This window comes from Syngnathus leptorhynchus, chromosome 12 (assembly GCF_054491065.1).
Source record: "Syngnathus leptorhynchus isolate UIUO chromosome 12, UIUO_Slep, whole genome shotgun sequence".
NCBI lineage: Eukaryota > Metazoa > Chordata > Actinopteri > Syngnathiformes > Syngnathidae > Syngnathus > Syngnathus leptorhynchus.
In genome coordinates, this window is record NC_141206.1 from 1750065 (window position 1) to 1894243 (window position 144179).

The 144179-nt window shown below is 42.4% G+C and overlaps 4 protein-coding genes and 1 long non-coding RNA gene across 21 annotated transcripts in view; 4 read left to right on the forward strand and 1 right to left on the reverse strand.

Moving 5' to 3' along the window:
• Positions 1 to 17279: 17279 nt before the first annotated feature.
• dcp2 (decapping mRNA 2) lies at positions 17280 to 25728 on the forward strand. Its single transcript, XM_085926351.1, has 11 exons — positions 17280 to 17512; positions 18377 to 18528; positions 19048 to 19175; positions 19291 to 19389; positions 20224 to 20376; positions 20465 to 20577; positions 20880 to 20984; positions 21202 to 21301; positions 21586 to 21675; positions 23628 to 23679; positions 24889 to 25728. Exons 1-11 carry the CDS (start codon positions 17445 to 17447, stop codon positions 25020 to 25022), a joined length of 1194 nt encoding a protein of 397 aa, XP_085782477.1. The 5' UTR covers positions 17280 to 17444; the 3' UTR covers positions 25023 to 25728.
• A 7100-nt stretch (positions 25729 to 32828) lies between these two features.
• Positions 32829 to 91167, forward strand: ythdc2 (YTH domain containing 2). Of its 12 annotated transcripts, none has more exons than XM_085926360.1 (33): positions 32909 to 32998; positions 33473 to 33491; positions 33597 to 33749; positions 34334 to 34496; positions 34595 to 34685; positions 37981 to 38174; positions 38930 to 39132; positions 39740 to 39906; positions 40401 to 40503; positions 40645 to 40807; positions 41539 to 41646; positions 41713 to 41858; positions 44359 to 44494; positions 44645 to 44771; positions 44880 to 44945; positions 46866 to 47035; positions 47528 to 47624; positions 50099 to 50186; positions 50355 to 50435; positions 50528 to 50610; positions 50760 to 50865; positions 56064 to 56177; positions 56260 to 56532; positions 56711 to 56837; positions 56990 to 57195; positions 59413 to 59596; positions 59944 to 60038; positions 69366 to 69485; positions 71808 to 71947; positions 72984 to 73149; positions 73482 to 73688; positions 89105 to 89287; positions 90599 to 91167. In XM_085926360.1, the coding sequence occupies exons 4-33, from the start codon at positions 34340 to 34342 to the stop codon at positions 90656 to 90658; spliced, it is 4161 nt and encodes a 1386-aa protein (XP_085782486.1). In that variant the 5' UTR covers positions 32909 to 32998; positions 33473 to 33491; positions 33597 to 33749; positions 34334 to 34339; the 3' UTR covers positions 90659 to 91167. The 12 variants fall into 12 exon arrangements, with proteins under 12 accessions (XP_085782493.1, XP_085782485.1, XP_085782495.1 ...); XM_085926363.1 differs by lacking the exon at positions 32909 to 32998 and adding an exon at positions 33007 to 33302; XM_085926361.1 differs by lacking the exon at positions 33473 to 33491 and having other exon boundaries at positions 32924 to 32998.
• Positions 91168 to 94789: 3622 nt separating this feature from the next.
• On the forward strand, positions 94790 to 125376 carry hmgcs1 (3-hydroxy-3-methylglutaryl-CoA synthase 1 (soluble)). 4 transcript variants are annotated; one of them, XR_015067768.1, is made up of 12 exons: positions 94799 to 95064; positions 96263 to 96711; positions 96924 to 97049; positions 101048 to 101212; positions 102027 to 102195; positions 102548 to 102718; positions 111119 to 111225; positions 111332 to 111457; positions 112020 to 112177; positions 118287 to 118380; positions 124038 to 124116; positions 124301 to 124315. XR_015067768.1 is itself a non-coding variant. In XM_085926372.1 (11 exons), the coding sequence occupies exons 2-11, from the start codon at positions 96264 to 96266 to the stop codon at positions 124390 to 124392; spliced, it is 1641 nt and encodes a 546-aa protein (XP_085782498.1). In that variant the 5' UTR covers positions 94790 to 95064; position 96263; the 3' UTR covers positions 124393 to 125373. The 4 variants fall into 4 exon arrangements, 3 of the variants coding, with proteins under 3 accessions (XP_085782498.1, XP_085782500.1, XP_085782499.1); XM_085926372.1 differs by lacking the exon at positions 118287 to 118380 and having other exon boundaries at positions 94790 to 95064; positions 124301 to 125373; XM_085926374.1 differs by having other exon boundaries at positions 124038 to 125376.
• Positions 124185 to 126677, reverse strand: LOC147047795 (uncharacterized). The gene is made up of 3 exons (XR_015067769.1): positions 126585 to 126677; positions 124463 to 125672; positions 124185 to 124366 (listed from the first exon to the last, which is right to left on the reverse strand). It is a non-coding gene; the product is annotated as an uncharacterized LOC147047795 (long non-coding RNA).
• A 1932-nt stretch (positions 126678 to 128609) lies between these two features.
• The window catches only part of tln1 (talin 1), a 127860-nt gene continuing 112290 nt past the window's right edge, over positions 128610 to 144179 (forward strand). For 2 of the 3 annotated variants that reach the window (XM_085925663.1, XM_085925664.1), the window contains exon 1: positions 128611 to 129062. The gene's annotated coding sequence lies outside the window, so the exon portion shown is untranslated. Of the gene's footprint in view, positions 129063 to 144179 lie in introns of all 3 variants that reach the window. The other variant, XM_085925665.1, reaches the window with a different exon arrangement.

A 144179-nucleotide genomic window follows, 5' to 3' on the forward strand; every position in this document is an offset into this window, starting at 1 on the left:
GGGACAATTTAGAGTCTTAAATCGGCCTATCCAAGCATGTTTTTGGGATGTGGGAGGAAACCGGAGTGCCCGGAGAAAAGTGCTCGGGGAGTGCTCGGGGAGAACATGCAAACTCCACACAGGGAGGGCCGGAGGTGGAATCGAACCCGCACCCACCTAACTGTGAGGCGGACATGCTACCCACTGCGTCACCGAGCAGCCCTGTTTCACAATAGTGGACAATCATAAAACAATCAAAACACACCGTTAATAAATGCTAGATTATTATTGTGTGAAGGCGAAGGCCTTCACACTATTGTTATTGTACAACTTTATTATTATGCTACTTATTCCCCCCACTTTTTGATGCTTAACTCGTTCCACATACTTCAACTGATTCACTCCGTTCCACTTATTACTTATTCCAACTATTAATGACACCGTTGCTTACATTTTATTTCGTTCCAAAAATTTTCCGTTTTGACAAAATTCACAAATTTCCAGCAATTTTTTACCCATTCATTCTTAATGGCACATTCAACATTTCACATTTACGTCGCTCCAGTTTGAAATTCACATCATTCAACACATTCAAATCACATTGGGGACATTCCCAAAATTGCCAAATTGAATAAATTCACGTTTTCACGTTTAAAATGTGCGCTAAATGTTGCGAAATTTCACAAAATGTTATTTTACACTTCTGATTTCTACATTTTTCAACCGATTCAACTCGTTCTAGCTTTCAGCATTCCACCCGCAAACTCCCATGAGCCTCAGCTCGCAGACTCCCATGAGCCTCAGCAAAGTGTAAACAATCGCGTTTCTCAAACGAGCTCCTATAAAATGATCGGAATTGACTAAAGTTCGATCTAACACATTGGTACTGCTTACCTACGTTTCCCTTCCGTATCAATCCGTAAATTTATTGGGAACATTAACGGAGCAGCCTATTTTTAAATGAAATAGCCTCACGGGTACAACAGCTATTCAGTGACGCCCCCTGACCACGGTTGCCGTAATGCTGGGAAGCGATGCGACCTTGTAATTTACTAGTCGTCCAAAAACGTACTGAAATATTTTGGCAGAGCACTGTGTACAACCAGTATGGATCAACAAATTCATCAATTGATTCATATATAAGGTGCACCGGACTACAAGGCGCACTGTCGGCTTTTGCAGAGCAGCAATTAGAGAAATTATGGGACTTCTCTCTGTTGACATGACGGTTGTTGCATCCTTCAGGGACTTGAGGGCTGCTATGATATCCTCAGCATTTGTGACATCAGCCTCACTGAGTGTACATAGGTCTTTCTCTGATCTTCTCACTTGTGTGGCAGTGATGGCAGGCTGCTGCTCCAAAAACCTGCTCACCATCTCAAAGCCACTATTCCATCTAGTACAGCAGTCTACCTTCAGTTTTTGCTTGGGGATGTTAAGCAGCTTCTGGTTCTCTTCAAGCTGATGTGCACCGACTGTGCTGCGGTGGAAAAAGGTGCAGATGCATTTCACTCTTTGTTAGAGTGGTGCCCACTTATTTGCAAGAGCCACACGGGAGACAGTATGCCTTTTGAACACTTGCAAATGGAGAGGTCGTTCGTCACTGTGCATACAGCGAACAAAGTCTGACTTTGGATTCTTGCAAGAGAGTATTTATTGAGAGAAAGCAGGGTGGGGGTGAGAGTGGACAGGGTGGGGGTCAACCCCTGGCCTCTCGTCAAATCATAGCAGGGGGTATTTTACGATGTTGTGTAAACAGAACAACTTAGATTGCTTCCTCTGCAGCTGGTCAATCAGTTCAAAGGATCTTAGCACTTTGTTAAAACGGGACAAGTTTGGTTAATTATTACAGGTTACATTCCAACATAAGCATAGGATCAAACTAATCTATCAACCCTAACACTCTTCCTAGCAGTCAGGCCACATTTGGCACCTTCAGGGCACGTTGAGCCGCAAGGTTCAGCGAGTGGGTGTAGCATTTCAGATGGCTGAAGTTACCCAGCTGGGCAATGACAACCATATTAGCTGCATTGTCTGTAACTAGAATAACTTCTTTATTTGCGATGTTCCATTCATTTATAGCACTGCTTAGAGCTCAGCCATATTAGCACCCGTGTGGCTTTCATGCTTTGCTCTTGTTTGAAGCACGTGTGCTTTCACCTCCCGCTCATCGGTTATGAAATGCACAGTTAGAGTAACAAATGACTCAGTGGCTACAGACGTCCACGCATCACATGTAACGGCGACTCGGTCTGCATTCGACAGCGATGATGTTATTTCTGCTTTAGTCTGCTTGTAGAGTGCCGGGACGGCCGTGTCGGTGAAATAGCGTCTGGATGGGATAATGTACCTCGGCTCCGTGGCCTCCATCATTCTCCGAAATCCTCAATTCTCTACAACCGAGTAGGGTTGCAAACCCATTGTAATGAATTCCGCGATGCCTTTCGTAATTCGCTTGGCCTTTTGGCTCAATTGTTCTCTGGCTGCTAGTAGCAACAGCAGCAGCCGGCTTTCCCACCTCCTCTTTAGGGTGGAATCGTGCATGTGACTTCTCATATTCATTGTGTTGCCAAAGTATTTTATTTTAGCGTGACAAATCTTGCATACAACGTAGCTTTTGTCCAATTCATTTCCTCCGTCAACATTGTAGAATACAAAATTATTCCACACGTCTGCTTTTAAATTTTTAGGAGCAGGTATCTCAGGATCAGCCATGTTTGGGGTTTTTTTCTGGAGGAGTGTACTGCGGAAGTGTGCTGAGTGTGCACTGTGCTCTCGGACCGTTCCGCATAGCGTCTCGGAGAATGCGCTTACTGTATTTTAGTTCCGCTTTACTTGGCATATTTAAATAATCGGAATTTGGATGTTTGCGAAATGTTCTCGATTCTTCCACGGCCGAATCGCGATTAATCTAAGAATCGTAAATTTCCCCCACCTCTATTGATTAGTGGATCCACTATTGAAGAACATGATGCCAGGCTAACTCAAGCTTTAGAAGCTGCCCGGTTGCATGGGTTGAAGCTAAATGCAAAAAAATGTGAATTAGGGTGAAGTGTTAACGGCAGAGGGACTCCAGGTCAGTCAGAGTAGGATAACAGCCATCAAGAACATGCCACCACTTACAGATTAAGAGGGTGTGCCACGCTTTCTGGGCATGGCAAACTATGTTGGTAGATTTGTACCTGACCTCGCATTACATACAGCCCAGATGAGAAGCTTGCTATGCAAAACCACAGAATGGTGTTGGAATAATAATCATCCAAAGGAGTTTGAGGAACTACAACAATTAACCGTGCAGGCCCCTGTGTTAAGGTTTTACGACGAAAGGCACAAAACGAAAATCTCGGCAGATGCTTCTAAGTCAGGGTTAGGGGCAGTTCTACTACAGGAATATGGAAACAGATGGAGACCTGTGACTTATGCCTCCAGAGCTCTCACAGGGGCGGAATATAATTATGCGCAGATAGAAAAAGGAGCGTTGGCCCTGTCCTATGCATGTGAGAAGTTCCATGTTTACATATATGGTAGAACAGTGTGGGCAGAGACTGATCACAAACCACTTGTCACTATTGCTAAAAATGGTCTAGCATACATGCCCCCAGGGTCCAAAGGCTGTTTTTGAGTATGCAGAAAAAAGAAGCTAGAATACAGCCCAGGGAAACAACTGCTAGTGGCTGATACGCTGTCTCGGATGTATGATAGTATGGAACCTAACATCCAGCATGATAAAAATGAAACTGTGCATGTGAACCTTGTAAGAAAGAGCTGCCCAGTGTCTGATACAATGTGGGAATGTTTGGCTGTAGCAACTGCTAAAGATGAAATCCTTCAGAAACTCATGAGGAGCATAAAAAGTGGGTGGTCGCCAAACACTTTACCAGCTCCATAGGGTAATTTCGTTGACGAGTTGTCAACTATGCCTGGTCAAGCGGGTCACGTGACGAGAGTACGGACCAGGAAGCGAGAGTTGAGTGCGAGAGTACTGTTGGGAAAAATGTTATACATTATCATTAGAGTCCATGGGTTTAATGGAAGATGTTCGCTGTATGCCAGTTTGACCTTGTGTCCAGGGAGTTTCCAACCGATATAGAATGAAACTGCATTACATGTAACGGCGTACCTATGTAATCCTGTACCATGTTTTTCATGGTACAGGATGCATATGGCTGGAGCCATGAGTCGTTAAGCAAGAACATCCTGGGTTTGAACAATGACATCGTTGAGAGGTCTTTACTGCTCGCCTCAAGTAATGACATCCTTGGTTTTCTGCAATAGTGAGCTTAACTGACTGCTGTGAACAATGAGAAGCTATACATTTGTGTAAACTCCACCCATTGTATTTACTCAATAAAAAGCAGCCAGCCTGTAGAAGGGTGCGGTTTTCGAGCAACACATGCTGTGTGTTTGATTCCCGTCCTTTTGCAAAGGCTGGTGGCCATTGAAGACAACTCTCTGCTTCTGTGAAATTCTTTGTGAATGTTGAAGACCCAACAAGTACAACTACAGAGTTGCGATTAAGACCTACCTTACCTATTCCACAACTTTCAACTCACCAAAAATCCCACATTTCCAATTTTGAAATTCACACCAAATTTTCCAAAATTTCGTTTTCCCTCCTAATTTCTACATTTTTTAACCAATTCAACCCGTTCCAACTTTAAACATCATTCTGCAGCATTTCCAAGTTCTTCGTCTTCACACGCAATTTCTCCATGAATTGCATTTTCTAGTTTTTCTCATTATTTATGTGTTGTGAAAACCTCCTCTCCGTATACAATAGACACGTTCATAGCTCAATCTCTAAGAAGCGGGATGGAGCAGCGTAGTATTAGGTTATACAGTATTCTGAAGGTACGGCCACCCTTCTAATCGGTTTAATTAATCAAGAAATTTGTTTTCATTTAACATGTCCAAGAACCCTTTTGCGACTATAAAGAAGCAAAGAAAAGATGGCCAACCACATGAGGTGCTGAGCTGTACTCTATGACAGAAAACTTACCAATTATGCCATCACATCAAATTTGATCAATGATCAGAAATTAAATCAAACTGGATTCGCCTGTTGATGAGTCGTTAGAGGACATGGAAGCCTACATCGACGCATTTGGTTGTAAATGCACCTAACAACAAACCTGAGGCCATGAACACCCGAGCCAAGTTGAACCCAAGCGAAAAGGAAATCTCTGACATCAGTGAGTCTATAACATCTATAAAACTACAACTCAAGAAGCTTGATCTACTCGAGCAACTGACTACTAATGTAAAAGAACTGAAGCACTCTGTGGAGTTTAACAACTCACTCATCGAGGTGCTAAGGGCTGACAATGCGTCACTTCGGACTGAAGTAAACCACTTCAAACATTTGACAGCCGAACTACAAAGAGACAAAGTCAACATGGAAAACTCCATTCTTGATCTGCAGTGCCGAAGTATGAGGGATAACATCATTATACACGGACTTGCAGAAACAAAAGATGAAACTCACCGGAGTTCAAAACTTCTGCCACACTTCTGGAACTGTACTCTCTGAGATTTCTGATCATTTCTTAATTGTATTATTCATTGACCTCCCTGCTAGGCCCCTACCTATTCATCATACAATAAAAATGAAAATACTCAATGATGAAACCATGTGACGTCTAGGTGACTGCAGACCAAGACGTGGTATGGAATATATAATTGTAGTGATGTTGATGCTGTATTTGAAACTCTAACCAAAGAAATATCCGACTATATTCAAAGGACCATTCCTGAGAAAAGCTATCATATGCAATACAAATAGTCAAAATCCATGGATCACTAAGGGCATATTAAAGTCTATTAAGCATAAAAATAAATTATATAAAAGATACATAAATAAACCTAACCACAACAATAAAAATGCATATATTAATTTCTAGAAATAAACTTACACATATTATCAGAAAGCGGAAGAATATTCATTTTGCCGACTTGATAAACAAATCACAGGGTGATTCCAAGAAATCTTGGAGAGTACTGAACAAGGTCTTGAACAGAAGCCAAAAAACTCCTGTATTCCCTGACCATGATAATGATACAAGCAACATCACCAGAAACAACAGTCTTGCCGACAAATTCAAGAACTACTTTGTCTCCATTGGTAGCAACATATCCAGTAAAATCAGTCAGCCTCAGGATGCCTCGTTTAAAGACTACCTATCAGGTAATTAATTACCTGGGCTCTTTCTTCCTGAATCCAACTAACTGCAATGAAGTGTATAAAATAATCATGAATATGAAGAATTCAAACTCAGCTGGAACAGATGGTATCTCAAGTAAAATTCTGAAAAACATTTCCAATATAATAACTGCACCTCTTATACATTGCATCAATCTGTCTCTACTCTCTGGAGTAGTGCCACAAATGGCAAAAATTGCACGTATCACACCGGTCTTTAAATCTGGAGACATAAACGATCTTAGCAACTATAGACCAATTTCAATCTTGCCTACTGAAGAAAGAGCAACAGCAATATGTACATGTTCTATTAGGTTGGACAATCTCTGTACAATGTGATGCTCATATATGTACAATTCTTTTATTATTTTATGTAAACATACCTGTTCAATCAGAACACGAATACAACACACATAACTGGATGAACACACACAGGGGGGTGACGGCCCCCACACTCAGGTACAAAATGGTCATGTGACAAGTTCCCGCCTTTCCGGACAGTATAAAACAAGCTGACCTGGAGACAGAAGCTGTTGTTTCATCTGCTGCCGTGCCATGTGTACTGACCGCCATTAAACAACCCAAGAATTTGCCAATAAAGAACCAACTCTACACTCCACGTCTTTGTTTTCCTGGCTCAACATCGAACATCCCGCTCAACACGCAACAAATGGTGACCCCGACGTGGGTTTTGTCCAGTTGAGCTGGTTTTGGCCGCTTTCAGGTGAGGCTTGCCGCTTCAGGCCGGAGGTCCGCCTTGAAAAGGTAAGAGGAGTTTTTCCTTCACGAATTGGGACCCCCGCCCATGTTGGTATTGTCTTGTCTGGCGCCAAGCATATTTTGCCGTGAGTTGAACAGGTTTATGCGCATGAACTTGTTCTGGTAAAATAAAGCGGATAGGTGTGGACAGGAGTTGTTCCTTTGTTGGATTATATGTGTCTCGTTGTTCATTCTATTTTGGTAATCAAGGCTGCGTGCTCAGTCCAATGCTCTTCACCCTGCTGACGCGTGACTGCACAGCAGCAACCGCGTGCTGAAATATGCCGACGACACAACTGTGGTGGGTCTCATCACCGGGGGCGACGAGACCCAATACAGGTCGGAGGTCGACCTTCTGGCCACGTGGTGCAGGGACAACGACCTCCTGCTGAACGTCAGCAAGACCAAGGAGATTGTTGTTGACTTCCGGAAGGGTCATACCCAACACCTGCCGCTGACCATCGACGGTGCTGTGGTGGAGAGAATGAGCAGCACCAGATTCCTAGGGGTGCACATCAGTGAGGACCTCTCCTGGACCACCAACGCTGCGTCGCTGGCGAAGAAAGCTCAGCGCCACCTGTACTTTCTGCGGAAACTCAGGCGAGCAAGTGCTCCTCCTGCCATCATGACCACTTTCTACCGTGGCACCATTGAGAGCGTCCTCTCCAGTTGTATTGCTGTGTGGGGTGGTGGCTGCACTGAATACAACATGAAGGCTCTGCAGCGCATGGTGAACATTGCTAGTAAGATCAGTGGGGCTTCACTCCCCTCCCTGAAGGACATTTACACCTCCCGTCTCACCCGCAAGGCGACCGCGAGTGTGTGTGTTTGATGTGAGTCACCCCGCTCACACTTTGTTTGATCTTCTGCCCTCTGGGAAGAGGTACAGATGCCTGCGCTCCCGCACCACCAGACTCGCCAACAGCTTCACACTCCAAGCTGTCAGGAGCCTGAATTCTCTCCCCCCTCCACCCTCGGCTGCATAACGTCCTGTTCTTTTGCGTTTTTTTCTGGCTGTCTGCTGTATGCACGCTTGCTCCATTTTGCTCCTCTTATTTATCTATTTATTTATTTATTGTTTATTTATTTGGGTTATTTGCTTAGTACTTATTCATCGCTCTTGTCTATTTGTTTTTACTTTTTGTGCTATTTATTTGTATGTGTTGTGTAATGTGTCTAGTCACCGTGGGACGATGGGAAACGTAATTTCGATCTCTTTGTGTGTCTTAACGTGAAGAAATTGACAATAAAGCTGACTTTGACTTTGACTTTGATTTACATTGAGAGCAACATTGCTCGGCGGTGCGTTTTTGCGACTGGAAGTATTTCGAGATTTACGCCTTGCGGAATGTTGTTTGTGTTTTTGTTTGGTATAAACATTCGAGAAACAGGCTTCCTCGGCGGTGTGTTTTTGTGATCTAGATTACTTTCGAGATTTACGCTTTGTGTAACGGTGTTTGTGTTGGTTGACATGAACTTTTGAGAAACAGGGTTTTTCGGCAGTGCATTTTTGCGATCTCGATTAATTTTGAGATTTACGCCTTGTGGAAGGGTGTTTGGGTTGTTTGAGATAAGCTTTTGAGAAACAGGGTTCCTCAGCGGTGCGTTTTTGCGATCTCGATTAATTTCGAGATTTACGCCTTGTGGAACGGTGTTTGGGTTGTTTGAGATAAACCTTTGAGAAACAGGGTTCCTCGGCGGTGCATTTTTGCGATCTCGATTAATTTCGAGATTTACGCCTTGTGGAACGGTGTTTGGGTTGTTTGAGATAAACATTTGAGAAACAGGCTTCCTCGGCCCCCTCCGTGAGTCGTCACCTTATTGTGGTGGAGTGGTTTGTGTGCCCCTATGATCCTAGGAGCCATGTTGTCTGGGGCTTCATCCCCCTGCTAGGGTCACCCATGGCAGAAGGGTCCTAGGTGAGGGGCCAAAGCATGGCTCACCAAAGCCCCTTATGATGATAAACAAAAATGGACTCAGTTTTCCCTCGCCCGGACGCGGGTCACCGGGGCCCCTCTCTGGAGTCAGGCCTGGAGGTGGGGCTCGAAGGCGAGCACCTGGTGGCTGGGCCTTCGCCAATGGGGTCCGGTCAGGCATAGCCCGAAAAGAAAAGGTGGGTCCCCCTTCCCATGGGCTCACCACCTGTAGGAGAGGCCAAAGGGGTCGGGTGCAAAGTGAGGCGGGACCTTGGCGGTCTGATCCCCGGCTGCAGAGGCTGGCTCTAGGGACATGGAATGTCACCTCTCTGGCTGGAAAGGAGCCCGAGCTGGTGTGTGAGGCAGAAAGGTTCCGACTAGACATAGCCGGACTTGCCTCCACACATAGTTTGGGCTCTGGTACAAGCCCTCTCGAGAGGGGCTGGACTCTCTTCCACTCTGGAGTTGCCCACGGTGAGAGGCGTCGAGCAGGTGTTGGCATACTTATTGCCCCCCGGCTGGGCGCCTGGACATTGGGGTTCACCCTGGTGAGCGAGAGGGTAGCATCCCTCCGCCTTCGGGTGGGAGGATGGGTCCTGACTGTTGTTTGTGTCTATGCACCGAACGGCAGCTCAGAGTACCCACCCTTCTTAGAGTCCCTGGAGGAAGTGCTGGAGAGCGCTCCTTCTGGGGACTGCATCGTTCTACTGGGTGACTTCAATGCTCACGTGGGCAATGACAGTGAGACCTGGAAGGGCGTGATTGGGAGGAACGCCCCCCTCCCCTCGAGCTGAACCCGAGCGGTGTTCTATTGTTGGACTTCTGTGCTCGACACGGATTTTCGATAATGAACACCATGTTCAAGCATAAGGGTGTCCATGTGTGCACTTGGCACCAGGACAGGCCGCATTTCGATGATCGACTTTGTAGTCGTGTCATCGGATTTGCGGCCGCATGTTTTGGACACTCGGGTGAAGAGAGGGGCGGAGCTGTCAACTGATCACCACCTGGTGGTGGGTTGGCTCCGATGGTGGGGGAAGATGCCGGTCCGACCTGGCAGGCCCAAACGCTCTGTGAGGGTCTGCAGGGAACGTCTGGCAGAATCCCCTGTCAGGAAGAGCTTCAACTCCCACCTCCGGCAGAGCTTTTCCCACGTCCCGGGGGAGGCGGGGGACATTGAGTCTGAGTGGACCATGTTCCGCGCCTCCATTGTTGAGGCAGCTGACTGAAGCTGTGGCCATAAGGTTGTTGGTGCCTGTCGTGGCGGCAATCCCCGAACCCGCTGGTGGACACGCGCGGTAAGGGATGCTGTCAAGCTGAAGAAGGAGTCTTATCGGTCTGTTTTGGCCTGCGGGACTCCGAAAGCAGCTGACGGGTACCGGATGGCCAAGCGGAACGCGGTTGCTGAGGCAAAAACCCGGGCGTGGGAGGAGTTTGGCGAGGCTATGGAGAATGACTTCCGGATGGCTTCAAGGAAATTCTGGTCCACATCCGGCATCTCAGGAGGGGGAAGCAGTGCACGGTCAACACTGTTTACAGTGGAGATGGTGTGCTGCTGACCTCGAATACAGGGTGACCCTGTCCTGAGTCGGTGGGGGGAATACTTCGAAGACCTCCTCAATTCCACCGACACACCTTCCATTGTGGAAGGAGGGCCTGGAGACTGAGGCAGACTCTCCAATCTCGGAGGTCCAAGTCACTGAGGTAGTTAAAAAACTCCTCGGTGGCAGGGCCCCGGGGGTGGATGAGGTCCACCCGGAGTTCTTAAAGTCTCTGGATGTTGTGGGTCTGTCATGGCTGACACGCCTCTACAGCATCGCGTGGACATCGGGGACGGTGCCTCTGGGTGGTGGTTCCCCTCTTTAAGAAGGGGGACCGGAGGGTGTGTTCCAATTACAGAGGAATCACACTCCTCAGCCTCCCTGGTAAGGTCTATTCAGGGGTGCTGGAGAGGAGGATCCGTCGGGAGGTCGAGCATCGGATTCAGGAGGAGCAGTGTGGCTTTCGTCCTGGCCGTGGAACAGTGGACCAGCTCTACACCCTCGGCAGGATCCTCGAGGGTGCATGGGAGTTCGCCCAACCAGTCCACATGTGTTTTGTGGACTTGGAGAAGGCGTTCAACCGTGTCCCTCGGGAGGTTCTGTGAAGGGTGCTTCGGGAGTACGGGGTGACGAGCCAACTGATAAGGGCGGTTCGGTCCCTGTATCACCGATGCCAGAGTTTGGTCTGCATTTCCGGCAGTAAGTCGTATTCGTTCCCAGTGAGGGTTGGGCTCCGCCAAGGCTGCCCTTTGTCACCGATTCTGTTCATAATTTCTATGGACAGAATTTCTAGGCGCAGCCGAGGCGTTGAGGGGGTCCAGTTTGGGGACCTCAGCATCGCGTCACTGCTTTTTGCAGATGACGTGGTGCTGTTGTCTTCTTCAGGCCGTGATCTCCAGCTCTCACTGGAGCGGTTCGCAGCCGAGTGTGAAGCGGTCGGAATGAGGGTCAGCACCTCCAAATCCGAGTCCATGGTCCTCGGTCGGAAAAGGGTGGAATGCCCTCTCCGGATAGGGGATGAGATCCTGCCCCAAGTGGAGGAGTTCAAGTATCTTGGGGTCTTGTTCACGAGTGAGGGCAGGATGGAGCGCGAGATCGACAGGCGGATCGGTGCAGCGTCGGCAGTAATGCGGACTCTGTACCGGTCCGTCGTGGTGAAGAGAGAGCTGAGCCAAATGCCAAAGGTCTCGATTTACCAGTCGATCTACGCTCCTACCCTCACCTATGGTCACGAGCAATGGGTCGTGACCGAAAGAACGAGATCCAGGATACAAGCTGCCGAAATGAGTTTCCACCGCAGGGTGTCCGGGCTCTCCCTTAGAGATAGGGTGACAAGCTCGGTCATCCGGGAGAGACTCGGAGTAGAGCCGCTGCTCCTCCACGTTGAGAGGAGCCAGATGAGGTGGCTCGGGCATCTTATCAGGATTCCTCCTGTACGCCTCCCTGGGGAGGTGTTTCGGGCATGTCCCACCGGTAGGAGACCCCGGGGACGACCCAGGACGTGCTGGAGAGACTATGTCTCTCGGCTGGCCTGGGAACGCCTTGGGAAGTGGCTGTGGAGAGGGAAGTCTGGGAGTCCCTCTTAAAGCTGCTGGCCCCGCGACCCGACCCCGGATAAAGATGGATGGATGGGTTCCTCGGCGGTGCGTTTTTGCGATTTCAGTTAATTTTGAGATTTACGCCTTGTGGAGCGGTGTTTGAGATAAGCTTTTGGTAAACAGGATTCCTCATATATGTGATCGTTTGGCCGCAGCGTTTTCTTTCGGCAATTTTTGAATGTGTTGGCGTGATCATTTGGCCGCAGCGTTTTCTCCCGCCAAGTTTTGGATGTGTTTGTGTGATCGTTTGTCCGCAGCGTTTTCTCCCGCCAATTTTTGGATGTGTTTGTGTGATCGTTTGGCCGCAGCATTTTCTCCCGCCAACTTTTGAATGTGTTTGTGTGATCGTTTGGCCGCAGCGTTTTCTTTCGCCAATTTTTGAATGTTGGTGTGATCGTTTGGCCAGAGCGTTTTCTCCCGTCAATTTTTGAACATGTATGTGTGGTCAGTTGGCCTTTGTCTCCACGGGCGTTGGAGTGTGAAAGGGGGAGTACGTGATTGTTGTGATTTACTTGTGAAAGGACTGCTGGGGCGTGCTCCCCAGGTGTCTCACCTGTGCCTCTCCATCTTTCTTTGTCTCCACGGATGTTGGAGTCCAAAAGGGGGGGTGTACGTGATTGTTGCTTATGAAAGGACTGCTGGAACTTGCTCCCCGGTTGTGTCACCTGTGCCTTTGTGTTCCATTGTCTACACGGATGTTGGAATGTGGGTAGGGTGATTGATATTGTAATTTGATTGTGGGGAGGACTGGTGGAGGTGCGGGGGTCTGGACTCTGTGGGGACCCATTTGCTGGGTTGGCGCGGGTGGGGGACAACGGCATTGATCGTCCTAGTACTGGCCAGGCTGGGATGAATCAGTATGGAAATGCCGGGCCCCCCCCTCTAGTGCCCCTTGTTTTGGCTGTGCGCGGAGTGGAGTCATACCCGCTCTAGGTGTGTGCTGAGGGCGTGGTAGCAAGTGAGATTAAGACAGGATGATAGAAGAATGAATGAGGACAAGCAGGGAATGCATGTACGACATGGGATGTGCACGACTGTAACTGAGGCCCGGTGGACTTCAATGTCTGCCTGCTCACGGCCATCATGAAGTTCCATGTTGTGGGACAGGGGTTGAGCTGTGATGGTGAATGAATGGGCGCCTTTGTGTCTGTTAGTTTGTACGTGTGTGCACGCATATGAATGTCTTAGGATTTGATGATTACTCAGGGGCACTATTGACGACAAATGGTTCGATGGAGAAGGCCCGTTTCCTGTGGTTGGACAAGACAGGACCAACTAGTCCAGCCGGGATGGGTATGATAATGTGTCCGGGACACCTTGCTGGTCCCGTTTGCTCCCCAACAACTCTATTGACACATTACATGAATGTGTCAAAAGGGGGGGAGTAGAATAATTTAGCCTAATGGAAGAGTCAATGTTTTGTCAAATGTAATTGTTTTTGGAGTCTTAACAGGACATGTAAGAATTCAACACACAGTGATGAGAGGAGCAGAAGAAACATCTCAAAAGACTGCAAAGGTTGCAGAAAAGATTTGCTCAGGAAACTACTGCGGATACGGAAACAAAGACCGAGGTCCAGATCACTCTAACATTCTGGCTGAATGTCCCAAGAAGGAGGGGGACAGAGCCTGCGTGGACTAGACCCTATAAGGTGGTGGAGCGCATCTCACATGCTGTCCGGCTGGCCGGCAAAGGAGATGCGTGGTATAATCTGTCCCAGGGCGCCCCAGTGAAGGGTTCCTGCACGGAACCAGATCTTCCATCGACAACGTCCCCACCCCCAGTTCAGACAGAGGAAGAATAATCCTCTTCCACCTTGGTGGCCAGGTAGTCTACCCTGAGCCACTGAAGACAACGACCGCGCGGGAGGCATTTCCAGGTTCTCCCTGGACGGAGCAAAGCTGCAAAGGGGGCAAGAATTTTGCTCACCCTCCACCAGTGGGCGTGCCAAGCCCCCAATGGCTGAACAATCACGAGCAATTTTTTGTCTTGAACTGTTGTTCTTGATAACATTCTGGTCGCCTAAGGCAGAGGGACCGTGTGAGACTTTTCCTGCATTATAACATCTTGCCACAGGTTTTTCACTCACACACAAAAATTTAACTGGAGTATTGAGGCAAAACCTCCTCATCACTGGGAATTAGTGCTGTCATTGTTTGTTGTTTTTATCATGTATCACCCTTCACAATCCCCAATCCGTCCCCTATCATTTACTCTTTTAGTTTTTTGTTTTCTTTTGGGCTCTTGCTCTCTTTGATGTCACTCCTGTAGCATGGTTTTGTGTTTTTGTTGAACTCTTTCGAGATCAAAAGGGGGATTGAAGAGAGAGCAACAACAATGTGTACATTTTTTATTAGGTTGGACAATCTCTGTACAATGCGATGGTCATATATGTTATTCTATTATTGTATATAATCAACATCGGACATCCCGCCCAACACGCAACACTACTCTTTCCAAGGTTTTGGAAAGAGTAGTTTACAATAAACTTAACAGCTATCTAAACAAACTAAACATCTTTGCCCCATCCCAGTATGGATTCAGAAAGGAAAACATTACATATATGGCAGTACTTGACTTGACTGATGAAATCTACGATGCAATTGATAAAGGCGAATATGGTATTGGCATTTTTATGAACTTGTCTAAAGCTTTTGATACCATTAAGATTGACATCCTAGTAAATAAATTACAACACTATGGTATTAGAGGCCTGGCGTTAGACTGGTTCCGCAGCTACCTATTTGGAAGAGATCAATATGTTTCTATTAACAACCATAAATCTTCATACAAACCCATCAATCATGGAGTTCCCCAAGGGTCGATCTTAGGACCACTCCTCTTCAGCTTGTACATAAATGACATTGTTAATACTTCATCCATACTACATAAAGTATTATTTGCTGACGATACAAACTTGTTTTTTCCCACAAACATCCAAATACACTTGAACAAATTATAAACAGTAAGTTAGCGAAAATAGACACATGGTTTAAATGCAACAAACTCTACCTAAATGTCAATAAAACAAACCACATCGTATTCCGCTCCCATAATAAAAAGGACATTGACCAAATTTGCATAAAAATCAACGGACAAAACATTGAAAGAGTCAGCTCTACTAAATTCCTGGGGATCCACATTGACGAGTTTTTGAACTTTAAAAGACAGATTGATGATCTCACAATCAAACTGTCTAAATATGCTGCTTTGTTCTTCAAATTGAGACATTATCTCCCACTCACTGCACTTCTTATTCTGTACAAATCCTTATTTGAACCTCATTTAAAATATTGCAATATTATATGGTGTAACATATTTCCAACCCATTTAAAAAAGCTTGAGATACTTCAGAAAAAGGTCATACGTGCCATAACATGGTCTGAGTGTAACCCCCCCACTAAAACAATCTTCCACTGACACAATCCTCTGAGGCTTGTTGAACACAACTATTTCCTGAATGCTTGCGTCATATATCAGACTGTCCATAAATGAAACCATAAACTCTGTCAACTCATCCCAATCTGAACTCCCAGCCACACCTACACCACCAGGAATAGCAATCTAATCATTGAGAAAAAATTGAAACTAAAATCTACAAGCTTTAGCATTGTGTGCAGAGGGCCACATATTTGGAATGAGCTTGACGAAACACTAAAAATGTTGCAATCCATTTCCATCTTCAAGGTGAAGGAATATAAGAATTTGATCTTGAAATAGTTCATTAGACATCTTGTGCATGAGAGTATGAAACTGCTGAGTGTGTGACAGTGGGAACAAAACAAAATATGTGGTTGGTGCGAGGACGTCTGCGTTTCAGAACAAAAAGATAACCCAGGAGCAGCATGGATGACAAGACCCACAGGGCCAGCTGGTGGATAACAACTGGTGACCCTATATGGAAAACTACAACCAGGAGGAGCGAGCAAGTTATTCGGCAGGAGAAGAAAGACCAATGAGAGCAAGCTAAAGTTAACTGCAGTTTACACATAGCCAATAGAATAATGACAGAATGCCTTTGTTGATGTGCCATTTGCATATTGTGTAGTATAACTAATGGCTGGGCAACTCGGATGTAGAGTACGTCTGCTGGTGGCAACAGAGGCGTACAGAGGTGTATTGAGAGGGACCCGAGACCCAGGTGATGTATTAGATTTGTGTGTTAGGAATAAATCCACTCGTGTGTGAAAATGCCGGCTTCCTGATACCTTTCTATTGCAGAACGAGCGCGCATATTGTTGGATGAGTGGCAGTTGGGTAAAGTCACAAATTGGAGTCAGATTAGTAACTCGAGTTCAGGTTAAATTAGAAATATATTCCAACAAAGGCAAATCTAAAAAATCAACTCCTATCAATGTATGTTTAATGTATTGATTATTAATCGCATGAAATCCTGTGTCCTGTTGTTAATTTATTAATTGCGAATGTACTTCACATCAAATCCAGTGTAACCAGAATACTGAGACTATCTATTACTTGTTGTATGTTTTTTGTGTGTCTACTGCTTGTTGTGCCTTATTGTGTGTTTAATGTTTATTGTCTATTACATATCTGTATGTTGTCCATAATGTAAGGATATCTGGCCAATATCTGAGGCTTTTAATAGCTCGCTTGGGGTGACCTTTCACGCATCCGACTGTGTAATACTGTTTGTTGTATCATGTTGTATGTCTTGGATATTGCGTGAATAAACTAAACTACATTAATTGAATTCTTCCCACGAGAGTCAACGTTCAGGTCATTACCGCAAAAAATTCACTTGCAAGCACTCCGCTTTGTACAGCCACGCCCATTTATTTTCTTTTTCCTTTCTATTTTGCCTAATAAACGTGGGACAAACCCGGTTAAAAACAAATGTCGTGGCTATTTTCTCAAATTTTAAAACCGGAATGATGTACACATTAATGTGCAGATATCAAACAAAAAATAACAGAGCATCCTTTTTAGATCCAAATACAGAAGCCTGTTAGTGGAGTTGACGGTATATCTGATTATCTCTAAAGGTAGTAGTACAAATTGTATTGTGGTCTGAAATATATTAATATATTATAATATTTTGGTTCTCCAACACGCCCGTGACCTTCGTGAGTTTTAACTGTTCGGATGATGAATAAATGAAAGAACGAGTTTATCACTCTCGTAAACTTGATTTAGCTTCACAAACGTCTTACAAACTTGATATGTGACGCTATAGCTTTTTGACGGGCATCAGAACAAACCAATCATATTCCATAAAATAACTCAACCTAACTCCTGATTGGATGGATAACTTCCTGTTTTTGTAGCTTCGCTGACGGTCGCCTGAGAGGTTCTAAACCAATAGTTACAAGTTTTTATCGACTGTGGAGTTGGGCTTGGGCTCCTTCGGTAATAAGGATTTTGGTGGAGACACGTGGATCTAGTTTGGCTCGCCAATGGCTTTTGTTCGAGTTCGTTTTCCACTAGAGCCTCAATGATTTCGACCAACATGGAAACAAAAAGATTAGAGATCCCCTCTGGCATACTGGACGACCTCTGCAGGTAATCGGATGCTTAATGTTGTTTGATAGCTATTTTTATAAACATATTTGTGGGTCTACATTATTCCACTTTCTTTATAGAGCCCCGTTTCCAACACTTTTTAAAGATATATTATTGTTTTTATAACGTAAAGTCGAACTTCGGCATTCTGATCTATATTAAGTGCATTTACTGACAATTTTGGTGCTAGAGTCAGACTCTGCACTTGACAATCATACAAAATATCGATAGGATTTTATTGATTGATTGATTGATTGATTGATTGGGTCTCTTTTGTGCCAGACGTTGAATGCCCCTGCATGCACAGTGTAACGCGATTACTGTTGTACTAACCTGGATTCATACACAATTGAGGCTCCATATACACAATTGAATTAAATTCACAAAGAATAACGTCGTCGCTGCTTCTGTAGGTCTTGTTTTCTTTGTCTTTACTTCCGGAAGCATTTGTTTTTCAGAATGCAGTTCCCCCCGCCAAGGGTGTTCTCAGAAACTAATGCAATAGAAATCTCACAGCAGCTGGAGATTTGATAGCATGGCCATCGTTAAAAAAACAAAAAAAAAACAAAAAACTGTACGAATACTAATTATATTATAACGCAAGAAAATGAGTAGCATATACAGTGGAGTGAAAAGCATTCATATTCCTTGAACCTTTCCCCCACATTATGTCACATTTCAACAACGAAGAATTTCATTTGGTGTTCATATAATGGCCCAACATTGAATGGAAAGAAAATGATATGTACATGACTTCAAGAAACTAACAAATAAAAGTAGCTTTGAAAATATGGCATGCAAATTTATTATGCTTCCTTTAGTCTGATAACCTTAAATACACCTCCTCATCCTGCGTTTGTATAGTCGATTCATTCTACACATTCCCAGTGAGGAAAGGGACAACGCTATCCGGGTGTGCTTCCAGATTGAGTTGGCACACTGGTTTTACCTGGACTTCTGCATCCCGAACACTCCAGCCACTCCACACTGTGGGATAAGAGACTTTGCCAAAGCTGATATCCTTTCTCCTCAAGTAACATTGCCAGTGGGGTTTTCTCCTCACCTCTTGATACATTGCCAATTTGCCATGCACTCAGTCTTGAAATTTATTGAAATACCATTGTTTGCAAAATAAAATTGTTTTTGCAATGTGAGGTATAACACTGTAAACTATTTGAAAAACAAAGTCATGACTTTAAATTACTATAATGGCAAATGATCATATTTTTACCACTTTTTTATCAGTTTACATTGTGCTGATTATTTATCTGTGGTCTGGGGTTGTGGACAACCCCCAAAATTCCTGGTCGACTTTCAGTCCAAATTTTCAACCATGAAGTTGGTCACTGGGGCAAAGAAAAAAAAATGCCGTTATCCCTAGACAAATTAAATCGACTACAGTACACTGCATGCTCTTGACCTAATGGTCCTCATCAACAATTGAATGATGTGCAATGGGATACAGTGAAGTCAAACACGTATTTGTAATATCTGAAGTTGGTTTCAAGAACACGTTTTTCTTGACAGCAACAAACTTTTCCAACACTGCCCATTCCTTTTGCCCCATGGAGAAGATGTGCAGAAAGTCCTTGAACAGTGGAAAGAGTACAAGATGGGTGTCCCTACTTATGGCGCAATCATTCTTGATGAGTTATTAGAGAGTGTGAGTTTTATTTGCAGTTACTCATTCAGCAATATTGGAAATTAATATTAATTTCACTTCAGTTGATTTTGTTGGACTAATAAATGACTAATAAAAAAATTACTTTTCCCCCCAGGTATTGCTTGTTCAGGGCTACCTCGCAAAGTCAGGCTGGGGCTTTCCCAAAGGGAAAGTCAATGAGGATGAAGCGCCTCATGATTGTGCTGTTCGTGAAGTGAGTTGTGAAGCAACCACTGAACAACTGAAGGCACAAGAAAATGTCTTCATGGCTTACTGTATGTCAGCCATGTCGAAAATCCGGCCCGCAGGCCAATTGCGGCCCGTGGTCAAATTTCATCAGGCCCGCAGCCTCTGTGATAAAATCTTTAGTATGTGGCCCGCCGCCATTGTTGACCAGCGCTTTAATACACACGTACCAAAGCTATTTTATATTTATGCCGCAGAAATGTAATCTCGCGCGACCCGGCGTGATTTCACAGCGAGAACATGACTCCAGCTGTCCTGCTATGCGGAGCATGCGCAAGTCAAATGCGGAAATAAACCCGTTGTAAAAAGGGTACGCGCGAACCGGCTGCGTCAACCCTGTGTGAAATGTTCATGAGGCGAAAATAATTTTAAACTCATGTAAATTTAAGGTATTTCATACAGTTTGTTCAATGTTATCGTATTTTATGTATTACTTATAACTCCTGTTTAAAATGTTCATGAGGCGAAAATAATTTTAAACTCATGTAAATTTAAGGTATTTCATACAGTTTGTTCAATGTTATCGGACTCTTCAGATATGAATGAAAGGCAGAATTTATGTTTTTAGAGTTGTTCACATCTGCCTGAGTGGCTTATATTTGGTTATTTTGTCATTTAAAAAATAAAGACAATTAGGAGAATGAAATTTGTTTTATAACAGTGTTTATTTGGATGAAATTGTAGTTAAAAAAAAATGTCCGAAAAAACTACTGGCCCCCGGGCCCCTTCACTTTATCAAATCTGGCCCTCCTTGCAAAAAGTTTGGACACCCCTGCTGTATGTGCTATATGTCTCTCCACAGGTGTTAGAAGAAACAGGCTTTGACATTAAGAATTGTATTGACAAAGATATGTACATAGAGCAGAAAATCACTGACCAGCTTGTGCGGCTCTATATCATACCAAGAGTATCCAAGAATACAAAGTTTTATCCCAAAACGAGAAAAGAAATCAGGGTATGAATTTTTTTAATTTTTATTTAGAATAACTTTTTTTAAAGATGTATGATTATGTAATAATAGATTATCTCGGTTTCTATTTTAGAATATCGAGTGGTTCCCGATTGAAAAGCTACCATGTCACAGGAACGACATGACCCCAAAGTCTAAACTTGGACTTGCCCCCAATAGGTTTTTCATGGCCATTCCATTCATAAGGTAGTGTATGTGTGGAGAAAAGAGTGTACTCTACTGTGCAATTGAATTTGAAGTTGCTTCTTGCAAAGTTATTTTATTTGGATGTTACGTTTGACATAAGTGTGACATGTTTTTTGAGTGTCTGAAAAAGATCACAAGGATGAGTCATGCAGTTTCACCTATGACATAATGGCTTTCAATTCTGCAATGTCATTTCAGAGCATTGTGACTTGTCAATTGGTTCTAGCTACCCCGAGAGCTGTTTTTTTTTTTTTAGATGTGACGTGAACCATTGATTACTTATTTCTGTTCCCCTGGTGCAGGCCACTAAAAGACTGGATTAGCAGGCTGAAAGGTGAGCCTCCAGATAGTGATGACGACTTTGCAAGCAATGGCACCACTCCAGGCAAAACCTCAGACAATACACGGTAAATGCAGCTCATCATTCTCAACTGAAACCTTTTTGGCGCAGTTGGTCATTATCTTACATTACATGACATTTCTGTGTCAGCAGAAGGAATAGATTAATGCTCTACTTTCTTTGCCACCATCAGTAGACTATCAACCCAATGGAATATACTGTACTTCTATCTATACATCAGTACTTTTCAATATTGTGTTATTGACATTCTCTGTTTGTCTTAGATCCAAATCCCGGCGCATCACTGCAATTGAAGTATTTCCTGGAGATGGGTATACCAAATACAAGCAGCAGAAGGAGCTGAGCCAATATGAACTGAACCAGGTTTGCAAAGACAAGTGACCTTGATATTACTATTTAAATTTCTAAGGTTATACAGCTGTTTGTATATTTATAAAAAAACAAAAAAAAACCTGTCCTAAACTGTGTATTTGATTTGTGCACCATTAACAATGACTGCTGTTGACTCCAAATAACATACTATAAACCTTGGTGAAATTGGGTTTCCCCCCTCACATAAAAATTCTGTGGTCACTCGAGTGGTAGGGCCATATCATTTGACTTAAATGACTCCGTGTTTGCTTCATAACATTATTCCTTCTGTGTAGAGCCAACAGTTAAAAGGCAATGGGAAGAAATCCCAGGAGTCATCTTATCTGAAGAAAGGACTAAATGAAAATGGATTCAGCAGCCAGCAGGTCAAAATATTATCCGTCTGTACAGTTTCTTATGAAATGTATTGTTTAACTCTGGTTGGATCTTGATTGCACTTTTTATTTGCTCATAACTAGTCAAGCATCTACATCCGAATTTAATTCATTCCGGGACCTACTTTGTATGTTGAAATAGTCGTATGTTGGATCAAATATTTCCATAAGAATACACTGTAATTTGTTTAATTCGTTCCACAGCCGAAAAAAAACAAAATTAACTTTTTAATAAATACTGCAGATAATTAATTACTGTGAGGGATGTAAAAAAATTTTTTGCAAAGAAATAATTAAAAAAAAAAAAAAAAGGGGGGGGGTTGGTTATTGTCACTGTAACTTAGAGATACATACCGTATTTTTCAGACTAAAAGTCGCTCAGGAGTACAAGTCGCATCAGCCATAAAATGCACAATAAAGAGAAAAAAAAACATATATGTCTCACCAGAGTTTAAGTCGCATTTTGGGAGAAATTTATTTGACAAAATCCAACACCAAGAACAGACATGAACCAGCAACAACAGGCCAAACAATACGGTATGCACATGACATAAACACAAATGAGGAGCTGAGAACAGGCCTGACGTAACATTAACATTTATTCAAATAACTATAACATAACACGTTTATGAAAACCATCTGTGTCACTCCAACTCATTAAATCCATCGAATTCTTCGCACTTTGTGTAAACAACGCCACGTGTGCGGTGCGCCACTGACGTCGGACTCGTCGTCAGTTGCAGTTCAAATTATTCCACAGGCTCATATAACAATATATAAACTATACATCAAATAATAATATAAACAATTTTATCGAACCACCTGTGTCACTTCAAATCATTAAATCCATCGGAATCTTCGTCTTGTGTCGTCACAAAAAAACACACACACACACACACACACACACACACACACACACACACACACACACACACACACACACACACACACACACACACACACACACACACACACAGCTGTTGACTTCGGACCTTCGTGCGCCGCTGACGTCAGACTAAATATATCAAATAAATGTAATATAAACAACAGTTTTAACGAACCATCCGTGTCACTCCAAATCATTAAATCCATCGGAATATTCATCCTCTGTGTCAATAAAAAAAATAAAAATACAACTGTTGACTCTGGACTTACCTGCACCGCTGACGTCAGCCTCGTCGTCAGTTGCGGCTCCATTTATTCCACAGATCTTTGTATATAACTATATTGTAGCATTACCAAAGTACCAGGCAAGACGTGGGTTTGGTAACTGGCTCTTTATTTCACGAAACAAGAGCTCAACATGTGTGTGCGCTCCAAGCAAGCACCCTGGATCGCTCTTCCTGTCCGCCCCCAGTTACATTTTAACTTTCATCTTCACCGTCTTCTCTTCCACTCAGTCCAGGCTTTCTTTTCTTTGCCACACTTTGTTCCTCACCATTACTCGACCACTCTGCAAATATCTTTAAGAAAAGCGTAACATCTCTTCCAGGGTAAGGCTGTGACGTTTAGAGATGGTGGTGATCCCCTTGCATGGCTTGACAGCTTTGAGAGCTTTCTTCCACTTGATCGTTGTCGCTTGATCGTCGAAATTGTTGACATCTTCTGGCCATGTTGTTTCGCAGAAGCACTGACATCCACTCTACGCTCATGTTTTCATATGATTTCTTTTAGTTGTTAGGAAATCATCACCTTTCTTTTTTCACCACTGCTACCGTTTGCGTTAGCCTTCTTGGGATATGATAACGTGACGTGATACGCTGTCGTCATCCCGACACGCTGCCGTCTAGCGGGCTAACTGCGATGACATATGTTGGGAATTACTTCGGATGTTGAATCAGATATTTGATAAAATTTCAAATCTGATTTTGAAAAATTCTAATTTTAAAGCAATCATATGGAGAGGTTTGACTGAAATGTCATTTCATTTACTATTCATACAGAAGGAAGATAAACGGGTCATTTCCAGAAGACTACAAGACAGGTTTGAGAAAGGTATGTTGTGTGGTTGTATGGACATCTTGCTGAGACCATTAGCCAAGATAGTCATTTTACCAGTGGAGTGCAGCAATGCACTTGATATCCCTAATCTATCTAAAAGAAGACGACAAAGAAGAAGCGACTATAGCTAATGCTCCACAACAGCTAGAATGTTTGCCAGTCATAATAGCTCATTTAATTCTATACCAATTGTGACGCAGATTGAGTTGTTACAGACGTCAGACATGCAGCTACTATGGTACAAGCCACGTGTCATTTTATAATGGAGACTTGAACAAAGAGTCCAATCGCAGGACCCAACATGACATGTTCAACATGGCAGAAAAAGCTCTTGATATTTATGCCAACGGCCATCTGCCTTAAACATGCGTGTTTTCTTATTAATTAATGATTTTCAGGCCACCCCCCCTACGTCATTTGAAAATGTTTTGTGCAGCTTTGCAACTTGCTGCATTGTTACCTTTTGAAATAACAGTAGAAGGGGGGGGGGGGGGGGTTGAGCTCTGTGATCAACACGCGCATTGGTTTGATTACATCAAATCAATGGGGAAGATTTGCAGGCGAGTTCATACAAGATTCAAAAGAACATCAGGTAATATTTCATGTGTACGGACTCCAAACATTCTCTTAAGATGTGTCAACTGATTTTTCAACAGGATTTAAGTTTGTCACCTTCATAAGTGCCCAATCAAACGAGTGAACAAATGACTATTCATTTGTGTACAGCACAAAAGCGCGTGAGTGTGTGCGAGAGTGCGTGTGAGAGTGCGTGTGTGTGAGTGCGTGTGTGTGAGAGTGCGTGTTTGAGTGCGTGCGTGCGAGTGAGAGTGTGAGTGAGAGTGTGTGTGTGAGTGTGAGAATGTGTGTGAATGTGAAAGTGTGTGTAAGAGAGAGTGTGCGTGTGTAACCTACTAACATGGCTGATGAAGGCAATTCAAACATCCCAGCAGGTGACTCGTTCACTCCAGCCTGCCATCTGGTGGCTGCCGTGCACCAAATCTTGTCAAACTTTCAACGTTTGACAATCTGTCATCTGCGTCAGCCTCCGTCATTTTGCAGCTTATTGTGTGTGTGTGTGTGTGTGTGTGTGTGTGTGTGCGTGTGTGCGTGTGTGCGTGTGCGCGTGTGTGTGTGTGTGCGTGCGCGTGTGCAATGAAGCTTGTAGTACTGATGTGTACTGTAGCTGAACGTCTCTTTCTACAGGTGGGATTTCATGCAGTTCTTTTAATGGTCAACAGACTGCCCATCAAAAAGACTTGGAGCACCTTCTGTCATCCAAAACATTCCTCAGTTTTAAATTTGACAAAGATGCCATCATGAGATGTTTTGACTTCTGATATGGTGGACAAAGTGGTATGCCTCCGTACTCTGGAGAAGGTTGTTAAGAAATTTACCCCTGATATGTTTCATGTCAATTTTACTTGACAACACAGTGTAAAAACAGTTTTCATTCAGCAACCTTCCTCAGTCTGCACTTCAGACATTTGAGTACAGTGTTGTGGATAATCTGCCAAGGAATTATTGTTTAGTTATTTGTATTTTAATAATTTGTAAAAACCACTTTATATGCCTCTAATCTAGTTGCAGTTTTCTTTTGAATCCTGAAGGAAAAAATTGTGTTGAAATTGATTACTTTACTATGAAATAACTCATATATATATATATATATGAAATGTATGACTGAATTTGTTAGACTTCTGTCATAGTTTGTGTTGGATTAAAGACGAAAAAGATTGCCACAATAAACCCTATGGATTGCTAGGTTTAACTTTCTAAAATAATGCCTCTTGTATTTAAGACACATTAATCTCATTGCTTTTACGCTAAAACTAAGTCGTCATGTTTTTGTGTTATTTTCCAAAAGATCTGTTGTACATTCACATGAAATGACTGTATTTGAATGTGAAATAAAGGGTCTGTTTGAAAGTTTGATACCGTGCTTATTGTACAGATAGTGGTATGTTAGCTATGGTGGATTTTGAGTGATTTGAATGACCTGACTTCACAAATGTAAAATATGATGAATAAAATACATTTTCCCCATACTTTGGTTTTGGGTTTTTTATTTTTAAATTATACTTTATAATGGCCAGAGCTGTCGCTCTGATCAACTCACAGAACTCATAGAGACTCTGAGACATCACTGTGCAATAACATCCTCGCCACTTACATTTTGTTAGTTACCTGAATGTTGACAGTCACTTAAATGTTGTGCAGAGGCTGAGATCAACCGGAGTCAAATTCCCTGTTTGGCATGCACAAACTTGGTCAAAGCTGATTCTGATAAAGGACTGTGACTGAGCAGACATATTTGATCACCTTATAGGCCTATTCTTTTTTTTATTTCTGTAAAAATGACATGTTGGACAATGAGCAGTCCTGTAAGTTGGGCAGATTTAGTCAGAAGACATTGGCAACCCGGTGGTTTGGTGGTGCACTGGGTAGCACGTCCACCTCACAGTTTGGAGGGTGCGGGTTCGATTCCACCTCCGGCCCTCCCTGTGTGGAGTTTGCATTTTCTCCCCGTGCCCGTGTGGGTTTTCTTCGGGCACTCCGGTTTCCTTCCACATCCCCAATATATGCTTGGTAGGCTGATTGAAGACTAAATTGTCCCTAGGTATGAGTGCGAGTGCGGATGGTTGTTCCTCTCTGTGTGCCCTGGGATTGGCTGGCAACCGGTTCAGGGTGTCCCCCGCCTACTGTGCCCGATGATGGCTGGGATAGGCTCCAGCACGCCGTGACCCCCGGAAAATGGATGGATGGATGGATGGACTTTGGCAACCCATGCAGGCAGAGGAAGGCAGCTCGGAGGTCCTTGTGGGTCCTCATCAGAAAACAGCCCTAGGTGAATCTCGTTGGAGCGGACAAAGGCTCGCCTCATATGCAGAAGTGTGGGTGTGGGCGCGCGCTGATGGCTGCAGGCAAGTGTCTGTTTTATGCCCGAGAGAGCTGGGAAACCCCAATATAATTTGGTAATTAATAATTTTATGATTAATAATCTTAGAGATATACAGAGAGAAAAGAACTCGGAAATAAGATAATTCTCATGGTTTAAACAGAATGCAAATCCAGAATTGATTACTGGTTGGGCACTGACAATATTCTTAATTAGTGTGAAGGCGAAGGCCTTCACACTATTGTTATTAGTGTGAAGGCGAATGCCTTCACACTATTGTTATTCTACTTTATTATTTTTCTTCTTATTTGTGTGAAGGCGAAGGTCTTCACACTATTGTTATTAGTGTGAAGGCGAAGGCCTTCACACTATTGTTATTCTACTTTTGTATTCCTCCCACTTTTTTGACACTTAACTACTCCCACATGCTTTCACACGTTCCAAAAATTCACGGCATGATTGCTACTATTTTATTTGTTCATAACATTTACCGTTTATGATAATTAGCAAATTTGTGCCTTAAAATCCCCCATTCATTCTTAATGGCACATTCAACACGAGCCATATTCCCGGATGAGTTCGAATCTAACATTGGCCGTTATTTTTTATTCATTCATTTATTCACGCTAATAATAATAATAATAAGAAAAAAAACTAGAATTGGCAATTTCTGGAGAAATTGCGTGTGAAGGCGAAGGCACTTCACACTATTGTGGGACTCGAAATAATGATTAAATGAAATAAAAATGGTAAATTAATTATGATGATGATGTTGAATGAAATAAATTATTAAAATGAAATAATGATTAAATGAAACAAAAATGGTAAATTAATTATGATGATAAAATCAAATAAAAATGGTAAATTAATCATGATGATGATGTTGAATGAAATAAATTATTAAAATGCTATTTTTAAATAAATAGAGAAATAAAAATGGTAAATTGATGATGATGTTGACTGAAATAAAATATTAAAATGATGTTTTTAAATTAAAATTAAATGAATAAATAAATGAATCAATAAAAAATAAATGAGTTGAGGAAAGAAATCATGATAAAAGTTGTCAGATGTCAGATTTGAACTCGCTTGGGAACATGGCTCGTGCAGAATGTGCCATTCTCTACTAAATGAGCTAAACAGTGACTTAGTGTTACTGTGGTGGCATGATGCTATTAAACGAGAAATAAAAATGGTAAATTGAAATAAATTATTAAAATGATGTTTTTAAATTAAAATTAAATGAATAAATAAATGAATGAATAAAAAATGAGTTAAGAAAAGGTGTGAAAGTTGGAATGGGGTGAATCGGATAAAGCATGTGGGAGTAGTTAGGTGTCAAAAAAGTGGGAGGAATAAATTGTTTAATAATAATAATATAAAGAAAAAGAAAATAAAGTAGAATAACAATAGTGTGAAGGCCTTCGCCTTCACACTAATAATAATAAGAAAAATAAAGTACAATAACAATAGTGTGAAGGCCTTCGCCTTCACACTAATAATAATAAAGGACAGGAATAACAATAGTGTGAAGGTCTTCACCTTCATACTAATAATAAAGGACAGGAATAACAATAGTGTGAAGGTCTTCACCTTCACACTAATAATAAAGGACAGGAATAACAATAGTGTGAAGGTCTTCACCTTCACACTAATAATAAAGGACAGGAATAACAATAGTGTGAAGGCCTTCACTTTCACACTAATAATAAAGGACAGGAATAACAATAGTGTGAAGGTCTTCACCTTCACACTAATAAAGGACAGCAATAACAATAGTGTGAAGGCCTTCGCCTTCACACTAATAAAGTAGAATAACAGTAGTGTGAAGGCCTTCGCCTTCACACTAATAATAATAAGAAAAATAAAGTAGAATAACAATAGTGTGAAGGCGCCTTCACACTAATAAAGTAGAATAACAATAGTGTGAAGGCCTTCGCCTTCACACTAATTATCCATGATATTTACCCAACCAACAACCAAACACTTTTGAAGACGAAATTTAAAATGGATGTAGGGAACTGTGTTGATTGTGAAAGTGAAATTGAAGATAGACCATCTTTTCTTTTGGTTTGAGTCTGAACACGTTTTGGCTTGACTCTCAACAATTGGCTTGTTCAAAAGGGCTACTCTTTGTTACTCTTAATATTTCTGATGTTAAACATGGCTTTTTTTCACAATTGTAAATCTATTATTTTGTTAATAAGCCCCTGGTGGCCGGGCCTTCGCCCATGAGGCCCGGCTGGGCATAGCCCGTAAAGGAACATAAGAGTTTGAGCTTAAAGTAGTTCATTAGTAGTGTATGAGAGTGTGAAACTGTAAAGTGCTGAGCGTGTGGGGGGGGGGGGAAACAAAACAAGATGTGTGGTGCAAGGAAGTGCAAGAATGGAATGTTCCAGAACAAACGAGATAACCCAGGGGCAGCAAGGAGGACAAGATAACCCAGGGGCAGCTGGTGGATAACAACTGGTGACCCTGTAAGGAAAACTACAACCAGGAGGAGCCAGCAAGTGATTCTTCAGAAGAAGAAAGACCAATGAGAGCAAGCTAAAGTTAACTGCAGTATACACATAGCCAATAGAATAATGCCAGAATGCCTTTGTTGCTGTGCCATTTGCATATTGTGTAGTATAACTCATGGCTGGGCAACTCGGATAGAGAGTACGTCTGCTGGTGGCAACAGAGGCGTACAGAGCTGTATTGAGAGGGACCCGAGACCCAGGTGCTTGTATTAGAGCTGTGTGTTAGGAATAAATCCACTCGTGTGTGAAAATGCCGGCTTCCTGATACCTTTCTATTGCAGAACGAGTGCGCATATTGTTGGATGAGTGACAGTTGGGTAAGGTCTCAAATTGGAGTCAGATTACTAACTTGAGTTTATGTTAAATTAGAAATAAATTCCAACACCCGAAAAGAAAATGTGGGTCCCCCTACCCATGGGCTCACCACCTCTGGGAGGGGCCAAAGGGGTCGGGTGCAGAGTGAGCTGGGCGGCGGCCAAAGGCGGGGACCTTGGCGATCCGATCCCCGGCTGCAGAAGCTGGCTCTGGGAACATGGAAGTCACCTCTCCGAGCTGGTGTGTGAGGCAGAAAAGTTCAGACTAGACATAGTCGGACTTACCTCCATACATAGTTTGGGCTCTGGTACAAGCCCTCTCGAGAGGGGCTGGACTCTCTTCCACTCTGGAGTTGCCGACGGTGAGAGGCGTCGAGTAGGTGTGGACATACTTATTGCCCCCCGGCTGGGCGCCTGCACATTGAGGTTCACCCTGGTGAGCGAGAGGGTACCCTCCCTCCGCCTTCGAGTGGGGGAAAGGGTCCTGACTGTTGTTTGTGTCTATGCACCAAGCGGCAGCTCAGAGTACCCACCCTTCTTGGGGTCCCTGGAGGAAGTGCTGGAGAGCGCTCTTTCTGGGGACTCCATTGTTCTACTGGGTGACTTCAATGCTCACGTGGGCAATGACAAAGAGACCTGGAGGGGCGTGATTGGGAAGAACGGCCCCCCCGATCTGAACCCGAGCGGTGTTCTATTGTTGGATTTCTGTGCTCGACACGGATTTTTGATGATGAACACCATGTTCAAGCATAAGGGTGTCCATGTGTGCACTTGGCACCAGGACACCCTAGTTCGATGATCGACTTTGTAGTCATGTCATAGGATTTGCGCCCGCATGTTTTGGACACTCGGGTGAAGAGAGGGGCGGAGCTGTCAACTGATCACCACCTGATGGTGGGTTGGCTCCGATGCTGGGGGAAGAAGCCGGTCCGACCTGGCAAACCCAAATGCTCTGTGAGGGTCTGCTGGGAACGTCTGGCAGAATCCCCTGTCAGGAAGAGCTTCAACTCCCACCTCCGGCAGAGCTTTTCCCATGTCCAGGGGGAGGCGGGGCACATTGAGTCCGAGTGGACCATGTTCCGCGTCTCCATTGTTGAGGCAGCCGACTGGAGCTGTGGCCGTAAGGTCGTTGGTCCCTGTCGTGGCGGCAATCCCCGAACCCGCTGGTGGACACCGGCGGTAAGGGATGCCGTCAAGCTGAAGAAGGAGTCCTATTGGGCCGTTTTGGCCTGCGGGACTCCGGAGGCAGCTGACAGGTACTGGATGGCCAAGCGGAACGCAGCTTCGGCGGTTGCTGAGGCAAAAACCCGGGCATGGGAGGATTTTGGCGAGGCCATGGAGAATGACTTCCGACTGCTTTGAGGAAATTCTGGTCCACATCCGGCGTCTCAGGAGGGGAAAGCAGTGCACAGTCAACACTGTTTACAGTGGAGATGGCGTGCTGCTGACCTCGACTCGGGATGTCGTGAGTCGGTGGGGAGAATACTTCGAAGACCTCTTCAATTCCACTGACACACCTTCCATTGAGGAAGCAGGGCCTGGAGACTCTGAGGCGGACTCTCCAATCTCTGGGGTCGAAGTCACTGAGGTAGTTAAAAAACCCCTCGGTGGCAGGGCCCCGTGGGTGGATGAGATCCGCCTGGAGTTCTTAAGGGCTCTGGATGTTGTGGGGCTGTCACGGCTGACATGCCTCTACAGCATGCGTGGACATCAGGGACGGTGCCTCTGGATTGGCAGACTGGGGTGGTGGTTCCGCTCTTTAAGAAGGGGGACCGGAGGGTGTGTTCCAATTACAGGGGAATCACACTCCTCAGCCCCCCTGGTAAGGTCTATTCAGGGGTGCTGGAGAGGAGGGTTTATCGGGAGGTCGAACCTCGGGTTCAGGAGGAGCAGTGTGGCTTTCATCCTGGCCGTGGAACAGTGGACCAGCTCTACACCCTCGGCAGGGTCCTCGAGGGTGCATGGAAGTTCCCCCAACCAGTCCACATGTGTTTTGTGGACTTGGAGAAGGCGTTTGACCGTGTCCCTCGGGGGGTTCTGTGGAAGGTGCTTCGGGAGTACGGGGTGCTGAGCCAACTGATAAGGGTAGTTCGGTCCCTGTATCACCGATGCCAGAGTTTGGTCCGCATTTCCGGCAGTAAGTCGGATTCGTTCCCAGTGATGGTTGGACTCCGCCAACGCTGCCCTTTGTCACCGATTCTGTTCATAATTTTTTGGGAGAGAATTTCTAGGCGCAGCCGAGGCGTTGAGGGTGTCCGGTTTGGGGGCCTCAGCATCGCATCCCTGCTTTTTGCAGATGGCGTGGTGCTGTTGGCTTCTTCAGGCCGTGATCGGCAGCTCTCACTGGAGCGGTTCGCAGCCGAGTGTGAAGCGGTCTGGATATAAAGGTCAGCACCTCCAAATCCGAGTCCATGGTCCTCGGTCGGAAAAGGGTGGAATGCCCTCTCCGGATCGGGGATGAGATCCTGCCCCAAGTGGAGGAGTTCAAGTATCTTGGGGTCTTGTTCACGAGTGAGGGCAGGATGGAGCGCAAGATCGACAGGCGGATCGGTGCACCGTCGGCTGTAATGCGGACTCTGTACCGGTCCATCGTGGTGAAGAGAGAGCTGAGCCAAAAGGCAAAGCTCTCGATTTACCGGTCGATCTATGCTCCCACTCTCACCTATGGTCACGAGCTATGGGTCGTGACCAAAAGAACGAGATCCAGGATACAAGCGGCCGAAATGAGTTTCGTCCGCAGGGTGTCCGGGCTCTCCCTTAGAGATAAGGTGAGAAGCTCGGTCATCCGGGAGAGACTCGGAGTAGAGCCGCTGCTCCTCTACGTTGAGAGGAGCCAGATAAGGTGGCTCGGGCATCTCATCAGGATGCCTCCTGGACGCCTCCCTGGGGAGGTGTTCTGGGCATGTCCCACCGGTAGGAGACCCCGGGGACAACCCAAAACGCGCTGGAGAGACTGTCTCCTAGCTGGCTTGGGAACGCCTTGGGGTCCCCTGGGATGAGCTGGATGAAGTGGCTGGGGAGAGGGAAGTCTGGGAGTCCCTCCTAAAGCTGCTGCCCCCGCGACCCGACTCCTGTTAAGCGGAAGATGGATGGATGGAATATTATTTTGTTGGCCAAACAATACATACACAAATATGTTTCTTTAAAACACAACCAATCATTCTTCATTGGAAAAATGATCTGAAATCCTACAACATTTCGTTAAAACGTATTAACACCAAGAATGCTGTAAAACTGATGTGCACTCTTTAGATATAAGATGGAGTTACCCTGTGATGTCTTTTTTTTCTGGTATCGTGTATGCTTTATTTTGGTTCTGTCTGTCTGTAGTTGTTGATATGTGCTAAGCGATGTGATTATACCTCATGTGTTTGTTTGAAGAAAAAACAAAATTACTATGTGTAGGTGGCGGTAATGTACCTAAACGCTGGTTGCCAACTGCCAATCAAATCAAGTAAGACGAAGAAGAAGAAGACGACGAAGAAGACGAAGACGACGACGACGAAGAAGAAGAAGAAGAAGAAGAAGAAGAAGAAGAAAGAGGTTTCCATTTCTAATTGATCAACGCAATCATAAATGTGGTACGATCTGATTTAAAGTTATTTATTAATTCAGTCTCCGAACGCTTTATCTTGACTAATGCACTCTATATTTGTGGGTAAACAGCTAATAGTGTCATTAATATAAAACACTGTCGTTGGTAAATCGTTATTTTTGGAGCGTATGGCGGAGAACTACTTTCCCAATGTGGACATTTTAGCATTTCTGGTTCGCTAGTGTACGTGTATTGGAGGGAAGCCATGTAGAAAATGAAACAATTGTTTATGATGTATTAAACACGATTCATGAGATTGTCGTCACGAGGGCCAGAAGGTGGAAGCAGGGGTGCGTGAAATTTTAAAATATATTTAATTGTTGAGAAATCCTCAGTTCAAGCATGAATTCGGTTACTAATGATCTATCCCTGTCTCTTTTTCTCTTTCTCTATCTCTCTTTCTCTTTCTGTCTTTGTCTTTCTCCCTCTTTGTCTCTGTACCAAACCCGTTTTTGTCAAGTTTCCCTCTCATTACACAGGTGAGCACTTGTAAGATTATAAGAATGTACAATACAGATTTGTTTATGGCCCCTAATGTCCATCCATCCATTTTCTATACCGCTTTGTCCCCACGGCTGTCGCAGGCATGCTGGAGCCTATCCCAGCCGTCATCGGGCATTAGGCGGGGGACACCCTGAACTGGTTGCCGGCCGATCGCAGGGCACACAGAGACGAACAACCATCCGCACTCGCACGCACACCTAGGGGCAATTTGGAGTGCTCAATCGGTCTACCAGGCATGTTTTTGGGATGTGGGAGGAAACCGGAGTGCCCGGAGAAAACCCACGCGGACACGGGGAGAACATGCAAATTCCACACAGGGAGGGTCGGAGGTGGAATCGAATCCTCCACCCTCCTACCTGCAGACGTGCTACCCAATGGGCCACCGCGCCACCCAGGCCTCTAATGCATGGTCAATAATATGCAGTCTCAGGCAGCAGTACAGTTTTGATTCTTCTTTTGTAGGTACTGCTTTCTCCTCACGAGGGTCACGAGCAAACCTCAATCATTCTTGTCTTGATTACTTAATTTCATATGTAACTACACTTTTAAGTGTTTATTTAGTTTTTCATCCAGTTGCTTTTGATATCATTAACATGTGGTATGACAAAATTTACAAAAATGAATTCCCCGCGATCAATAAAGTGTCTCTCTCTCTCTCTCTCTCTCTCTCTCTCTCTCTCTCTCTCTCTCTCTCTCTCTCTCTCTCTCTCTCTCTCTCTCTCTCACACAAATGTTTTTGATAATGCACTGTACGATCAGAACAACAGAATGATAAAAATGCTTGCTGAGCTGAGTAATTTTTTTCTGTGTGTTACAGTGAACCATGTCGTATTTCCGTCTAACTTCGAAAAACTCTGCGAAGAGTCAAAAAGCAAAAAAATCCTCGAGCACAAGTTGTTTCAAAGACATTCACATCGATGAAGAAGTCAAAATTTCAATTAATTTGGCACTGGAGAGATTTCGTTACAGTGACCAGAACGGTATGTGATGTAAAACAAGTGTAATTATAGGCACCCATTCATTCCATTGTGAGCAGCAAGAATTGATAGTTCAAAACTAATCTTCCCTGAATCAACAGAGATGGCGTTCCCTTCTTCGTTTTTCTCCAATGACCGAGCATTCATTCATCGTGCAGCACAGGCTTTGGGATTCATTTCTAAAAGCAAAGGGTACGTATTTTAAAAAAGGTACAAGTTACTGTAAATATACAAAAGTGTTTTCATAAAGAGTTCTTCTGCTGTCGTTTTTGTGGTGGCCTTTCGTGATGATCGAATTAATTTTCTATTGGTAATTTTACTTTTCTAAAGGGTCATTACTCACCACTTAATTTATAATTCACTAGAACTATCTAGTGTTCGTATTGAACTGTGACAACCAAGCCTTTCAAATAGATTTTAGTCTTAAACAAACAAAATATATTTTTGTAATTTTATCATGTTTTTATGCTATTTTAGCAGATAGCATCCATCCATTATCTAAACCGCTTTATAGTTTAATTAAACCCAAAACACAACACAAACTGTTTACCCAAACAGGTGAAGAGCATTTCAGATCTGTTTTGCATTACCCCTAAAAATAAAATCATGCACCCGAAGTGCATGATACAGTTGAATAGCGTTTCAAATCTGTTTAACATTACCCCAAAAAATAAACTGTTTTCAAAAATTTTATTTGTTAAATGATGCACCCAAAGTGCATAGAATTTTGAGACTGTCTCCTGGCTAAATTTACTCCACTCTGACATGCATAGCTTTACGCTTTACGTCCATAATGTGTCACTTCAACATAGTTCTTTGGCACTGAAATGCAACAAAACTGCACCAAATTCCTGTGCAATAAATATTACATATTAGGTGAAAGGTTGTTGTGACTTTCAGCCTGTCGGATCAGTGATTGACACAGCAAGCAGCACCTATGATTTGTTTGGCACGCTTAAATTTCTATTAGGACCATTTTGTGGTATCAGTGGGCATTTAAGAAGCACAGAAATAGCAAAAAGGTGAGTTATTAAATTAAGATAAGATTACCAGGGATGAGAATTTTCCGTGAATCCGCGGATTTCCATGTTTTTTTCCGTCGAGAGTATTATTTTCGTGAACATTTTGTGAATTTTCGTTGAGAAATTTATTTTATATATATGTGTTGGGTCTGAATATGATCAGACATTAAATCACATGCTGGAACGAAGAGGAGAAGACAACCAGGATGAGTTTACTCGCGAGGAGAACGATAGAGAAAGGAAGCTCAGTTACAATCTCCACCAGTTCTGAGTTCCTCCTCCACGTGCTCCTCTTTTTAATGTCTTGGTTGCCCTGGTTACAGAGGCGTTGCCACACTAAAGGGAGGGGAGATAGTGGTTGTAGCAACACTGATTAGCTAAGGAATGTAGTGTAGTGTGATCTAGCACTTGTCGGCCCTCGACCCCCGCATTGGGACTGCAGAGTCTGCTTTCTTCCCCCAACCAGTTGTCCTCTCCATGAGTGGCCGACTCCTCCTCGACTGTGATCAGATAACTTGAAGCACGTTGAATGTCGCTTACCTGTGGAACAATGCAACTAAACCCTTGCTAAGTTTATCTTCTTAGTAAACTAACACAACACATAATAATAATAATATCTAGCCCTACTTAAACATTTCAACACATATTAAGTAAATGTAAGGTAACTGGTATACAGTTCCTTAAACGAACATTGAGTAAATATGGGATAACTTTAATGTGACTACTTCAAACTGTATATATCCAGTTTCTATCATCTACAATCTATGAATCAAAGCTACAGTTAACTAAAAGGAATGAAGTCCCTAAACAAAGAACATCTCGCAAGCAAAGAAGACCTGCTCATTGTCATTGAAGACTTCTTACAAAACAAACATAAAAGGACAGGAAGGAACCATAAAGCTGACGGGGATCAATAGACTTTCTTTAAACTAAATACAAAGTATTTAGTTTAAAGGAGAGTCGTAAACTCGTAAAATATAAGGCCTCCTGGTCTGGCAGGCCAAGGCTTTCCCGAGATTACTCCAACAATATGTGTGTGTGTGTGTGTGTGTGTGTGTGGGGGGGGGGTGTAGGGAAGTGGCCGGGCAACTTTAGCCTCGGCGACTCGCGAGCATTCGCCCGCCGCGACGGCATCTTTTGGCACATCTCAAGGCAAAATTAGTTAAGCTGTGAGTACGGAAATCGGTTTGCCTCTAAACCTAACTCACTGGCAGCAGTGATGCGACATTTGTTTTAGGCAGCATTTTGGCACTACTTTCGTCACATCGTTTCCACTTGTTAACTTACGTGGAGAACTAGTGTTTTTACACCTCCACAATGTAAATTTGCGATTGGGTTTTCATCACTTGTAGACGAGTTATTTAGTTAGATAGAGCTAGGGCAGGGGTGGGCAATTCCGGTCCTCGAAACCTGCATGTTTTATAGGTCTCCCTGCTGCAACACACCTAATTCAAATGATCAGGATTGTTATCCAGCTTCTGCAGACCTTGTTAATTATCTGACCATTTTAATCACGTGTGTTGCAACAAGGTGACATAGAAAACATGCAGGACACCGGCCCTCGAGGACCGGAATTGCCTACCCCTGATCTCGGGCCTACTCAGCAAAGGTTTTCGACAGCATGAGGATCGTGCCAGGGAAATAGATGAGGATGGCTCGAGAGCAGCGTCATTGTACAACTCGGAACACAGTCTACGGACCACGTGCCTGACAGAACATATCTGTAAAGTAGATGTCCCGGGGAAGGTTTTGCGTATTTTCTGTCAACATATGATCAGCTATGGAGGCCGCGGCGCTAGGAACATTAAGGAGCACATCGAAGCAAAAAAACACAAAGGTACTTTTTTACTTTTACAAGCATGTGGGTTTAGAAAGTAACATGATGTTACATGTAAGCTAATGTTACGCTATTGTCATGATATTGTCATGATATAGTTAAAAAATAAATCCCCTTCGCTACTTTTCAGTGTTTTTTCACATTTGCCATTCTCATCCCTGGATTACATTTTTTGGTCAATTAACGGAAGACATTGTAGTTTTCCCTAAAATTAAAAAAATGGTAAATTTGCAAATAAATGATGTCTTTTTTTTTTTGGGTTGAACAGCAAATTCATGGATAACCACACATACTTACATACTTATTTGCTTATTACTTATTCGTTGCTCTTGTCTGTTCGTTTTTACTCTTTGTGCTATTTGATTGTATGTGTTGTGTACTGTGTCTAGTCACCGTGGGACGGTGGGAAACGTAATTTTGATCCCTTTGTGTGTCTTAACGTGAAGAAATTGACAAAGCGGACTTTGACTTTGATAGAATTAGCTTTAAAAATGTATGTCAGTTAAAAAAATAGAATCTGGCTACGGGTTTTGACATATATTGTTTGTATGAACCATTTCAGAAACATACAAATGAAGATTTATTTCTGTCCAAAACACAAATGGTAATGTTATATTTTCTTTTTCAGGAAAGGCTCAAATCGCTTCGTCACGATCAGGAAAAAGAATCTCGACAGTCATAGGTCTGCCATGCTTCTGACACTTTCCCAAACCTCTTTACATGCCGTCCACATCCTTCTTCAGAAGTTTCCTATCACCAGTAAAGAGCGTGAAGACCTTCAAGCCAGCAGCAAAAGCAAGCGGTCTGTCGCTTCACAACATGGTGAGTTTTGTTTCAGTTTTTGGTAGCAGAAATTAAGTCACAATGATGGACTTTTGGAAACAGCACTTTCTGGTTCACTGCTTTACTCATCACAACATATTTGATTTGAACTTAACGTTAGGGATGGGATGGGTCTCACAAAGACCTTATTTTAACGTAATCAATATTTTCCTTTTGAGTTTGTGAAGCATGTATACGGGGAGTGTGAAACAGAAGCGTATTTCATTGGCTTAGCTGGGTACACACTTGATTTTTCATATTTGTTTTAAACATGAGAACCTCGCACAAGACAAGGATAAAAATCCCCAAGTGTGTGTTTTTTACTTCTCTATTGGTGGTGTACTCAATAAGTCCAACACAAGCACACCACACTACACAAATAGCTTTATTTTAGTATACAATCGTGACTGTGATCTTGTATGTGCCAGCTCTTGGCAGTTTGCACAAAATGCAGTGTATATTGTATGTATATTGTAGCCTTTTATACCTAATCAGGTGCAGTTATTGAATGTAGAATCCACAGTCTTTGAATTATCATTAAAAAAAGTCATCAACAACTGTAAAGGTTGCAACATGTGCACCCAATGGTGTCAATAAACCAATAATAAAATGCATATTGGATTTCAGATTGTGTTCAATATTTTCATATATGTACAGTGAATGACAGCGCACTAAAAGTTGTAGTCATGCAAACGTTTGGCTGTTCTAGTCACATTTGGACAAAGTTGTATCATGTTCTGTCTTCTATCAATCAGACAACAGCTTTGACATGAACAGGCCAAAGGGGTGCCTGGATAGTGGCGTTTCTGTGGTTCCCCCAAGGAGGAGGACATCAGAGTTTGACAGTTTCCGCTGTGCGCTGCCTGTGTATGAGCATGAGGAACAGATAGTCAGACTAATTGAAGAAAACAAAGTGGTACTGATCGTAGGAGAGACGGGTTCTGGAAAAACCACCCAGGTAAGAGAAGGATTGCAAAATCAATACAATTGTTTATGAATACTGCTCAGTGACATTTTTGTACATTCAGTGTCACAATTTAACTGGTCGTCACTTTTCCACGAGCTTTCCACTGCAGGGACTTAAAGTGGGTGAATAATTTTGAACACCCAACATCTAATGATAAAAAAAACTTTATATTATTATATCAATTTTGTTCTGCTTCATGATTGTGTCCCACTAGTTTTGCTTTTTCACAAAATATGCAATTTTATCTTTATATTTGAAAGCTGAAAAGTGGCAAAAGGTCAAAAAGTTCAAAGAGGAGGGTAATGCATTCGTGAGGCACTGTTTATTTTTTTTTAGGGGGGGGGGTTTAATTTTTTTAACCCAGATCAACACATTAGTTTAAAAAACCTTACTTGGGGAATTCTGGTTGCCATGAGAAATTTACTGCATTGCAACCAACATAAGTAATGTTTAAGCACAGTGGAGGAGCCATTTGGATAAAAACAGATCCGACCTGAGCAGATCTTGCTTCAACATTAGATAGTGCTTATTTTTGGTGTGGGTTTCACTGTTGGGTTTGCCATTTAAATAATTGGATTTTTCATATACTTTTGATCAGATTCCACAGTTTCTGTTGGACGACTGCAGCAAGAAAGGAGAGCGCTGCAGAATTTTCTGTACTCAGCCCAGACGTCTGGCTGCTATCACTGTCGCTGAGAGAGTGGCAGCTGAGAGGGGAGAGACAATCGGCAAGACTGTTGGCTATCACATTAGACTAGAGAGCAGGTAAAACCCCTTTTACTCAAAATTTCCTAAATAATGATAAAAATAATAATAATAACAATAATAATAATAATAATAATTTCAGAGCTTTCCGCCTTGGCAGAGCAATGAAGTTCTTGTGGCAAAAGAAAAAAGGCTCCAGACGAAGGCTCTGTCCAAATAGCTCGAATAGCTCATAAAAGCTATGTGTGCACTTCAGTGAGCGGTGTAGGGTGTAGAGAGAGCCTATGATATTTTCTAGGAGCACAGTAGCACCTCACCTAAAATTATAGTTAGGTTATATGGGGGAGATATATGTGTACAAGTCCCAATCCTCTGAAATTATCCCATACTTTTGCACAGACTAGACAGTGTTTGTATTTTATGAGCTATTTGTACATTTGAAAAAGTGTAAAATAATTTTAACAACAAAAAACCCTACACTCAGAATTAAACTCTTATTCCTTCTTATAATCTTTGTGAAATTGTGTAAATGATTCTTGGTTTTGACTCCATAGGGTTTCTCCCAAGACTCTACTTACTTTCTGTACGACTGGAGTTTTACTCAGGACACTCATGGCTGGAGATGTCAGTCTGGCATCTGTCACACATGTCATTGTGGTGCGCATTTAACGTACAATTCTAAACTCTGAAAATATGTTTGTGGTCTCACTATTTGTATTTAGGTGTTTCTGTTCATACACTTGGTTGCTTCCTAAAAATCAATCTGCCAGGCTAACCTACTTTGCTGTGTTTTTTAAGGATGAGGTGCATGAGCGCGATGGTCTCACTGACTTTTTGCTCACGAAGATGCTTGATGTACTTGAGGAAATACCTGCAATAAAACTGGTTCTCTCCAGTGCTTCTTTGGATGTTGACTTGTTCCTCAAGTATTTTGGCGCTTGGTCCTGTCCTGTTTTTCATCGTAAGACATTATAAACTGTGATTCTGGTGTAATTGGTTTGTTTGAGTTAATAGTTGCTTTGCTCCCATAATATAAGGGAATCTTTTTCACTGCTGGCATCTGGCATGTCTAATGTCCACCTTCATATCAAATCATAATCTGAAACCTAAATGATCCAAAAATAAAGAGACTGTTCAATTGAGTCTTCATTCCAACACAATAATGCAGTAGTCAATCCTCAAGCACTTAGGAGATGCACAGTGTTTGTGGGCACTTTATCCATAAAAAAAAAAAAAAAAAAGAAATATAGTACACTATAGTACACCTAAACCTCATCGACACTAAATCTGATTCACTAAAGATTTTCAAAAACTGGTGCAAACTTGAGTGCTTCCTCGAACAGATATGGAAGCTGTTCTTACTAACCAGGTCTACACAGAATTGTGTGCCCTCTATTTGTGATCCTAAAATTCAACGTCGAGTTTTTAAACATACCGTGTGGTTTCAGTGAACACATTATCACACATTACAGGAATTTCTTACAGGCCATTATCTGCTTTTTACACTGTCTGCCTTTTAAACTACTCAGACATGAAGAACTATATCTATTTCAATAAAGTATGAATCAGGAATCAGGAGCATCATCTCACACAATCAAATGAACTAATGAATATGTGCTAGCTACTCATTGTGAAAATATTCAACTTTTATTTTGCATGACTTGTGAATAAATTGTCTTGTTTTTTTTGTAGTCAAAGGAAGACAGTATGAAGTGAAACAACATTTCCTTGAAGACGTTTTGAAGTTCGTGGGTTTTAACAATGAAGAAGTGGGCAAAAACAAGGAAGAATCCCAGAGAAGTATGAATATTAGTGTTTGAAACAACAGTATCGTCTGGTTCACATCACTGTGATTCTGTCTGTCAGGGAAGGAGACTCAGAACCTTTTGACAAAGAGGGGCAAAATAGAGGAGAAAACCAGTATTGAAGATGGGCAAAACACACACCTGGCATCCTCTAACTTATTCAGGGCCAGCAATGATCTAGATGAAGGAGGCACCATCAAGACACTGGTAATGTCTTTGGAAACACACAGTTTGCCAAATGCTTTAAAGTACCGTAATTTTCAGACTACAAGTCGCTTTTTTTTTTCATAGTTTGGGTGGGGGGGCGACTTAGGTGATTTTTTTTTCACAAATTTTCAAAATTCAAAAATTTGCGATGTAGTGAAACCGCGATAAACGAACCGCGATGTAGCAAGGGATTACTGTCATTTGAACTGCAAGTGACGTCACCTGTGCCGCGCGGCGGTTGTTTACATAAAGAGCAAAGGATTCGATCACGGGATGATGAAGATGACGAAGGGCCCCGTACTACTGGCATCATTAGCGGCTTTGTTTGTAAGTGACATGGAGGACGAAGAGTTTGAAGGATTTAAGGATTTTGAGTGACACAGAAGGTTTGAAAAACTATTATGGCTTTTACACACGCCCGGTCCTTTTCGACGGGAGCTCTCTTTCACCTCCGTGGATGGAAGTCGGGGGCCGGCGCTCGGCCGAGTGGCTGTCCGGGGACGGTGGATGGGGCTCGGACATGGCTTTTATGCACGCCTGCTCCTATTCTATGGAGCTCTCTTCCACCTCCGTGGCTGGAAGTTCAGTAGTTGTTGGCTCATTGAACTCTTGTTTTGTTAAATAAAGAGCCGTTTACCCAACCCACGTCTTTCCTGGTATTTTGTTCACGCTACAATATAGTTATATACTAGATCTCTGCAGCGCACGCGAGGAATTTGATCGATGGATTTAATGATTTGGAGTGACACAGATGGTTTGATAATATTGTTGTAATATGATAGTTATTTGAAATATACTTTATATATCGTTATATGGGTCTGTGGAAGAATTAGAAATGCAAGTCTGAACGCAAACAGAACGCTCGTTGTGTTGCAGTTACAGATTCGTTCTTGATAAACATTTCCACAATGAAAACGGCATTATATGTACCGTAATTTTCGGACTATAAGTCGCACCAGCCATAAAATGCACAATAAAGTGAAAAAAAAACATTAATAAGTCGCACCGGAGTATAAGTTGCACTTTTGGGGCAAATTTATTTGTCAAAATCCAACACCAAAAACAGACATGAACCAGCAACAACAGGCTAAACGATACGGTCTGCTAACGTGACATATACACAAACGAGGAGCTGAGAATGGGCCTGACGTAACAGTCAGAGTTATTCAAGTAAGTATTACATAAATAACACGTGTATCAAACCATCTGTGTCATTCCAATTCATTAAATCCATCGATCGTGCTTTATGTAAACAATGCCGCGTATGCGCTGCATATGCTGACGTCGGACCCGTTGTAAGTTGCATTTCTAATTATTCCACAGACCCATATAACAATAAAGTATATTTCAAATAACTATCATACTACAACAATATGATCAAACCATCTGTGTCACTCCAAATCATTAAATCCATCAATCCTCGTTCTTTTTGTCAACAACGCCGCGCGTGCGCTGCAGAGATCTAATATATAACTATGTTGTAGCTTTAACAAAGTACCAGGAAAGACGTGGGTTTATATAACAACAATATTATCAAACCATCTGTGTCACTCCAAATCATTAAATCCATCAATCAAATTCTTCGTTCTTTATGTCAACAACGCCGCGCGTCCACTGCAGAGATCTAGTATTTAACTATATTACAGTGTTAACAAAGTACCAGGAAAGACGTGGGATTATATAACAACAATATTATCAAACCATCTGTGTCACTCCAAATCATAAAATCCATCGATCAAATTCCTCGTTCTTTTTGTAAACAACGCCGCGCGTGCGCTGCAGAGATCTAGTATATAATGATATTGTAGCGTTAACAAAGTACCAGGAAAGACGTGGGTTTGGTAAATGGCTCTTTATTTAACAAAACAAGAGTTCAACGAGCCAACAACTACTGAACTTCCAGCCACGGAGGTGGAAGAGAGCTCCATAAATAGAACTGGGCGTGCGTAAAAGCCATGTCCGAGCCCCATCCACCGTCTGTGGACAGCCACCCGGCCAAGCGCCGTCTCCCGACTTCCATCCACGGAGGTGAAAGAGAGCTTCCGTCGAGAAAGACCGGGCCTGCGTAAAAGCCATAATAGTTTTTCAAACCTTCTGTGTCACTTCAAATCGTTAAATCCTTCAAACTCTGTCCTCCGTGTCACTTTCAAACAAAGCCGCTAATGATGCCGGTAGTACGTGGGGCCCTTCGTCATCCCGTGATCGAATCCTTTGCCTTTAATGTAAACAACTGCTGCGCGGCACGGGTGACGTCACTTGCGGTTCAAATGACAGTAATCCCTTGCTACATCGCGGTTCGTTTATTGCAGTTTCACTACATCGCGGATTTTTGAATTTTGTAAAAAAAAATCACATAGAGGTTGCTCCTGAGTATAAGTCGCCCCCCCACCCAAACTATGACAAAAAACGCGTCTTATAGTCAGAAAATTACGGTACATTAACTGCCAATAATGGTGAGCAGGACTGTATATGCTTCATTTTTGTTTTTTTTGTGTTACAGAATGTGAAAAGCTCTGAGCAGTTGCAGCCATGGGTTGTAAAAGATATGGATACTTGCATTGCTAATATTTTCATGATTGCAGACCAGGAATATATTGTTCAACTCTTCAATCTCATTCTCTATGAAGATGTTAATGGTATGACTATGTAGTCCTGAATAAACACAATAGATAACATTTTAGTTGGCAGTGTATACTTACGTATATGAAATGTCTCAAGAGCTATTTGACATATTTTCATGTGGAACGTGACCAGTTGTGTCCTCGTGTTTGTATTGATTTGCCTAGTGAACTACATGCACAGCAAGACAGGGGCCACACCTTTGATGGTGACAGCAGGTCGAGGGTTCCTCGCAGAGATGGAGCAGTTGCTTAACATGGGGGCGGACATCAACTTGAAGGCAGGAAATGGATGGTATGATACGTTGTTTATTTATTGATGTTATTGCCAAGGCAAGAAAAATGTGTTTTGTCTTCACATTACATCATCTTAGACTATCACTACTATTTCTATTAATTAAAGGAGTGCCTTGGACTTTGCAAAATACGCACAACAGTTAGATGCTGTTGATCTTCTTGAGTCTTCAATGTGAGTATGACAGCTCCTAAATGCACATCTGCACTGATAGTATATGTACCGTAATTTTCGGACTATAAGTCGCGTTTTTTGTCATAGTTTGGGTGGATGGGGGGGGGGGGTGGCGACTTATACTCAGAAGCGACTTATGTGATTTTTTTCACAAATTTTCAAAATTCAAAAATCGGCGATGTAGAGAAACCCCGAAAAACGAACCGCGATGTAGCAAGGGATTACTGTCATTTGAACTGCAAGTGACGTCATTCATGCCGCAGCAGCGGTTGTTTACTTCAAGGCCAAAGGATTCGATCACAGAATGACGAAGATGACGAAGGGCCCCACGTACTACCGGCATCTTTAGCGGCTTTGTTTGTAAGTGACACGGAGGACGAAGAGTTTGAAGGATTTAACTATTTGGAGTGACATAGAAGGTTTGAAAAACTATTATGGCTTTTACGCACGCCCGATCCTTCTCGGGAGCTCTATTTCACCTCCGTGGATGGAAGTCGGGGGCCGGCCCTCGGCCGGGTGGTTGTCCGGGGAAGGTGGATGGGGCTCGGACATGGCTTTTCCGCACGCCCGGTCCTATTCATGGAGCTCTCTTCCACCTCCGTGGCTGGAAGTTCAGTAGTTGTTGGCTCGTTGAACTCTTGTTTTGTTAAATAAAGAGCCGTTTACCAAACCCATGTCTTTCCTGGTACTTTAACGCTACAATATAGTTATATACTAGATCTGTGCAGTGCGCGTGCGCGGCGTTGTTGACATGAAGGAAGAGGAATTTGATCGATGGATTTAATGATTGAGTGACACAGATGGTTTGATAATATTGTTGTTATATAAACCCACGTCTTTCCTGGTACTTTGTTAACGCTACAGTAAAGTTATATACTAGATCTCTGCAGCGCACGCGAGGCGTTGTTGACATAAAGAACGAGAAATTTGATTGATGAATTTAATGATTTGGAGTGACACAGATGGTTTGATAATATTGTTGTAATATGATAGTTATTTGAAATATACTTTATATATCGTTATATGGGTCTGTGGAATAATTGGAAATGCAACTTACAACGGGTCCGACGTCAGCATATGCGGCGCATACGCGGCACTGTTTACATAAAGCACGATCGATGGATTTAATGAATTGGAATGACACAGATGGTTTGATAAAAGTGTTATTTATGTAATACTTATTGAATAACTCTGAATGTTACGTCAGGCCCGTTCTCAGCTCCTCGTTTGTGTATATGTCACGTGAGCATACCGTATCGTTTAGCCTGTTGTTGCTGGTTCGTGTCTGTTTTTGGTGTTGGGTTTTGACAAATAAATTTGCCCCAAAAGTGCGACTTATACTCCGGTGCGACTTATATATGTTTTTTTTCACTTTATTGTGCATTTTATGACTGGTGCGACTTATCCTCCGGAGCGACTTAAAGTCCGAAAATTACGGTACATTCTTTATGGTCATATTGTACTGTATCAATATTGGGTTATCAATTAGTTTTCTTCACTGCTTTTTAAAGTACAATTATATCACAATATTACTTAATGTAAATCATTTTTATATTTAAAATTATTTTGGTTGTGGTCAGAGTTGGAGGAAACTCATTTCAGCTGGTTGTATCTGGGATCTCGTTCTTTCGGTCACGACCGACAGTTTGTGCCCATGGGTGAGGTTAGGAACGTTGATTGACCGGTAAATCGAGAGGTTCGCCTTTGGGCTCATCACCCTCTTCACCACAATGGACCAGTACAGCAATGCGCCTAGGAATTCTGTCCATAAAAGTTCTGCAAAGAATTGGTGAATTTTGGTGACTTGTATTCGTGATCTTATTGCCATTTGCCATAAAAGATGAAGTTTTGTGTGGTGAAATCCTGAATAATGCGTAAAGAAATAATCATGTAATTGCTTGGATATCTTTGTTTGTGCAGTGCCATTAAAACGAAAGACCAGAATGGGACCCCAATGGATCAGTGTCCCAGTGCTGAGCAAACCTCCAAAGACCTGCTCAAATTGTACCATCACACATTTGATGATGAGTTTGTAGACCTAGATCTCATCATGGACCTGCTGCACATGATCTGCTCAACCATGTGTGATGGTGTGTCTCATCACAATCTCTTTACTGGCAATTTTAGTTCTGAAACATCCATTATACAAGTTACAACAGGGCAAAATTGTTTCCTCAAATTCAGCACAATTTTTATCCAAAAACCTTTTACAATATATCCTTTGCAAATGCGGAGTAGTTGAAATGCAAAACTAGACAGTAATTTCTTGGAAGGAAATCTATATTCAAGTTCACCGGTTATAGTAGTACGCAAATAAGGACACATTGGTTGTTTATTGTTCAACAGAACTCCTTAGCTAGTCAATGTATTAAACTTAATCACAGCTCATTCATTACAAGGAAAAATTGTAAATACTTTCATCGATAATAGATGGAGATTCAAATAACAAAAACATGCACTCGAGTGCATGAAATCGATAGTTATTTTGCCAGTAATGTTTGAAGAAAATCTTAATTATGTACCACATTCAAGAAACTGTACTTCTGAATCTGCTCAAATTTGATCATAGGTGTTTGTCTCAGGTGCGGTGCTAATTTTTCTTCCTGGATATGATGACATTGTGTCGCTCAGGGACCGTATCCTCTACGATGATACAAGATTTTCCACCGTTTCCAAAAGGTAAGCTGCTTAAAAAAATAAGCTGATAATCTTTTATATTAACGAACCCTTTAGTAGTGCACTCACCGTTGGTTTAGGTTGAATGGTACTTCTTTGATTACCGTAATCTTCGGACTATAAGTCGCGTTTTTTTTCTTAGTTTGGGTGGGGGGGGCGGCAACTTATACTGAGGAGCGACTTATGTGAATTTTTTTTTCACAAATTTTCAAAATCCCCCCCCCAAGAAAAGTGAACCCGCGATAAATGAACCGCGATGTAGCAAGGAATTGCTGTAAGTTGAATTTCAAGTGACGTCAGTGGCGCCGCAGTTGTTTACATAAACGCCAAAGATTCAATCACGGGATGACGATGACGAAGGGCCACACGTACTACCGGCATCATTAGCGGCTTTGTTTGTAAGTGACACGGAGGACGAAGAGTTTGAAGGATGTAATGATTTGGAGTGACACAGAAGGTTTGAAAAACTATTATGGCTTTTACGCGCACCCGGTCCTTCTCGACGGGAGCTCTCTTTTACTTTCGTGGATAAAAGTCGGGGGCCGGCGCTCGGCCGGGGGGCTGTCCGGGGACGGTGAATGGGGCTCGGAGATGGCTTTTACGCACGCCCGGTCATACTCTACGAAGCTTTCTTTCACCTCCGTGGATGGAAGTCGGGGGCCGGCGCTCGGCCGGGTGGCTGTCCGGGGACGGTGGATGGGGCTCGGACATGGCTTTTACGCACACCCGGTTCTATTTATGGAGCTCTCTTCCACCTCCGTGGCTGAAAGTTCAGTAGTTGTTGGCTCGTTGAACTCTTGTTTTGTTAAATAAAGAGCCGTTTACCAAACCCACGTCTTTCTTGGTATTTTGTTAACGCTACAAAATAGTTATGTACTAGATCGCTGCAGCCCACGCGCGCCGTTGTTGACATGAAGAACGAGGAATTTGATCGATGGATTCAATGATTTGGAGTGACACAGATGGTTTGATAATGTTGTTGTAATATGATAGTTATTTAAAATATACTATATATACCGTTATATGTAATGTACCGTAATGTTGTAATATGATAGTTATTTAAAATATACTATATATACCGCTATATGGGTCTGTGGTATAATTAGAAATGCAATTTGCAACGGGTCCGACGTCAGCATATGCGGCACATAGGCAGCATTGTTTACATAAACACGATTGATAGATTTAATGAATTGGAGCGACACATATGGTTTGATAATATTGTTACTACATGATAGTTATTTAAAATATACTTTATATATCGTTATATGGTTCTGTGAAATAATTAGAAATGCAAATCATGACGAATCCGAGGGCGAGTGTACTCTGCATTGTTTACCTAATAGACGATCGATGGATTTAATGATATGGAGTGACACAGATGGTTTGATAATGTTGTTGTAATAAGATAGTTATTCGAAATATACTTTATATATTGTTATATGGATCTGTGGTATAATTAGAAATGCAAACCAATAAACAAATAGTCCAACGTCAGCATATGCGGCGCATACGCGTACTGCAGCATTGTTTACATAAAGCACATCAATGAATTTAATGAATTGGAGTGACACAGATGGTTTGATAAACGTGTTATTTATGTATTACTTACTTGAATAACTCTGAATGTTACATCAGGCCCGTTCTCAGCTCCTCGTTTGTGTATATGTTACGTTAGCATACCGTATCGTTTAGCCTGTTGTTGCTGGTTCATGTCTGTTTTCGGTGTTGGATTTTGACAAATACATTCGCCCTAAAAGTGCGACTTATACTCCGCAGCGACTTATATATGTTTTTTTTCACTTTATTGTGCATTTAATGGCTGGTGCGACTTATACTCCGGAGCGACTAATAGTCCAAAATTACGGTATATCTTTTTTTTTTACGTTATTGTGCATTTTATGGCTAATGCGACCTATATTCCGGAGCGACTTTTAGTCCGAAAAATACGGTAGGTTTGATCTCCATCTCCTCATATTGTATCCTTAGGCATGAATCCCATCGAGCGGCAAATTGTTTTAGAACGCAGCTTATGTTGCTTTCACGTCAGAGTTCGTCAGCGTTGGTTCAAGGTTCCAAATGTTTGCAAAACGTTTGCCGAGAGTTTTAGTGATTTTTCTTGTCGCATGTTCAAATTCCCCTGGGACATGAAAGAACAGGTGAACGTCTGCTGCTGGTCTGCCGACTGCTTGGCACTTTTGGCCTTGAACAAACCCTGATGAATCCTGTCAGGCATTAGTTACCTTCGAAACAATTCCCAATTACTTGCCGCTCAATGAGAGAAGGGCTTTATATATCTTATCCTATACAATTTGCGGACCACTGAGATAGGCTCGAAAGCTTTGTACACCAGTGGCAAATAACAATGGCTCATTTCTGCCATTAAAATATCTTGTCCCAGATTATCTTCATGAAGCCATTCATGTCAGGTATAGCACCGTTCTAAAGCATGGCTATGACATGTATATTTCTCTCAGGTACCAAGTGTTCACACTTCATTCAGACATGCCAAGCATTGAACAGAAAAAAGCCATGAAGAAGTCTCCACCGAGTGTTAGAAAGATTGTAAGTTCATATTTTTCTATATTTACATGTAAGAATACATGTTATGTTTCTAAGGAAACTTCAATTGATTTTAAATATTGAGATATATTTGACGTATACTGTTTGTAATAAACAAATTAGATTAATTGTAAAAAAAAAACATTTGCTGTACCTTTCACCCCTGCTCAGATTCTTTCTACTAACATTGCTGAGACAAGCGTAACCATTAATGATGTTGTCTTTGTGATTGATTCTGGAAAAGTCAAAGAGGTATGAAAGTTTTCAAGAATATTCCATAACATTTGTAGTTATTAATGGACAAATTATCTGTACACCGGTCTTTTTCTTTTTTTTTTTTAAAGAAATCTTTTGATACCATCAGTCGCATCTCAATGTTAAAGACAGTCTGGATTTCAAAAGCCAGCGCTCTTCAACGAAGAGGAAGGTAATAACTATAATGTCCATATTTAGGATTTGTCATGCTTCTCATATTGTATTTTGTGAGATACAATTTTGAAATAGCTGTGCCCATTTACTTACTGATAATAAGTGTTTGACAAAATTGAACATTAACTTCAAAGTCAATGTCTACAGAGCCGGACGCTGTCAACCAGGGATTTGCTTCCACCTCTTCAGTCAACTAAGGTTCAACAATATGCAGGAGTTTCAGGTTCCACAGCTGCTACGAATGCCTCTGCAGGTAGATCCTGTTTTCAGTTTTGATATCCATGTAAGGTTTGTTATTGTGACTATATTGTGTCCATGACCAAGCAAATTGGATGCACAGAACTATAAATACTAGAGATAAAATCAGATCAAGTGAAAGGCTGTGTTCACTATTACTGTTATCAAAATTAACAATCTTTATTGGCCAAATGTAGGGATTCAGTGATCTGCTCACCATTTATAAAATATATAGAGTAATCCCTCCCCACTTCGCGTGTCACCTATTGTGGCCTCAGTGCATTGCGGGATATATGAAAACAAATAGTGCGAATATATTCGGTGCATCGCGCTTTTTGCGCCGTCACTCGGAGCGCGGGACTTTGTCTTCCCATATGACTTTACAGCACACTATTGGCCGGTAGAGGAGACGAGACCAATGGGAACATGTTGATCTGTATCCTTGCCGCTGATTGGCTGTAAGAGCAGTTCTAACCGCGCTTTATTTCAACCTCTCGCTGTCGCGCTATACGTATTCACTCTTCCACTTCGTTCGGGTCAGCAGAATCAGCAGCATCTCTGATTTGCATTTCCTTTTGTCACGAACGAAGCCAGATAACCAAATACAACACGGGCTCACACAAAATTTAAAAGAGACAAGGAGGGCAGGAATGACGGCAGAGCAGGACGACGAGGCAAGACGAGCCAGTCAGCGAGCTTGCTTTGCACGTCATCAAAGCAGACGGGCATAGCAAGCTTTTTAAAACAGTTTTAAAAGTGTTTAAATATACAATAAAGTGTTTAAAAGTGTAATACCGTAATTTTCGGACTATAAGTCGCTCCGAAGTACAAGTCACCAGCAATAAAATGCACAATAAAGTGAAAAAAAAAACATATATAAGTCGCACCGGAGTATAAGTCACACTTTTGGGGCAAATTTATTTGTCAAAATCCAACACCAAAAACAGACATGAACCAGCAACAACAGGCTAAACAATACGGTATGCTAACGTGACATATACACAAACGAGGAGCTGAGAACGGGCCTGACGTAACATTCAGAGTTATTCAAGTATTACATAAATAACACTTTTATCAAAACATCTGTGTAACTCCAATTCATTAAATCCATCGATCGTGCTTTATGTAAACAATGCCGCGTATGCGCCGCATATGCTCAGATCAGACCCGTTGTAAGTTGCATTTCTAATTATTCCACAGACCCATATAACGATATATAAAGTATATTTCAAATAACTATCATATTACAGCATATTAATATGTTGTTAATTAGCGCGCTTGCTCCATTTTGCTGCTCTTATTTGTCTATTTATTTATTTATTGTTTATTTATTTGGGTTATTTGCTTATTACTTATTCGTTGGTCTTATCTGTTCGGTTTTACTCTTTGTGCTATTTGATGTGACCGTTGTGTACTGTGTCTAGTCACCGTGGGACGGTGGGAAACGTAATTTCGATCTCTTTGTGTGCCTTGACATGTGAATAATAAATAAATAATAAAGCGGACTTTGACTTTGATTATCAAACCGTCTGTGTCACTCCAAATCATTAAATCGATCGATCAAATTCCTCGTTCTTTATGTCAACAATGCCGCGCGTGCGCTGAAGAGATCTAGTATATAACTATATTGTAACGTTAACAAAGTACCAGGAAAGACCTGGGTTTGGTAAACGGCTCTTTATTTAACAAAACAAGAGTTCAACGAGCCAACAACTACTGAACTTCCAGCCACAGAGGTGGAAGACAGCTCCATAGAATAGGAGCGGGCGTGCGTAAAAGCCATGTCCGAGCCCTATCCACCGTCCCCGGACAGCCACCCGGCCGAGCACCGGCCCCCGACTTCCATCCACGGAGATGAAAGAGAGCTCCCGTCGATAAGGACCGGGCGTGCGTAAAAGCCATAATAGTTTTTCAAACCTTCTGTGTCACTCCAAATCATTAAATCCTTCAAACTCTTCGTCCTCCGTGTCACTTACAAAGAAAGCCGCTAATGATGCCGGTAGTACGTGGGGCCCTTTGTCATCTTCGTCATCCCGTGATCGAATCCTTTGCCCTTTATGTAAACAACCGCCGCGCAACACGGGTGACGTCATTTGCAGTTCAAATGACAGTAATCCCTTGCTACATAGCGGTTCGTTTATCGTGGTTTCACTACATCGCGGATTTTTGAATTTTAAAAATTTGTGGAAAAAATCACGCAAGTCGCTCCTGAGTATAAGTCGCCCCCCACCCAAACTATGACAAAAAACGCGACTTATAGTCCAAAATTACGGTGTTTAAAAATAAAATTATAAAAGTCTTGTGTAGATGCCCTCGCGCTGGGCTGCAGGGGCACGTCAGCTGGCCAGCACAGCAACAGCAGAGCAAGAGCCGTGACAAGTTTACACTTTAAAATGTTTAAAAAGCGTTTAAAAATACAAAATAATGTTGACAAATAAAATCGTAAAAGTCTTGTGCAGATGCCCTCACGCTGGTCGGCGGGGGTGCGTCAGCCCGCCAGCGCGGCAAGAGCAGAGCAAAGCCGTTACACGTTTACACTTCAAAGTGTTTAAAAATACAATAAAATGTTTAAAAATAAAATTATAAAAGTCTTGTGGGGATGCCCTCGTGCCGGGCCGCTGGGGCGCGTCAGCCGGCCAACACAGCGAGAGCAGAGCGGAGCCGTGACACGGTTACACTTTAAAATGTTTTTAAAAGTGTTTAAAATCCAATAAAGTATATAAAAGTGTAATAAAGTGTTTAAAAATAAAATTATAAAAGTCTTGTGCGGATGCCCTTGCTCTGGGCTGCGGGGGCTCGTCAGTCGGCCAGCACGCAAGAGCAGAGAGGAGCCTGACGTTTACACTTCATAAAAGTTTCATAAAAGTCTTGTGTGGATATTGTAACAATATATTTACTCTTATTTATTTTTTATTTATTTAAATAAATAACGTTTCTGAAAGTCAGTTTGACTTTAAAATGCTTACAAAAGTGTTTAGAATACAAAAGAGTGTTTAAGAAAACAACAAAATGTATAAAACTACAAAAAAGGTTCATTAAAGTCTTTTCTGGCTATTGTAACAATATATTTTCTCTACATTGCAGGCGGGTGGTCTTGGAACCAACTATCCACGATAGTAAATGAGGGATTACTATACCATATGTATCACATAATTTATCATTATTAATCATATATACAGTCGCATGAAAACGTTTGTGCACCCCTGATCATTTTGAATGAGCTTAACAAACAAATGTTGTGTTCCAATAATTAGTGCTAAAGGTATTCAAATCAATAAAACAACAAGAGTGCCCGAATTTATGCACCGGCCTACCTTCAAGTAACGATTGCACACTCTGTAAATTCTGTAAACTTCATTTCACTTCTCAAAAATTACTGTTTGTCTGCTACATTAATCCCTCCTTTTTCACTGGGGTTACGTTCTTTTACCGTGATAGGTAAAACTTGTTTTCAGGCCCAAACATTTGTTTAACAAAGAGAAGTAAACACTTTCTTCCAGATAACTACAGTAAAATAATAATTTTAATCATCAGTACGTACTATATAGTGCACCTCTGTAGTGTCTTTTTCATCTGAAGCCATAACACAATTCACTGGAAAAAAAACATGAAGCAGCGAGGCCGTGAAAGGTGAACCGTGATATTGCGAGGGATTTCTGTATATTTATTATATATTTTACTGAAATTGCTGCTCCAAACAACCAATGATTTATAAAGAAAAATCTTGATGATCAGGGGCAATGTTCCCTCTAATTTTCCAAGTGTCTGTGCAAGCACACAAGCTCCCTGTACACACTGTGGACCACTGTGTGCAACACTAGATGAAATGAATAAATGAATAAATTAATGAATACATCAATCAATAAATAAATGAATGAATAAATAAATAAATAAATTTTCAATGAGAACTTTACGAGCTCGGGGTCAAATTTTGTTTTGTGTGACAGCTCGTTCCTTTTCTGTTGGTCTTTTGCGCTCTCCCGCAAAAATGTACCGATCCCCTGTCCCATCTTGAGTCTTTGTACAATTCCAACAGCTTTTTTTCTGCTGAATGTGATGCTTGAGGTAGCCAAACTTCCATTCAGTCTATATTTTCCCTCCGTAAACTCGCCCGCCACTTTGGCTTCACTGCGTGTTTGCCATAGTACCCAGTTTCACCGTTTGCTCTTTTATTTGCACACACTCTGACAGCCATCCATCCAACCATTTTCTGAACCGCTTTGTCCCCACGGGGGTCGCGGGCGTGCTGGAGCCTATCCCAGCCGTCATCGGGCAGTAGGCGGGGGACACCCTGAACTAGTTGCCAGCCAATCGCAGGGCACACAGAGACGAACAACCATCCGCACTCGCACTCACACCTAGAGGCAATTTGGAGTGCTTAATTCGGCCTACCAAGCATGTTTTTGGGATGTGGGAGGAAACCGGAGTGCCCGGAGAAAACCCACGCGGGCTCGGGGAGAACATGCAAACTCCACACACGGAGGGCCGGAGTTGGAATCAAACCCGCACCCTCCTAACTGTGAGGCGGACGTGCTACCCAGTGCGCCACTCTGACAGCCATTACATCTTAAAAGAACCGCCATATCACTTATTTAATTTGGCTTGGCAAGTGAATGTCGCTGCTTGTTCGTTTTGCCATGATAAGGGGTTAGCTAACTTTGTATTTACATCTCTAGACTCCGCCGCACTGTTGTTAGCTAGCTAACCTGCACGGCACAGATGGGCAGGACACATTTTCAGGCACTGTCAATGCTATGATTGGCTATGTAGCGCAAGTGAACCATATACCATTAGCTGGACACCTGTCAATCACTGATTTACACTACAAAAAGGCACAGAAAGAAAATAATTCGTCCACGTAATTAGATTAGATTACGTCTAACATTAGATATTAGTCAATCAGTTTATGGTGAATTTTATTTTGTGTGCAGCAGAGTTTCTTGTGCGCAGAGACTGCGAGCAGTGCGCAAATGCGCAGCTGCGCAGTTTAGAGGGAACAGTGATCAGGGTTTGCCCAAACTTTTGCATATAACTGTACATAATTATAAAATCACAAATTAACTGCCAATTTACAATGGAATGGGAAGAACAGAAAATAATTGTCTCCAGCCTGGATAGAACCTAGATGCTAAAATTCCTTACCAAGGTATTTATTTTTGTTTTGTGTGTGTGTCTGTCTTTCTGTGTGTTTGTGTCTGTGTGTTTTTGTGTTAGGAATTATGTCTGCAGACCAAATTGTTGACTCCCTCTCCAGTATCTGAGTTCTTGTCCAAGGCTCCACAACCTCCTACAGCACATGCTGTAAAGAGTGCTGTGCAGATGCTTAAGGTAAGAAACGCTTATAACAGTTGCGTAACAATGAATGCATCACACATGTTGGGTATTGTTTCAATCATGTCTTTTTCATCAGACAATAGATGCTATGAACGAGAATGAAGACCTGACTGATCTTGGCTTCCATTTGGCTGATCTACCTGTTGACCCCAATCTGGGAAAGATGGTCCTATGTGCTGTAGTGCTGAAGTGTCTTGACCCCATTTTGACCATTGCCTGTACATTTGGTTATCGGGACCCCTTTATTCTCCCAGTCCAGGGCTCTCAGAAGAGGGCTGCTCTTCAGTGTCGTAAACATTTCGCTTCCAACAGCTTCAGTGACCACATGACCATGCTGAGAATTTTCCAGGTAATTTTAAGTCTTTATTCAGTGCCCAGTACAATACTGACTTACATTTTCACAAATAATTACTATATGGAAGATTATTAATAGTATGAGAGATTATTTAGTTTTAAGTTATTGGGACATTTTTGTCAATCAATGTACAATTTTGCCAAACCTCTAATACATAGGTTGATACTTTTAGGCATGGCAGAAGGCTCGCAATGATGGCTCAGAGAGGTCCTTCTGTGAAAAGAACTTTCTTTCTAATGCCACTATGGACATGATTCTTGGGATGAGAACGCAGCTGCTGAGACACCTTCGTGCAACTGGTCCGTTGTAATTGATCAGATTTATTCAAATGTATAAATGTTGTCTGTCATTGTCTTCTTTCTTTGCTTTTCTTCTCATTGGCATCCTGAAATATTTTTTATATATGTCAGTGCAATAAATTGTCTCTTCATTATTCCTATTTTCCCTACAGGCTTTGTGAGGGCCCATGGGGGAAGTGATATACGAGATGTGAACATCAACTCAGAAAACTGGGCAGTGGTGAAGGCAGCGTTGGTTGCTGGCATGTACCCAAATCTGCTTTATATTAACCCTGAGACAAACCTGCCCTCTAGTAATGAGGAGAAAAAAATCAATTTTCACCCTACATCCATATTGAATCAGTCCCACAACAAAGAGGTATGTAGATCAAGTTACTCTTTTAGAACTCAATTTTTTTAGGCAGCTGAGGATACAAAGTACAATCTTCAAATCCAATGAAGTTGGGACATTGTGTAAAATGAACAAAAACATAATACAATGGTTTTCTAATATTTTTCAAACGTGATTCAAATTAATAACGACATATTTAATATTCAAACCAATACTTTGTTTGAAAATATTCACTTTTATATCAGTTCCCTTTTTTCAATTCAGATCGCCTTATAAAAAATTCCAATGTGGATGTAAATCATATATGTATCCAATATGTCTGCATATGACTGCTCATCTTTATGCATCCGATCATCATCATCAAAAGCCCAATATGTGGGCAGAGCAGAGTGCTCAGGAGATGACTAACAAATCGTCCGTGAATCTGCAAAATTGTTTGAAGTTAACTTTATGTTTGACTTCAATTTCATCACACCTGGAACATGTAGGGTAAAGTGGACGTTTGTGGTAAAGGTTCATTTCTTATTTGCGGCAATGACATGACAAACTCCAGTAGACGTCTTCATCAAATGGGAGGATTGAAGACCGTCGCCTCCCAATATTATTACTCATCAATAGGTCGATAGGCCCAACTGCAGCATACATGAAGAATATTGTCAGGAAAGAGATGGTTCTTTGGTGATGCATAACTTTTATCAACATAACCTTTATTGACAGAGATGGAGCTCTGCAAACATACAAACATGTATAAATCTCAGCGACGACCATAATAAACGTAATGTGCAAGGAACACAAACAACACACAACTAATAATAAATAAAATGGGACCGCTTACAGGGGTAAAGTCGGCAATGCGATACGAGCTACACGTAAAACTCCGGAGAAGACATGACCAGGAAAAAAAAAAACTAAAAAGGGTGCCGTAACAAGATGTCATCAACAATAGCCTGGTGCACTCTAGTGGCCAGAAGAAAGCTCTACAGTAAACGCAGCAGCTCTATTCCCTTCATTAAGAGCCAAATCGACTGCCTTTAACTTAAAAGCGGCATCATATGCATTTCTATTGTCCCCCATAATGAGGGTTTGTGTATAAAAGCGTCCTTTCTTCAGTAATGTCCGTCTTGATCTCGTTCTGTCTCTTCTTTGTGTCAATTATACGGGACTATTTGCTTAGCGGACGGACATGCGATCAACACACCACTCTTCTCCCCAGTAACCGTGTGTCTGGTCATATATCCCTCCGCACAACAGCGGTCCACAGCCTTTTTACGAGTGCAAAAGTGTATTAGTCATCACAAAAATCATGAAAAATCCATAGATACGCTGCACTGGACGACAAGCCGCAGGGTTCCAAGCTTGTGCAAAAAGTAGTGGCCTATAGTCCGAGAATTACAGTACACTCAACATACTGTTTTTATCAGTGCAGGCATCAAATTCAAAGTGACAGCTTATTTGCAAAAAAAAAACCCCAAAAACTGACATTCATGAGTTTAACATAAAATTGTAACTTTTTAAAGTACTATTCAATTGAATAAGGGTTGAAGATAATTTTTTAATCATGGAATTCTGTTTTCATTTACATTTTACACAGCATCAGAACTATAGTACCGTACTTTCCGGACTAAAAGGCGCACCTAAAAACCTAAAATTTTCTCAAAAGCCGACAGTGCGCCTTATAGTCCGGTGCACCTTATATATGGATCAATTTATGAATTGGTTGTACTGGTTGTACACAGTGCTCTGCCAAAATTTTCAGTACGTTTTAGTACAACTAGTAAATTACAAGGTCGCATCGCTTACCAGCATTACGGCAACCGTGGTCAGGGGGCGTCACTGAATAGCTGTTGTACCTGTGAGGCTATTTCATGTCAAAATAGGCTGCTCTGTTAATGTTTCGAGTAAATTTACGGATCGATATGGAAGGGAAACATAGGTAAGCAGTACCAAGGTGTTAGATCGAAATTTAATCAGTTTTGATTATTTTGTAGGATAGTTTGAGAAACGCGATTGTTTACAGAGGGCCCATTGGTTATTGGCTAGTGGATGCATATCGCAACCCTAGTCAACCGCAGTTTGTTGCAGTATAACTTCTATTTTATGCGCCTTACAATCCGGTGTGCCTTTTATATGGACAAAGTTTTAAAATGGGCCGTTCATTGAAGGTGCGCCTTATAATCCGGTGCGCCTTTTGGTCCGGAAAATACGGTACTATAAATTAAATTCCTTCTTTTTAATTCTCTCCAGGATAGTTCATCTAAATTATCAAAGGCCTTTCCCACAGAATGGCTTGTCTATGATGAGATGAGCAGGGGCCACAGAATTGCCAGTGTTCGCTGTTGTACTTTGGTGACAGCCATCACTGTTGCCATATTTGCAGGCGGTTCCAGACATCGTTGCTCTGGCCTGCATGAAGCTACATTTCAGAAAGGTACTGTTATTTTAGATAAACCCAGGTAAATACAGTACAATACCTGAATTTAAAACCACAAATGCATTTGCTATCTGTGTACTGTATTTAAATGAGATATATTTCAAAAAATCCGCCCGCACCAAGCGTAAAAAATGTTTTGCATATTTTTCGCAGCCTTCCCATTCATTCAGGTATATTTTTGCAATTACTAATCGGTGGATAGAAACACTTTTTGTTAGAACTCTCTACAAGTTTGCAAGTGTTTTCTTTCCTGCTTTTATTTTATTGGCAAAAGTTGGTCTATTATTTTGTTCAATTTGATTCAGAAGATGCTGTCTCTTTACCATTATGTTCTGTCTTCTCAGACAGTCCAGCGGATGACATGAGTGACAGTGAGACAGAGGATGCCACTGCTGATTTGAGAATTGATGACTGGCTCATCTTCCAGTCAAACCATGAGGTGTGGGAAAATTCCTGTGAACAATATTTCAATATATGCTATCATAGTGTACAAAGTAGAACTAATATTATAAATAACGATGAGACTGAATTCTAGAAACAAGTAATCAGTCAAATTTTATCAAGAGACAAAATGATATTCACATTTAAGTTAAGATGTTTTTAGATTTAGGGAAATTCAAATACAGTGGAGCCTCAGTTTTCGACCACAATCCGTTCCAGAATGCTGTTCGAGAAGTGAATTGTTTGAATTCTGGATCATGTTTTCACATTACAAATAATGGAAAAAATTTTAATCTTCTTCACCTTCTCCTTCATCTTCTTCCGCTTATCCGGGGTCGGGTCGCGGGGGCAGCAGCTTTAGGAGGGACTCCCAGACCTCCCTCTCCCCAGCCACTTCCTCCAGCTCATCCCGGGGGATCCCAAGGCGTTCCCAGGCCAGCCGAGAGACGTAGTCTCTCCAGCGCGTCCTGGGTCGTCCCCGGGGTCTCCTACCGGTGGGACATGCCCGGAACACCTCCCCAAGGAGGCGTCCAGGAGGCATCTCATCCTGATGAGATGCCCGAGCCACCTCATCTGGCTCCTCTCAACGTGGAGGAGCAGCGGCTCTACTCCGAGTCTCTCCCGGATGACCGAGCTTCTCACCTTATGTCTAAGGGAGAGCCCGGACATCCTGCGGAGGAAACTCATTTCAGCCGCTTGTATCCTGGACCTCGTTCTTTTGGTCACGACCCATAGCTCGTGACCATAGGTGAGGGTAGGAGCATAGATCGACCGGTAAATCGAGAGCTTTGCCATTTGGCTCAGCTCTCTCTTCACCACGACGGACCGGTACAGAGTCCGCATTACTGCCGACGCTGCACCGATCCGCCTGTCGATCTCGTGCTCCATCCTGCCCTCACTCGTGAACAAGACCCCAAGATACTTGAACTCCTCCACTTGGGGCAGGATCTCATCCCCGATCCGGAGAGGGAATTCCACCCTTTTCCGACCGAGGACCATGGACTCGGATTTGGAGGTGCTGACCCTCATCCTGACCGCTTCACACTCGGCTGCGAACCGCTCCAGTGAGAGCTGGAGATCACGGACTGAAGCAGCCAACAGCACCACGTCATCTGCAAAAAGCAGTGACGCGATGCTGAGGTCCCCAAACCGGACCCCCCCAACGCCTCGGCTGCGCCTAGAACTTCTGTCCATAAAAATTATGAACAGAATCGGTGACAAAGGGCAGCCTTGGCGGAGTCCAACCCTCACTGGGAACGAATCCGACTTACTGCCGGAAATGCGGCCAAACTCTGGCATCGGTGATACAGGGACCGAACCGCCCTTATCAGTTGGCTCGGCACCCCATACTCCCGAAGCACCCTCCAGAGAACCTCCCGAGGGACACGGTCGAACGCCTTCTCCAAGTCCACAAAGCACATGTGGACTGGTTGGGCGAACGCCCATGCACCCTCGAGGATCCTGCCGAGGGTGTAGAGCTGGTCCACTGTTCCACGGCCAGGACGAAAGCCACACTGCTCCTCCTGAATCCAAGGTTCGACCTCCCGACGGATCCTCCTCTCCAGCACCCCTGAATAGACCTTACCAGGGAGGCTGAGGAGTGTGATTCCCCTGTAATTGGAACACACCCTCCGGTCCCCCTTCTTAAAGAGGGGAACCACCACCCCAGTCTGCCAATCCAGAGGCACCGTCCCCGATGTCCACGCAATGCTGTAGAGGCGTGTCAGCCAAGACTGCCCCACAACATCCAGAGCCTTTAAGAACTCCGGGCGGATCTCATCCACCCCCGGGGCCTTGCCACCAAGGAGTTTGCTTCCACAAAGGAAAGCGTGTTGGTGGAATTGAGGAGGTCTTCGAAGTATTCCCCCCACCGACTCACGACATCCCGAGTCGAGGTCAGCAGCACACCATCTCCACTGTAAACAGTGTTGACCGTGCACTGCTTCCCCGTCCTGAGACGCCGGATGGTGGACCAGAATTTCCTCGAAGCCGTCCGGAGGTCATTCTCCATGGCCTCGCCAAACTCCTCCCACGCCCGGGTTTTTGCCTCAGCAACCGCCGAAGCTGCGTTCCGCTTGGCCATCCGGTACCTGTCAGCTGCCTCCGGAGTCCCGCAGGCCAAAAAGGCCCTATAGGACTCCTTCTTCAGCTTGACGGCATCCCTTACCGCCGGTGTCCACCAGCGGGTTCGGGGATTGCCACCACGACAGGCACCAACAACCTTACGGCCACAGCTCCGGTCGGCTGCCTCAACAATGGAGGCGCGGAACAAGGTCCACTCGGACTCAATGTCCCCCGCCTCCCCCGGGACGTGGGAAAAGCTCTGCCGGAGGTGGGAGTTGAAGCTTTTCCTGACAGGGGATTCTGCCAGACGTTCCCAGCAGGCCCCTAACAGAGCGTTTGGGTCTGCCAGGTCGGACCGGCATCTTCCCCCACCATCGGAGCCAACCCACCACCAGGTGGTGATCAGTTGACAGCTCCGCCCCTCTCTTTACCCGAGTGTCCAAAACATGCGGCCGCAAATCCGATGACACGACTACAAGGTCGATCGACGAACGGCGGCCTAGGGTGTCCTGGTGCCAAGTGCACACATGGACACCCTTATGCTTGAACATGGTGTTCATTATAGAAAATCCGTGTCGAGCACAGAAGTCCAATAATAGAACACCGCTCGGGTTCAGATCGGGGGGGCCGTTCCTCCCAATCACGCCCTTCCAGGTCTCACTCTCATTGCCCACGTGAGCATTGAAGTCACCCAGTAGAACGATGGAGTCCCCAGAAGGAGCGCTCTCCAGCACTTCCTCCAGGGACTCTAAGAAGGGTGGGTACTCTGAGCTGCCGTTCGGTGCATAGACACAAACAACAGTCAGGACCCATCCCCCCACCCGAAGGCGGAGAGAGGCTACCCTCTCGCTCACCGGGGTGAACCCCAATGTGCAGGCGCCCAGCCGGGGGGCAATAAAGTATGCCAACACCTGCTCGACGCCTCTCACCGTGGGCAACTCGAGAGTGGAAGAGAGTCCAGCCCCTCTCGAGAGGGCTTGTACCAGAGCCCAAACAATGTGTGGAGGCAAGTCCGACTATGTCTAGTCGGAACCTTTCTGCCTCACACACCAGCTCGGGCTCCTTTCCAGCCAGAGAGGTGATATTCCATGTCCCTAGAGCCAGCCTCTGCAGCCGGGGATCGGACCGCCAAGGTCCCCGCCTTTGGCCGCCGCCCAGCTCACTATGCACCCGACCCCTTTGGCCCCTCCTATAGGTGGTGAGCCCATTGGAAGGGGGACCCACGTCTTCTTTTCGGGCTATGCCCGACCGGACCCCATGAGCGAAGGCCCGGCCACCAGGCACTCGCCTTCGAGCCCCACCTCCAGGCCTGGCTCCAGAGAGGGGCCCCGGTGACCCGCGTCCGGGCGAGGGAAAACGACATCCATATATCTTTTTCATCATAAGGGGTCTTCTGAGCCGTGCTTTGTCTGGCCCCTCACCTAGGACCCTTTTGCCATGGGTGACCCTACCAGGGGCATGAAGCCCCAGACAACATGGCTCCTAGGATCATAGGGGCACGCAAACCCCTCCACCACGATAAGGTGACGACTCACGGAGGGGAAATCCGCCTTTTTTAAGCATTTTTTCATTTGCGCATTTTTGTCCGATCGCCCAACTGCAGCCCACCGCCGAACGCGCAACTGTAGCACGTCGACGACAATGCAACTGCACCCCGCTGGTCGCATTATTATGACAGAGCCGTCGCTGAAATTTAGAAAATATTTTGAAAGTTCTGATGTACTTTCCAAAATTTAAGTGGACCTCAGTGCGCAGGGAGCTTGATTTTGTCTGATTACGCAACTGCAGCGCACTGCCAAATATGCAACCATAGCGCGCCGCCGACCACGCAACTGCACCGCGCTGGTCGCATCATTGTGACAGAGCGGTCGCTAAAATTTAGAAAATATTTTTTAAGTCCTGATGTACTTTCCAAAATTTAAGTGGACCTCAGTGCGCAGTGAGCTTAATTTGGTCCAATCGCGCAACCGCAGCGCACCGGGCGCTCCCTGTCACATTGCTTTAGGAGCGTCTTTGTGTTTTAGGATGGCTTTACTGCTCCCACTGGCTTCCTTTGGAGGCATGATTTGAGTTGATGCAATCCTCAGAGTAACGAGAATGTAATAACGAACGGAGTCAGTTGCCATGCGGTTCCTCTCGGCTCATCTCGCGAGGTTCGACAACGGAATTACGTCCGACATCGGAAGCAAAAATATCTCAGATTTTTTGTTCGAATACCGATTTGTTCGAGAACCGGGACGTTCAAAAACCGAGGCTCCACTGTATTTTAAAATAATAAATAAAATCTAATTGCCATGAAGCGCAAAATTTGTTTCATGTACTTGTACGTGTGTCCAATATCAATTGATTAAATGTGAGATATTTCTACATCTTAATTAAAGTCCACGGTGCTAAATTTAGCCAACTGGACTGGAATTGTAATAGGACAGGACATCTATCTTCATAAGGTTCTATCTTCATAAGGTTCCACAGATGAAAATACATGTCAGAGCACAGGCTAACATCTGTTTGAAAGTCCAAAATCAGCAATGCGGTTGACCTCTATCATCTGTAAATTTAAGAAATTTGGAACGACCAGGAATTTTTTTTTGCGCTTGCGACCTATCCTTCATCTTCATCTTCTTCCGCTTATCCGGGGTCGGGTCGCGGGGGCAGCAGCTTTAGGAGGGACTCCCAGACCTTCCTCTCCCCAGCTACTTCCTCCAGCTCATCCCGGGGGATCCCAAGGCGTTCCCAGGCCAGCCGAGAGACGTAGTCTCTCCAGCGCGTCCTGGGTTGACCCCGGGGTCTCCTACCGGTGGGACATGCCCGGAACACCTCCCCGGGGAGGCGTCCAGGAGGCATCCTGATGAGATGCCCAAGCCACCTCATCTGGCTCCTCTCAACGTGGAGGAGCAGCGGCTCTACTCCGAGTCTCTCCCGGATGACCGAGCTTCTCACCCTATCTCTAAGGGAGAGCCCGGACACCCTGCGGAGGAAACTCATTTCAGCTGCTTGTATCCTGGATCTCGTTCTTTCGGTCACGACCCATAGCTCGTGACCATAGGTGAGGGTAGGAGCGTAGATCGACCGGTAAATCGAGAGCTTTGCCATTTGGCTCAGCTCTCTCTTCACCACGACGGACCGGTACAGAGTCCGCATTACTGCCGACGCTGCACCGATCCGCCTGTCGATCTCGCGCTCCATCCTGCCCTCACTCGTGAACAAGACCCCAAGATACTTGAACTCCTCCACTTGGGGCAGGATCTCATCCCCGATCCGGAGAGGGCATTCCACCCTTTTCCGACCGAGGACCATGGACTCGGATTTGGAGGTGCTGACCCTCATCTCGACCGCTTCACACTCGGCTGCGAAGCGCTCCAGTGAGAGCTGGAGATCACGGACTGAAGAAGCCAACAGCACCACGTCATCTGCAAAAAGCAGTGACGCGATGCTGAGGTCCCCAAACCGGACCCCCTCAACGCCTCGGCTGCGCCTAGAAATTCTGTCCATAAAATTTATGAACAGAATCGGTGACAAAGGGCAGCCTTGGCGGAGTCCAACCCTCACTGGGAACGAATCCGACTTACTGCCGGAAATGCGGACCAAACTCTGGCATCGGTGATACAGGGACCAAACCGCCCTTATCAGTTGGCTCGGCACCCCGTACTCCCGAAGCACCCTCCAGAGAACCTCCCGAGGGACACGGTCGAACGCCTTCTCCAAGTCCACAAAACACATGTGGACTGGTTGGGCGAACTCCCATGCACCCTCGAGGATCCTGCCGAGGGTGTAGAGCTGGTCCACTGTTCCACGGCCAGGACGAAAGCCACACTGCTCCTCCTGAATCCGAGGTTCGACCTCCCGACGGATCCTCCTCTCCAGCACCCCTGAATAGACCTTACCAGGGAGGCTGAGGAGTGTGATTCCCCTGTAATTGGAACACACCCTCCGGTCCCCCTTCTTAAAGAGGGGAACCACCACCCCAGTCTGCCAATCCAGAGGCACCGTCCCCGATGTCCACGCAATGCTGTAGAGGCGTGTCAGCCATGACAGCCCCACAACATCCAGAGCCTTTAAGAACTCCGGGCGGATCTCATCCACCCCCGGGGCCTTGCCACCGAGGAGTTTTTTAACTACCTCAGTGACTTCGACCTCCGAGATTGGAGAGTCCGCCTCAGAGTCCCCAGGCCCTGCTTTCACAATGGAAGGCGTGTCGGTGGAATTAAGGAGGTCTTCGAAGTATTCCCCCCACCGACTCACGACATCCCGAGTCGAGGTCAGCAGCAAACCATCTCCACTGTAAACAGTGTTGACCGTGCACTGCTTTCCCCTCCTGAGACACCGGATGGTGGACCAGAATTTCCTCGAAGCCGTCCGGAAGTCATTCTCCATGGCCTCGCCAAACTCCTCCCACGCCCGAGTTTTTGCCTCAGCAACCGCCGAAGCCGCGTTCCGCTTGGCCATACGGTACCTGTCAGCTGCCTCCGGAGTCCCGCAGGCCAAAAAGGCCCTATAGGACTCCTTCTTCAGCTTGACGGCATTCCTTACCGCCGGTGTCCACCACCGGGTTCGGGGATTGCCGCCACGACAGGCACCAACAACCTTACGGCCACAGCTCCGGTCGGCTGCCTCAACAATGGAGGCGCGGAACAAGGTCCACTCGGACTCAATGTCCCCCGCCTCCCCCGGGACGTGGGAAAAGCTCTGCCGGAGGTGGGAGTTGAAGCTCTTCCTGACAGGGGATTCTGACAGACGTTCCCAGCAGACCCTCACAGAGCGTTTGGGCCTGCCAGGTTGGACCGGCATCTTCCCCCACCATCGGAGCCAACCCACCACCAGGTGGTGATCAGTTGACAGCTCCGCCCCTCTCTTCACCCGAGTGTCCAAAACATGCAGCCGCAAATCCGATGACACGACTACAAGGTCGATCAACGGACTGCGGCCTAGGGTGTCCTGGTGCCAAGTGCACACATGGACACCCTTATGCTTGAACATGGTGTTCATTATAGAAAATCCGTGTCGAGCACAGAATTGCAATAATAGAACACCGCTCGGGTTCAGATCGGGGGGGGGGCGTTCCTCCCAATCACGCCCTTCCAGGTCTCACTGTCATTGCCCACGTGAGCATTGAAGTCACCCAGTAGAACGATGGAGTCCCCAGAAGGAGCGCTTTCCAGCACTTCCTCCAGGGACTCTAAGAAGGGTGGGTACTCTGAGCTGCCGTTCGGTGCATAGACACAAACAACAGTCAGGACCCGTCCCCCCACCCGAAGGCGGAGGGAGGCTACCCGCTCGCTCACCGGGGTGAACCCCAATGTGCAGGCGCCCAGCCGGGGGGCAATAAGTATGCCAACACCTGCTCGACGCCTCTCACCGTGGGCAACTCCAGAGTGGAAGAGAGTCCAGCCCCTCTCGAGAGGACTTGTACCAGAGCCCAAACTATGTGTGGAGGCAAGTCCGACTATGTCTAGTCGGAACCTTTCTGCCTCACACACCAGCTCGGGCTCCTTTCCAGCCAGAGAGGTGACATTCCAAGTCCTCAGAGCCAGCCTCTGCAGCCGGGGATCGGACCGCCTAGGTCCCCGCCTTTGCCCGCTGCCCAGCTCACTATGCACCCGACCCCTTTGGCCCCTCCTATAGGTGGTGAGCCCATTGGAAGGGGGACCCACGTTTTTTTTTTCGGGCTATGCCTGACCGGACCCCATGGGCGAAGGCCCGGCCACCAGGCGCTCGCCTTCGAGCCCCACCTCCAGGCCTGGCTCCAGAGAGGGGCCCCGGTGACCCGCGTCCGGGCGAGGGAAAACGACATCCACTTATTGTATTCATCATAAGGGGTCTTCTGAGCCGTGCTTTGTCTGGCCCCTCACCTAGGACCCTTCTGCCATGGGTGACCCTACCAGGTGCATGAAGCCCCAGACAACATGGCTCCTAGGATCATAGGGGCACGCAAACCCCTCCACCACGTTAAGGTGACGACTCACGCGACCAATCCTCCCAAATGCTATATAAAATATCTGAGGAAATGCCACAGAGAACATATGGATACAGCATCTGCTGATTGAACTGATTTAATAAAAGGGAGTACCATATTTTCTGGACATAAGGCGCACCTAAAAACCTAAAATTTTCTCAAAAGCCGACAGTGCGCCTTTTAGTCCGGTGCGCCTTATATATGGATCATTTGATGAATTTGTTGATCCATACTGGTTGTACACAGTGCTCTGCCAAGATGTTTTAATACGTTTTAGTACGACCAGTAAATTACAAGGTCTAGGCTATTTCATTTAAAAATAAGCTGCTCTGTTAATGTTTCGAGTAAATTTACGGATCGATATGGAAGGGAAACATAGGTAAGCAGTACCATTGTGTTAGATCAAACTTTAGTCAGTTCCCATCATTTTATAGGTGCTCGTTTGAGAAACGCAATTGTTTACACTTTACTGAGGCTCATGGGAATCTGCAAGCTGAGGCTCATGGGAGTTTGCGGGTGGCTAATGCTAAAGTGATAGCTGCTATACGCACAAGTCTATTTCATGTCAAAATAGGCTGCTCTGTTAATGTTTCGAGTAAATTTTTAGGGATCGATATCGAAGGGAAACATAGGTAAGCAGTACCAATGCGTTAGATCGAACTTTAGTCAGTTCTGATCATTTTATAGGGGATAGTTTGAGAAAGGCGATTGTTTACAGAGGGCTCATTGGTTATTGGCTAGTGGATGCATACCGCAACCCTAGTCAACCTCAGTTTGTTGCAGTATAGCTTCTTTTTATGCGCCTTTTACTCCGGTGCGCCCTATATATGAAATAATTTCTAAAATAAACAATTAAATGAGGGTGCGCCTTATAATCCAGTGCGCCTTTAGGTGCCGAAAATACGGTAGATTAAACCCATGGAAATATAGAAGCAGAAGACTGCGTATCTGAATATATATGTGTGTATGAGTCAATGGCTGTAACAAGTAAATTAATAGTGTTTTGTTTACCCTGCTGTCAGGTTTTATGCAATAGTTACGTCAAACAAAACAATTTAATTTTAATCTTCAAGTAAATTGGAATAAATAGCCTATGTTCTTCGTAATTATTATTGTATTATTGTCCAGTGTAAATTGATGTTTAATCAATATTTAGGAACGCGTAATTTAATCTATCAAATTTACTCAAACAAAAACAAAATATTCTTCTCAAATTGATATTTTTCAGTGAGTGTTTCAATTCAGTAATCTGTTATTTTTGCATTCAGTAATTGCGGGCTGTATTATGACTTTGGAATTTACTGTCAGTCAGCAGAATTGGTGTTTGACATGAGGAACAAGTGGCATAATCTGTTCATCAGGAGAATCTGTTGTCCCTCAAATCCCTGGTCTCAACAAGATGAGATGACCCTTCAAACCCTTGCTTCCGTAAGTCATAATTTTTTCCAATTAAAGAATGTTTTTGTATACTAAATTTTTGTACATTTGCAACAAAAGACAAGAGCTAACTTGGAACACATTCTAACTAGTACTTTGTGTATTTTACAGGAGTGTAAAACTCCACTGCATATCTTTAAATTGTTTCACATATTTTCTTGCTGTAATATTTCACACAATTCTTGATGTAATCTAATTACACAAATAACACATGCAATAGCAAAACATTGTTAAATTAATTCCTCTGTCAATAATAACTGAGCAACGTATTTGTATGTGTATTTTCATGACTTTAAGGCATACTTGATTACAAGCCGCACCAACCAATATTAGGGGAAAATTGTTTTGTTCATATATAAACCGCACCAGAGTATAAACCACAGTTGTTTTAATGTTTAATTACCATTTGTAGGAGGGTATACACAAAGAAGATTGTCAGGAAAGAGATTTTTCTTTTAATTATATTTTTATTATTTATTATGAATTTTTTTATATTAGGGGAAAATCTTGTTTTGTTCATATATAAGCGGCACCAGAGTATAAGCCGCAGGTGTTTTAATGTTTGATTACCATTTGTAGGAGAATATACACAAAGAGGATTGTCAGGAAAGAGATGGTTCTTTGGGGACGCATACCTTTTATTAACGTAACGTTTATTGAAAGAGATGAGGGCGCTCTGCAAACATACAAACATGTATAAATCTCAGCAACGACCATAATAAACTTAATGTGCAGGGAACACTAGCAACACTAACTAATAATAAATAAAATGGGACCACTTACAGGGGTAAAGTTGGCAATACAATACGAGCTACACATACAGCTCCGGAGACATGACCGGGAAATAAATACTGAAAAGGGTGATGCAACAAGATGTCATCAACAGTAGCCCAGTGTCCTCTACTGGCTGGAGGAAACCGCTACAGTACATGAACAGAGTAGTAGATGAGTGTTACCCGAGCGTCCATACTTCGGACTCATCTGACGCATATCTGATTTATACTCTCATACCAAAAAAGTGCGGGTCAGATTTGGAAAAAAAAATCTAAATTGTGCAGTTGACATTCTATGGAAAAAAATCTGATACATGTCACACATAAGCAAAAGATTGAAATCAACCTTCAGTGTGAGCATGGCGTTAAAAAAAAAAGTTTCATCTCTTGTCCGAGCAAGTTCGTGCACATGGTTAAGTAGGACAGCAGTATCCTGAGTAATTTTGTGAAAACCCAATTTACCTTTTATTTTGGAGACATGTTCCAAACCGCAATAGGCATCACTCTTTTGGAATACAAAAGCCATTCAACCTTGTTATCGATAGCCTCTCTTCCTTCTCGTTTAAACCATCTTTCGTCTGTTCAGAATATGCACATATACGTACAGTGGAGCCTCGGTTTTCAAACGTCCAGGTTCTCAAACAAATCGGTATTCGGACAAAAAATTCGAGATTTTTTTGCTTCGGATGCCGGACGAAATTCAGTTGTCGAACCTTGCGAGATGAGCTGAGAGGACCCGCATGCCAACTGACTCCGTTCGTTATTACATTCTCGTTACTCTGAGGATTGCATCAACTGTAATCATGCCTTCAAAGGAAGCAAGTGGGAGCAGTAAAGCCATCCTAAAACACAAAGACGGTCCTAAAACAATGCGACAGTGAGCGCCCGGCGCGCTGCGGTTGGGTGATCGGACCAAATTAAGCTCCCTGCGCACTGAGGTGCACTTAAATTTTGGAAAGTACATCAGGACTTTAAAAATATTTTCTAAATTTCAGTGACGGCACTGTCACAATAATGCGAGGAGCACGGTGCAGTTGCGCGGTCGGCGACGCGCTACGGTTGTGCGTTCGGCGGTGCGGTGCAGTTGCACGATCGGACAAAAATGTGCAAATGAAAAAATGCTTAAAAAGCTTTTTTTTTTTGCTTCGAACGGATTACTTTTTTTTCCATTATCTGTAATGGGAAAACATGATTCGGAATTCGAACGATTCACTTCTCGAACAGCCTTCTGGAATGGATTGTGGTCAAAAACTGAGGCTCCACTGTACTTGTTCTCAATATTTCAAGGTTTGAAAATGACCAAAAGGTTTGTGTTGGTTGGAAATCTTTCTGCGTTTCTCAGATAGCTCGGGTGCGCATTCAATGAAAATATTAGTGCTACTGCAGTATTTTGACCAAAATGCCGCATTTTATTGGAAGAGTTGACAGCTGTTTTAAACGTAAAAATATGCATTCATAGTGTATCTTCTTTAATAGTTAACTAAACTGACACAAATATATACTTACCTAACTTACATATTAGAATTACATGATCCTGTAGGTGCTTACAACAGAAGAGCATGGAGCAGGCTTGATGCAGCCCTCAGGAATAGGCCAGCGTCCCTGTCCTTCAGTGCCAGAGAGCCTTATTCAGAACTCCAAATGGAACCCAAAGTTTACCCGCAACGCCACTGATGACAGGTAATCAGTTAACATGCATTTCAGTCAATTGAATCGTCCTGTTTGAGCACATTCATCAGGAGTTCCTGTTCAGTAGCCAATCATTGTACCCTACAGGACTTTTTTTTTATTTATGCATATTCATGCAGGCCACCTTGAATTTCATGGGGTAAGTATTGTTTAAACCAGTGGTTCACAACCTTCTCTGACTGATGATTTTCTTTTCAATTAGCCAACCACCCACAATCGACTTGTTCTGTCATTATTGTGAACTCACAGCCTTTCCAGCCAGCAGTAACACTTCTTTACTTCCTGTTGTGCAGACCAAATGCTAAAAAGGTCAAAGATGACCAAAATTTTGTGGACGTGAGACTACAGTTTTAGTGTACACTAACTCAAAATATATAACATTTTTCTTTTTTTTTTCTGCGCTCAATACCATCCCCCCCTATCCCCCACCACTCATGGTTTAAATCATTTTCTGAAATGATACTCTACAGAAAGGATTTTTAAGCACTCCCTGTGAATGTATGAAATGTTGTTACTATCATAGTTTATCGTGTATTTTAAACTTGGCAGTTATCTATAGCCTATCACCCACCACTCATGGTTTAAATTATTTTCTAAAATGATACCCTACAGAAAGGGTTTTTAAGCATTCCCTGTGCATGTATGAAATGCTGTTACTATCATAGCTTATCGTGTATTTTAAACTTGTTAGTTATCTATAGCCAGATATATGATACCTTTGGCATAATGGTGATCTATTTTCAAAGCTGGAAGTAAGACTTACGGTTAACCAAAACCACGTCCGTCAGTAGATGAGGTGTGTTCAATGACCACTCACAAAGATAGGACAGCTCACAATTACATAGAAAAAAAACATACATACACATAACAATGACTTGAATTGATTTAACATGACAAGACTCCTTAAAATATCTGATTGTCACTATGTCTTAGTTAGAATTTAATACAAGCAATCATTTGTTGAGTAATGTTATCTTATCTCAACAACACCCCACCACCCCCACTCTCACATTTTTCGTTCCTCCAGATTACCAGGACTCTCAGGCCAATGTCAGAGGAAACCTCATAGCAGTGATAAGTCTTCACTGAGCAAAAATTATCTTGTGGAGCACCATCTCTCTTCCAGCAATTCCACCGCCTCTGTGAGCTTGGACAGTCAGTTTGACAGTTCATTCTCTTCTTTCTCAGAAAAGGTATTCCCAGATTAAAATATCTGTCTGTCTATTCATTGCCTAACTTGCACAACTAATGCAGATTTTTTTTTTGTCCATTCTAAATGATCCAAATTATATATTTCAGAAGCAGAAAATCAAAATAGCTAATTTTCTTATATTTTTGGACAGTGGTACATCACAATTCCCAAACGTAAAAAAAAAACAAAAAAAACTGGATCATACCCATATTATGCCTAAATTATCAGATGGTGATTTCAAGTATGTCCAGTTTAATGTACCCCAAAGACAGTTGTTGATATTTTTATGCAACTTCTTTTTTGCCGGTACTGACTTTATGAGTATTTTACCAGCGTTGCACAAAACAGGTGTTACCACAGCTGGAGTTGTTATCAGCCCGTTACTTCATCATGAAAAGCAGCAACTTGAGGGACATCGAAATTTCTCAGCAAAAAGGCATCTGGTCTACAATCCCAAGTAATGAGCCCAAACTCACCAAAGCCCTCCAGGAGACTGAAGTCATTCTCATCTTTTCTGTTCAAGGCTCTGGACACTACCAGGTGATTTTTTTTCTTCTTCTTTTCACATTATTCTAAATTACAATAATGTTTTTAGCATCCATTCAATTTACTTTCTACTGTATACAGGGATGAGAATTTTCCGCGGATCCGTGGATTTCGGTGTTTTTTTCCGTCGAAAGTATCATTTTCATGAAACGTGTAAATCTGTTGGGAAAATGTTTTTTATACATTAGGGAAGCGGCCAGCCAGCTGGCCGGGCAACGTTAGCCTTGGCAACTCGCGAGCATTTGCCGCCTGCCGTGACGGCATCTTACGGAAATCGACTTGCCTCTGTAAACCTAACTAACTGGCAGCAGTGATGCGAAAACATCCGCCTTATTTTCGGCAGCATTTTGGCGCTACTTTCGTCACATCATTTCCACTTGTTAACTTACGCGGAGAACTAAGTGTTTTTACACCACCACAATGTAAATTTGCGATTGGGTTTTCATCACTTGTAGATTAGTTATTTAGTTAGATCGAGATATATATATATATATATATATATATATATATATATATATATATATATATATATATATATATATATATATATATATAATACACACAGTATTTTTCGGACTAAAAGTCGCTCCGGAGTATAAGTCGCATCAGCCACAAAATGCACAATAAACGGGAAAAAAAAACATATGTCGCACTGGAGTAGAAATCGCATTTTGGGGCAAATTTATTTGACAAAATCCAACACCAAGAACAGACATGAACTAGCAACAACAGGCAAAGCGATACGGTATGCTAACGTGACATAAACACAAGCGAGGAGCTGAGAACGGGCCTGATGTAACATTAACAGTTATCGAAATAACTATAACATAAATAACACCTTTATCAAACCATCTCTGTCACTCCAAATCATTAAATCCATCGATTGAATTCTTCGTCCTTTGTGTAAACTGCTGAGGTTGGACTCGTCGTCAGTTGCAGTTCAAATTATTCCACAGGCCCATATAAAGATATATAAACTATATATTAGATAACGATTATATAAACAACAATTTTATCAAACCATCTGTGTCACTCCAAATCATTAAATCCATCGATCGAATTTGTCGTCCTTTTTGTAAACAACACCCCGTGTGCGCCGCGCCGCTGATGCTGAACTTGTCGTCAGTTGCAGTTCAAATTATTCCACAGGCCCATATAACGATATATAAACTATATATAAAATAGCTATAATATAGACAACAATTTTATCACACCATTTGTGTCACTCCAAATCATTAAATCCATCAATCAAATTCTTTGTCTTTTATGTAAACAACCCCGCGTGTGCACCGTGCCGCTGATGTCGTCAGTTGCAGTTCAAATTACTGTAATCCCTCGCTAGATTGCGGTTCATTTATCGCGGTTTCGCTACATCGCGGATTTTGTTTCCCAAATTAAAAAAAAATAAAATTAAAAATAAAACATTTAAATTGAGGAATTTTATCACGAATGTTGCCCACATGTCAGCAGAAGGCAGGGAGTGCCCACACAATTGCAGTGCATACACTTGTACCTTTTCATAAAAAATTGTTCTAATAATAAGAGTCCTAAAAACACAGTTAAGAGTGTTATACCTTGTTTTAAAAAAACGTTGTGATAATAAAACAGTTCTAAAAACATTTACAGTATGTACACTTGTACCTTGTTATTAAAAGTGTGCAGGGCTCTCCTCCGGACCTTCTATGACTCTGTGGTGGCCTCAGCCATCCTCTACGCTGTGGTCTGCTGGGGTGGGGACAGTACTGATCGGGACAGAATAAGATGGTCAATAGAGCAAGCTCTGTCCTGGGCTGTCCTCTGGACTACATTGAGGTTGTGGGTGAGAGGAGGACGTTGATTAAACTTAAATCCATCATGGACAACACCTCTCACCCCCTCCATGAGATTGTGCAGTCCCCGAGCAGCTTCTTTAGCGGCAGACTTTTGTATCCTCGGTGTAGGAAGGAACGGTTCCGCTGGTGCTTCATTCCCTCTGCTGTCAGACTTTACAACATGCGTGGCACCTGATAAAATTAATGTGTTTCGTCTCAGCGGGTCTTGTGTTTGTCCTTGTTTGTTATTTACCCTTTTTTTTTTAAATGTTGGCACTTGTTTTATTCTTGCACTCGTATTATTCTTGCACTCATATGCGCTGCTGTGAGAAGTGAATTTCCCCGCTGTGGAATGAATAAAGTTCTATCATCATCAAATTCAAAGTTCATTAGGTACTTCATGATGACCATCCGTCTTATCAAAGTTCATGTCCAACAGTCCAAAATGAACGCTGGAAAATCGTGGCCTTCATCCATTCATCCTGTTTCCTCCATCAGAAGACATAATTTATCTATTGGCCGTTGAATCAGACTGTATTTTGTCTTAACCATAACACTCCTCACGAAGCCCTTGGCATCTGGAAATGTTTCAACATCTCGGCCCATAGTCCATGAGTTCCTTGGTGCTGTGTTATGATGACCAGATCCCCTGGACTCAGGTTCATTTTTACATTGTTCCCCTAGCTTTTTTCTTGTAAGAGTGGGAAATACTATTTGCTCCAATGTCTCCAGAAGAGATCAGGAAGATATTGTGTTTGTCTCCATCTCTTTCTTGTGTATTGATCATTTTTCTCAAAAACTCCTGGTGGCATAGTTGTTTTTGCCTTCAGCTGAAGCAAATGGTTTGTGGTTCCAAATCATTTAGATCACTTGACACTGTAGTTATTGGTCGGTCATTCAGGATGGCTTCTACCTCACATCGTGCGGTCGACAGAGTTTCATCCTCCAGTGTTTGTTGTTTTAGAGCAGATGTGAGGGTCTTTTTGACTAGTCTGATCAGTCTCTCCCAGACTCCACCGTGGTGGGCTCCAAAAGGGGGGTTAAAAATCCATTTTATTCCTTCTGTTAGAAAGTTATTTTGCATTTCTGATGATCTAGTTCTTTCAGAGCTTCTTGTAGTTCTCTTTGAGCCCCAACAAAATTTGTCCCACAGTCAGTTCTGATATTTATAATGGCTCCTCTTCTGCAGATGAATCTGAGTATAGCATTTTGCAAGAGTCTGTGGTTAGGAAATTTGCCATTTCCAAGTGGATAACCCGACTCACTTGCATCGCAGAAGTGATGCAGCTCAGCGGTCTCCACTGGGTCAAAGTTTTCAGGCTTTATGCATCTAGGTACTTTAAACTCCCGTAATTGGTCTAACTCCCCGACCTATCTCTGCCAGGGTCTTGCAAAGTCCTGTAGAATAACTTGATCCCATCCATATTTTGATTTGCAGAGTTCCTGGAGTAGTTGTTTGGCTTTCAAAATGAAAGGAGCGAGAAAACCTAAAGGGTCATAAACTGAACTCACAGTAGAGAGTTTCCCTCTAGCAGGCCGGCCGGCCGTTTACAATAACCTTAAAACTTAAGGTGTCATTGTGGGTGTTCCACTGTATTCCAAGTGCTGGTTCAATGGAGATTTGTTCTGCCATCCTTTGTCTGTCAAGGTCCAGTTCCTTGACTGCTTTTGCTCTGTGGTGTACAGGAATGCTTGTTAACACCTCATTGTTATTGCTGACCCATTTTGTCAATGTGAAACCTCCCTGGCTTCAGGCTTCAGTTAGATCTTTGACAAGCTTGATGGCTTGGTCAGTTGTGGCCACAGATCAAAGACAATCATCTCCATAAAAGTTAGTTTTGTTTGTTTTCATCACTTCATCAGAGTAGTGGTGCTGATTGCCATCAGCAGTTTGATGCAGGGCAAAATTGGCAATGCTAGGGGATGACACAGCGCCAAAGAGATGAACGTTCATCCTGTAAACACAAAGTGGTTTCGTGATATCACCCTCTGGCCACCACAAAAACCTAGGGAAGTCTCTCTCCTTTTCTTCAACATGCACTTGATAAAACATCGCCTCAATGTCTGCCATAACTGCTATTTGTTCTTGTCGAAATGTTAATAGCACTCCAATGTGGGTGTTTAAGTCTGGACCTTGGAGAAGCTCCTTATTCAGAGATTGTCCTTGAAAGGAGGATGTACAGTCGAACACCACGCTCAGTTTGAGCTTTCGTTTGTGGTTAACACCATGATGTGGGATTTACCACACATGCCCATCCTGTCTGTGAAGCTGCTGAGGTGGAGCTTTTTCTGCATAACCTTTTTTTGAGAATGTCCTCCATAAAGGAGGTGTATTTTTTGGCATATGTTCTATTCCTCTTGATCCTTTTCACAAGGTACAGTGTGCGTTCTTTTACCACATGATAGTTATCAGGCATGACCTTGGCTTTATCCCTGAAGGGCAGTGGTAGATGATAATGGCCATCTTAAAGGAATGCTGAGCCGGATGCAATCTCCATGAAACGTTTATCCTCATCTGACATCTCATACATGTTTTCAGAGAAATTCTAGTTATATTGTCTGATGAGTAAATCATTCAACTCAACAACAGATATTCTATTACTTGACACTGCAATGGGCCCAGATTCTGCACCACTCTCAACATTGAGTGGTCCGGTTACCAGCCATCCTCGTAAAGTCTGGACTGCATAGGGTCCGTTTTCATGACTGTTTATTATGTTCCACGGCTCCATTGCTCGATGAACATCGATTCCAATGAGGAGGTCAATATCCGAATATATATTAATCTTCTTTTCCAATTTTGCTTAAATTATCTTTCAACAGGCAACCAAAACAATGTCCATGACTTCTTAGGAATTCAACCTTGTTGTCATGTGCCTCTGCTTTGAAAAGTGAGCAATCAATCAGAGCATGTCTCCCTTGGCATAATGAGACCTGTTGAGATTTGAGACGGTTTGGAGTGGGGTTTTGGGTATGGCACCTAATTGCACAAATTTCACATTGCTTTCCATTGTTCCTGGTTCATGGTGGGAATCATAATACTCATTCATGGTGTCATCTGGAGCCTCCTGGCTCCCCTCATCATCACTTTGGACTATTTTTATTTTAGCAGCTAATGCAGCAAGGTCTGCATCCAACTCAATTTTTTCCATCTTTGATTTCAATTTTAATTCCTCCAATTGCAAAGTTTGTTTTTCTTTCAATACAGCATCTCGTGCCAGTGCAGCAGCCTGATCTGCCTTGGCCTTCTTAAATGCTGAGGAGACTGACAAGGCAGGGCTAGACTTTGATCCTCGTGATACATTTGATCTGCATGATACATTTGACATGCTGTCCTGTGGTCCAATCTTTGACTGTGCAATTTCTCATTTCCATGTTTCCACCTCTTTAATGAAATAATTCAGGTTAATTATCCTGGGTTCATACGTACCAGACAATAATCGTTTTCCTCCTGCAATAAGAGTTCTTGCGCAGACTCGTGCCCATTTGTAAATTCATCCACAGTTCCTTTAAACACTTCAAATGTGTCACTGACTTTATAAACATTTCCAACATTAGTCATCAAAGCCTTAATTTCATTTAATTTTCTTGTACATGCCCCCAATCTGGCTCTGCGTGAGGCAGAGCACGACTTCCACACGTCTTCCCCAGCTGCGGGCTCAATTGCACTCTCAAGTGTGTCCGACAGATTACCACACAAATTCCTTCAATTTCCGTTTAGTTGATCCTTAAACATCCTTCCATCATTCCGTTTTGTTGCAGTCCACATCCACAATACTCAACTTTGCATTCCACAGTCCCAATTGTTTCCTTGTAACGCAGCAGCGCTTTCATTCCTAAAGGCGATCAGCTGTTTTTACTCACGGCTTCCTCATCTGACAGCGGGTGATCGCTTGGATGCGTGGACTCTCCGAATTAATTTCCTTGGAGTCTTCAGTGGAGTTTTTTAAACTTATGGCCACTCTTGCATTCCAAAAATTGTCACCACAAAAATAAAAGAGTAGCTTGTAAGGACGAGGTCTTAAACCCACTAAACCGAAAAGCACTCGCGGAGATAGTTCTTCAATCAAAAAAAAAAAGGGTACCGTAATTTTCGGACTATTAGTCGCTCCGGAGTATAAGTCGCACCACCCATAAAATGCACAATAACGTGAAAAAAAACATATATAAGTCGCTCCGGAGTATAAGTCGCACTTTTGGGGCAAATGTATTTGTCAAAATCCAACACCAAAAACAGACACGAACCAGCAACAACAGACTAAACGATACGGTATGCTAACGTGACATACACAAACGAGAGGCTGAGAACGGGCCTAACGTAACATTCAGAGTTATTCAAATGATTATTACATAAATAACACAATTATCAAACCATCTGTGTCACTCCAAATCATAAAATACATCGATCATGGATCGTGTAAACAATGCCGCGTACGCGCGCCGCCGGACTCGTGATTTGCATGTCTAATTATTCCACAGACCCATATAATGATATATAAAGTATATTGCAAATAACTATCATATAGCAACAATATTACCAAACCATCTGTCACTCCAAATCATAAAATACATCGATCATCGATTGTGTAAACAATGTCGCGTACGCGCGCTGTCGGACTCGTGATTTGCATGTCTGGCGTGATGTGTGCTCGCATGCTGTCCATCACAAGCAGAGCTTGCATCCTAAATTGCATTGCTGCCCCTACTGTTATTATTTTTTTTTTTTTTAACATCACCACACTAAATTCTCCTCACCAAACCTGTGCTTTTTAAAAACTCAAAAAAACAGCGCTTTCCCCTCCCAGTTGTTGCGTCACGGCCAATGGTGAAATTTAAATCACCCTTGTTCAGTTTAGTTTGAAAATAACTATATTTCTTTTTCAGTTGTTTTTTTTTGTTTTGTTTATTTGTTTCATGAACTTGAATATTGTACTTTAAAGTGTGAATTGCTTTATTCGTTTTTTCAGTGTATTAAAAATAATATGTGAGGTGATCAACTGTACTAGTAAGTAATGTGTTAATGATCAAGTAAATTTTTTTGAAAAAAAACACACAAGTCGCTCCTGAGTATAAGTCGCCCCCCCCCCACCCAAACTATGAAAAAAAACGCGACTTATAGTCCGAAAATTACGGTAGTTATTTACATTGAACATAAATCTCCGGGTTTACTTTCATACAAGAAAAATAAAACAATAAAACATAATCTAGTAATGACTTTAATGATTCTAGTGATCTTAGTGCTTTTAGTGGTTGAAAATACTTTGTCACTATTCCTCCTTCAAAACCAAGCAAAGCCAAAAGGAAAAGAAACACCTGTCCTAATTCCCTCATTATAAGTAGGAGGTGGCTGCAAAGGAGGAGGAGACCTGACTGGCGCTGGCCTTATCTGGCTTCACATATAGAACAGAAATAATTTATAGGCCACACCACAAATGATGATGATGTTAATACTATCAATATAGGAAATTAACTAGGCTCCTATATATATATATATATATATATATATTTATAGTATTTTTCGGACTAAAAGTCGCTCCGGAGTACAAGTGGCATCAGCCATAAAATGCACCATGAAGGGGAAAAAAAACATAAGTCGCACCGCAGTTTAAGCCGCATTTTGGGGGAAATTTATTTGACAAGAAGAACAGACATGAACCAGCAACAACAGGTTAAACGATACGGTATGCCAACGTGACTTAAACACAGATGAGGAGCTGAGAACGGGCCTGACGTAACATTAACAGTGATTCAAATATCTATAACATAAAGAACACGTTTATCAAACCATCTGTGCCACTCCAAATCATTAAATCCATCGAATTCTTCATCCTTTGTGTAAACAACGCCGCGTGTGTGGCGCGCTGTTGGGTCTAAATATCATCAGACACTACATCACATGCTAGAACAAAGAGAAGACAACCAGGATGAGTTTACTCGCGAGGAGAACGATAGAGAAAGGAAGCTCAGTTACAATCTCCACCAATTCTGAGTTCCTCCTCCACGTGCTCCTCTTTTTAATGTTTTGGTTGCCCTGGTTACAGAGGCGTTGCTACACTAAAGGGAGGGGAGCTCGTGGCTGTAGCAACACTGATAAGCTAAGGAATGTAGTGTAGTCTGATTTAGCACTTGTCGGCCCATGCCCCCCGCAGTGGAGTCGTAAAGTCTGATTTCTTCACCCAACCAGTTGTCTTCTCCATTGGGCGGCCGACTCCTCCTCGACTGTGATCAGATAACTTGAAGCACCTTGAATGCCGCTTACCTGTGGAACAATGCAACTAAACCGTTGCTAAGTTTATCTTCTTAGTAAACTAACACAACACATAATAATAATGATATCTAGCCCTACTTAAACATTTCAACACATATTAAGTAAATATAAGGTAACTGGTATAAAGTTCCTTAAACGAACATTGAGTAAATATGGGATAACTTTAATGTGATTACTTCAAACTGTATATAACCAGTTTCGATCATCTACAATCTATTAATCAAAGCTACAGTTAACTAAAAGGAATGAAGTCCCTTTAAACTAATCAAAGAACATCTTGCCTATACAAAGAAGCCCTGCTCATTGTCAGTGAAGACTTCTTACAGAACAAACACAAAAGTACCATAAGGACAGGAAGCAACCATAAGGCTGACGGGGATCAAAAGACATTCCTTGAACTAAATAGGAAGCATTTAGTTCAAAGAAGAGTAGTAAACCCGTAAAAGATAAGGTCCCCTGGTCTGGCAGGCCAAGGCTTTCCCGAGATTACTCCAACACACGCCGCAGAGGTCGGACCCGTCGTGAGTTGCAGTTCAAATTAGTCCACAGGCCCATATAACTAGATATAAACTATATATCAAATAACAATAACAATTTTATCGAACCACCCGTGCCACTCCTAATCATTAAATCCATTGGAATCTTTGTCCTTTGTTTAAACACCAGCGCTTCTAACCCCGGTGTGTGCGCCGCTGACGTCAGTTGCAGTTAAACTTATTCCACAGGCCAATATAACTATATATAAACTATATATCAAACTATAATATAAACAACAATTTTATCGAACCATCTGTGTCACTCCAAATCATTAAATCCATCGAAATATTCGTCCTCTGTGTCACTTTAAAAAAAAAAAAAAAAACAGCTGTTTACTCCAGAACTCCATGCACCGTTGACGTCAGACTTGTCGTCAGTTGCGGCTCCAATTATTCCACAGGACCATATAACTAGATATAAACTATGTATCAAATAACAATAATATAAACAACACTTTTGTCGAACCATCCGTGTTCCTCCAAATCATTAAAAACATCAAAATCTTCGTCCTCTGTGTCATTTAAAAAACCCTCAAAAAACAGCTGTTTACTCCGGAACTCCATGCACCGCTGACGTCAGACTTGTCGTCAGTTGTGGCTCCAATTATTCCACAGGACCATATAACTAGATATAAACTATGTATCAAATAACAATAATATAAACAACATTTTTATCGAACCATCCGTGTCACGTCAAATCATTATATCCATTGGAATCTTCGTCATTATCACGACTAGAAGCATGAGGCGATTTCTTAACCCTCCTGAAGTTGCGCAGATTGTCCAACTCCTCCAGGATGACACATCCATGCGTGCTGTTGCAAGAAGATTTGGTGTGTCTCCCAGTACAATCTCCAGAGCATGGAGGAGATTCCAGGAGACAGGCAGTTACTCTAGGAGAGCTGCACAGGGCCGTAGACGGTCCTCATCCTATCAGCAGGACCGATATCCGCTGCTTTGTGCAAGGAGGAACAGGTTGAGCACTGCCCGAGCAGTGCCCTGCAGAATGACCTTCAGCAGGCTACTGGTGTGAATGTTTTTGCCCAAACAGTCAGAAACAGACTTCACGAGGGTGGCCTCAGGGCACGACGTCCTGTAGTGTGCCCTATGCGCACTACTCATCACCGTGGAGCTCGATTGGCATTTGCCAAAGAACACCAGAATTGGCAAGTCCGCCACTGGCACCCTGTGCTTTTCACAGATGAGAGCAGGTTTACCCTGAGCACCTGTGATAGACGTCAAAGGGTCTGGAGAAGCCAAGGAGAGCGCTATGCTGCCTGCAACATCATTCAGCATGACCGGTTCGGTGGTGGGTCAGTGATGGTCTCGGGAGGCATTTCCATGGAGGGACGAACAGACCTCTACAGGCTAGAGAACGGCAGTCTGACTGCCATTATGTATCGGGATGAAATTCTTGCACCCATTCTCAGACCCTACGCTGGTGCAGTAGGTCCTGGTTTCCTCCTGATCCACGACATTCCCGGCCTCATGTGGCAAGAGTATGCAGACAGTATCTGGAGGATGAAGGAATTGACACAATTGAATGGCCCTCACGATCACCTGATCTGAACCCGATAGAACAGCTTTGGGACATAATGTTTTGGTCCATCAGACGCCGCCAGGTTGCTCGTTAGACTTTGCAGGAGCTCACTGATGCCCTTATACAGATCTGGGAGGACTTCCCACAAGACACCATCCGTCGTCTTATTAGGAGCATGCCGCGACGTTGTCAAGCATGCATACAAGCATGTGGGGGCTACAGAAGATATTGAAAAGAGTTTTGAATTGCAGAAATTGAATCTAAGCAAAATGGACCAGCCTGCCACATAATTTTTTCGCTTAGATTTTTGGGGTGTCTATATACTGGGCCCTCTGTAGGCTGAAAACTTATTTCCATCAAAAGATGTGGCATTATTTTGTTCCTGAGACATTAAACTGTCCATATCAGTATAGATATCCAACTTTTTTTTTTTCACCATTGAAATCTGATGTTTTCAAAGTGTTCCTTTGATTTTTTTTGAGCAGTGTGTATATATATATATATATATATATATATATATATATATATATATATATATAAAATATGGAATATGGAATATGTCGTGGGATAGTAGGAAATGAAATTTTGATTTCTTTGTGTCTTGACATGTGAAGAAATTGACAATAAAGCAGACTTTGACTTTTTTAATTTATTAATTTACTAATTTATTCAATAAAATCCAACCCCAAGAACAAAAATGAACGAGAAACGATACAGTATGCTAACGTGACATAAACACAAATGAAAAGCTGAGAATGGGCCTGAGGTAACATTAACAGTTATCCAAATAACTATAACATAAATAACACGTTCATCAAACCATGTGTCACTCCAAATCATTAAATCCATCGATCAAATTCGTCAGCCTTTCTGTAAACAACGCCACGTGTGGGGCGCACCGCTGACGTCAGACTTGTCGTCAGGTGCGGTTCAAATTATTCCACAGACCCATATAACGATATATAAAGTACATATCAAATAACTCATATCAACAACAATATTATCAAACCATTGGTGTCACTCCAAATCATTAAATCCACCAATCGAATTTCCTCATCCTTTATTTAAACAACGCCGCGTGTGCGCCGCTGACGGTTGACGACGATCGTCGTCAGTTGCAGTTAAAATTATTCCACAGGCCCATATAATTATAAACAACAATCTTATCAAACAATCTCTGTCACTCCAAGTCATTAAGTCCTTTGAATTACTCAAATTTTGTACGAAAAGCTTAACAGATGTTAACAGTTAGATCCATCAGTGGGTTGGAACTTGACAAACTGATATAAATTGTGGTAGAGATAATGCGGAAGGGTGTCCCACTGATGCTGTTGAAGTGAATTGTGAAACACCCGTTTTGCTATTACTTGGTAATTCTCTCCCAAAGAGACAGCAACAGCAGCAAGCTGCCTGCCTGGGCATCTAACTCCTAAAAAAAAGAAAAAGAAACAAAGTACTTAAATTTAGTTTAAAATGAAAATGCAGAAGCAAAGTAGGTGTTGTGACCAATCAACCCACAGATTTCTGGTATAGCTGAAAGACTATCTAGGATGCATTAAAAGATATTTAAAGCTATTCTAGACTTATGCCTAATTAACACCAACTGTGGAATGTTGCGCTGTCCATACGGAATCAATTCACACAGACTGGTGCATGTTTTGAAAATTGCAAGGGATAGTGAGAAAAATATAAATTGGTACCGTAAAAAATTGCATCATCATACGGTATTTTTCGGACTCTAAGTCGCAGTTTTTTCATAGTTTGGCTGGGAGTGCAACGTACCGTATTTTTCGGACTAAAAGTTGCTCCGAAATATACGTCGCATTAGCCATAAAATGCACATTAAAGTGAAAAAAAAACATATATAAGTCGCTCCGGAATATAGGTCGCATTTTGAACACCAAGAACAGACATGAACGAGCAACACCAGGCTAAACGATACGGTACGCTAATGTGACATAAACACAAATGAAGAGCTGAGAGCGGGCCTAACATAACATTGACAGTTATCCAAATAACTATAACCTAAATAACACCTCTATCAAACCATCTGTGTCACTCCAAATCATTAAATCCATCGATCGTCCTTTATGTAAACAATGCCGGGTGTGCGCCACGCCACTGACGTCAGTTGCAGTTCAAATTATTCCACAGGCCCATATAAATTATATATCAAATAACTATTATACAAGCAACAATATTATGAAACCATCTGTGTCACTCCAAATCATTAAATCCATCGATCGACCTTTGTCAACCCGGGTGTGCGTTGCGCCGCTGATGTCGGACTCGTCTCAGTTGGAGTTCAAATTATTCCACAGGCCCCATATAATTATAAACAACAATTTAATCAAACAATCTGTCACTCCAAGTCATTAAATCCTGTGATCGAATCCTTTGTCCTTTATGTAAACATCGCCACGTGTCACTTGCAGTTCAAATTACAGTAATCCTTTGCTACATCACGGTTCGTTTATTGCGGTTTCACGACATCGCGGATTTTTAAATTTTAAAAATTTGTGAATAATTTCACATATAAGTCACTCCTGAGTATAAATCGCCCCCCCACCCAAACTACGAAAAAAACATGAATTATAGTCCGAAAAATATAAATATAAATAAGTATATATAAACTACCGTAATTTTCGGACTATAAATTGCGGTTTTTGTCATAGTTTGGGTGGGGGGGACTTATACTTAGGAGCGACTTATATGTGATTTTTTTTCACAAATTTTCAAAATTCAAAAATCCGCGATGTAGTGAAACCGCGATAAACGAACCGCGATGTAGCAAGGGATTACTGTCATTTGAACTGCAAGTAACGTCACCCGTGCCGTGCGGCGGTTGTTTACTTAAAGGGCAAAGAATTCGATCACGGGATGACGAAGATGACAAAGGGCCCCACGTACTACCGGCATCATTAGCGGCTTTGTTCGTAAGTGACACGGAGGACGAAGAGTTTGAAGGATTTGATGATTTGGAGTGACACAGAAGGTTTGAAAAACTATTATGGCTTTTCGCACGCCCGGTCCTTCTCGACGGAAGCTCTCTTTCACTTCCGTGGATGGAAGTCGGGGGCCGACGCTCGGCCGATGGCTGTCCGAGAACGGTGGATGGGGCTCGGACATGGCTTTTACGCACACCCGGTCATACTCTATGGAGCTTTCTTTCACCTCCGTGGATGAAAGTCGGGGACCGGCGCTCGGCCGGGTGGCTGTCCGGGGACGGTGGATGGGGCGCGGACATGGCTTTTACACACGCCTGGTCCTATTTTATGGAGCTCTCTTCCACCTCCGTGGCTGGAAGTTCAGTAGTTGTTGGCTCGTTGAACTCTTGTTTTGTTAAATAAAGAGCCATTTACCAAACCCACGTCTTTCCTGGTATTTTGTCAACGCTACAATATAGTTATATACTAGATCTCTGCAGCGCACGCGGTGCGTTGTTGACATAAAGAACGAGGAATTTGAACGATGGATTTAATGATTTGGAGTGACACAGATGGTTTGATAATATTGTTGTAATATGATAGTTCTTTGAAATACACTTTATATATTGTTATATGGGTCTGTGGAATAATCAGAAATGCAATTTACAACAGGTCCGACGTCAGCATATGCGGCTCATATACGGCATTGTTTACCTAAAGCAAGATTGATGGATTTAATGAATTGTAGTGACACAGATGGTTTTATAAACGTGTTATTTATGTTATACTTAATTGAATAACTCTGAATGTTACGTCAGGCCCGTTCTCAGCTCCTCGTTTGTGTATATATCACGTTAGCATACCGTATCGTTTAGCCTGTTGTTGCTGGTTCATGTCTGTTCTTGGTGTTGGACTTTGACAAATATATTTGCCCCAAAAGTGCGACTTATACTACGGTGCGACTTATGTATGTTTTTTTTTTCACTTTATTGTGCATTTTATAGCTGGTGAGACTTACACTCCGGAGCGACTTACAGTCCGAAAATTACAATATATATCAAACTACAATATAAACAACAATTTTTTCGACCCATCAGTGTCACTCCAAATCATTAAATCCATCGAAATCTTCGTCCTCTGTCTCACTTAAAAAAAAAAAAAAAAAAAAAAAAAAACAGCTGTTGACTACAGAACTTGTCGTCTGTTGCGGCTCCAATTATTCCACAGATCTACATGTATAACTATATTGTAGCATTATCAAAGTACCAGGCAAGATGTGGGTTTGGTAACAAGCTCTTTATTTCACAAAACAAGAGCTCAACATATGAGCCAACACACAGTGCTATAAGCAAGCGCCCTGGATCGCTCTTAAACCTTACGCGATCATGCAGCGACTTTACATGCATATTCGAATCGAACACTGAGGAGGAAGATTTTGCTGGTTCCAGTGGACAGGAGGAAGACAAAGACGGCTCTCTGTGACTTTGTTGACTGGTATGTTTGTTTGTTTGTTTGTTTGTTTGTTTTTTACCTCGCCTAGTTAGTGCTGTTACTTTTGTGTTTACAACAAAATGTTAATGTTATTAAAACGTGAGCCCAGCTAGTGCTGTTACTTCCGTGTTTACAACTAAATGTTAATGCTTTTGAAACTTTAGCCCAGCTAGTTCTGTTACTTCCGTGTTTACAACAAAATGTTAATGTGATTAAAACTTTAAAAAGGCTTTCTGTGTACTGTCTTTCTTTGTAAATAACTCGTGCGCACGTGTGGCTTCTCGTCCGGTGTAAGTATAAAATGAAAAAAATCACGAATTTTAGCTGGTGTGGCTTATGGTCCGGTGCGGCTTATAGCATGAAATTTACGGTAATACTATTTGATCTGATACCTCGAAGATTGCTTCCCAAATTTTAAACAACAATCAAATTTATCATTTCAAAAGGCAATCTATAATGGTATTGACTAAGATTGCTTCCCAAATTTTAAACATCAACAGCAATCTATAATGGTATTGATTCGCCATTGGTGAATAGAAGGAACACTGTGCCTCTAACGTCTTATTTCGCAGAGCTAATAAATTACATAATCATGAATTGATCTGTAAGTTAAATTACGGACAATCGCAAAATGTGCATAAAATATCATTCAGAACATCAAATACTATTCATCAAATCATGTAGAAATTCACCAGTTCTGATCCATCGCAAGGGGTTGCCATTTTGCCTTGTACTGCCAATTGCTGTTGACTGAAAGTGACATCACAATGCCTAAGAGCTCAGGTAATAACGGTCACAGAACGTTCACTTTGTGCATTATTGCTTTTTAATTTTCAGGGATATGCTCGCATGTCTTCACCTATTACTTACACCAGTTACCAAGATATGGAGTTTGGGCGATTAGGAGGAGTTTTTAGTGTGGAGTGGATCTGCAAGGAAAATTTAAATTTCCAGTACACTCAGCATATCCTCAACTCAATGAACGGCAACAAGAAGGTTCAAATCAGCAGAGACGGACAGGTGAGTTTGTGCTGTTCTGTTTTATAAAGAAAACGGGTGAACGTACAGTCTGGAATGCAATACATTCTTTGACCTACTGTTATAGTTTGATATATAGTTTATATATACCGTATTTTTCGGACTATAACTCGCGTTTTTTTTTCATAGTTTGGGTGGCGGGGGCAACTTATACACAGGAGTGACTTATATGTGAAATTATTCACAAATTTTCAAAATTCAAAAATTTGCGATGTAGTGAAACCGCAATAAACAAACCATGATGTAGCAAGGGATTACTGTATTTGAACTGCAATTGACAGGCGCAGCGCACACGTGGCGGTGTTTACATAAAGGACAAAGGTTTCGATCACGGGATTTAATAACTTGGAGTGACAGAGATTGTTTGATAAAATTGTTGTTTATAATTATATGGGGCATGTGGAATAATTTGAACTACAACTGAGAGGAGTCCGACGTCAGCGGCGCACTCCCGGCATTGTTGACATAAAGAACGATTGATGGATTTAAAGATTTGGAGTGACACAGATGGTTTGATAATATTGTTGCTTGTATAATAGTTAATTGATATATAATTTATATATTGTTATATGGGCCTGTGGAATAATTTGAACTGCAACTGACGTCAGCGGCGTGGCGCACACCCGGCATTTTTTACATAAAGGACGATCGATGGATTTAATGATTTGGAGTGACACAGATGGTTAGATAAAGGTGTTATTTATGTTATAGTTATTTGGATAACTGTCAATGTTATGTTAGGCCCATTCTCAGCTCTTTGTTTGTGTTTGTCACGTTAGCATACCGTATCGTTTAGCCTCTTGTTGCTCATTCATGTCTGTTCTTGGTGTTGGATTTTGTCGAATAAATTTTCCCCAAAATGCCACTTATACTCTGGAGCAACTTATATATGTTTTTTTTTTTCACTTAATTATGTATTTTATGGCTAATGCGACGATTTTTAGTCCGAAAATACGGTAAGTTGCTCCTGAGTATAAGTATGAAACTTATAGTCCGAAAAATACTGTATAATGATGCAGTTTTTACCCATTTCTGTTTTTCTCACTATCACTTGCAATTTTCAAAACATGCACCACAGTCTGTGTGAATTGATTCTGTATGGACAGCGCAACATTCCTCAGTTAGTGTTAATTAGGCATAAGTCTAGAATAGCTTCAAACATCTTTTAATGCATACTAGATAGTCTTTCAGCTATACCAGAAATCTGTGATTGATTGGTCACAACACCTACTTTGCTTCTGCATTTTCATTTTAAACTAATTTTAAGTACTTTGTTTCTTTCTTTTTTGTTAGGAGTTAGATGCCCAGGCAGGCAGATTGCTGCTGTCTCTTTGGGAGAGAATTACCAAGTAATAGCAAAATGGGTGTTCACACTTCACTTCAACAGCATCAGTGGGACACCCTTCCGCATTATCTCTAGCACAATCAGTTTGTCAAGTTCCAAACCACTGATGGATGTAACTGTTAACATCTGTTAAGCATTTCGTACAGAATTTGAATAATTCAAAGGAATATAACGCGGCAGTAACTGCAATTGAAGACAACAGTATGGGGACAGGTTTGGAATGTTCATGTCTCATGTGTTTCGTCTGTTTAAAGTTGCCGCTTAGATTGTTTACTGTTTGTATTCCAGGTATAGAGTGTGTGTACTTATTTTTTACAATGTTATGTCCATAAAATACAGGAAAGTTAAATACTGCCCTTTTGCATATTTCAATTTTATGATGTTTTAGTAATTCTACTATGCCTTTGAAATCGTTTCAAATAACATTCTGCTGGCAATATTTGAATCCAAGGAATGTTTGTCCATTCACTGTTTCCATACTATATTCATAGATAAATAAATTATAGTTTGTTATTCACAGTGTTGATGTTTGATGTTATATACTGTATTCATTAGATGGCATTACATAACTGTAGCACGGTTCCCTCTGTGCTTGGGTGAAATTTCTCAGATGAGGCAGCAATAATGTTACATATAAGTTGTTTTTAGCTATATTTGTGGGCTTTAAAGGCAGTGTATCATAATTTGAGGAATGGGTGAGGTTAGTATCAAACAGGACATGACATGAGATGTGCAACCTAACCCCTGTAAAGAATTCAAGTGTAAATGAGAGGATTGTCCAGGAAACGGTCAAGATATTGAGAATGCCCCCCACTCACAGACACACACACACACACACTGCCTGCCACTGCCTTTTATTGAGGTCCTGCAAACAACATCCTGCACAGATAGAAGCTCCGACAGCGACCCCCACCGTCTACAATGACCTGTTACAATCTTCTCTCCCACCACAACGGAATGTTCACAACAGTCACTTGCATGATTCAGTCAACTAATCCAGTGTTTCCCAACCACTGTGCCGCGGCACACTGGTGTGCCGTGAGATGTGCCGTGAGAGATGTTCAGCTGTGCCGTGGGATTGTCCAATATTAATTATGGAGCACATTATAAACAGGATCGCCAAACCACTGGTCAGTTCGCGTAAGGCCTGGTCAGCCACTTGCTAATCGTGCATGCGTGGAGAATCGGAGAATCCTGAGATTTCATGTTGTCGGTCTGATTGTATTGCATCAGCACATATTCAGTTTATGTGTGTGTTGCTGTGTGCTTTTGCTAACAGTGACAGACACTATGACGGGTGTGGTGTGTTTGTGGTCCAATGGAAATCAGAGTATGCAGTTCAACCAGAGAACCTGGATTGTTAATTTTTCACCAACATAAAATACACAGTCGAGACACCGCGACAGTGATAGCCACTCAGCTGCTGTCAGAACAGCAGAGCGTTTTTAAAAGTGACATTGTTCTTATTGTCGGAATAGTTATCGCGCTAGTCTAAAACAGTAAAAGTCATGTTGATTCTTTTGGATTTTTAATCACTTTCAGTAGTTTATTTCTTACACTGTCAACATTAAAAAAAAACTCACTTATCTAAAAAAAATACAATTAAAAGAATATTTAGTGTTTATTTTTATTCAATTATTCGACTCTTCATACATATATAGGAATAGGTCTCTCGTTGTAATATAACAGATTTTAATATAAAAGCTGGTGTAACACTTAACAGATTTTTGTTGGTGGTGTGCCTCGAGATTTTTTCCAATGAAAAGGTGTGCCGTGAATGAAAAAAGATTGGGAAACACTGACTAATCAACCATTGTACACTATGTGCATGTGAAACTAAATACATTCATTTGAATTAATTAAATATTAACTAAATCAAGTGGAAACAAAATGCCACATCTTTATAGGTCAGTGGGATACATTACATATGTTTCTGTCTAATTTTACTATCTGATATACTTATAATTCGATATATCTAATTCGTTATCCTATTTTTATTTTCCTCACTTAAGAAATCAATAATTTCCAAATTGGAGGTATCGAATTTGGCTCAACTTTTAGGTATGGGTCATTCATGTAATTTGATCAGTAACAGTAAAGACATACCACCATGTTATCAACTTATCAAAAGTTGTGTTTTCAAGGAAACATTTTCTGAAGCAGAAGTGACTCTTCCATCCATGCTGTTGCTGTACACAGTTGTGCTCTCTTTTTCACTCGCTCTCTTTGTCTCTCTTTTCCTCACTGTTTCTCTGTGTCAGGGTTATCCTATTAAGTTAAAATTAGATATACACCACTAAGACAGTAGACCAAGAACACAACCAGAGCCAGTGTTTCTTTTTGTGCAAGAAGGTAAAATGAAGCTCTCAGTTCTCCAAGATCTTTCACACTTCCACTTCCCATGTGTTTTTTTATTGCATTGGATCTGGAAAGAGGCGGTTGGAGATGTTTGTGTGTGAGCGTGACTTGAGCATGTATGTATGTGCGCACGTGTGTGCGCGCATGCGCTACCTTGCTTTACGTAGTTATAACAACTAGCATGTGTTTTTCTACATTTATACAGTGATTCCAACACTTGGTCTGTCTCACTCTTTACATTCACGTACGTAAAACTTGAAATTCAAAATTTCAAATAACTTTCAAAGCTGCAGTTTCCTCCCACATTTAAAAAACATGCATAGTAGGCTGATTGACCACTCTAAATTGTCCATAGGTGTGAGTGCCAATAATACTTTGTGTACCCTGCGATTGGCCGGCAAACATTTCAGGGTGCACTCCGCCAATTGCCCGATAGGCTCCAGCATGCCCGTGACCCTCTTTCAAAATAGAGCTTTGAGCATGACTGTTTCAGCATTTGCACAAAACCATGGAGACAAAAAGTGTCACATTTAAATTAGTTTCTCCAAAAATGTCTATCACTTGGGTGGCGCACTGGTTAGCACGCCCGCCTCACAGTTAAGAGGGTGCCTGTTCAAATCCACCTCTGTGTGGAGTTAGAATGTTCTCCCCGTGCCCGCGTGGGTTTTCTTCGGGCACTCCTGTTTCCTCCCACGTCCCAAAACAATTCTTGGTAGGCCAATTGAGCACTTCAAATTACCCCTAGGTGTGAGTGCGGTTGGTTTTTCGTCTCTGTCTCTGATGGCTGGCAACTGGTTCAGGGTGTCCCCCGCCTACTGCCCAATGACTGCTGGGATAGGCTCCAGCACGCCCGTGACCCCCGTGGGGACAAGCGGTATAGAAAATGGATGATTGGAAGTCTTTATCATTAATCAAATTATATGCAGTGATATTGGTGCCAGATTGATAATGATTTGGTGAATATCTTTTGGGGTTATTTCTTTTTAGTTCATGATTTGATTGAAGAAAGACATTTTTCTGGAAGATGACTGATCTATCAAAGACGCAAAACGTACGCAGTGTAGAAATCCCTGGAGGTTACATTACAGACTACCTCCCCTATAAGTGAAATCTGTAATCTAGAAATGTCCACTGCTAATGCATTTTAGTTGTTTTTTTTGAAGAGCATTTACGGTACTTTTTAAAAACGGTATTTCAACACACCTCAAACAATATAATCACAGTTAAACTTAATACTGCATACTGAGGGAGCAAGAGCAATGAATAACATGTGACATATGATTCAAAGTATAGAATAGTATCATTTATAATGTATAGGAAAAAATCTCCATTAACGCAGGTCTGCAAAGCATGAAACGCAATATAATGGGATTACTGACTTTCTATCTGTTGGATTTTTTTTTAGGGGTCCAAAAATCTTCCATATTATGTGGTGCTCTAGGTAGCTGACTGTTTGTTGCGTGGCCTATCAATGGATTAAAAACACTGTTTAACAAAAAACTTGAAATAAAATTTAAATTCTGCTCTTAGTATTTTCCTGTGTAAGTGTAAAAAAATCTTCAGAATGTATTTATAAATATTTTATATAAAAATATTAATAATTTAATAATTAAAAGGGTCACATTTGACAATTTATGAGTTTATTCATTTTGAGGTCTCAATTCATTACCTCCACACGAGCATCTCACACGATACGTTTATAGCTCCCGATGACTAGATCTACTTACCGCGCCAGGAATTACGTTCATGCTGTGATTGGTTGTCCCCTCTCACCAGACATCGTGCACTTGATTCTATTGCACCATTGTCGTAGGTCTGACACTTTGCTTACAGATCTTACTTTCTGATTGGTCAGAAAATCTACGCGCTTGGTAGCACTGCGCGTTTACCAGTGGACCTTCTCATCTGATTGGTCGAAGAGCCTTGTGCGTAGTCAATCGGTTACGTTTTTGTCATCCTCGTACATAAATACACTTCTGCCGGGTTTGCCGCAACTTAAAAAATACTACTTACTCAGTCCTAACAAAGTTACATTACTGGCGGTACACTAACACAGGTAAGATATATATGCATACATATACGTATGTGTCTACCGTTAAGCTTGATCGGTTGGATTCTTGTTTATCAATATGGACAGTTGTGTTTTCAAACGAGTTTGGTCGAACATGGGTGTATATTATATTTTTGCATGTTGTGAATACTATTTAATGGGCCAATTAGGAGAAGTTGTAATCTAAGATGTAATCCTAGATGTAACAAAAGCGACGTGAGCTAGCTTGACACAGAGATAAAGAATGTCCGTCAACTTATTTTGTCCGGGTAGGAAACGACTCTTCACCATCATCAATGAGAGTTTGTCCAAATAAAATTGCACTTAATTGTAGCTCGGTCAAATGTCCTATTAAGAATGTGGTGCTTCCCATGAAGCCGTGATAAATGTCACTGCGTTTCCTACGCTAAGGAGTTAGATGACGGCACTGCCATGAATGACCTATCTTAACTTTAGGCAAATCCCGTCGACCTTTCACACAGTTTTGTTCCTTTTCTTCCTTGCTTCAGTTTACAAAAGCTATGTGTTTTTTATCTGTTGTTTTTGACGACTGTAGATAGCGTGATTGACGTCGCATACGGCAATAGTAGGTTTTTTTTGCCCATTGAGTTTGAAGCCTTGACAACGATTTTAAGTGCAAATTCATGATATTATGAGGTGAGGTCAATGATCTTGCTCAGTGGTCATTTTGCTGTATAGCTACATTTTGGCCCTCTGAACAAGGCTTATGTACCAGTTACATCTCACGTTTAAAAATAAAGTCCCAACGATCGTCACACACATCTGGGTGTGGTGAAAGTTGTCCTCTGCATATAACCCGTCCCCGTGTGATCCATCCCCTGGGGGAGAGGGTAGCAGTGAGCAGCAGCGGTGCCGCGTTCGGGAATCATTTGGTGATCTAACCCCCCCAATTCCAATATAAGGAATGTAAAAACTTTGCATGTACCGAGGTCAGATTCCTTGTTTGGCATGCTCAAACATGGCCAATAAAAATTATTGAATCTTGTAAATATATTATTTGAAAGTTACATCTCACATTTAAAATAAAATAATTTTATTTGCAATTTTATTTTATACAAGCTCAAGAAAATTCAATTGACTTACTTTAAATATTTAAACTTAGTAATTACCTAATCACAAAATTATCTTCATTTCACTTTATGTAACCACAAGTGAAAATGTTAAACCTTCTCAACCTATACAGGATGCCTGGTTCTGCCTCTAACAACTGCTTGGGGCCGTGGCCCAAAGATGTGGGTATCATTGCCATGGAACTGTACTTCCCATCGCAGTATGTGGACCAAGCTGAACTGGAACAGTTTGATGGTGTTACAACTGGCAAATACACAGTGGGCTTGGGTCAAGCCTGCATGGGCTTTTGTTCAGACTGTGAGGATATAAATTCCCTTTGCCTGACAGTGGTCCAAAGACTGATGGAGAAGAACAGCCTGTCTTACAATTCAATTGGTCGTTTGGAGGTTGGCACCGAGAGCATAATCGATAAGTCCAAGTCTGTGAAAACAGTCCTCATGCAGCTGTTTGAGGACTCGGGCAATACTGATGTGGAGGGCATTGACACCACAAATGCCTGTTATGGTGGGACAGCTGCACTTTTCAATGCTGTAAACTGGGTTGAATCCAGCTCATGGGATGGTAAGTGATCACGCTTTGAAAAAAAAAACACCCTCACACACATAAGTAGAACAAATAGTACTTTGATCTTCATTAACAGACAGGTCAATGTAATTATCAGGTGAACTATGACGTATTTCATTATTGATCAAACATTGCTGCCTTTATTTAATTGCTATTTAGTACACAACATAGTTTGTTTTAATTTGGTTTATCTTTATTTCTCTCTGCAGGCCGCTATGCACTAGTTGTAGCCGGGGACATTGCTGTTTATGCCTCAGGAAGTGCCAGGCCTACAGGCGGTGCCGGTGCTGTGGCGATGCTCATTGGGCCCAATGCGCCTTTGGCCTTTGAACGAGGTCAGAAAGTGTATGAATTTGTTCTTCAGTGACTAGCCTAATACTATGATAAGACCACTGTGATCAAGTTGAAATAATCTTATCATTTCTTCTATGTAAATACCACCGCGATAGAGCCATTGCTTTTATTTAGTTAAATTTAGGTAAATAGTGGTCCCTCACTATGGTTCAGTTGTTGAGGATTCACTATATTTTCCTTTGTGACCATAACTTCATGATTTTTATCTTGCTATTTGAATTGAATGGAATTTAGGAGATATTTTAAGTATTCTCCCCACCGACTCACAACGTCCCGAGTCGAGGTCAGCAGCACACCGTCCCCACTGTACAGTACATTGCTTCCCCCTCCTGATTCGCCGGATGGTGGACCAGAATTTTCTCAAAGCCACCCGGAAGTCATTCTACATGGTCACGAGGTCAGCAGCACACCGTCCCCTCTGTACAGTGTTAACAGTGCACTGCTTCCCCCTCCTGAGACGCCGAATGGTGGACCAGAATTTTCACAAAGCCGTCCGGATGGCCTCACTGAACTCCTCCCACACCAGCAACCGCTGAAGACGCATTCCGCTTGGCCATCCGGTACCTGTCGGCTGTCTCTGGCCAAACGGCCCGATATCCTTCTTCGGCTTGACGGCATCCCTTACCGCTGGTGTAAACCAGCAGGTTCAGGGATTGCTGCCAGGACAGGCACCGAGCACCTTACGGCCACAGCTCCGGTCAGCTGCCTCAACAATGAAGGCACGGAACATGGTCCACTCGGACTCAATGTCCCCCGCCTCTGCCGGAGGTGGGAGTTGAAGCTCTTCCTGACAGGGGATTCTGCCAGACGTTCCCAGCAAACACTCGCAGTACGTTTGGGTCTGCCAGGTCGGACCGGCATCTTCTCCCACCATCGGAGCCAACCCACCACCAGGTGGTGATCAGTTGACAGCTCTGCCCCTCTCTTCACCCGAGTGTCCAAAACATGCGGCACGACTACAAAGTTGATCATCAAACTGCGGCCTTTGGTATCTTGGTGCCAAGTGCACACATGGACACCCTTATGTTTGAACATGGTGTTCATTATTGACAATCCGTGTCAAGCACAGAAGTCCCAACAATATAACACCGCTCGGGGTCAGATCGGAAGTGCGTTCCTCCCAATCGCGCCCTTCCTGATCTCACTGTCATTGCCCACGTGAGCATTGAAGTCACCCAATAGAACGATGGAGTCCCCAGAAGGAGCGCTCTCCAGCACATCTTCTAAGGACCCCAAGAAGGGTGGGTACTCTGAGCTGCTGTTTGGTGCATAGGCACAAACAAAAGTCAAGACCCATCCCCCCACACAAAGGCGGCGGGGGGGATACCCTCTCGTTCACCGGGGTGAACCCCGACGTGCAGGCGCCCACCCTGGGGGCAATAAGTATACCCACACCTGCTCGACACCTCTCACTGGGCAACTCCAGAGTGGAAGAGAGTCCAGCCCCTCTCGAGAGGGCTTGTACCAGAACCCAAACTGTGTATGGCGGCAAGTCCAACTGTCTCGTCGGAACTTTTCTGCCTCACACACCAGCTCGTGCTCCTCTCCAGCCAGAAAGGTGACATTCCATGTCCAAAGAGCCAGTTTCTGCAGCCGGGGATCGGACCGCCAAGGTCCCATCCCTTAGCCGCCTCCCAGCTCACTATGCACCTGACCCCTTTGGACCCTCCCACAGGGGGTGAGCCCCTGGGAAGTGGGACCCACGTTCCCTTTTCGGGCTGTGCCCGGCCGGGCCCCATGGGCGAAGGCCCGGCCATCAGGCACTCTCCTTCGAGCCCCACCTCCAGGCCTGGCTCCTGCGTCTGGGCAAGGGAGAACGAAATCCATTTTTATTAATCATCATCATGGACCTGTGAGCCGTGCTTTGTCACCTAGGTGACCCTGCCCAGCGGCATGAAGCCCCAGACAACTTGGCTCCTAGGATCATTTGGACACGCAAACCCCTCCACTACAATAAGGTGGCGACTCACAGAGGGGGACAGATGAATAAAATGCATTATTAGTGCTTTCAAAAACAGTATGACATTTAACCTCGAATCGGTTAAAGACAACAATACTCTCAAAATATACATATACTTTTAACTATACTTTATACTGCAACTATTTTCATTTTTTGAAGTGAATTGGTGACCAGAGCACAAGTGAATAACATTTACTGTCACTTACATGTTCCATGGGGAAACTTGGTATCTGTCCTGTCAGAGTACGAAATAATGTGGTTTTTTTGTTTATGAACTATCTATGACCCAATTTTGGGTCCTGGCCCACCAGTTGAAAATTACTGCCATAGACTGATTGTGTAAGACTGTCAAGGTTTTGAAGAAATCTTTTGGGTTAATCATTCATCTTGAGTATTGTCATATACCCACCGACTTTCTTTCGAAATTAACATAGTTCAGACACTATTTTCTAGATTTGTGGTTCTCACAATTATTAAATGGCTTTTGTCATTTTAGCAGTGAATCCTGTGTGTTCTCTTAATGATGGTGTACATCAGGGGTCACCAACACGGTACCCGCGGGCACCAGGTTGCCCGTGACGACCGCGTGAGTAGCCCGCAGTGCTGTTCTAAAATTAGCTCAAATAGTGGCACTTATCAGTGAGCTGCATCTATTTATTTTATTTTTGCTATTTACGTTTAAATCTCACTTGCATGTGAACTGGAAATGACAATGTATTTATCTTTTTATTTATTCATTTATGTAAAAAAAAAAAAAGTTGAATATAAATGAACTTTGACCGACTATAGTTGAAGGGTCAGGATTGTTCGCATAAGGAAAACGTAGCGTTTGCGCAGCGGAAACAAGATGATTGACCCCAAAAAAGATGGCAGAAGAAAGAAAGAAAACTCATCATTTTAACGAGGAATGGGAGGTAGAGGGTTTTTTAACCACTGTGAAAGGAGCCTGCGTGTGTCTAATTTGCGGGACGACTGTAGCGACATAAAAGTGACACAATGTTGAGAGACATTTCACAACTTGCCACCCAATCTACCAAGCTAGATACCCACCAGGAAGCGCACTACATGCAGAAAAAAATCGCGATTTAAAGGCAGCTTTGGGCAAACAGCAATCTTTTTTCACGAGACCGGTGAAAAGCTTCCAAAAAGAAACTGAATTAACTGAAGAGTTACGGAATTCTTGATTAAGAAAACGAAGGGATTTTCAGATTGGGCGGTTGTCAAAGAAGCAAGGATGATAATTGCTACAACTGTGCTTGAAGACGAGAAGTACGGACCCGATGTAATCTCCGCTCTTGCGAATGTTCAACTGGGGGCATCTACAATGGGAAGAAGAGTGTCAGTGATGTCTGCGACCTTAGCCGTGGACCGCGATCTGGTGAGGTGCCGATGGTTCAGTATTCAATGTGACGAGTCGGTGGACAGCAGCACAGGGCAGCTAATGGTCTTTATCAGGACCTTTTCTGACATGAACTTCATCAAAAAGAAGCACAGAACACGTCTCACTGATGCACATCTGCAAGACTCACTCAGGGTTGCAGTGTCAAGTTACACACCAGAGTACAACACACTGGCATGCAGTGTCAGGCTTAACACTAACTGACAAAGAAAAGGTTACTAGATTTGGTGTCCAGTTCAAAATACAGGGTGTTTGTTCAAAATTCTGTGGAGGTGCATTGTGTTTTTCTAGGAGTGTTGTAGTAGTGATCGTCTGAAAATATTCATTGTAAAAATACTTGCACTTGAAAATATAGAAATAAAGTATTGCATATTGATGTCAATATATTTCCTATCTTGTTACCATTATTTATTGTGAGAAATCATGAACATGATCAGTGTCTTCACATAGCTAAATACCATTAATTATTAATGATAACACATAGTTAAAGCTAAATTGAGCAAATTGGCTATTTCAGAAGTGTGTCAAACTGGTGGCCCTTTGCCTTAATCAGTACCCAGGAAGTAGTCCTCGCTTTAAGAAAGGTTGGTGACCCCTGGTGCACATTGTGTCTTCCACAGGTCTGCGAGGAACCCACATGCAGCATGCGTATGACTTCTACAAACCTAACCTCATGTCAGAGTATCCTGTGGTAGATGGCAAGCTATCTATTGAGTGCTACCTGAGTGCTTTGGATCGTTGCTACTCTGTGTACCGGAATAAGATCCATGCTCAGTGGCAAAGAGGTTGGTTATAAGTGTGTTAACTGTTCATTTTAAAGTTAAGGCTACCAACGTTCTATTTATTATTTGTTTTTTTATGTCGTCTCGTTTCGTTTCTAGCTTGATCATATATATGACAGACTAAACAAGTCTATTTAAACTGAAGCGTGTGGTTAAACTATATGAGCAGGAAAACAAAGTGGATGGTTAAGGATTTTGGTGGACATGGTGGATTTGTTTAGGTTTGGAAACTGTTTCCCATATGATTAAAAGGTAGGTTCCAGAGTCAAACTGTTTTGTTGAACTGTAAATAAAGGCAATTTTGAATTGTCTCAAATAACAGTGTCGAAAATATAGAAATCAGTTAAACACTGTTGCAATTAAAATGCATAAACAACATGCACTCCTTAAACACTTTTAAAATGCAATTTTGATGAATACAGAAAATTAAGCTTGCGCATACTTATATTTTTCATATTGAATCTGGTCATACTTTTCCAAAATGGCTCACAAAAACGCCATACAAAACATACTGCAAAGTGCAGTGTTTACCCTGTTTTCTTTTAGATTTTAAACAAACAAAATTACGACAATTGAAACATGTATGTACTTTTTTCTTTTTAATAGATTGCTTATTAATCAAATATGATCTCTATCGGCAGATACTCGATAGTTCGGTTACAAAAATGTGGTTAGGGTCATTCCTAGTAAATAAGTTATTAAAAGGTTCAATGTGATTTATTCGACCACTTATAATTACTTAATCTTCACAGACAAATCGAGTAGTACCTGAAATAGAGGAATCTTTTCTTTAAAGCTTTTCCCCTTTGCATAATAGAGGATTCGGAGAAGCGCTTTTCTTTGGAGGACTTTGGGTTTCTTGTCTTCCATTCACCGTACTGCAAGTTGGTGCAGAAGTCATTGGCCAGATTGATGCTGAACGACTTTCTGACCCATCCCTGCCCAAACACTGAGACAGGCCCCTTCAGTGGCCTTGATGCTTTCAGGTAAAATGAAAAGGAAAATAGCTGGACAGGGGCATGTGATTATTTACACAGTAGCCCTTACCTATTTAAAATTAAAACTAACTCTACTAAATCTTGTGTTTAGTACATTGATGGATTAAAAACACAGCTTTGCATGTTACTGTAGGTTTGCCAAAATGATTTTTTTGAACATGTAATTGCATCAATTTATGTTATGCAAGAGCTTATTGGTTATACTTGGCTTAGATTCTGAATCTATTTATCTAAGCCTAATTCTAAGCCTTAGAATATAACGTTTTGTCATTCCTAGTGTCTATCATTTTATCAGACTTCTGCTGTGTTCTCTCCAATACATTTGTGTTTTTTTTGGCAGAGACATAAAGCCAGAAGAGACCTACTTTGACCGGGATGTTGAGAAGGCATTCATGAAAGCCAGTGCTGACTTGTTTGAGAGAAAGACCAAGCTGTCTTTGCTCATATCCAACCTGAACGGAAATATGTATACCCCCTCAGTCTACGGCTGCTTGGCATCGGTCATCGCACAGTATGTCTCGATATTTGAGTTTTGTTTTGACTTGCATGCACCAGGTGGTACAATAATGTCGGCAGGAAATAGATATTAAAACTACCGTATTTACCGCACTATAGGGTGCACTTAAAAGCTTATAATTTACTCTAAAAACCACAGTGCGCCTTATAATGCAGAGCGCCTTATATATGAATTGAACAATTGATGAATTTGTTGATCCATACTGGTTGTACACAGCGCTCTGCCAAAATGTTTCAGTATGTTTCAGTACGACTAGTAAATTACAAGGTCGCATCGCTTTCAGCATTACGGCAACCATGGTCAGCGGCATTACCAAAGTAAGGTACTACTGGGCGACAGCGTGACATTTTAAAAATATATATTTTTTTCTATAGGCTAGAATCCGTCCTAACACTTGATTGACATACAGGTAAGCCTGTCGGGAGGCAATCACAGTGAACCGCACATGCGCAATAGATAGTGACCACATTCCTCACCTCAGCAAGTTTGGCTGCACATATACAAACCTGGCACCAAAGGTAACAAGCAAATCAACGCATTACGCATCAACACACACGATCGCTTTTTTCTTTTAAACTAGAGAAAGTTTATGACCATCAAAAATGAGTGGGGTTGCTGGACTAAGAAAGAAGCCAAACCGTATCACTTTCACAATAGAATGTATTGCCGATTAATATTATGCTTTTCTTAAAATTGTAAAATGCAGCACCCTTGTTCAATATTATGTTAAATTATTGAGTGTAATTTCTGGACTATAGGCCTCACCAGCTAAAATTAGGGGTAAATCTTGTTTTGTTCATATATGAGCTGCAAGCCATAGGCCATAGATGTTTTAATGTTTAATTTTCATTTGTAAGAGAATAATGTACACAAAAAAGATTGTCAGGAAAGAGATGGTTCTTTGGGGACGCGTACCTCTTAACATAACATTTATTGACAGAGTGGAAGGAGCTCTGCAAACATACAAACATACAAACATGCATAAATCTCAGCGACGACCATAAATAAATAAAAGGGGACCACTTACAGGGGTACATTTGGCAATGTGATACTAGCTACACGTAAAGCTCTGGAGAAGACATGACCAGGAAAAAAATACTGAAAAGGTTGACGTCACAAGATGTCATCAACAATATCCCGGTGCCCTCTAGTGGTCAGAAGAAAGCTCTACAGTAAACGCAGCAGCTCTATTGCCTTCGTTAAGAGCCACACGACTACCTTTTACTTAAAAGCGGTATCATATCCTTTTTTCCCCCCATAACGAGGTTTGTGTATAAAAACTTCCTTTTTCTAATGATGTCCGTCTTGATCTTGTTCTGTCATGTTCGTGTCGATTGTGCGGCACTGTTTGCTTGGCGGACACACCATTCTTCTCCCCAGTGTCCATGTGTCTGGTCGCATATCCCTCCACCCAGCAAAACGGTGCCACACAACAGCGATCCACAACCTTTTTACTAACGAATGTATGTGTACTAGACGTCATAAAAATTACAAAAAATCCATAGATACTTTGCCCTGGACAACAAGCCGCAGCGTTCAAACCTTGTGCAAAAAGTTGCAGCCTAAATTCCGGAAAATCTCTTTGTGTATATTCTTTTAGAAATGATAATTAAAGATGAAAACACCTGCGACTTATAGTCCGGTGCGGCGTATATATGAACAAAACAAGGTCACATTTTGGGGGAAATGTATTCGACAAAATCCAACACCAAGAACAGACATGAACGAGCAACAACAGGCTAAACGATAGGTTTGCTAACGTGACATAAACACAAACGAAGAGCTGAGAACGGGCCTGACGTAACATTCAGTTATTCTAATAACTATAACATAAATAACACGTTTATAAAACCATCTGTGTCACTCCAATTCATCGATCATCCTTTATGTAAACAATGCCGCTTATGCGCCGCTGACGTCGGACTCGTAAGTTGCATTTCTAATTATTCCACAGACCCATATAACGATACATAAAGTATATTTCAAATAACTATCATATTACAACATTATCAAACCATCTGTGTCACTCCAAATCATTAAATCCATCGATCAAATTCCTCGTCCTTCGTCAACAATGCCGCGCGTGCGTCCTGACGTCAGCCTCGTCGTTATTGCACAGATCATCATCATCGGGTTAAAGTCCGCTTTCCAGGCGCCACTGGGTTGGACTGGATTCTCAATATGGCCTTCTTCCACCGGGAACGGTCCATGGCCATTTCTTGGTTGATGTCGAGTGCCTTCATGTTGGCTGCCACGGTCGTCTGCCAGGTCTTTTTAGGCCGACCACTGGGTTTTGGGTTCTTAGATGTTAAGAAGGGCATAAGTTCCCGGAATTTCTTCCACCTGCTTCTCACCCTTGTGGTCAATACTAGGTCCACCATCAGCGTTGAGCATGTCTCCAATGTAGCAGAAGCTGTCCAGCACCTCGTACATCTCCCCATCTACTACGAGCCCCTGTTGCTCAGCTGGGTCTGCTTGGGTGACTTCTCCACTGCACCGCTTGCATTGGAAGGTCTCACTTGCAGCTAGTAGGCTGCCTTTTACCCCGCCGCATCTCCGGTTGAACCCATCTCTGACAACCCTTGCACCGAATAGAGTTAGCGTGCACTCCACATGGCCCTGCTCCTGACTGCGGTATCACTCCCAGGCCAGCACCACCGACCATGACCTTTGATTTTGCCGCATTCACATTCATTCCTTTCACTTCCAAGCATATCTTCCAGGCCACTAGCTTCCTAGGTAGGTCTTCTCGACTGTGAGCCATCAATACCAGGTCATCCGCGTAGAGCAGCTCCCGTGGTAGTCCACCCCTCACTTCCCTCGACACCACATCCATCACGATAGCAAACAGTAATGGGCTGAGCACTGATCCCTGGTGCACCCCTACCCTTACTTCAAACCCATTACTGTCGCCAACTCTTGTTCTAACAGCTGTGCATGCTCTGCAGTAGAGAGCCATCACAGCCTTAACCAGTCCCTCTTTCACGCCCGACTTCCTTAGGGCCCACCTCACCACCTCCCTTGCCACCCTGTCGAACACTTTTTCCAGGTCAACAAAAGCGAAGTACAACCTCTTCCTCTTCTCCTGGTGTTTCTCTTGCATCTGGCCAGTGACAAAAATTGCGTCTGTTGTACATTTACCAGGCATGAAGCCATACTGCATCTCGTCCACCTCTACCCGTGATCTCACCCTCCTTTCCAACACCCTCTCTAACAGCTTCATTCCATGCTCCAGCAGATTTATTTCCCTTTATGACCCACATGTGAGTGGGTCCCCTTTCCCTTTGAATAGAGGCACCAGGACGCTTTTTGTCCAGTCCTCCGGAATGTGCCCCTCAGCGATGACACTATTACACAGGTCAGTCATCCACTGCACTTCGTCTCCCGCTGCCTTTATCATCTCTGCCACCACTCCAGATGGTCCAGCTGCTTTTCCATCCTTCATGGCCTTCATGACTTTCCCCACTTCTGTTCGCGTGATCGGGCAACATTCACCCTCCACTTCTTCACATCCCACCTCTCCATCCCAGTCATTCTCCACATTCAGCAGCTTCTCCATGTACCTTCGCCATACTTCCTTCACGCCTCTCCTTAACCATATGCTTCGCTATCTTGAAGAAGCTCTTTTGTCCTCTCTCACTTTGCAATTCACTTGCAAATGCTTTCCTCTTGGTCTCCTTGGCCAACTTGGGAGGATGCTTCTTAGCCCCCACCTTCTTGATTCGCAGAGTTAGGTCTCTGTTAACTAGGCGATGCTGAGACACACACTTCTCCGGGGATTGCCTTGGCATCCCTGACCAAGACGCGGTCCTCCTTTCTGACCATGATGTAATCTATTGTGCTCTTGCAGCCACCCAAACTGTATGTTACTAATTTGGCTTCTTCCTTCTTGAAAAGCATGTTGCACAGCACCAGCTCCAGTGCGTTGCCGAACTCCAAAATCCTCTCTTCCTCTGCGTTCCGCATGCCGTACCCCTGTCCCCCATGTACCCCCTCAAAGCCATCTGACTCCCTCCCCATGTGTCCATTCAGATCACCTCCCAGAATTATAACCTCATTCTGGGGGATCCCTGACAGCACCACGATGGCCTTGTCAATCCCAGAACACATCCTTCTCTTCCTGACTTCTGCCAACTTGAGGGGCATAGATTGAAATTACATTTGTCAGGCGCTTCCCAACGATCAACTTCACAAAGATGATCCGCTCATTTACCCTGCTAATGCTTAGCACTTGATCTATCCACTTATCAGCGATAAGTACTCCGACACCACCAGTCCCTTCATTGCAGCCTTGCCAGAAGAACTTGTACCTTCTGCCGATTGCACCCAGGATCCTTGCACTTTCACCCTTCCATCTCGACTCCTGGACACAGCAGACATCCACCCTTCTCCTGTGTAGCGCCTCAACCACCTCCCCTGATCGGCGCGACATGCTACCGATGTTCCATGTAGCCACCCTAACAGGTGCCTCCTGCCCTTCTCTGTTCCAGTTCAGGCCTCCCCGCAGTTAACCTGCAGTTTGGCCTCCTTCTCCATCATTCTTTTTTGTCGTAGGCTGATGAAAATGCCTTTGGGGTACTTAAGGCTGTACCCCACCTCTCCTGTGTTTGTCTAGCCATACTGAGAATATTTTGGAGCAAAAACCTTTTACAGTCGGATGCCCTTCCTGACACCAACCCAAGAGGAAATTGATTTTCCTTAGGGGTTGACTCCCTTAGCCCATTCCTCTCTCAAGGAGCCCACTAGGCAGTGGTACTATTTAACCCATAGTTGGGGGCTGGTTCATGAGTACCAGGGCGTGTCCACACACCGGTGGGCCTGCGTGGCGCACGTCTAGGGCCCACACCTCCTCAGAGTCCCTTGTAGTTTAGCCTGGGTCCGTGTTGTACCCAGTTACCATTTGTCTCTGCGTGGAGGCTCTACATAGGGCTTGCTGTTAGAGAGGCTGTGTACTGGCAAGGAGAGACTTACGCACTCTGCTCTCCCGTTCGCATACTGCTAGCCAGCGGTGAGGGTTGACAGTGAGAAGTGACATGCATTGGGCACTCCACCAACACACTAGACGCATCACAACAACCCGACTTGGTCTTATGAAGTCAGACACACCACAGATCTAGTATCTAAGTATATTGTAGGGTTAACAAAGTACAAGCAAAGACGTGGGTTTGGTAAACGGCTCTTTATTTAAAAAAACAAGAGTTCAACGAGGCAACAACTACTGAACTGTAAGGATAAAAACATACAAGTTGCTACACGAAATAAAATATATCAAATAACTATAACATAAATAGTTCCCTTCCGTGAGTCGTCACCTTATCGTGGTGGAGGGGTTTGCGTGCCCCTATGATCCTAGGAGCCATGTTGTCTGGGGCTTCATGCCCCTGGTAGGGTCACCCATGGCAGAAGGGTCCTAGGTGAGGGGCCTGACAAAGCACGGCTCAGAAGACCCTTTATGACGAATAAAATATATGGACGTAGTTTTCCCTTGCCCGGACGCGGGTCACCGGGGCCCCTCTCTGGAGCCAGGCCTGGAGGTGGGGCTCGAAGGCGAGCGCCTGGTGGCCGGGCCTTCGCCCATGGGGTCCGGTCGGGCATAGCCCGAAAAGAAGACGTGGGTCCCCCTTCCAATGGGCTCACCACCTATAGGAGGGGCCAAAGGGGTCGGGTACATAGTGAGCTGGGCGGCGGCCAAAGGCGGGGACCTTGGCGGTCCGATCCCCGGCTGCAGAGGCTGGCTCTAGGGACATGGAATGTCACCTCTCTGGCTGGAAAGGAGCCCGAGCTGGTGTGTGAGGCAGAAAGGTTCCGACTAGACATAGTCGGACTTGCCTCCACACATTGTTTGGGCTCTGGTACAAGCCCTCTCGAGAGGGGCTGGACTCTCTTCCACTCTCGAGTTGCCCACGGTGAGAGGCGTCGAGCAGGTGTTGGCATACTTATTGCCCCCCGGCTGGGCGCCTGCACATTGGGGTTCACCCCGGTGAGCGAGAGGGTAGCCTCTCTCCGCCTTCGGGTGGGGGGATGGGTCCTGACTGTTGTTTGTGTCTATGCACCGAACGGCAGCTCAGAGTACCCACCCTTCTTAGAGTCCCTGGAGGAAGTGCTGGAGAGCGCTCCTTCTGGGGACTCCATCGTTCTACTGGGTGACTTCAATGCTCACGTGGGCAATGACAGTGAGACCTGGAAGGGCGTGATTGGGAGGAACGGCCCCCCCGATCTGAACCCGAGCGGTGTTCAATTATTGGACTTCTGTGCTCGACACGGATTTTCTATAATGAACACCATGTTCAAGCATAAGGGTGTCCATGTGTGCACTTGGCACCAGGACACCCTAGGCCGCAGTTCGTTGATCGGCTTTGTAGTCTTGTCATCGGATTTGCGGCCGCATGTTTTGGACACTCGGGTGAAGAGAGGGGCGGAGCTGTCAACTGATCACCACCTGGTGGTGGGTTGGCTCCGATGGTGGGGGAAGATGCCGGTCCGACCTGGCAGACCCAAACGCTCTGTGAGGGTCTGCTGGGAACGTATGGCAGAATCCCCTGTCAGGAAGAGCTTCAACTCCCACCTCCGGCAGAGCTTTTCCCATGTCCCGGGGGAGGCTTCCATTGTTGAGGCAGCCGACCGGAGCTGTGGCCATAAGGTTTTGGTGCCTGTCGTGGCGGCAATCCCCGAACCCGCTGGTGGACATCGGCGGTAAGGGATGCCGTCAAGCTGAAGGAGTCCTATTGGGCCGTTTTTGCCTGCGGGACTCTGGAGGCAGCTGACAGGTACCGGGTGGCCAAGCGGAACGCGGCTTCGGCGGTTAATGAGGCAAAAACCCGGGCGTGGGAGGAGTTTGGCGAGGCCATGGAGAATGACTTCCGAACAGCTTCGAGGAAATTCTGGTCCACCATCCGGCGTCTCGGGAGGGGGAAGCAGTGCACGGTAAACACTGTTTACAGTGGAGATGGTGTGCTGCTGACCTCGACTCGGGATGTCGTGAGTCGGTGGAGGGAATACTTTGAAGACCCTCTCAATTCCACAGACACGCCTTCCATTGTGGAAGCAGGGCCTGAAGACTTTGAGGCGGACTCTCCAATCTCGGAGGTCGAAGTCACTGAGGTAGTTAAAAAACTCCTCGGTGGCAAGGCCCCGGGGGTGGATGAGATCCGCCCGGAGTTCTTAAAGGCTCTGGATGTTGTGGGGCTGTCATGGCTGACACGCCTCTACAGCATTGCGTGGACATCGGGGACGGTGCCTCTGGATTGGCAGACTGGGGTGGTGGTTCCCCTCTTTAAGAAAGGGGACCGGAGGGTGTGTTCCAATTACAGGGGAATCACACTTCTCAGCCTCCCTGGTAAGGTCTATTCAGGGGTGCTGGAGAGGAGGGTCCGTCGGGAGGGCGAACCTCGGATTCAGGAGGAGCAGTGTGGCTTTCGTCCTGGCCGTGGATTAGTGGACCAGCTCTACACCCTCGGTAGGATCCTCGAGGGTGCATGGGAGTTCGCCCAACCAGTCCACATGTGTTTTGTGGACTTGGAGAAGGCGTTCGACCGTGTCCCTCGGGAGGTTCTGTGGAGGGTGCGTCGGAAGCACGGGGTGCCGAGCCAACTGGTAAGGGCGGTTCGATCCCTGTATCACCGATGCCAGAGTTTGGTCCGCATTTCCGGCAGTAAGTCGGATTCGTTCCCAGTGAGGGTTGGACTCCGCCAAGGCTGACGGAGGTGGCTTTTCCAGCCACGGAGGTGGAAGAGAGCTCCATAGAATAGGACCGGAAGTGCGTAAAAGCCATGTCTGAGCCCCATCCACCGTCCCTGGACACCCACCCGGCCGAGCGCCGGCCCCCGACTTCCATCCACAGAGGTGAAAGAGAGCTCCGTAGAGTATGACCGGGTGTGCGTGGAAGCCATGTCCGAGCCCCATCCACTGTCCCCGGACAGCCACCCGGCCAAGTGCCAGCCCCCGACTTCCATCCACGGAGGTGAAAGAGAGCTCCGTCGAGTAGGACCGGGCGTGCGTAAAAACCGTAATAGTTTTTCAAACCTTCTGTGTCACTCCAAATCATTAAATCCTTCAAACTCTTCGTCCTCCATGTCACTTACATACTTGGGGCCCTTCGTCATCCCATGATCGAGTCTTTGTTCTTCATGTAAACAACCGCCGCTTCGCTGACGTCACTTGAAATTCAAACTACAGCAATCCCTTGCTACATTATGGTTCGTTTATCGCGGTTTCCTTTTTTTAATTTTTTTTTATTTCAAAAATTTGTGAAAAAATTCACATATAAGTCGCTCCTCAGTATAAGTCGCCCCCCCACCCAAACTAAGAAAACGCGACTTATAGTCTGAAAATTATGATGTGTGGTTTATAGTCCAGAACTTACGGTAAATACAATTATTCCCTTCTATGTTGTAGACACACATCTTCACAAATGGCAGGTCAGAGGATTGGAGTCTTCTCCTATGGATCAGGATTTGCGGCAACTCTCTATTCTCTCAGGGTCTCGCAGGACCACACACCTGGTGACTTTCTCACTTGTCTTACATAAAATCAATTGTAATTGTTTTACAAAATTGGAGCAATATAAATCTTTTTATTTTTTTTAAGTTGACTATCTCCTGTCCCCAGGTTCTGCTCTTGACAAACTTATCCGTAGTATGAGTGACCTCAAGGTCAGACTGGAGTCAAGGAAGAAGGTTTCACCTGCTGTCTTCTCTGAAAACATGAAGCTCAGAGAAGAGACCCACCACTTAGGTATGAAATTTCCAACATTTATGTTGAACATCGAATACAAACAGTGCTGAAAATAAAAGCACGCAAAAATATTCCTGGGCCAGATTCAAGAAGCAATTACATTAGGTGCATAATTTATAATTGTCAAATGATTTTAAAAAGTAATTGATTGAGATTTTCTTCCCTCAATATTTTGATTGTGATTTAATATATGAGGTCACTTTCCATTTTCCACAGTCAAATTAATTTATTGTACAATAAATATCAGACTTCTACACACACACACACACACACACACACACACACACACACACACACACACACACACACACACACACACACTAAGTTCTGGAAGTAAGGTACTGTACAGAGGGCTGTTTTTAAGTGGACTGAATCCTATTATGCGTTGATTTTTGGCATCCTTTTGGTTCCGATTTGGTTAAATCGAGGTTCCACTGTTGTGCAAAATTGTTTGTATGGCAATGTGCTGTAACACTTGAACATGGTGCTCTTTTATTGGTGCGGAACAGCTTGTCCAAATGTGTGTTTATTGTTCTGTTGTGTTTTAAATCTCTTCTACCAGCCAGCTACATCCCTCGTGGCTCTGTGGAGGATCTGTTTCCAGGCACTTGGTACTTGACACGAGTGGATGAGAAACACCGTAGGGAATATGCCAGGAGACCTCTGGACAATGACCTACCTTCAGAGCCAGAACGTGTTCGCTGCAGCACTGCCACTGAGGTACAGATTCTATCCCAAGACTTCTGTATCAAGTCTTCAAAGCTAGCATAAATATATACCGTATTTTCTGGACTATAAGTCGCTCCGTAGTACAAATTGCACCAGCCATAAAATGCATAATAAAGATGAAAAAAAACATATATTGGGGGAAACATTTTTGGGGGAGCTTTAACAGACATGAACAGACTTATACTCAGGAGCGATTTATCTGTGAATTTTTTTCACAAATTTTCAAAATTCAAAAATCCGAGGTGTAGTGAAACCGCAATAAACAAACCATGATGTAGCAAGGGATTACTGTAATTTGAACTACAAGTGATGTCAGCTCGGCGGTTGTTTACATGAAGGACAAAGGATTCGATCATGAGATGACGAAGGGCCCCACGTACTACCGGCATCATTAGCAGCTTTGTTTGTAACTGACACGGAGGACAAAGAGTTTGAAGGATTTAATGATTTAGAGTGACACAAAAGGTTTGAAAAACTTGTTATTTATGTTATAGTTATTTGATACATTTTATTTCGTGTAGCAACTTGTATGTTTTTATCGTTACAGTTCAGTAGTTGTTGGCTCGTTGAACTCTTGTTAAATGAAGAGCCCTTTACCAAACCCACGTCTTTCCTGATACTTCGTTAACGCTACAATATAGTTTTGTACTAGATCTGTATAACTACAAGGCTGACGTCAGTGGCGCACGCGTGGCGACGTTGACATAAAGGACGAGGAATTTGATCTATGGATTTAATGATTTTGAGTGACACAGATGGTTTGATAATATTGTTGTTTTTATGATAGTTATTTGATATATACTTTATATATCGTTAAATGGGTCTGTGGAATAATTAGAACTGCAACTCACGATGAGTCTGAAGTCAGCGGCGCATACGCGGCATTGTTTACATAAAGGACGATCGATGAATGTAATGAATTTGAGTGACAGATGGTTTGATAAACGTGTTATTTATGTAATAGTTATTTGAATAACTCTGAATGTTATGTCAGGCCTGTTCTCAGCTCCTCGTTTGTGTATATGTCCCGTTAGCATACTGTATCATTTAGCCTGTTGTTGCTTGTTCATGTCTGTTCTTGGTGTTGAATTTTGACAAATAAATTTGCCCCAAAAGTGCAACTTATATACCGTAATTTTCGGACTATAAGTCGCGGTTTTTGTCATAGTTTGGGTGGGGGGGCGACTTATACTCAGGAGCGACTTATGTGATTTTTTTCACAAATTTTCAAAATTCAAAAATCTGCGATGTAGTGAAACCGCGATAAACGAACTGCGATGTAGCAAGGGATTACTGTCATTTGAACTGCAAGTGACGTCACCCATGCCGCGCGGCGGTTGTTTACATAAAGGACAAAGGATTCGATCACGGGATGACGAAAGTGACGAAGGGCCCCACGTACTACCGGCATCATTAGCGGCTTTGTTTGTAAGTGACACGGAGGACGAAGAGTTTGAAGGATTTAATGAGTTGGAGTGACACAGAAGGTTTGAAAAACTATTATGACTTTTCGCACGCCCGGTCCTTCTCGACGGAAGCTCTCTTTCACCTCCGTGGATGGAAGTCGGGGGCCGGCGCTCGGCCGATGGCTGTCCGGGGACGGTGGATGGGGCTCGGACATGGCTTTTACGCACACCCGGTCATACTCTACGGAGCTTTCTTTCACCTCCGTGGATGGAAATCGGGGACTGGCGCTCGGCCGGGTGGCTGTCCGGGAACGGTGGATGGGGCTCGGACATGGCATTTACGCACGCCCGGTCCTATTTTATGGAGCTCTCTTCCACCTCCGTGGCTGGAAGTTCAGTAGTTGTTGGCTCGTTGAACTCTTGTTTTGTTAAATAAAGAGCTGTTTACCAAACCCACGTCTTTCCTGGTACTTTAACGCTACAATATAGATATACTATCAATATATATATCAATACTAGATCTCTGCAGCCCACGCGAGGCGTTGTTGACAAAAAGAACGAGGAATTTGATCGATGGATTTAATGATTTGGAGTGACACAGATGGTTTGATAATGTTGTAATATGATAGTTATTTGAAATATACTTTATATATCGTTATATGGGTCTGGAAAAATTAGAAATGCAACTTACAACGGGTCTGACGTCAGCATATGTGGCGCATACGCGGCATTGTTTAAATAAAGCAAGATCGATGGATTTAATGAATTGGAGTGACACAGATGGTTTGATAAACATGTTATTTATGTAATACTTACTTGAATAACTGAATGTTATGTCAGGCCCGTTCTCAGCTCCTCGTTTGTGTATATGTCACGTTAGCAAATCGTATTGTTTAGCCTGTTGTTGCTGATTCATGTCTGTTTTTGGTGTTGGATTTTGACAGATAAATTTGCCCCAAAAGTGCGACTTATGCTCCGGTGCGATTTATGTATGGTTTTTGTTTTCACTTTATTGTGCATTTTATGGCTGATGCGATTTATACTCCGGAGCGACTTATAGTCTGAAAATTATGGTATGTTTTTTTTTTTTCACTTTATTGTGCATTTTATGGCTGGTGCGACTTGTACTCCAGAGCGACTTTTAATCCGAAAAATACAGTATATTTAAACTACCGTATTTTCCGGACCAAAAGGCACACTGGATTATAAGGCGCTTCACTTCTCGAACAGCATTCTGGAACGGATTGTGGTCGAAAACTGAGGTTGTATTTGAATTTCCCTAAATCTAAAAACATCTTAACTTAAATGTGAATATCATTTTGTCTCTTGATAAAATGGGACTGATTACTTGTTTCTAGAATTCAGTCTCATCGTTATTTATAATATTAGTTCTACTTTGTACACTATGATAGCATATATTGAAATATTGTTCACGGGAATTTTCCCACACCTCATGGTTTGACTGGAAGATGAGCCAGTCATCAATTCTCAAATCAGCAGTGGCAGCCTCTGTCTCACTGTCACTCATGTCATCCGCTGGACTGTCTGAGAAGACAGAACATAATGGTAAAGAGACAGCATCTTCTGAATCAAATTGAACAAAATAATAGACCAACTTTTGCCAATAAAATAAAAGCAGGAAAAAACACTTGCAAACTTGCTAGAGAGTTCTAACAAAAAGTGTCTCTATCCACCTATTAGTAATTGCAAAAATATACCTGAATGAATGGGAAGGCTGCGAAAAATATGCAAAACATTTTTTACGCTTGGTGCGGGCGGATTTTTAGAAAAATATCTCATTTAAATACAGTACAAAGGCAGCAAATGCATTTGTGGTTTTAAGTTCAGGTATTGTACTGTATTTACCTGGGTTTATCTAAAATAACAGTACCTTTCTGAAATGTAGCTTCATGCAGGCCAGAGCAACGATGTCTGGAACCGCCTGCAAATATGGCAACAGTGATGGCTGTCACCAAAGTACAACAGCGAACACTGGCAATTCTGTGGCCTCTGCTCATCTCATCATAGACAAGCCATTCTGTGGGAAAGGCCTTTGATAATTTAGATGAACTATCCTGGAGAGAATTAAAAAGAAGGAATTTGATTTATAGTACCGTATTTTCCGGACCAAAAGGCACATCGTTCAATGAACGGCCCATTTTAAAACTTTGTCCATATATAAGGCACACCGGATTATAAAGCGCATAAAATAGAAGCTATACTGCAAAAAACTGCGATTGACTAGGGTTGCGAAATGCATCCACTAGCCAATAACCAATAGGCCCTCTGTAAACAATTGCGTTTCTCAAACTATCCTATAAAATAATCAAAACTGACTAAAGTTCGATCTAACACCTTGGTACTGCTTACCTATGTTTCCCTTCCATATCGATCCGTAAATTTACTCGAAACATTAACAGAGCAGCCGATTTTGACATGAAATAGCCTCGTGCGTATAGCAGCTATCACTATAGCATTAGCCACCCACAAACCCCCGTGAGCCTCAGCAAAGTGTAAACAATCGCGTTTCTCAAACGACGGCTTATAAAATTATCAGAATGGACTAAAGTTCAATTTAACACCTTGGTACTGCTTACCTATGTTTCCCTTCTGTATCGATCCGTAAATATACTCGAAACATCAACACGGCAGCCTATTTTGACATGAAATAGCATTGTGCGTACAGCAGCTATCACTTTAGCATTAGCCACCCGCAAACTCCCATGAGCCTCAGCTCGCAGACTCCCATGAGCCTCAGCAAAGTGTAAACAATCGCGTTTCTCAAACCAGGGCTTAAAAAATGATCAGAACTGACTAAAGTTCGATCTAAGACCTTGGTACTGCTTACCTATGTTTTCCTTCCGTATCGATCCGTAAATTTAGTCGAAACATTAACAGAGCAGCCTATTTTGACATGAATTAGCCTCGTGCGTATAGCAGCTATCACTATAGCATTAGCCACCTGCAAACTCCCATGAGCCTCAGCTCGCAGACTCCCATGAGCCTCAGCAAAGTGTAAACAATCGCGTTACTCAAACGAGGTCTTAAAAATTTATCGGAACTGACTAAAGTTTGATCTAACACCTTGGTACTGCTTACCTATGTTTCCCTTCTGTATCGATCCGTAAATATACTCGAAACATTAACAGAGCAGCCTATTTTGACATGAAATAGCATTGTGCGTACAGCAGCTATCACTTTAGCATTAGCCACCCGCAAACTCCCATGAGCCTCAGCTCGCAGACTCCCATGAGCCTCAGCAAAGTGTAAACAATCGCGTTTCTCAAACCAGGGCTTAAAAAATGATCAGAACTGACTAAAGTTCGATCTAAGACCTTGGTACTGCTTACCTATGTTTTCCTTCCGTATCGATCCGTAAATTTAGTCGAAACATTAACAGAGCAGCCTATTTTGACATGAATTAGCCTCGTGCGTATAGCAGCTATCACTATAGCATTAGCCACCTGCAAACTCCCATGAGCCTCAGCTCGCAGACTCCCATGAGCCTCAGCAAAGTGTAAACAATCGCGTTACTCAAACGAGGTCTTAAAAATTTATCGGAACTGACTAAAGTTTGATCTAACACCTTGGTACTGCTTACCTATGTTTCCCTTCCATATCGATCCGTAAATTTACTCAAAACATTAACAGAGCAGCCTATTTTGACATAAAATAGCCTCACGGGTACAACAGCTATTCAGTGACGCCCCCTGACCATGGTTGCCGTAATGCTGGTAAGCGATGCGACCTTGTAATTTACTAGTTGTACTAAAACGTACTGAAAATTTTGGCATAGCACTGTGTACAACCCGTATGGATCAACAAATTCATAAATTGATCCATAAATAAGACGCACCGGACTATAAGGCGCACTGTTGGCTTTTGAGAAAATTTTTGGTTTTTAGGTGTGCCTTATAGTTCGGAAAATACGGTATATATCAAATAACTATAACCTAAATAACAATTTTATCGAACCATCCGCGGCACTCCAAATCATTAAATCCGTCAAAATCTTCGTTCTATGTGTCACTTAAAAAGAAATGCCACTGCTGACTCCGGAAGTACATGCGCCGCTGACATCAGACTCGTCGTCAGTTGTGGTTTCAATTATTCCACAGGCCTATATAACTACATATAAAATATATATCAAATAACTAACATAAATAACAAGTTCATCGAACCATCCGTGTCACTCCAAATCATTTAATCTATTGAAATCTTTGTCCTCCGTGTCACTTATAAACAACACCGCTGCTGACTCCGGAAGCACATGTGGGGCTGAGGTCAGACTCATTGTCAGTTGCGGTTCCAATTATTCCACAGGCCTAGTGCGCACTCATGTGGTTTAAAGTGAAAATAACATGTCAAGTGATCAACTATATTAGAAAGTAAATAATGTGTTAATAATTTCACATTTAAGTCACTCCTGATTATAAGTCAACCTCCGGCCAAACTATGCAAAAAACTGCGATTTATAGTCTGGAAAATACGGTATATATGAAAGGCAGTTTATTTATACGGTTCAATTATATGTTTGCTATGCAGGAGTATGCAAAAGAATGACTGAATCAAATACAATTCAAATATTTTACTTGTCAAGTACAGTACATTTTTCAACTACAGTTGAGTTGTATTAAGGTATAGTAAATGTGCATTTTAGGACTAAACCCTCAGGTTTTGATCTGTCATTCTAGCACATCCCGAGTCCAGCCAAGAAGATGCCGCGCATCCCTGTGGCCACATCCAACTCTGACAATGGCATTAGCAACTGAGAGCTCTCAGGTCAAGGTATCGAGGTCCAGTAATTTGGAGATGGTGCAAATACTAAGCGGTCAAAAGGCCAATGGGTTATTGGTCTTGCTGCACAGCTCGTGAACAGCATTCACAGCTGCTAAACTGCCTGTAACTTGCCCATCCTTACCTAGTCGACACACCTTTTCAAAGTGGCTCATGTATTTTTAAACATCAAAGAGTGTTAGGAAAACTTAATTTAATACATTACATTTTTAGATCTTTTTATTTGGGCGCACAGACTGTTATGACTAGCATCACGTACCAGAGTATTTTAAAATGAGGTTTTTACATACATGTGCATGTGTGGCATTCGTCATATTGGCTCAACAGCAGCCAACCCTAATCACGCCTTTTTATGCATATGTTTTCAATTCTACCTACGTTGATATTTCCATATATATTTTCCAATTTCAGTTTAATTATAGCCTGCACTCATTGGGTTATAGATGTAAGATGACGTTGCACTCTTACTGAAACACTAGTTTGATAATAGCTTATTTGGCATTCATTTAGGAGAATCATAATCTACCATCTTTAATTAATTCATCTTATTTCTTATTATGATATATAAGAAGATAAACTATAATCATTGTATAATATGATTATTATAATAATAAATATTAGCTATTCACACTGTGAACTGAATCTTTAATTAGTCTTCTGCCTCACCACTCGACGCACCAAGTACATGCTAATTATAATTGAAAGAAACTAACTTACAGAAAAAGACGAAATTATTTTGAGACAATGTTGTTTTGCATTAGTTATGTTTCAGGGGTTTTGTGCTTCTCTTGTTGTCGCGTTTGTTGACAGGAAGCTCAACCTAAACAAATGCTTTTTGAACTTGCAGTGGCCATCATTTCAGTATACGTCTTTTTCATAAGTCATTTGAAGTTCTTTTTTCATCTGTGTCGCTCTGGTTATTTTATTTCAGTTAAATCTTGAATAAAATATCCAGCATTGGCATAAATATGACTCAGGCATAAACCATGGCAAACACAAGTCTTAAAAATTAATGGGGGTTTGGCGAATTAGACGGTTGTTGAAAGTATGCTTATAGTACGTTATAAAGAAGTCTTATTTCAATTATGTATCAAATGGAAACACAATTTGTTGTGCCTCTCCACACACGCCAACATCAAAAATGCAGTGTGGTTATGTTTTGTGAGTGCGACTGTAATATAGTAATGGCTTGCCTAAGAGGTCACATGATCTTAACATTTGACGGAATTGTACAGTAAAAGCTGTAAAATTGTTTTTGCATTGTAGATAGAACCGAATGGATGTTAAGAGATTTATTTTTAGTCATATTGTTCCTGTAAATCTTAAGCAAATATAAATAAATTAATACTGTATTCACCGTTTGCTGTTGGGCTCTTTTCACTTCAATTGGTCTCATCACACTAAAGACTTAAGTAACGTAAATTTTGGACTATATATATATAGTCCGGTGCGGTTTATATATGATTTTTTTCCATGATTTTTCTCATGACTAATAATACACTTATACACTCATAAAAAGGCTGTGGACCGCTGTTGTGCTGTTATGTTTATAAAAGTTATGCGTCCTGTCAATCGTGCACTTATCTGATGTAAGTGACCGGTTCTCCGTTTAAAGGGTAAAATTCTGTACTTTAGCCCCTCTGCAGTGACGCAGTCTGTAGGGGAGATGAGAATTGATTTAAGCCGGTACGGCAAGAAGATTCGTTCCGAGTCTAACCGCTGTTTAGGTAACTAATCTATTGTCAGATTAATTCCGTCATTTCCGGACGCCAGTCCCGCTGAAATCAAAGAAACCTGAGGGTTGAGTAACTACTTTGTCGAGACCCAGGATCTCCTCGATCGCGGCCGTTTCAGTGGCTCTCCTTTTCTATTAAGATTGTTGCTTTTGTTATCCGCTCGGAATAGTTTAGTGTTCCCCCCCTGTAATTTGGCCTAAGAATTGAGGGAACCTGTTCAAATTTGCCACACTACCTGAACAGACCCCGAGGAAGGCAGAAAAAAAAAACTGTTGGAGTCCAGGACTCACCGTTCTCAAAATGAGGGGGGGAACATTTCCTCACGGGGTTGCCGTGAGGATGTGTCCCCCCCCCTGTAACTTGAGCTAGGAATGAGGGAACCTGTTCAAATTTGCCACACAACCTGAACAGACCCCCAGGAAGACAGAAATATAACTGTTATAATATAACAGTTGGAGTCCAGGACTCACCGTTCTCAAAATGGGAGGGGGGGCACAATTTCTCACGGGTTGACATTTTTTATAGAGTTCCTGTTCCAATTTTTATCGCCCCTCCCAACCACCTGTCTTTTTGCTTGGGACAAAAGGAGCCTTAAGAACTGAAATGTCTTCTCAATTATTCATTCATATCAATTCACTCAAATCATTCTCGTTATGAAAGATTTGATCACAAAACGTGTTGCTTTTTCTTAAATGAACACGTTTGACATTGCTATAGTGTCAGCTTTTAATTGTATTGCGCTGTCATTTTAAAGCAAATTAATAAATGCAACAATTTTTGTTTACTTTGAAAATACCTGAGTAATAAAATGGATGGATGAATGATGATCACAATAAAGTCTTCTTTGTGATATATACTCGTAGCATGTAACGGTACCCAAAAAGAGGAATTTCTTTGCATCGGGGTTTATGCAAAGGGCTCACGTAATTATATCGTTGCTTTTTGGTGAAGTAATTGAGTGTTCCGTCTGTACCGTCTTTGAATGCACTCCGCTTCAACAGCAGAACGCGAATGAACTTAAAGACATCAAATGAGAATAATCCTTTATAAAAATTAAAATTGACCGACGCAAACGTGAGTTCTTCATGTTTTTGTTGAAAACGACATAGTGTTGACGCTGTACGACATCGTACGGCATCGGTTTTTCGCTTTCCCACGCTCCCGCGGCAGGGGGAACAAAATTTCACGGGGGAACCAAATCGGCACACCATGTGAACGACGAGTGGGACTCACGTCCTACAAACACGAGTATTTAATGACTCACAACGGGGTAAACTTATTAGCGTTGCTGCAAGATGTGCTCCGCGAGTGGAACATCACAGAAAGAAAATCCTGCCTTGGTGACAGACAACGCAAGAAACATGCTAGTTGCCGGAGCTGGCGCAGAGATAATGCCCCATATCCGATGCGTAGCCCACATTTTAAATTTGGCCTCGCAAAAGGCACTGAAGATGGACAGGGTGTCTGAATTGTTGGTGAAGGTGAGGAAAGTGGTAACATATTTCCTCAAAAGCCCACAAGCAGTGGAAGTTTTGAGGGAAATTCAGACCTAGTTACACCTACCCAACCACAAGCGTATCCATGATGTCTGCACAAGATGGAACAGCTCTGTGGACATGCTCGAAAGATTCTTGGAGCAACACCCTGCTCTGTTGAACGCTATGCTGTCCAGGAGGATCAGGAGGGGAGAAGCCCTAGTAGCAGTGAATGAGGACGACATTACTGTCATCCAAGAAATCATCAAGTTGATGTCCCCAGTGAAAGTGGCCACTACACTTCTAAGTGAAGAAAAAAGCCCAACCATCTCAATGATCGCCCCAATACAAGCCAAACTCCACAAACACTTCTCTGAAGACAACACCAACCTGCCGTCATTGCAGATATGAAGCGGCGCTTCAGACAAGATTTTTTTTATGGTTACTTGGATCTCCAAGAACTCCTCAACAATGCATCGGCCCTTGAATCCCGATTCAAAGACCTGGCTTTCCTTGATGATATCAACTCCAGAGACCTCATCTTCATGAAAATAACAGCAGAGGTGGTGAAGATGAATGAAAAGGTAATATATTGATGGTTATCTTTTAATTCATATAATGTGACTGTTAGAGATGTTCCCACTCTAACTTATTTTGCAAGAACCATACGGGAGACAGTTTGCCCTTTAAGCACTTGCAAGTGGAGAATTTGTTCGTTACTGTAGGTACAGCAATGTTTGAAGAAAGTCTGACTTTGGATTCTTGCAAGAGAGTATTTATTGAGAGAAGTAGGGTGGGGGTGAGAGGGGCCAAGGTGGGGGTGAACCCCTGGCCTCTAGGGGGATCACAGCAGGGGGTGTTTTACTATGTTGTGTAAACAGAACCTGATTGCTTCCTCTGCAGTTGGTCAATCAGTTCAAAGGATCTTAGCACTTTGTTCTACTGTGTTAAGACAGGACAAGCTATGTTAACTATTACAGGTTACATTCCAACATAAGCATAGAATCAAACTAATCTATCAACCCTAACAGTGACCACCTACCCTTCTCTTTCTCTTTCTCTTTCTCTCTCTCTTTCTCTCTCACTCACTCACTCACTCACTCACTCACTCACTCACTCACTCACTCACTCACTCACTCACACACACACACTAATGCACTATAGCTCTTCATTTTTAATTTTGGTTGTAGTCTAATGTTTCGTTGAATGAAATCTAATTAAGATTATATGTTTATGTAGTTTTTTTTTTTTACTGTGTGTGCGCGTGCGTGTCTGTGTGATTGTCGTCAGTGTCTCGATCAGTATGTACAGTAATACTGTACATGTCGGACTATGTCGCGTTTTTTTTTCCATAGTTTGGGTGGGGGGGGCGACTTATACTCAGGAGCGACTTATATGTGATTTTTTTCACAAATTTTCAAAAATCCGCGGTGTACTGAAACCACAATAAACAAACCGCGATGTAGCAAGGGATTACTGTCATTTGAACTGCAAGTGACGTCACTGGTGTCGCGCGGCGGTTGTTTACATAAAGGACAAACGATTCGCTCACGGAATGACGAAGGGGCCCACGTTTGAAGGATTTAATGATTTGGAGTGACACAAGGTTTGAAAAACGTATTTATGTTATAGTTATTTGATATATTTTATTTCGTGTAGCAACTTGTACATGTTTTTATCGTTACAGTTCAGTAGTTGTTGGCTCGTTGAACTCTTGTTTTGTTAAATAAAGAGCCGTTTACCATACCCACGTCTTTCCTGGTACTTTGTTAACGCTACAATATAGTTATATACTAGATCTGTGCGGCACACGCGCGGCGTTGTTGACATCAAGGACGAGGAATTTGATCGATGGATTTGATGATTAGAAGTGATACAGATGGTTTGATAATATTGTTGTTATATGATAGTTATTTGAAATATACTTTATATATCGTTATATGGGTCTGCGGAATAATTAGAAATGCAATTTACGAGTCCGATGTCAGCATATGCGGCGCATACGCGGCATTGTTTACATAAAGGACAATCGATGGATTTAATGAATTGGAGTGACAAAGATGGTTTGATAAACATCTTATTTCTATAATACTTATTTGAATAACTCTGAATGTTATGTCAGGCCCGTTCTCAGCTCCTTCTTTGTGTATATGTCACGTTGGCATACCATATCATTTAGCCTGTTGTTGCTGGTTCATGTCTGTTCTTGGTGTTGGATTTTGACAAATAAATTTACCCTAAAAGTGCGACTTATACTCCGGTGCGACTTATATATGTTTTTTTTTTCACTTTATTGTGCATTTTATGGCTGGTGCGACTTATACTCCGGAGCGACTTATACTCCGAAAATTACGGTATTATGTTTACATTGCAGTCTGGTCAATCTTCTGTGCTGTGCATTGACAATAAAGTACCCTTTGTCTTTGGTTTGGATCAGGCAGGAAACATTGGTGCACTGGATGAAGGAGAGGAAGCTGAAGGAGGCGACAGAAGCCCCAGCATTGAGGAAAGAAGAGGTCTGTTTGGACTGTGTATGAGTAATAGACTGTTCATTTAACATAGATAAAAGATAGATATGGGGATAATCTTTTTAATACAGCACAACAGTTTCAGATGTTGTTGACTCGTATGCAATCATTGTTAAACAGTGTGTTGTGTTGACTGCTCTTGTTCAACACTACTAATCTTCCACATGTATAGATGATGATGTCTTGCCCTCTCCCAAAAAGAAGACTGCCATGGACCAGCTGTTTGGAGATTTCGTCACTATAAGAACACCAATGAAATTTTAAAATACAGAGAGAGATTCATTTGAACTAGGCGTTGATGTGTTGCAGCGGAGGAAAAAGCAGGCTGACCTACCTTTCATCTTTAGCCAAGAATTACTTGTTCATCCCAGTAACTAGTGTGTCCTCTGAGCGTGTGTTTAGCAGTGCAGGCAATCTTGTCACTGCCCAACGTAGTCTCTTGCACCGTGACCATGTTGATCAATTGATCTTTCTTTAAAAGAACTTGCAAAAGACCCATCTGGGTTAAATGTTTGAATTCACTAGCCTGAACTGCCAGATGAACTGTTACTCCCTTGTTATGTCCATTTGTTCATTATTATGAATCATTTTACAGTGCACACAGATAATGAGAACACCCCTTATTATTTATTATTATTTCCAAAATGTGCATGGAAATGGAAAAATATGAAATTTTAATTATATCATTAACCTTACTTTTCTGTTGTAATGCAATGAAATGCAATGTCTCTGTTAGTTAGTTTTTTAAGTTGTTATAGTGGATGGAATCTATTTTGATTCCATCCACATAGAATGGAATCTATGTGGATGGATAAAATCAAGCCTTCACCTTTTTTATTAGCCCATTTTATGTTTTACCTCCTGTATAAACTTAATGCACTTTTAAAAACTTAACTTGAAATCATGGCTTTGTGTAGGCCCCAAATTGCTCTATCTACAACATGCACTTAAGAGAAATCTTAATTTTTGTTAAAGGTTATACTGATACCCTAAAGTTCCAGAGAGACCTGCAATTAATGTTGTACTTACTGTGTTTCAAAATAAAAAAGCACAGCCAGCTTTAATGCTTCAAGTGCCAAAACTTGAACTATGTATTCCATGGTGTATTTTTCTTCTGCATTGCATTGTGTCGTATCGCAGTGGATCGCATCCATCCATCCATCCATCGTCTTCCACTTATCCGGGGTCGGGTCGCGGGGGTAGCAGCTTTAGGAGGAACTCTCAGACTTCCCTCTCCCCATCCACTTCATCCAGCTCATCCCGGGGGATCCCAAGGCGTTCCCAGGCCAGCTGAGAGACATAGTCTCTCCAGTGCGTCCTGGGTCATCCCCGGGGTCTTCTACCGGTGGGACATTCCCGGAACACTTACCCAGGGAGGCGTCCAGGAGGCGTCCAAGAGGCATCCTGATGAGATGCCCGAGCCACCTCATCTGGCTCCTCTCAATGACGACGCTGCACCGATCCGCCTGTCGATCTCGCGCTCCATCCGGCATTCCACCCTTTTCTGACCGAGGACCATGGACTCGGATTTGGAGGTGCTGACCCTGAATCCCATTGTTTTAAAACTAAATCGTACTGTATCACACCGTATCGCAGGAGATGGGAGAATCGTATCGCATCTTATCATTGGCAATTCTATGAATCGTGAATGCATCGAATCGTTGGCAGTGTATCAAGATGTGTATCGTATCGCTTTGATGGTGAAGATTCCCATCCCTACTACCGTATTTTTCTGACTAAAAGTCGCTCGGAGTATAAGTCGCACCAGCCATAAAATGCACAATAAAGTGAAAAAAAACATATATAAGTCGCTTTGGAGTATAAGTCGCACTTTAGGGGCAAATTTATTTGTCAAAATCCAACACCAAGAATAGATATGAACCAGCAACAACAGGCTAAACGATAGGTATGCTAACATGACATATACACAAACGAGGTACTGAGAACGGGCCTGACGTAACATACAGAGTTATTCAAATAGCTATTACATAAATAACACGTTTATCAAATCATCTGTGTCACTCCAATTCATTAAATCCATCGATTGTCCTATATGTAAACAATGCCGCATATGCGCCGCTGACGTCGGACTCGTCGTGAGTTGCATTTCTAATTATTCCACAGACCCATATAACGATATATAAAGTATATATCAAATAACATATTACAATATTATCAAACCATCTGTGTCACTCCAAATCATTAAATCCATTGAGCAAATTTCTCGTCCTTTATGTCAACAAAGCCGCGCGTGCGCCGCACAGATCTAGTATATAACTATATTGTAACGTTAACAAAGTACCAGGAAAGACCTGGGTTTGGTAAACGGCTCTTTATTTAACAAAACAAGAGTTCAACGAGCCAACAACTACTGAACTGTAATGATAATAAAAACATATACAAGTTGCTACATGAAATAAAATATATCAAATAACCATAACATAAGTTTTTCAAACCTTGTGTCATTCCAAATCATTGAATCCTTCAAACGTGGGGCCCTTCGTCATCTTTGTTATCCCGTGATCGAATCCTTTGTCCTTTATGTAAACAACCGCCGCGCCAATGACGTCACTTGCAGTTCAAATTACAGTAATACCTTGCTACATCGCGGTTCATTTATCGCGGTTTCACTACATCGCGAATTTTTGAATTTTGAAAATTTGTGAAAAAATTCACATATAAGTTGCTCCTGAGTGTAAGTCGACCCCCCACCCAAACTATGAAAAAAACGCGACTTATAGTCCGAAAAATACAGTATATATCCTAGTACTGAATGTCGATAGTAATAAGATGTAACTCCTTTTTTACTATTTAATAATACACATAATAAAATGACATAATAATAATAATAATAATAAATTATATTTATAACGCACTTTATATTCGGAGGAATCTCAAAGTGCTACATGGCAAGTAAAAACAAGAATAAAAAGCAAGGATAAGTATAAAACAACTGGACGACAACCAGGATATAAAAACAGGAATTACAGAAATGCCAAAGTAAAGAGGTGAGTTTTAAGTCCGGTTTTGAAAGAGTCAGTGGATTGGGGTGCTCTTAGGTGGTCGGGGAGGGAGTTCCACAGTGTGGGGGCTGCATGGCAGAAGGCCCGGTCGCCCATGGTGCGCAGCTTGGTGTTGGGGACATGGAGAAGGTGAGAATTGGATGAGCGGAGGTTTCGGGTGGCAGATTTGGGGGCAAGGAGTTCTTTGAGGTATGGGGGAGCATGTCCGAGGATGCACTGGTGAGTGAGGAGGGCGATCTTATAATTTATTCGAAATTTGATGGGGAGCCAGTGCAGAGAACGGAGGATGGGTGTGATGTGGTCGCTTTTCTGCACCCTCATCAGGATCCTAGCAGCACAGTTTTGGATGTACTGGAGCCTCTGGAGGCTCTTGCTAGGGATCCAGATGAGGAGTGCGTTACAGTAGTCTAGCCTGGAGGAGACAAAGGCGTGGACAAGTTTCTCAGCATCTGTCAGGGTAAGTGTGGGGCGGAGTTTGGAAATGTTCCTGAGGTGGAAGAAGGAGGTTTTGCAGATGTGTTTTATGTGTGACTCTAGGTTGAGTTGAGAGTCCAGTATCACACCCAGGTTGGTGACAGTGGCTGAGAGGGGGATTGTGTGACCGGCGAATGAGATGCTTGTGATTGGGCAGGTATGGATCTGATGGGCAGTGCCAAATAACATGGCTTGGGTTTTATTGCTGTTGACTTGTAGGAAACTGAGATTCATCCACGCCTTTATCTCCTCCAGACACAGTGAGAGGATGGATGAGGGAGATGGATGAGGCTGGGTTGCAGAGGGTGGGGGGTTGAGTTTGAGGTATAGCTGGGTGTCGTCCGCGTAACAGTGATATGAGATGCAGAACTTCCTGATTATATTGCCAAGGGGTAGCATGTAGAAAATGAAGAGTGTAGGACCGAGTACAGATCCCTGGGGGACACCGGAGGTGACTGTGTGTGTGTCTGATTTTTTCCCTCCCAGGGAAACGTACTCGGTTCGGTTCGAGAGGTAGGACTGAAGCCAGGTTAGAGCAGTGCCAGAGAATCCAGTGGAGTGAAGTTGGTTAAGGAGGATGTTGTGGTGGACAGTGTCAAATGCAGCGGACAGATCCAACAAAATGAGGAGTGACGAGGAGCCTGCATTGGCAGCCATGAGAAGGTCGTTGGTGACCCTAACAAGGGCTGTTTCGGTGCTGTGGCCAGAGCGAAAACCGGATTGAAATTTCTCAGCGTAGTATGGTAGTATATCAGTAAAAATCAAATAAGGTAGATTTTTTTGGGCGATACAAGAATGGGTCCATATTTGGCAGTCTCATATAAATTACTATTAGGAAATAATTTATGCATCTGTATTTTTTATTAATTTTAGGTTCCTTTCTATCTCAAATTAGATGATAGTTTAGCTATTTTCCTTGACAACGTAGCAAAAAAAGTTCTTGTATTTAAAAAATGTTGGTTCCTAAATTGCCATTTTTGGAACGACCTTGTCATTTCAATCGGCGGATGTTATCTGAGCACTTTCCCTACATACCGCGAGATGGCACATAAGTAATGAACCTCGTGCAGCACTTTCTACGTTCCATATATTCTTAGATGATTTGTTTTAGTATTGCAAAACAGAATCGCTATCACTGAGGTATTTATTACATTTATTTTGTTTGACAGTCACAGATTAGCTTCAGATCTGGCCTGCTGATCTGCTGACACCACCCGTCCCAATGCAGTCATGGAGTTTGCAGCATGCATCCAGGGAGGAGTTTGCAGGCACCACTACCCTGAGCGGATAGGGAGGGGAAGTTAGAAAAAAAAAAGGTCGCCAACTACCCTTTCTCCCTGCTCAAACTTGCTGATTTTTGGATTAATTAGTCACCATAACATCGTTTCATTTAAATTCCAAGGGAACTGTCGGTGGCAGTGTTAACAGCACGCTCAGGTAGGATTTATGTTCTTAACTTTGAAAAGTTTCCACCGTTCTTGCAAGTCCTTGACGTCACCATAGACTCTGCGTGGAAACGAAATAAAAAGTTCGTGACGCTGATTTGTTTATCAGTAGTATTTGTTGCAGTCAAAAATTAATCGTGTGGATATATCTTTAATTCCTAAATAGTTTCCACTTCCACGCAGCGGCGTGCAGTTCTCATGGATGGCTAATGGAAGCTAACTGCGCCTTTTCCTGTTCGTACTCATACGTAGCAGGACGGCCGTACTCGTACGTAGGCTCCGCTGAAGAGACCACCGATTTATGACGTGTGCAGACTTGGATAGAGAAAGCCAAGACGTATTCAATTGTAGTAGTAGTGAGATGACGAGTGTGTCTTCTCCTGTGTGTGTTGTGGGAACTCATGTTGTTGTGAACATTTCCGTATTTCCACCTCGTTTTCACCCCCTTTGAGACGTTGTGTTGGGGAGTTTGGAGAACCGGGAGTAAATGACCAGCTAGCATTATTTCATTTGGGTCGAAATAAACTGAGCCTAGGGCGTGTTGTGCTTCACACAAGACAAAGCTTATAGCCTCCGGGTGTTAATTCTAGCACGGCTATGTTGAGAGGGTGTGACAACTGTGGAGGAATTTGCTTTCATAAAGCTCTACTTTGATCAGGAATTCATTGTCATTGGGGCTAATGGGCAGGTTTGTCAAAACCTTGTATGGGCATGTTGCATCAACACACTTTGGTGTTCTCTTCATTATTTATTTACTGTATCAATATCATAATTCCACTTATCACAATAACAAATAACATCAGCAATGAGGTGGTTATTTCTCTTAACAATTTAGGCTGCAGCTCACCCAGTTTGCTCTGATCTGTTTGCCGACAAACCTCTGTAAACAGAAGAGCGTTTTATCGATGAACATGCACCTAGTTTGGATTCCTCATTGAATAGCAAAGCAAGCACTAACACTTATTTAGTTTTTTACATTTTCATTTTAATTAGAATCTTTTACCACCATTTTAAATCTCAAACTAAAACACCACCTCTTTCCTTCGTGGTCTAAAATGACCACATCAATAACATGCACATTATGTGACCTGTTGCCACGAGTAGTGTTGGCTGTTTTTCAGGGTAGTGGATAGGAAGAAACCACCTTGGATAGTTAGTCCATGGTAAGACTGACTTTGTTTACATGCACAAATGTATGGGATTACTGATGTGTGATCTACCTTTTTCACACTTTTTTGGGGGGTAAAATTCCAGTGTTTATCTAGTAAGTATAACAATCTTTTTCCAAACCATGTCTGCCTAGGTGTACTGTACAGTGGCTTGGTGGAGGTTCCTCAAAGTAGAGGGGCTTGTTGCAACTTGCTTCTTGCAAGTATGGAACAAGTAGAGTGAGTGGTAAAAGAGATCATTTTACAACTCCTTGCAATTTGTCTGTGTAGGCATTTACTTTAAACTTTCGGCTTTTTTAAGATGATGTAGTTTACAGGTTCAGTAAAACCTTAATTTGGGGAATTGGGGAACGAAAGGGTTGGTCCAGTCGAGTGGATCGTAGGTAACTTTGAAATCGAAGTGCGTTTTTTTTTTTTTTTTGGTAACCTAAAAATGCCCAGTACAGGACAAAATGATTGCTTTTCCAAACTTACCTTGTTTTTGCTGAGGGTCGTAGATCTGGTCTCATTCATGAGCCACAATGTTAACCTCCTTTTTTCAGCTCCATTAGATGCCATGTGTAAGGGCGATACAAAAAGTAACTGTACACTGTCTAAAAAATAGGATACTTGAGAAACGTGTGCATGACTAGCATCTGAGTAAAAAAAATAGGCGTAGTACCTTTTTATTAAAAAAGTTGTAATAATAGGAGTTCTAAAAATATATTTACGGTATTGTATCTTGTTATAAAAATATATCATAAAAGAGTTCTAAAAAGCATATTTACAATATGTACACTTGTACCTTGTTATAAAAAACCTGTTATAATAATAAAAGAGTTCTAAAAACATATTTACATTATGTATACTTAAGCTATATGTCGCACGCACACACACGCACACACACATAATATTTATATTTTTATTATTTATACATTATTTTCTGTCATTTATACTACGTATTAATGTAGTATTGTATTCACATGTTTGAAGCTATTATTCAATGTTCTAATGATAACATAATGCACTTATATGGTTTAATATACACTTATTGATATACAAAAACATTATGTTTGTTAAAAATGAGAGGGTGAGACTACTTCGCGGATTTTCACATATCGTCGGTGGTCTTGGAACCAATTATCCGCAATAAACAAGGGATTACTGTGTCGGACTTTTTTAAAATAACATACTCTAAAAAACATTTGCTTATATTTGATCAAGCACATAACATAAATAAAATGTTCTCTTTCAGAACTAGAGTACAAAATGCCTGCCTTAAATGAAATACTTCTTGCAAAAATACATTGAATTACATTTATAAAAATGTGCAAACTTTGTAATTTTTAAAAAAAGACTTTAAAGTGTTTTAGCCTTATCAATAAATGAATAATGCCAGCTTTTTCCACTATATATAGGAATGCTTGGTCTTTAGCAATATGCAATGCAACCACTTCCGTGATAGCGGTCCATCATGCCCCTTTCATGGTTAACTTAAATGGAATCCCCCATAGAATAACGACAGAAAGATTGTTACTGATGTGTTGAGATAATTCTGAATATTGTCTTGGAGAATTTTCAGATGCGTAAGGGAAGTGACATGCATAAATATTTTGTCCTGTCAGGCAAAGCCATTAGCCATCAAAAGCAAAACAAGTCTAGTGTAGTCTAGTTTGCCACGTTTAACCTCTTCTATGTATATTCAGGTGTGTATCTCACTTGTGTTCCCTTTAAATGACAGACAAAAATGTCACTTTTAACCATAGAGTTGCATTGTTGTTAGACAAGAAATATGCCTGAGCACAAATAACCAACTCAAAATACATGTCTTGGCATTGAGGTCATTGTGGTCCTGGTGGTAATTTCACATCAAGTTGCTATGAAACTTGCAATACATCCAAGTTCCTACCTCTTTGAGTGTGTATAAAATACATTAATATTCTGCCTGGGAGAGATAAAGAATGTAATTTATAGATTAAATATTATTAGTATTTGTGGTGCCTCAAAGACAGCCTGCCGAGCTCTCATAATAGTGTATAGTATTAAGACGTGATTCGTATTCGTGACATTTAGACATCGTGTGGTTTTTCAACAAGGCAATTATCGTAGCAACGGTCAGCGCTAGAAAGACGCCTCGGGAGCTTGTTGCGCTGCCGGTAGTTCTACTAACAAGCTGAAGTTTAACCGAGGATGACAAGAGCCTTGGTTTTGACTGACTTTCCCAGATGAGTAAAAAGTGTTGTTTTGACCGTTCAACGGGTGTTCAGACTTGCTGGCCTAGCCACTACCAGGACACTATAGGACTAAACAGCAGTCTATCCACCCTCGTGCCTAATCACCGCAGTAGCTCCACTCGTTGGACCCGGGTGGGTAAGTGTTGCTGCTTGAAGTATTCCTGATCATCACCATTTTTACTTAACCTAAACCATATCAACGCAGTGAGTCCCAGGTCGAGCTTTTGTGTGTAAATGCTTGAATCCTCTAAGCTAAAGCATTCACCATCTGCAACTGGTTGTTAGTGCCAGGCACTCTTAGCCCTGTACTGCCGCTATTTTTTGTACTTTACAGGCACTGCTTAGAGAAGTGTGCAATGGCTTCGAAAAAGGATATGGAAGAATTGAAGCGATCTAATGAAGTCTTGAGAAAGTCTGTGGAGTTTATGAGCCACCAAAGGGAGAGCATGACAACCAAGCAAGATTCCATAATGGATATGATGAAAGAAATCAAGAAACTAAAGAGAAAGATGTGAAGATTGATCAACTGGAAAACAGGCTTTCTGATCTAGAACAATATACTCGATTGAATGATGTTATTATCACTGGGCTGCCAACAAAACCTCGCTCATACACAGGTATGGCAAGGTCAGGCGCTGTGACCAGGGGAACAGAGGTTAGTGTTCAGGAAGATACAGTGCAGCAGCAAGTGATAGAATTCCTACAGAAAAAACACAGCATAAATGAGAATGACATAGAAGCTTGCCACTCTCTTCCCCAGAAAGATGAGAGCAGGCCGGCAGTTATCATGAGGTTAACCAATAGAAAATTTAAAACCAACCTTCTGCGAGAAGGTAGGATGTTGAAAGGGTCAAATGTGTATTTAAATGAACATCTGACCAAAACCAATGCCGACATAGCCAAGAGGGCTCGGTTCTTCCGTAAAGAGGAAAAGATTCAAGCAATGTGGTCCTCCAACTGCAAAATATACATAAAACTAAATGGTGCTCCTGAGCAGGCTAGAGTAGTAATGGTTAGGAGATTGGAGGAGTTGGACAAATTTGCATTGATAGGCCTACTTCCTCTGTGATGCATGACTGTTTTCTGATGTTACTCATTAATGATGCTGACATTGCACAATATTTCCTCATATAGAAGTGTAGAAACTGAACTTGACATCAACAGTACTAATGACTCCCCATGGAATACATTATCATTTGACCATTCTGACGTTGATTGATTTAATTTCATGAATCAATGTATAACTGACAGCTGCAAATATTTACTTGATGATGAATTTAGAACAGCCAGTGATCAATTTCATAATCTCAGTGTATCTCTTCTGCACGTAAATGCCCGTAGTCTTCCTAAAAACTTTGACCATCTTGCTCTAACGATCTCCAACCTCAACTTTCCCTTTTCTCTTTATTGGCATCTCTGAAACATGGCTACACAAAGACAATTCTGATTACTATGTCTTGAACAATTACAGTAATGTCCACAGATGCAGAGAAGACACGATTGGAGGAGGTGTTTCATTGTATGTTAGTAGTAAGTTGGAATATAAACAAAAGATCTGATATTGAACAATGTTTTGAGCTGAGTGAAGAAGCAGTATATATTGAGTCTAATCTTACAGTTATAGGGTGCATTTATAAACCTCCAAAATCTAAGATACCTGATTTTGTTAACCATCTCACCAATGAGCTATCTCGAGTATCTCATGAAAATAAGAAATGTCTCCTTATGGGGGATTTCAACATCAACATTATGGACTCTGAGGCACAAACTCAGTCTTTCCTGGATAGTCGGTCTTCTTTCTGTTTTAAGCCTATGATTTCTAAACCTACAAGAATAACCTGAAAATTCACCAACCTTAATAGACAACATATTTACCAACATACTTGACAGAGATCACTTGTCTGGAATTCTATGCTCAGACATCTCTGATCACTTTCCCATATTCTCTATTACCTCCTCACGAGCAAACATTCTTCTTCCTATTGGGAAGCCGAAGTCAAGTTTATTTGTATCGCCCTAAATCACAAGCAGTCTCAAAGGGCTTCACATAGACAAACAATTGACAATTATTCTTAAAGCATCCCCTGAGCTTGAGCTCCCAAAAGGGCAAGGAAAAACTCAAAACAACCCTACCAGGGGAAAAATGAGAAACCTTGAGAAGGGACCACAGATGGTAGGATCCCCTTTTCAGGATCGCCAGGCTGCAATGGATGCAAAGAGGGCACATAAAATACATAATATGGCAATCAAAAAGTGGATGTCCAGGCCAAAGCGAAGAGCTGTCTGAGGCGCCCTCGATCGTCCTGGCAGTGTCTTTGAGGAGGGTAATCCGCTACAGTTCCCTCTTCCTGAATTGGTCCACGAGAATCTAGATAGCCGCTGTCAGCTTGGGTGTCACCTAACCACCTCCCCAGCCGGGGAGGGGTGGGGGGAGTGGGGTCGGGGAGAGGGAGCAAAAACAAACTCCAGCCGAATCGGCCACTACAGGTTAATTAAAGGCCATATAATAGAAATATGTCTTTAAACATGTCTTAAATGTTTCTATTGAGGTAGCAGTTCTAATATCCATTGGTAGGGCATTCCAGAGCTCTGGAGCCCGAATAGAAAATGCTCCTGCAGACATTTTCTTGGCCCTCAGTGTCACTAAAAGACTAGCGTTTTGTGAACAAAGGTTACGAGACGGAACATAAGGAACAACTAGGTCGACGAGATATGAAGGCGCTAAGCCATGCAATGATTTATAGGTTAAAGAACCTTGAAGTCACATCTTAAATGGACCGGGAGCCAGTGTAAATTGGCTAATATTGGGGTAATGTGATCAAATTTTCTTGTCCGTGAGAGCAGCCTTGCAGCAGCATTTTGTACTAACTGTAGACTTTTGATGCTGGACTTGGGAAGACCAGAGAATAATGCATTACAGTAGTCCAGGCGCGACGTGATAAACGCATGTATAATAATTTCCGCATCACTGGTCGAGAGGATTGGGCAAATTTTAGCAATATTACGAAGGTGAAAAAACGCAATTCTGGTTATATTCTTAATGTGCTTTTGAAAGGAGAGCGTTTGGTCAAATATCACCTAGAGATTAGTTACAGTATCACTCTGAGTGATAGTATGGTTATCTATAGTTATAGTGGTGGACACGTATAGACTTATTAATCAACAAACAATCTCCAAGTTTAAAATGCAAGTTCAAAATGGTTGTTGGGATGCTGTATTAAGGAAGTAGAAGAAAGAAGTTCCAATCTGCATTGTGAAACCCTTATGTTACATTTTTAATTTGTCTTTTTCAAAGGGCATTGTCCCACAGGAATTAAAGTTGGCTAAAATTGTACCAATCTTTAAAAATGATGACCCGACAGTTCTCACCAATTATTGCCCAATATCCATTTTACCAGTCATAACCAAGATCTTGGAAAAACTTACCTACAATAGACTGTGTAGCTTCCTCGATAATCACAGTTCACTATATGAATACCAGTATGGCTTTCTTAAGTCTCATTCAACATACATGGCTATCTCTCATTTAACAGAGAAATTATACAAAGCTCATGATATGAAAGAATACTCTATTGCAGGTTTCCTTGATTTATCCAAGGCATTTGTTACAATAGACCATGAGATTCTCTTATTAAAATTAAAACATATTGGTGTCTCTGATGTCTTACTGTATTGGTTTGCCAGTTACTTGAAAGAGAGGAAACAATATGTCTCATTAAATGGCTTTGACTCCCCCCAGTTAGAAATCAAATGTGGAGTCCCACAAGGTTCCATTCTCGGACCCCTCTTATTTTTTATTTATATTAACGATCTTTGTAGAGTCTCACCATCTGTCAACCATCTTATTTGCTGATGACACTAGTGTTGTTTATTCACACAATAATCTCGAACACCTTCTCTCAGTAATAAACAACGAATTGCAAACGTTTTCTCGGTGGTTCAAAGCAAATAAATGTCTTTGAATATAAAAAAACAAACTTCTTATTGTTCAACAGTGGAAAAGGTTTTTTCGGCAACAGAGGTCTTTATTGACAATAATTTAATTTCTTTATCTTCATCTGTCAATTTTCTGGGTATACTGATTGATGACAAACTGTGCTGGAACCCTCATATTAATACAATATCTTCAAAAATTGCTAGGAATATCAGTATTTTGAGCAAACTATGGCGTACTTTGGACAGAAAAACAACTCTGATGCTCTATTACTCCCTAATCTACCCATATATCAATTATTGCAACGTAATTGGAGCCAGCATTCATCCTACCAGGCTGAATCGCATTTATTGTCTACAAAAGCGTTGTGTCCGAATCATTCTACATACTAACTCCCTGGCTCATTCACTACCGTTATTTCAGGAACTATCAATTCTCAGCATATACCAGGTAAACTTTCTCCACACAGCTCAGTTTGTCTTCAAAGCAACCCACAATCAGTCAGTTCCCCAGCACACTCAATAGCTTTTACAGGAGCAAGGAAGACTATCACTGCCATAACACCAGAAATAAGGCTAGACTTGTGTTGCCCTCCATACGAACTTCCCTGTCCAAATGTAGTCTTTATTTCAGGGGTGCCAAAGTATTTCAAACTTATTTTCCTATCCATTTCTTTGACCTTTCGTCCAACATGTTTAAAACTGCTGTTAAACAACACATATTCACAAATCACATATGCACTATGAACTATAGTAATATTACCTGAGTTATGTTCCTTGTTACCTTGGCTACTGTTATTATTTTGCCTTGATGTTGCTATTATTTGTTTACTAAGGATTTATTAACATTATTTGTTAAGTAATTATTACCATCCCTTTGTAATTACATTGATTTCAATCCTACTTAAAATGGTAGTGTAATTGATTGATTATATATATTTTATTATTTTTTAAGGTCAAATACTATTTCATCAAAAATGAGTTGAATATTCCAGCAGGCAAATTTGAGTGTCCCCCTTTCAAAGTCGGTCAAGTAAGCAAGTAAGCAGTCCTGAGCCACCAGATAAACAAATTCAGCCTAAAGAGAGGGAGGGAGCAACTTTAGGCTCCTGTCAGTGTGTAGTGTCATGGTCCACATTCACACCAGTTAAGGAGAATAGCTTTTCATTCCAGCCTGCGCCACAGATTGGCTTGTAGTGTTTTCACTCAGCCATATTTGGTCAGAACGTGCTGCCACTCCTTACGCACAAGAAATTGCTTTGTAAGACATGAGCAAATTCCTGAGCTTGCGTTAGATGCATAATGAACTCAGAAAAGTATCAATAGTTATTTGGTATGAAAGATGTTGAAAAATGTTTTATTAGTGTTTTGTATGCTCTACTCTTCAGTGTAGAGCTGATATTTTCCAAAGGAAATTTTGTCGTGGAGGCCCCATGGCTATTCACAGAATCGCTGAAAATAAAATAAAAAATTGTATAAATTGGGGGACAAGCATTTGACATTTCCTGGGTTGACTAAAGGTAAAAGTGACAATCAATTGAGTGTTAATTTATGTTTTTTTTTATGATACACTGAATGTTCTGAACTGTGGTATTGTGGTATTGAGCAGATTATTGCTGGCAGGAATAATTGTGCCATAGAGGAGTTCTTTGTGGCTGTTGCTCAACTTTCCACTCCTGACATCATCGTGTTCGTCAGACCACAAATGAGTTGAGTCTGAATTAACAGCACCTCTGCTGGTTGCAATTGTGTACTCTGTCTTGTGTCAGTTTCTTCCAGACGTGATCTTAACAATCGATTGATATTTTCAGTCATTATTACATCGGCAATTGATTGGTGCCTAGTCCCGGGTTTAACTTGCCTCTTATCCAAAGTCAGATGGCATATAGGCTCTAACTAGACGTATATTTTTATTTGAGCACTTTAAATCCAAGATAATTCGAGTGTATAGACAGCAACATGAACAACAAATGGAGTTAGCTAAACCATGTGATCAAAATGCAATACATCATGGGTATTGTCGCGCGCACTACAATAACATACATTTTCGAAGCAATATTTCAAAGAAAACTGCATAATGGAGCAGGTATATGTATGATCCTTACACATCAAATTGAAGAATACCAACTGTGCTGAGGCAACACAAAAGGCATTTATCTTTGATTGACTCGATGCTTGCAACTGCTAATAACTAAAAACATCGGAGTTCACAGAATATGCTAGGTAATTCTATTCTATTCCATTCTATTGTGTCTAGTGACACGATGGTTTAGTCAAAACATGCAGAGATATACATTTTTAATTGCAGAATTAATCATGAGTAACCAATGCACTAAAGATGAAGAAAACAATACACAAGGTGCATGAACAAATTGAATGGAGTGACTTTTTTCTTTTTTAATTGTAACTTTTTATGCACATGCACTTCATACATATCGCCATTTTGTAAAGTATGACCAGTTACAGTATATTATTCAACCCCGCTTCCAGGAACATCTGTTGACTAGTATGTCTAATTTTAGTAGACTGTTATTCAAGGTGATATTATAGCTCGTAGTTACACAACGGTATAGACTAAGGAATGTACTTGTTTAAAAAGGACTAGAGACATCTAAACACGAGATTGTAATTCAGAGTTCAGCTGCTACTGTCATTAAAGACATGGGAGAGCCAATTGGTGGTATGTCTGTGCACTATGTACAAATTGTAATTATGTCTTCTTGTAGCCTCATTTAATCAGCAATGTGATGACAAGTGGCTGCCATTTTCAAAGTCCGCTTTATTGTCAATTTCTCCACATGCCAAGGCACACAGAGATCGAAATTACGTTTCCCACCGTCCCACGGTGACTAGACACAGTACACAACACTCACATCAAATAGCTCAAAGAGTAAAAACGAACAGACAAGAGCAACGAATAAGTAATAAGCAAATAACCCAAATAAATAAAAAATAAATAAATAAATAGACAAATAAGAGCAGCAAAATGGAGCAAGCGCGCTAATACCAGACAGCCAGACCATAGCGCAAAAGAACAGGACGTCAAGTAGCAGAGGGTGGAGGGAATTCAGGATCCGGACAGCTTGGAGCACAAAGCTGTCTCTGAGTCTGGTGGTGCGGGAGCGCAGGCATCTGTATCTCTTCCTAGAGGGCAGAAGTACAAACAAAGAGTGAGCGGGGTGACTCACATCACACACAAACATCGATCGGTTGGGACGGAGAGAGGCCGCTGCGTGTGCACGCGCCGCCATCTTGAAAAAAAAAAAATCTAAAAAACTTGTAATTATCTAAAAAACTTTAAATTATACTTTTATTTGAGACTCCCCCTGGCCCACCTTAAATCTCTGACTCTTTTTATTGTGTCTTGGATTTATGTTAATTTTCATAAGAACCCTTCAAATGCTGCTTTTGTATTTGTCCCTTCTCTTTACTTTTGGTTCCTCCTTTGTTTTGTGGTCTACAGTAACTTTGGGTATTGCTGCTGTGACAATCTAATTTCCATCACTGGATGAATAAAGTATCTATCTTGCTGGTTACCTAGCAATCTATGATCACTTCGAAAGGCTTTAAAATTCTCCTCAACAAATACTTTAAATAAGGGAAAAAATGACTAAATAAGGGGCTACACTGCTCTTTTCACTAATAATGTTTCATTTGTGCTAGTACAATTGAGTTTTTTGTGCCGTTTGAAACATCACTGCTCAATATCTTGGCCCATATGAGCTTTTGGGTGTATATAATTGTTAAGTGAAACTCGTCAGCCAAGCAGAGCAGGGATTCCCTAAGTACCGTATTTCGACAAAATCCAACACCAAGAACAGACATGAACGAACAACAACAGGGTAAACAGTAGGTATGCTAATGTGACATAAACACAAACGGAGAGCTGAGAACAGACCCGACGTAACATTCAGAGTTATTCTAATAACTATTAAATAAATAACACGTTTATAAAACCATCTGTGTCACTCTAATTCATTAAATCCATCGATCATCCTTTATGTAAACAATGCTGCGTATGCGCTGCGTATGCGCTGCATATGCGGCGCGCCGCTGACGTCGGACTCGTAAGTTCCATTTGTAATTATTCCACAGACCCATATAACGATATATAAAGTATATTTCAAATAACTATCATATTACAACATTATCAAACCATCAGTGTCACTCCAAATCATTAACTCCATCGATCAAATTCCTCGTCCTTTGTCAACGCCGCGTGTGCGCCCTGACGTCAGCCTCGTCGTTATTCCACAGATCTAGTATATAATTATATTGTAGCGTTAACAAAGTACAAGCAAAGACGTGGGCTTGGTAAATGGCTCTTTATTTAACAAAACAAGAGTTCAACGAGGCAACAACTACTGAACTTCCAGCCACGGAGGTGGAAGAGAGCTCCATAGAATATAGACTGGGCGTGCTTAAAGCCATGTCCGAGCCCCATCCACTGTCCCCGGACAGCCACCCGGCCGAGCGCCGGCCCCCGACTTCCATCCACGGAGGTGAAAGAGAGCTCCGTAGAGTAGGACCGGGCGTGCGTAAAAGCCGTGTCTGAGCCCCATCCACCATCCCTGGACAGCCATCCGGCCGAGCGCCGCCCCCCGACTTCCATCCACGGAGGTGAAAGAGAGCTCCGTCGAGTAGGACAGAGCGTGCGTAAAAGCCACAATATTTTTTCAAACCTTCTGTGTCACTCCAAATCATTAAATCCTTCAAACTCTTTGTCCTCCGTGTCACCTACAAACAAAGCTGCTAATGATGCCGGTAGTACGTGGGGCCCTTTGACATCTTTGTCATTCCGTGATCGAGTCTTTGCCCTCATGGGAGTTTAAGATCAGGGGATGGCTGAGAATATTGTCATTTGTCATTTTCACATGTCCTGAGTGTTGTTAGTCACCTAAATGTTGAACAGAGACTGTTATGTAACAAAGTCAAATTCCTTGTTTGGCACGCTCAAACATGGCGAATAAATTCTTCTTGAATCTTGAATCTTTATGTAAACAACCGCCTTGCTGCTGACGTCACTTGAAATTCAAACTACAGCAATCCCTTGCTATGTCGCGGTTCGTTTATCGCCCCCCCCCTTTTTTGGGGAATTTTTAAAATTTTTGAAAAAATTCTCTCGCCCCCACACCCAAACTAAGAAAAAAAAAACATATTTACTGTTTGTATGTGAAATAGGCACACCTGTATAGCTGTATGTACGCATACGTAATTCATGCTGTAAACTATTATACTTGTGGACAATGTTGCCCCTAATTTTTCAAGTGTCTGTGCAAACAGACAAGCTCCCTGTGCACACTTTGTGCAACACCAGAATAAATAAATAAGTAAGTAAGTAAGTAAATAAGTAAATAAGTAAATAAATAATGTACCGATCCCCTGTCCCATATTCCAATTCTAATGTACAATTCCAACAGCTTTCAAATAATATTTCTGCTGAATGTGACGCATGAGGCGGCTTGGTGTTGTACTGGGTAGCACGTCCGCCTCACAGTTAGGAGGGTGCGGGACCCGCTGCCCGTTCGTTTCGCCATGGTAAGGGTTGTTGTTAGCTAGCTAGCCTGCACGGCGTGTATGGGCAGGGCAGAGGGCACATAGGCAAGCACTCAAGGCTATGATTGGCTGCGTAGCGTAAGTGAACTGTATCGTATCATTGGCTGGACACCTGTCACTCACTGAGTTGCGTTGCAAAATGGTACAGAAAACAATATTATTGGTCTAATTCATTAGATTAGATTAGGTCTAATATTAGATATTAATTAATACGTTTATGTTGAATTTTATTTTATGCGCTGCATAGATTTTCTTGTGCGCTAAGAAGGTCCAAGCAGTGCGCGATTGCGCAAGCGCGCATCTTAGAGGGAACATTGCTTGTGGATTATATAACTCAAAGTTGAAAAATGTATACAATGTTATCTCGCTTTAAACATTCCTGTATTGTGGTTGTAGTTAGTCAGTGACATTGGGCTTCATAAAGGCTATCTCCTCCACTGCAGTCTGTTATGGTTCTGGTCTTCAGAGGAATCCAAAGTTTGAATTCCTCTGGAGGTCCGGAGGCAGCAGAGCCACCGTTGCACATTAATGAACATGAAATGTTTTGCCGGACATCTGTCATTTCTTTCTGTTATCCAATACAGTAGAAATGAAAAGATTACACTAAATTGAAGACACAATATTCAGCAAAGCAACAACACTAAATCAGTTACAATAAAACAAATACTAAGTATAATAAAACTGGTCATTGGAAACAAACATTTATGTGCCTTTTTTTTATTAATGAAATTCAAACTGTTCACTCCACCAGAACATATTCCTTCATTTCTTTTTATAGCGCGATTCTGGCCTTCTGTTTACTCAGTGGTCGTGAACTGTCATTATATTCCAGTGCGCTGGATATTTAGCTTCATCCACATTGTCCAAAAATAAATCAAAACAAAATTCCCCCACCATGAATTCCCTCACCTTTTTTTAGATGCTACACTTCACAGTGGAGAATTTGTAAGAAAATAAAAGGCAAACTCTGTTTTATGTGTGATAAACAAGGTTCCTGTTAAAACAGCAACATCTCAGAAGGGTAAACACAGCTGCATTAAAAAAAATCAACAATGAGAGCTGTTTGGTTTAGGCACGTTCAATAGTCACTTCTCATAGTTAGTGCCACTTTAACATTGACAGCTTTTTTATTATTTCATTTAATGAAGTACTTATTTACAATACACATTTGCTTAAAAAAATCCCTTAAGTGGCAGCTGCTGATAAGGCATTTGTAATTTTTAAACATTATGCCTATTTTGATATGACCAGACAAAAAATAGTCTGCTCACTTTGAAATACCGTATTGGCCCAAATATAAGATGGTGTTTTTTGCATTGAAATAAAATAAGGGTCGTCTTATATTCGGGATCTCGACATTATACCCATTCACAACGGTAGATGGTGCCAGATATCTTTAAAGTGAATGCTGAATTTAACTCCCCAGGCCAAAGCAAACCCCTGGCACGATGAAGGAAAAGAAAAATAGCGGTAGCACAAAGAAGAAAAATAAAAAATAGCGGTAAGAAAAACATGCTTTTTCTCTCAAATATATTGTTATAATAATTTGTTTCAGCTGTACTGTAATTATTTTCTGTATAAAAATAAAATTTAGTTTTCAAAAAGTGTTTTATCAATATTGAGTCTTGAAAAAGAGGGGGTCGTCTTATAACCTTATTACCAGCTCAGTGGCCTAGTAGTAGAGTGTCCGCCCTGAGACTGGAAGGTTGTGGGTTCAAACCCCGGCCGGGTCATACCAAAGACTATAAAAATGGAACCCATTGCCTCCCTGCTTGGCACTCAGCATTAAGGGTTGGAATTGGGGGGTTAGATCACCAAAAATGATTCCCGAGCGCGGCGCCGCTGCTGCTCACTGCTCCCCTCTCCCCCAGGGGATGGATCAAAATCACATGGGGATGGGTTAAATGCAGAGGACAGAGCCCTTTGAGACTGCTTGTGATTTAGGGCTATATAAACTTGACTTGATTGACTTGATTGATAATCAGGGTCATCTTATATTCGGACCAATACGGTAGATGCTAAGTTAGTTAACTACCAACTTTTATTGACTATTGTACCTTCAACATAGATGTGCATAGAGCTACGTGATACAGCCTTAAAAAAACTATTCAGATTTGCGATTTTAATTGATGATTTTTCCTTCTGTCATATGCAAATGCAAATTCAAAACTTGGTGATTGTGGCAACCCTTCTTAATGCATTGTGATTAAACATTTTAAATATTCAGCCATTTACCAT

What these genes read in the sequence shown, in the direction of transcription:
- dcp2 (XM_085926351.1), top strand. Translation starts at nt 17,445, where the DNA reads ATGATTTCGACCAACATGGAAACAAAAAGATTAGAGATCCCCTCTGGC. An exon ending in ATGATTGTGCTGTTCGTGAA is followed by an intron (nt 19,390 to 20,223) that starts GTGAGTTGTGAA and finishes GTCTCTCCACAG; the next exon opens with GTGTTAGAAGAAACAGGCTT. An exon ending in ACAAGACAGGTTTGAGAAAG is followed by an intron (nt 23,680 to 24,888) that starts GTATGTTGTGTG and finishes CTCTTTCTACAG; the next exon opens with GTGGGATTTCATGCAGTTCT.
- ythdc2 (XM_085926367.1), top strand. Translation starts at nt 34,340, where the DNA reads ATGTCGTATTTCCGTCTAACTTCGAAAAACTCTGCGAAGAGTCAAAAA. An exon ending in TCGTTACAGTGACCAGAACG is followed by an intron (nt 34,497 to 34,594) that starts GTATGTGATGTA and finishes CTGAATCAACAG; the next exon opens with AGATGGCGTTCCCTTCTTCG. An exon ending in GTCTGTCGCTTCACAACATG is followed by an intron (nt 38,175 to 38,929) that starts GTGAGTTTTGTT and finishes TCTATCAATCAG; the next exon opens with ACAACAGCTTTGACATGAAC.
- hmgcs1 (XM_085926372.1), top strand. Translation starts at nt 96,264, where the DNA reads ATGCCTGGTTCTGCCTCTAACAACTGCTTGGGGCCGTGGCCCAAAGAT. An exon ending in CCATGCTCAGTGGCAAAGAG is followed by an intron (nt 101,213 to 102,026) that starts GTTGGTTATAAG and finishes TTTGCATAATAG; the next exon opens with AGGATTCGGAGAAGCGCTTT. An exon ending in CTCGCAGGACCACACACCTG is followed by an intron (nt 111,226 to 111,331) that starts GTGACTTTCTCA and finishes TCCTGTCCCCAG; the next exon opens with GTTCTGCTCTTGACAAACTT.